The sequence below is a fragment of the Pieris brassicae genome, chromosome 10 (assembly GCF_905147105.1).
Source record: "Pieris brassicae chromosome 10, ilPieBrab1.1, whole genome shotgun sequence".
NCBI lineage: Eukaryota > Metazoa > Arthropoda > Insecta > Lepidoptera > Pieridae > Pieris > Pieris brassicae.
In genome coordinates this window covers 12871050-13015228 of record NC_059674.1, presented here as the reverse complement: position 1 = coordinate 13015228, position 144179 = coordinate 12871050, and the positions used below count along the sequence as shown (strand labels likewise).

At 32.1% G+C, this 144179-nt stretch overlaps 3 protein-coding genes and 1 long non-coding RNA gene across 12 annotated transcripts; 3 read left to right on the top strand and 1 right to left on the bottom strand.

The window, feature by feature from the left end:
• The first annotated feature begins 31428 nt into the window (after positions 1-31428).
• On the top strand, positions 31429-34245 carry LOC123715570 (trypsin-1-like). Its single transcript, XM_045670698.1, has 5 exons — positions 31429-31581; positions 32362-32725; positions 32939-33194; positions 33294-33443; positions 34070-34245. The coding sequence occupies exons 1-5, from the start codon at positions 31524-31526 to the stop codon at positions 34223-34225; spliced, it is 984 nt and encodes a 327-aa protein (XP_045526654.1). The 5' UTR covers positions 31429-31523; the 3' UTR covers positions 34226-34245.
• Positions 34246-34283: 38 nt separating this feature from the next.
• LOC123715571 (trypsin-7-like) lies at positions 34284-38156 on the top strand. Of its 5 annotated transcripts, XR_006754449.1 has the most exons (7): positions 34284-34633; positions 35139-35243; positions 35327-35333; positions 36310-36547; positions 36827-36867; positions 37384-37527; positions 37855-38156. XR_006754449.1 is itself a non-coding variant. In XM_045670699.1 (6 exons), the coding sequence occupies exons 1-6, from the start codon at positions 34441-34443 to the stop codon at positions 38014-38016; spliced, it is 849 nt and encodes a 282-aa protein (XP_045526655.1). In that variant the 5' UTR covers positions 34284-34440; the 3' UTR covers positions 38017-38156. The 5 variants fall into 5 exon arrangements, 4 of the variants coding, with proteins under 4 accessions (XP_045526655.1, XP_045526656.1, XP_045526657.1 ...); XM_045670699.1 differs by lacking the exon at positions 36827-36867; XM_045670701.1 differs by lacking the exon at positions 36827-36867 and having other exon boundaries at positions 34384-34539; positions 35131-35243.
• Positions 38157-52967: 14811 nt separating this feature from the next.
• Positions 52968-65896, bottom strand: LOC123715770. 2 transcript variants are annotated; one of them, XR_006754471.1, is made up of 8 exons: positions 65797-65896; positions 65387-65595; positions 64439-64586; positions 63534-63615; positions 62922-62956; positions 56097-56279; positions 55452-55579; positions 52968-54881 (listed from the first exon to the last, which is right to left on the bottom strand). It is a non-coding gene; the product is annotated as an uncharacterized LOC123715770 (long non-coding RNA). The 2 variants fall into 2 exon arrangements; XR_006754472.1 differs by lacking the exon at positions 65387-65595.
• A 1285-nt stretch (positions 65897-67181) lies between these two features.
• Positions 67182-128090, top strand: LOC123715337 (zinc finger protein 135-like). 4 transcript variants are annotated; one of them, XM_045670306.1, is made up of 10 exons: positions 67182-67306; positions 73378-73902; positions 75591-75653; positions 76238-76303; positions 76887-76955; positions 99563-99794; positions 120250-120434; positions 121233-121398; positions 122177-122398; positions 122892-128090. In XM_045670306.1, exons 2-10 carry the CDS (start codon positions 73402-73404, stop codon positions 123848-123850), a joined length of 2463 nt encoding a protein of 820 aa, XP_045526262.1. In that variant the 5' UTR covers positions 67182-67306; positions 73378-73401; the 3' UTR covers positions 123851-128090. The 4 variants fall into 4 exon arrangements, with proteins under 4 accessions (XP_045526262.1, XP_045526261.1, XP_045526263.1 ...); XM_045670305.1 differs by having other exon boundaries at positions 76238-76333; XM_045670307.1 differs by lacking the exon at positions 76238-76303.
• The last annotated feature ends 16089 nt before the right edge of the window (positions 128091-144179 follow it).

Below are 144179 nucleotides of genomic sequence, written 5' to 3'. Positions count from 1 at the left end.
TTTTGGAAATCAGCATGTCCTGTGACGCATAGGCCTCTTCCTTTGCATTATATAATATTCAGGTTTAAACAACAGGTCACCAATGAGACATACGAATGCGATCAGTTATATCATTCATTACTCGCATAAATTATGGATTATTACATTAAAAATTTGTACTCGGCGACTCCACGGAACGTGAACCAACGTTTTTACGTAAAAATAAATATACTGATCCTTTCTGCTTATAAGAGGGATACTTTTAGCCGCTTATACTTACCCTTTATGGAAAATTATTCCAGCTTTTTGTCAGTTAAGGTCTTGTACATGGAGTAAAAATGCATTAAGACGACTCCCGAAAAATTAATTTAATTATTCTGGAGTTAGTTATGCCTAAAGTGGAAATGACACCCGCCAAATGGTTTGATTGTAATTCGGTAATTTATTGTTCAATTCAAAATCATTTATACATTAGGTAACACAATATACACTTAAACGTCAATAATGAAATACATATTAAATGCTTCAAATTCTACATTTACTGCTATTCGTATCGTCTTTTGTTTTACTTTTCGCCCTCACAAATACTATAAGATCTCTATTTATGAGATCTTCAAACTGAATATAAAATTGGTTACATTTATTTATTTCTTAAGAATTACAAAACACAAGCTATTTCATATTTTTAGTACAGCGTACTAAAATATATGAAGTATGTTTATGTAATATGAAGATTATATAAACTGTTAAAATCTTGAATTTAAATAATATTTTCTAGATTAAAGTATTTGACTGTTCAAATAGTTTTGTCGTTTTGTTAGTTGTTGTATGTGTCTTAATTAAAAATAGAGATTTTTAAGGGGCAATTAAAACTTTGTTCAAAATATTTGCTAGTACGTATGACCAAAAATATCAGTTGTATGAGAGATCACTGCACAGTTCCGAATCCTATTCCAACAAATTCACAACGTGGTAGTTTAAAAGAGGCTTTTTATACGTTATGTTTAATTAATCAGTAATATGTAAAAACTAGGCTGCATTAAAGTAGGTAATAAAAGACCGCTTTAAATAACGTCGACAATGTCACGGGAAGCATAAAGCGAGTAAAAAGAAACCCTAACATTTTCATAAAAAGCTTTATAACTCCGCAACATGATCAAGTCCCGAAAAAACCTCGGAAGCCTCCCTAATATAAAATTATCTGCAGAATTCACTTACTGGGTCCTTGGCAAAAACTCGGGACAATACCCCTTTTATGGTGTGTCCACAACTCGCTGAACAATGCACGTTAAGCGCGAACATTACCGCTATATGTAATTATTAAGTTTTTAAATGTGTAAAATAACTGAATAAATATGTGTCTGTATATAAATTACACTACTTTGGTGTTTCTTGTTAGACGTATTAGACAGTAAAAATCTAGATAGATTGTCGCAACCATTGCCATTTTACGACGATTATATTGCGTACGCGACAAACGTACCAAATTTTTCGTATCAGCTATTGTATTTAATAAGGTTTCTAGTATATGTAAAGAATTTAAAGTGTAAGGGGTTTTGAGTATTCCAATGTCAGCCATTAACTATTTAAAAGAAAAAATAAACAGTGACACTACAACTTTTTAAGGTGTTGGTCTCAAATTTCTGTGTTTTTTTTCTAATAAGAAATTAGATGATTGCCTTTTCGTATGTAAGACATTCCGGTTTCGTAAAGATGTTTCTCTTCACAGCGAGTGTTAAATGCGCACATAGACAGTCCATTGGTGCACAGCCGGAGTTCGAACCTACGACCTCAGGGTGTCACGGGCCGTAGTCACTAGGCTGCTATTACACTATAAACAAAAAGTAAACGCTTTTTTAACCTTAACCGTTCAAAGATATATGTGTCATCACCCTTATTTGGGAGAAAAATACTCTTAGCACCCCCTAGCACCCCTCTTGCTCCCCTCTGGGCTAATTTTTGTAAGGGTCTTGTCTTCTACCTGGAAACCTTTTGAAGATCGAACACGAATTTTTCGCATGAACTGATTATGTTTTGTAGTTCTTTCTTTTAGTTTTAGAAGACATCTTACACTATCTTATTATTTTACACTGAATACACTGCATCATAGTACTGTATCAGATGTTAAAGAAAAGCCTTCCTCAAACTCGTTCGTTAGGAGTTAGTTTACACTAATATTATGAGTTTTTGTTTGGAATTTAACTCCAATACTAAACCAATTTATAAATTGTTTACGTTTATAAAGCCACATTCTCTTTAACCAAGGCTGTATATAGTATAAAATAGGAAATGAAAAAAAAACAAAAACGGGACTAATTACTTCCTTTTTAAAAGCTTCTCGCGATAGCTATCAATAAATCAATCTCTGCTATTGTACTGGTCAATCTATTGAGTTATAAATATTGAATGTCACCTTAGATCCAATTGGTCCAAGCATCTGTTAATACAATTAAAAACCGTACCATATCTTATACGAATTCTGGTAACTGAGTTACACCGTTTACATGGCCCACTATCATTCAGTTTGTAGATTTTTACTTAAATGTAGATAATAAATCCGGCGTAAAGTTCAAATATAGATTAAAAAACTAATACCTACCATGATAAGGAATCACCAAGGTGACGAACATCAGGCGTAAACCAAATAATTCCAAAGCCGCATATAAAATGACTATAAAATCTAAAACCTTTTTACCCCAATGAGTAAATCATAGCCGTAAACATGGCGCAAAAGTAGGTATGAGGGAATAAAGAAGGGTTTTTTATGATAAGGTAGATTTATAGAAGCGAGTCTTCGCTGCCTGAGGCCGAACCCCCGCCTTGTATTAAAGGCATAGTGTGGAGATGGCTTTTGAATATATATTTTTTCTAATAAACTGAAATTAACGATGACACCATCAAGAATATAAATTCGTTTAAGAATAACGCTAATTAGAAAATATACAAACATTTACAGTCTTCAAACTAAAAATATATATTACACGAGCGATTCCGACAGAGGTTTTTGGATACACACGTCTTGGATACAATAAAAATGTAAATCATTCTCGAATCCACTTAAACACACAAAATTTTCATCAAAATCTGTCCAGCCACTTAGGAATTTAGTTACGAATACATGCACAGAAAATCTATAATTATACCAGCAGTTTAGAGTATAGAAACATAACCTAGAAACCGACTGCAGTGCGAACTGCCAGGCTGATATGTAAATCTAAAACATCCAGGGCGCCACCCAAACGCAAACAAACAAATTCATTCAAATCGGTTCAGCTGTTTAAGAGGAGTTCAGTGGCATACTCACATACAGTAGAATTATATACAGAAATAATGATTAATAAAAATAGTATAAATGTAACTTGGCATAGTGTACCCAGTCGTATAAATTCTAATAAGAAAACCATACGAATACGTAAATTATTATAATTATATAGACTATATCAGTAATATGTAGTAATACACTCACTGCTGGCTCTGCGACCTAAAAAGTGTCGTGGCCTCCGGAACGAGAGAACTTGGTGGCTGTTAGCTGCTGCCCTCCATCCAGCGGTAACCAGGCGGTACTGGTCTCCAACCACTAAATGTATAATATAGTCGAATTAACATTATAATATAGAGTTTCATGAAATCATTGCTGAGTTATGGAAATACTTGTCTTTTAAAACCAGCTCGTATTGAATTGTATTACTTTAGTGTTCCAACTATATACTTTGTTAATAAAAATAACGAGACTTCTTAGACTCATGCTGCTTTATCAAATCCAGAAAATGAGATTTAACCATAAATGAATAAAGACAATTACCTCAAACGAGTATAAATTTAAGAATTTTATTTTTGCTCTTCAAGCAAAATATACCTATATGATATATTTTCACGTACTTGGTGATGTTCTATCTTGAACCAATCGCTAGCCATCTCCACGCTAACTTATCCCCATCCAACCCTTTGTCTTGCCTCGCGCACTCCATATTTTTTTCATATTACATTTTCATTTTATTTCATATTTCTCCTTTAGAGGGTGGGAAGGGATAATAAAATTTTTCCCTTTCTCCCGTCGCCTTTATTTATAGGGGCGGTTAAGGCAGAATATGTTTCTCTTGCATTTAGTAATGAGCCAAATTATAAGGGTTGTATTTCAGATTGAACTTTTTTCTTTTTTACAACTCGTGTTTGTATGAGATAAGTGTTGGGTTTTATTGACAATAACATACTGTTTCCCAGTTTTATTATCTGTTTTATGAATCGTTTCTTTATTTTGTTTGATACATTCGTTTGTTATGATGCATGTATCCAGTATGAGAACTAATAACCAGTAGTTCCACGGTGTCAAATTGTGCATATTCGGTGCACAAGACCGTGGGACACTTTAGCATAAGTTACTTAGATTTTAGATATGATCTAGACATGTAAGAAAGCAAACGTGTGCAGCATCGATCTTCCAATGTTTCTAATTTAATTATAAAATTTATTTTAATTAAAATAACTTAGAGATTTTTATTTTTTGAGACGTTTTCCGGCGTCAACCACGATTCGTACCTTCCGGGTTGTGATTACAAATCACTTCACTATTAATTTGATTGTGTTGTAAACATTTTTGATGCGAACTGTTATAGTTTTCCAGTGTCCATCAAATACATCGTGATATTATTATTTATATCGGTAAGTTCTTCTTTTCTTTACGTAAACGTTGAAGAGTTCCTAAGGCAACACGAATATCTTATTACAGTCGGCATTTTCCTTAGTGATCAAAAAATACATTACCTTGTATATGCAGAATACATTAGACATATGATGTTCTGTAGGAATTTACAACAAATTTCTAGAGTAGATAAATATTTTTGCGATCTCAGATACGTCTTATTAAGTTGTGTATTATTATTTGGAAACGGATGTTTAACAAACATAATAATTGTTTGTAACAACAATAAAAAAAAAACTTAATAGATAATTTAATACGATATGACGACTGCTTACTTTTTCAGATCAAATGCGAATAGCCTTCTAAAATAATAATTGCTAATTAATTCCAAGTATCTGTATCAATTGTTTTATGTACCTAAGAAGCAATAATATCAGCTTGATAAAATAGGTTCCTGCCTACCAATAAATAATATTATTCCAAACCAAATAAAATGGATAAAAAACTTGATCATTATTTAAAAACAAAACAAAAAAACAGAGCGCGAAAATTCAGCTTAACCATTAATAACAGCGTTCCTTGGCAGAAAAACCACCCCCGGGTGCCTCCCACCCCCCGGGCAGTGCAAAGAAGAAGAAATATGGATCAATAAAGAAATGGCTCCGTGTCCAATGAAGGCAGCGGCTAGCACACACACAGCCGCACAACCCGAATACGGATAAAGTGTTTTACGCACACACATAGCGTCGAGGAAAAATTTCCAAGTGTGCGTTTACGTGGGAAAAATGTGATATGACTGTAGATTGTAAGAATTTGAATTTCTTCATGGCGTAGCCTATCAGTATCAAGTTTAATTTCAAATGACAGTATTAACCAGATGTTGCAAGGAATATATAGAACTTTTGAGTTATTTCCTGTATTATTGAAGAATAATTTTAATTAGAACACTCAAGTTGTTTTGTAAGGAATGGAATCTATACGAATATTTCTATTTAAAACGATTGATTAATGTACTTTTAACTGTTATGGAATAATAGATAAACTTTACTAATCATTATTACAAGTGCAGTTTCAGTGAGACATTTCGTCGTAATTTTCCTATTTTTTATAGAAAACTAGATCGCTGCCCGTGGGGTACCTATTAAAGTGATTGCGTATTCTTATATTCACCAAAGTGAAAAATAATTACAATTTTATTTAATAAAATAACCAACCATGGCAAAAACCGACATCCAACATACACCTACAAATTGGAAAGCTCAATACTGGAACGCTCACAAAAACTGTATCAAACCAACATTTATAAAACACACTAAAGAACTCATTAAATTTAAAATTACTGAAATCTCTTTTGAAATCACAGCATATTGTAGTTGTTGCGGAAATTTATGTTTTTTGCCAACTAAGCATCTTATCTGTATAATGTTCAACATTATTTTTGCGTTTTGGCGTCGCGCTTGGCAACGTTCACAGGTTTTGCATATTGTGTAATATAGTTAGATAAGTTTAATCTTTTTAAAGGATTGTAGGAACTATATATAGTAATAAAAACCTTACAATTTTCTTTTTGAGTTTTGTTTAACCCGTTACAAGAACGACTGGTTAAAATTGAAATATATTATTACGTTGGATAGTCAATATAAGAAAAAGGCTATAGAAAAAAACGTATCAATCGACGGAGTGATTTCAGATTGCTGTTATTGAGAGAAAGCTTCCGTATGTAAACGTTTAAGTTAAAAAATACAGCGGCTCTTGCAAATGCAATACTAAGATGTGTCATACTTATACCTACTCGCCACAGTCGTACGCGAGTGTTATATGTATATAGTCAAACATCGTTAAGGTATATTTTGTAAAAATGCACTTTCGTCTAGCAACGCATTCACTATAGTCGGTAATATTCAGTATAATTGGGTTGAAAACTAACTTATTTCTGTTAAATACGATCGAATAAGGATACTAAGCTTATTCTTAGCATCTTTAACATTGCGCTGTCTTATTTCGAAAGAAAACTAACTAAACTCGTAATAAAACATTAGATATATATTTTACTTTGGAGCCTTCACTTCATAAATATAAATAACTCACTTGCTTCATAATAGATATGGAAAATATTTGGTAAACGTATCGTTGTTAAACATTTATTTATATTAATAACATTTTGTTACCAATCGGAAGACTATGATTAATCTTAAAGTCATCATTTTCGAAGTAAACATAAGTTGAAACTGAACCGATTTTATAAGGAAACTTTTCTATGTTTAACATACAATGAAATATATATTTAGAAGTCAAGTAGATTTTCTTTACACAGTAGTGTTGTTAGAATTTTAACTACTTTAAAACAAAAGAACAATATATAAGCTTCATTAAATTTATAGCTACTTATCATAACAATACAGTGTCTATAATTTCTTAAGGCTTTTTGCGTCATTTACGCTGAACCAAACACAACATTACGGATTTTATTCGTCCAATGTTACTTGACCCGTTGCTTCCCCTGTAGTATGCTTTCAACTAAGAGGAATTTTAAGAGGGGGTATTTGTGGAAGGTCGCGTTATGACGGTGAAGAAATTTGCTGATGTAGGCAAAGAACGGCCTCGTCATCTAAGGGAGAGTTTTTGTTAAAATTTTCAGAAATCTGTGACAAACGATCTCAAGTTAAGTTTTAGTCTGAATCTTGCGAAAAAAATAAGTTTCAAGAAGCACTAGGGTGGATGTTAGCCTCTTGCTAATACAATATATAATACAAATGATTTTAACATTTAATTAATAATATACAATTTTACATTAGTAATTGCAATAATTGATGATGAAATACAGCGATTTAATGCAATAAAGCTTCGAAAAATATACGCTTGTCTTTTAATACTTATTTCTATTAGAAGATAACTAATATAATTTGGTCTTCATAGATGAAAAAAATATTTTTATAAGATGAAACTCGCATTTATTAAACGAGTACATTACAGACTCGCACAATGGAGTTGAAGAAATATGTAAAACAGCGCGACATACAGAGACGAATTTGTATTATTTTAAATATACTTTTAAAAATCGTGTTTCTAATTATTAAAAGGCCGGCAACGCACTTGCGAACCCTCTGACATTGAGAGCGTTCATGGGCGGCGGGCCGGTATCACTTAAACTCAGGTAAACCTCCTGATATTTCTATATAAAAAAAACTATATATAGAATGTTTGAGTTTTTGTCCTTACCACCGCTGTAACGACCTCGCTTAAAAAAAACTACGAACTGTGAACGACAAACTCTTTTTTTTTTAGATAAATACAGCCTATTTTTGCGTAACAATTACTATACAAAAACAATATTTATTTCTCATCTGATATAACACCACGCTATTGGAACATGTAAATATTAGCGGGTAGACCGTAGTAATGCTACCCACAATGTGCACAATTTTTTTTGTTTTGTTTAGAAGGAGTTGTTAGGTATAAATGGCGGACAAATCCGAGTGTAAAGGCTAGTAAATAATATAAAACAGAATCCGCGCCCACGAATCGCTGTCCGGAGAGGAGGGTGGGTGAGGGAGAGTCCAACAGCTCCTTTTTACGTTCCAAGCCGAACAGAGTTCAGGGGTGAACAACGTTGCAAAAAAAATGGCGTAATATTTAGAAACGAGACGTGATCAAAACAAACGCGTTTATAACATACGGGATTCCTAGTGCTATGTCCCAATACTAAATCTTATTTTAGTTCGACATAAATCAGACAGAAACATATCTAGGCACCCTTATAGCGTCCTGCGCTTAGCATTGTGCCTTGTCAAATTTTGACAGCTTGCTTGCCATTTATTTCACATTTCCGGTGAAATAAATGGCAATATACATATTATAACTTTTTACATTTGTATATACATATTTCTAATGTGTCTGGTTTTTTTTTTTACATTCTTAGATATTTACAGTATGTTATAAAAGTTATAATATATACCGTAATAAATGCCAAGTTACCGTGTGGAATGTTCTATGTGCCAATTATTATTTTTTTTGTTTATAACTGACAACTTGGCACTGTTTTTTAACCGTGTAAAAGACTTTAAGAATAATAAGCTTGGATTAGGGATCAAATAGTTATACGTAACTGAGCTTTTTAGCAATTGTTTTACGTATATTAAACGGATTGTTTTGTTTATACCAAACGCTACCGACCCCTATTCAAGAAGGTGTGAGCCGGCGCGTTGCCTCAAGAATGCTACAATTTTCCCGAGTTTTCCATTTCTCCCCTCCCCCTCCGTGGGGTTGGAAAAAAGGTTCTTAACGACCCGGTCGATCTCCAGTTACCGCTTATAAAGTTTCTAAGTAACGAAAGCTTTGGTATTTTGTAACGAGTCTAGTAATTATCGAAAACTAGATTTCAAGTCTTAATTATGATACCTTTTGTAAGACTAAAATAATGTATGGAAAGAAAATGACAAAAGAATATTTTGTAAAAAAAAAATTCTAAGTGATTTAAACGTAACGGTGATTCGCTAAATAAAACCAAACTTTTAGTAAATAAAAATACTACGTTATGTTTAGTATTGCTATATATTTGTTTTGGTATTGATGGATAAGTTTTTTTAAAGAGGGGTTAGATTATCCCAGTGACACATAAAAGTCTTTAGTTTCTAAGTAAAGGAAAATATCCTGGCCCTTCAGGCACCAAAGTCAAGCATAGGTTAAGTTTCTTATGTTTATATTGTTTAAACAATAGAAATATTACGAATTATATAATGTAAATAATTTATAATATTCAATTATTGATTACACCTTTTAATAATAAGGTTTGCAAAGAAATATGTCATCATCGTCATAACATCTAAAATAATACTCCTCGACTTCGCCAGGATTTGGATTGATTGAATCAGATCTGTAGATCTTTGGGAACCGTTTGAACCATAATCTAAATAGATTTTCAGGAACCCACTTACAGATAAAAAAAAACAATATTAATAGAAGTCATCATTTTTTTAAAGTCTTTGAATAATATTTTTTAATAACATTAAACATTAAATTCATTATTTTGTACTTATTATTGTGACACTACTGCATTTTTATCATATTTTTGCGCAGTAAGTATCAACTGCTCATTCATTTCTAATTATTTATTTGCTTTAAGAATATTGTACAATAAATATATAGGTGGTACAATCGAAAGTTTACATATTCTGCCACACATAATGTCGTGCAAATTTGTCTTAATAGACCAATCAACATATGAACATTAGATTATCCCATGACCCAAAGTATTGATATTCATATTTTTTTGCAGATTGCTTGACAAACAGCACATAATCTCAGCCAATAACACTAAGCTAATCGATAGGATTTCATTTCGTAATAAAATACTTTATTTTTTATCATAACTACTTGAAATATACTTAAGTAAAATATACACATTAAAGTGACCATGTACGTAACCCGCAAAATTATCCATTTGTTAATTAATAATTAAGAAAACAAATTATAGCACATTATTATTACAAAATGTCCGCCCGTCTCCGTTTTCTCGTAAAACAAATCTCTTGTGCTCTGAAATATAAAAAATACATCCGAAACGGCCTATAACTTGCTATGAAAGGTTATATAAAAAAGTGTTTTATCGCATTTAAATAAGACTGAATTTCGTACAAAGATATACACCTAACGTAAGCAACGACAAATAATTTTCGATTATTCGTGGAGAGAAAATTATACCATACACTAGTGGCTTTAGAAGCTACATTTCCATGAAAAGATATAATTATTTCGTAGGCTGTACAGGGTGTTTTAAGACAGAGTCGGGTGTCCCCCCAAACTTCTTTGCGTCGTTAATTTACATTTTAAATTGCACTTACATTGCTTGGTGAGTTTGCGTCCTGTGGGGGCGGCTCTGGGGGGAATGGACCTCCTTAAGATTCGGATTTTAATTATTTACTTCGTTCCATATAAACCTGATAAAGGAAACATCTATTTTCATATGAAATTCTTGTAATAGGTACTGTCCACTAATTATGTTATAAATCTTGAATAGAATATTCATACAAAAGTTTTTATATATTATTTAAAGCACTCACGATATATATAATGTCTAATTTATAACAAAAGTTATATACAGTGTAAAGTCATTATAACGGCACTGAAGGGACTGCGCATTTTATGGAGAATTGTCGTTAAATGGAGAGAAGAAAAACATATAGATAATCCATGACTCATACTTATGAGTCATGGATTATGCAAACGAATTTCTTAGAAAGTTCGTATGCATGATGCCGACAGTCGGAGTTTATTGCGTACTCGGATAATAAAGCGACAAAAGAACGTACACAGCTGCGCAGTTTTTACTAATTTTAGCAACTTAAAAAGTAGTTTATTACTCAAATTGTTGTCGTTATTGAGAGTGGGTGTAAAGCTATGTAGAGTGTATGGAAGACAAGCTAAACCAAAGTTATTTGATTTCGACGCTTTAGAGAGTTTGTCGTTAAATCAACGGACGTTACATTGAGTATTTAAGCATATTAGGTTCTTATTTCAGGATCAAAATCTTCTTATTTTGTTTTAAATACAGTAGGTACGTCACCTCTTAAATTAAATTACAGTTTATGGTGTATTAAAAGGAGTGCACTACTTTAAAAGTTATAAGAATTATTTCGATATTAAAATTGTTATTTCTAGAAGAGATCTAATTGTTACATATAATGTACTATAACATATTGTTATTGTTACGTCTTTCAACTCGAGGCAGCGTCAATAAATAGTGAATAAAAGTAATAATAAAGCATGATAAAGTAAATTGTATAATTTTATTCACCTATGCATATCACAGTCATATCAATTTATATACTACGTGGGTAACACTGAATATTTTTAGAACTGGCCAGTTAGAAACATTGCGAATGAATTTATTTTTTGAATTTCAATTTTGGAACTCTTTTGTAACCAAATGTAGTATATTGCATTCATTTGTCATTTGTTTTTGTGAATTGGTGGAAAATCTAAAACTCTTTTTACACGTGAAAATAAATCTAACGCGAGAAAACTTTCGGTTAACGATTTATTATGACTTTCGTTGTGGGCTTACTCAACAACAAAGCTATGATAGGCTGCGATTAACATTTCTTAATGAAGCCCCATCTCTTACCTTTATTTACAATTGGTTTAACGAGTTTATGCGTGGACGTAGCAATCTCAATGATGATCCGCGTGAGGGACGTCCTTTAACAGCTACTACCGAAGATAACATCAGTGCAGTGCAACGCATGATAGAGGAAGATGAGAGAATGACCTATCAGCTGATATGGGCAAGCCTAGGCATTGGTATGAGTCAAGTTTAAAAAATATTACACAAACATTTAGGCGTCAGGAAGCTTTGTACCAGGTGGATTCCCCATAATTTAACCGACGATCAGAAACACCTTCGCTGGACTGGTGTTTCCAAATATTAGATAAGTTCAACGGCGGTAACTCAAATGCTTTACCTATTTGATAACGTCACAGGTAATGAATGCTGAATATATTGCTACGAACCCGAAACCAAAAGACAATCAGCTTAGTGTAGTTTTCTTTTCGAGGATCAGCCAACTAAGGTAATGAAAGGAAGAAGTCAAGGAAAAAAGATGACTGCTTCATTGCTCTTTGGTTGGAAAGGGACAGTTGTGATTGAAGATGGAAGGACAGTTACTGCAGACTGCTATGTTGACAGCAGCGCCCTCGAAACAGGATCCTCCTTCACCACGGCAATGCTTCAGCGCACTCCGCAAAACGGACTGTTGAATATTTGAATATGGCAGGTGTAGAGATAATGAGTCATCCACCATACGGTCCTGACTTGGCGCCCTGCGACTTTCATTTATTCCTAAGAACTAAAAATAAAATTCGAGGTATTCGCTTTACGTGCCCTGAAGATGTGGTGAAAGCGTAAGAAAATGCCATAGAAGAGACCACTGCCAAGAAGAATGGGTCCACTCCTTTTCTCAGTGGTTCTATCGAATGCGACGAGGTTTAGAGAGGAACGGAGATTACTTCAAAAAACAATAAAACTGTTGGCAACTTTCTACATTAAACCGTTTTTCATTTTCTAAACATTTTCAGTATTACCTAGGTACTAGCGGATCCGACAGACGCTGCCATGTACATGTCTTACATACAAAAAAAATCAAATCATGTAAATAATTCTCGACTCCTCTTGAACACACAAAAAATTGCGTCAAAATCTGTCCAGCCGTTTAGGAGTTTAATTACTAACACACGCACAGAAGATGTATATCTATATATATACACCATCTCTTTATTTGCTGTATAGATAAATAACCTAGGTACCGACAGCAGCGCCAGCCAGGTTGATTTGTGGATCTAAACCATCTAGGGTTCCACCCAAACGCATACAAAAAATTCAATAAAATCGGTCCAGCCGTTTAAGAGGAGTTCAATGACATACACACTTAAAGCAGCAATATATAAAGATATAACAGATATGTCTAATATAAGGCATTTAATCTAATAATATATTTATCGGTTTTTGTATTTAGCAAGATTTCAATATATTTCAGTCTTGATGAGTAATATTTAGATAAATTTTTTTATTTTAGATAGATAAAGGATTTTAATAACCACCATCATAACTCATGGGTCAGGGAAACTTCTGCATTTTATATATTTAACAATTTACTTACGAAAAACACTTATTGAACGGATTAAAGCTATGTATTATTATTAAAAACTTATACTTATATTTAAATATAATAAACTTATGTTTAAATAATTATAAGTTTTTAATAACAATACATAGCTTTAATCCGTTCAAAAAGTGTTTTTCTTAATGTGTAAAAGCTATTTTAACAAAAGACAATTTCCTTACGTCTAAGATTACGAAACGAAAAAAAATAAGGTTAAAGCTCTCCCACAGTGGGGCTGATAAGGTAGCAAGACCAATTTGTGATTTACGATACACCATAGACACCATATGGCAAAGAAAACGAATTTCGCTAAAAAATCACTTCCGATTCTCATATAAATTCCAATCGATACTTATCGAAAGCGTAAAGAATTGCTTCCTATTTCTTTGCGCTCTTTTTGAACTCTATATTAATTCGCATTAAAGTTTATTTTAGAATACAGTGTAGTTTTTGTTAAAAATGAAAGTATTGAATATAAAAACCTTATAAAAATATTCAATTTATAACGAAAAGGTGGTTAATGTAACATCTTTAGTAACATGTCCACCTTAAGGTTTATAAATCGTAGTGCACGGTCTTTGTTGTGACTTCTAAGGGGAACAATTCGTTAGCGAGTAATATCGAGAAGTTGAAGTTAAATTACAGATTACACAAGGTATTCTGTAATTTAATTTATTGTGTAAATCTGCTGCAATAGCATTATAATGTTTTTTGTTTCTTTGTTTGCGTATTCAATATACGCAAATCGCGGGTAAAATATTTTTTTTTTCGACAACATAGGTGAACATGAAAATCCGTGAACTTAGAACACCTACTAGAGGTAGGTAGAGCACAAAAAGTGTTCTGTTAGTTATTAATAATTTTGCTAAAAATTGTTAAAATAACAACAGAAAAATTAAAAATCTGCAATTATACATTTTCTTCTACCAATAAAATGACCTAAAAACCTGAGCTGATACAGCTGAGGATCATTGTAACTATTGATAATATCTAGGCTATGACAAACACCTACATTCTGCTAAACGAAAGGGATGAAATCTGGTCTAGGCTTTATATCCATTAGGTATAATTAATGTATAATCTAAGTATTATATAAATAACAACAAAAATCGTCAGTGTGATTTAATATCTTGAGTTTATAAATCCAAAAGAATATGATCCGGACTTAACGTACATAACTTTTTCTAATAAATACTAATAATGGTAAATCATTATAGAACTTTTGTGTCTGAGAATACATCTCCATTTTTATACTCTGTTCACAAACTCAAAATTTCAAATTTGAAAAAGACAATATTTGATAATGAGATACAACTTCTATTCGATTCGTACGAGTTCTAAATTCAAAATAACTGCAATAAAAAACAAAATACCTTTCCTAGAAATAAAACTTGTTATTATTACGATTAGTATTTTGAATATAGAATAGCGATCTATCGAATCGGAATTTTACCTTTTCTGGTACAGTTTCGACTGTACGATACAATCTCTTATACGGAAGTGCCTTATACGTTCGCGTTAAGAATTTGCGAAAACAACCACGAATTATTACTGCTTTCCGCAAAGTACAGTCACGGGTATAAATGAAATAGATTTTTGCATCACACTTTCATAATCATTCGTTTTGAATTTAAGGATTAATAACTTTCCCGAAGCTCCGTTTGCTTACATATGTAGTGACTACGGACCTATATCTAACTGCGATATAATTAAGGAGTTATTAGTAATTCTATTTAAATAATATTTGGTACAGCGGTAAGTTTATTTGGCCTTTGCATAAGCCTCATAATATGAATCAGCGTAATGCTGTGTTTTACGAAGACCTTTTGGATTATTGCTTTCTAAATAATAAATAAATGACCCATGTACTATTAAGTTTTGTACACATGGAGTTTTCTATCATCATTATTTTCTTATGTTATATATAGTTAAAAAAATAATTTTGGTGCACTTTTTTAAAAAAAGGTCAAAGCTACCGTCACCTTATTGATATTTGAAATGTTGGTCATTTGGTATTTGGTATTTTATATAACTAAGCAAAAAAAAAATATATTGGCAGGATTGAAAATAAATATCCTTAATGTTATATCGTAATACTATACAGCCATAGCCTTCATCAATGTAGCCTTGAAGAGGTCAAATGCTTCTATTCGCTAAAGAGATAATATTCTTACGCGTAAAGTGTAAAAGCACAAAGATTTTTTAATTCTATTCGTTTATATTCCTACCTATAGTATGTATAGTTTTGCCTTTAATTGTTTTTTTAAGGAACAAGGGGCAAACAGGCAGAAGGCACTAGGAGAAACTTTGCCGGCATTTTAAGAATTGTTACGCTTTTTTCTTCAAGGACGCTATCTCGAATTAGTTCGGAAATACTTCAGTGGCCTGCTGATTCTACATAGGCGAGGCAAACATTGTGTGATATGAAAAACTACTACATCATTACCTAAATAACTAGAAAGTTCTAAATTCAAATAAATGACTATCGATAGAGCGTGATCGCTTTCGCTTGCGAGTGTACACCGCAGTTCAAATGTAAGATATACACCGGTTATCCGGCGAATAGTTCAAGCCGGATATCCGGGTGACGTCACACTAAAAATTTCCCCACGAATTGTTCGCTAACTGGCGAGATGCTTGGGACATTTTCGCGTGAAGGTATTCGTATCGAGATTTTTACATTAGATTTCTTTAGATCGAATGTTGCTTTCACTACCTATTGTGTAACTACTTCCTTTGTAGTGACAAGCTCTACACGTAGCGTATTGGAGCCCCTGACCTGCAGATAGATTCCCGATGAAAAAAAAACTGGGCGTTCGAATGAATTCATTTGTTCAAGAAACATATTAAAAAAAACTAAGTACTTGCTATTGTAGCATTACCAATTATAATTTAAAATACTAAGCAGGGCAACGGGCTTATAGTTTTCGAGCGATCTCTTTAGGCAACCTTTTAAGTGTTATATATTTTTTTAATTTCCTACTATTGTGAATAAAAAGATAAGACGTTATGATCACGAAATATTTTTTACTTAAACTCAAAAATGAGCAGAAAAAGTCATTTCTTTTAAGAAAAAATATTGGTACAAATAACAACTTAAAAGTCGCAACTATCATTACACCTTGTTAACCCACGACAGCTGCCTCCTTACAACAATAGAACAAGAAAGGGTCAAACAGACCAACTGGCCACGGGCCACTACCGGTTCCGCATTCAACCGGTTGTAATGGGGTGAACATACATTGAGGGGATCTTCATTTTTTTCGTAGGGCAATCAATATATTGCAATAACTCAGTTGATCTAACAACAATCTCGATCATTACCAGAGGTACACCTCTTCTTATTATATAATTTCTAAATATAAATCATTTTTAAAAGAGTATTTTAAGTTCTCGTATAAAATAGTACGGTACTTGCCATGACAATATAAAATCTCACAAATGTTATTCGTCAATGTAGCTGACTGTATCTAATTTACTTTTAAAAAGATTATAATATTATTTTTAAAAAGACAGTTGGTTGCCACATTGCACATTTTTTAAGAAAAAATATAATCGCAATTTATTTCATAAATCATGGTCGCCATACAGCTGACCGTGTCCACGGCTATTCAAGTGTGTCTATGCAATCGATTATTATTAAAAACCCAATAAAAGGACAGACAGATGGACACACCGATAACTATATTTTTTATTTATTTGCGTAAACAATGCCATATGCTGTGAAGGGTTACAAAAAGTTCTTATATTGATTTTTAAATTCGAAATTCAAAACAGATTGTATAACAGGTGCGACATTTTTTTAAAATCAGAAATCAATTTTAGGGCATAACCTACTGTGTTAAGTTTCTATTATCAAAGCATCAAAGCAAAGATTATCAATATTTCTTTTTAACCGACTTAACATAACCGAAGATGTTTGATCAATGTTTTCTTTTAGGAAGAGGTTTGATCTTATATTTAGTATGTTTGCTTATGATCAGCGATTAAACTAACTGGCTGTAGCGGCTTGTCATACTCCAAACGTAGCTATATATATATAGCTCTATATATATATATAAGCTAAGGGCCATATTGCAATTTGTATTTTAAGTCACACATTCCTCTTACGCACTTAAAACTAGATTAAGTTAAAAAAAATACGGACCGTTAATAACGTTATTAATTACGACTTCAAATTTCCATAGCCAATGGATCAACAGAATACAAAATATTACAGACTATAAATTTAAAACATCAAAGTCGTAAAAATAATCAGATGGTACCAGTCATGAATTGGATTTATAAAATCGATAAAAACCTATATTCAATATCGCGTGTGCCACAGAGATGTATTACAAGAAATAAATATTACGTCACGAATAAACGCAATATAATAAAAGCCTTTTATTTATTGTAAAATCAAAGTAATCTTAATCCTATTATATACTTAAAATTACAACTACTTTACGAAATAATATCTCGAGTAGCCTAGTGGCTTCAGGGTGTGACTGTCATCTCTATGGTCATAGGTTCGATTCCCAGCTGTGCCAATGGATTTTCTTTCTATGTACGCACTTTACATTCGCTTGAATAGTGAGAAAACCGGCTTGCTTTAGACCCGAAAAGTCGACGGATTGTGTCAGGCACAAGAGGCTCATCACCTACTTGTCTAATAGATTGACAAATGATCATGAAACAGATACCGAAATCTGAAGCCCAGACGTAATGTCTAATTAGTGTGCGGAGGGGCCGTAGATAATAGCCTGTTTATAGAATAAAGGGCGCTACATGGTCCTAGATCTGACATTTATGCATTTTCTTTCTAATATTTTTTTATCCAAGGTACAAATGCATCGCCCAAATCCTTTGCCGGTTTTTTTCATTGCGCGTTAAGAAATCTAATTTACGGCTTGAGTGCCGTATAGGGTTTGGGTCAGACATATTTCTAAGTATTTATGTACTCTTTATTTCCGTGTATTTTCATGTGTTGGTTTATTTTTGTTGTTGTGTTGTGTATTGAGTTGTCTATCTACTTTACTAAATATTTAAATTTAAAAAAAATCAGCTTTCTCTAAGTTCATTTATTTTATAATTTCCGCAAATACGTTACTGTATTGTAGAAATTAAATGGTTTAAATAATGTAATAAGGCCCTAGAACATTTCTGTTTACGTTTATTCTATTTAATAACAGGCTAGACTACTTTTAATGATACCTTCATACAATCACAGATACGTTTTAATAATTCCTTTTACGTCCTTTGTTTTCCTAGTACATATTTTATTTTGCTTTGAAAATATAACTTACTATCTATTTAACCACACTATGATTATGTGATTATATTATAATAAAAACCATTATTTTGACCAATTAAAAATTAATGCGTGCGAAATGTATAAAAATAGTGACAAGATTTTTAAATAAATTTTACACAGATACAAATCATCGAACGTTCAAATAATTTAAAAAATCGAACGTCATACTTTAAATACGCGTCATTTGATGATCGGACGTTATTTTTTTAAAATCGAACGTGTTATAGACGGTTTTAAAAAACTTCTACACTAGCAATTTTATCGAATGTAATTCTTTTTAAAGAATCAAACGTCAAAAACAGGGGTTGCTATTATTAAAAATCACGTATAGAAACGTAATCTATGCTTTGTGAAAAACAGGTTTTTGGCCAGCTGCCTCAAGAAGGGGTCAGACTAGATTGACCAGTCGAAATAGACAATGTCCAAAAATGACCCTAACCGGTCACAACCGGTTTAAGGGGTTAGTGATAGCTAACGATTTAGTCAGTTTAAAATTTGCATTAGAGTGTAGTGGTCAATCTGCGAAAGTAAGTATTTCATATTTTACGAAGACGTTTTAGTTGTTTACCATAAAATTATTCTTCATAGACATTTTAATCGTTTTCCCGATATTGTGATTCCTATAGTTTATGGTATCTATTGTGCTCTGTAAAACCGATACCAACTTCCAATGTTTGGCGGGAAATGTAACTCAAAAGTGCCGACGACAAAGATTATAACTTCGTCTAACGACAGATTTAAGGTTGTTCTGAATGTTGGAATTGCGTACTAGGAATTTTAAATATTCAATTCAGAGTGTTGTAGGTAGCTTACAAGTTTAATAATAAATAATCCAGCGGCGCTACAACCCTAAATGGGTCTTGGTCACAGATCGCATCCATTTCTTCGATCGCTTTTATTTTATAGACAAGTAGGTGATCACCCTTCTGTATCGCTCGCATTTTATCGATGTTTTCGTCTGAGACATGCTCCTGTCCTCACGATGTTTGCATTTACCGTAGGAGCAAGTGCTAATTGCGCTAAATTGTAAGCAAAAGAAGGACTTTAGGTATGAGAGCCGCACGCTGAAGCCAACACTGCTCTTACCTAGACCTAACCGGTCATTAATTCCTTATCTGATTTCTTCGTAAGATGAAACTACTAAGTAATCAAAAGCACTTTCGTATTTTCGAACCAACATTAACTTTGCCTAAAAATACCATTAAGACTAACCGCCATAAAGATACTCAACGTCCAGCCCATTAACTGTTTATCCTAAGAAAAGAAACCCTTATTTTAAAAAAAACCGTTTGCAAAAAGTGTCCCACAATTATCACCTCTCCGTTTTGCTCAGCAAATAGAATTAGGCGTGAATTGAATTAGCCGAGGAATTAACAAGGATAATGCTGGCCTTTTCCCTTATTTTTTCCCTTTTTCCGTTTTTCTGACGGCCCTCTTCAATGGGAAATTTACCCGCCAACGAAGCGCGCGTTCTTTATTTGAATTTTTTTTTTGGAAAGTGCAAAGATTATTTACTGAATCATCCTTATTTTTAAGTTCTAATTAGATACTTATTCGTTTTTCAAAAATACAGTTATGTACGTTGTGGAAAAAAGTTTTAGTTATAAGTTCAATGCTTATTGGCAGCTATGTGTCAACGGAATTGGATTAAATTGGAAGTTATTAAATTTTTACTCAGTCTGAATGTTGTATAATCCTAATAATTCAAATATAAATTTAACGATCCTGCATCAAATGAGATTGTAACGATTTTCTGTCTTCCTAATTCAAAAATTCCAACTCAGCAAATTTGTTTACTTCAAGGGGGTTTAAAGCCCTTTCTTAAAATGTCAAAAGAAGGCGAATTTCCCTAAGGGGTGCGGGCCCCTTAATTATATCTTTTAATGTATGTCTGAGTGCATTTTTAGACCCTCTTTATGTAAAATTTTAGGGGAAAGAGGGTGATCGAAGAAATTAATTACGCATTTAAGAAGTATGTATTGTTTTATAAATTAGTAAATAATGTATCTATTCAGAACTTTTGTGTAGCTTTGGTTTAGCTTTCACTTATTAGTATTTCTTATTACATCGTGCAAATTTTTCGTTACTTTAGAATTTATAGTACACTATACATATATGCGCGCGGTAATATATATTTATTCTATATTTATATAATTTTTTGTTAGAGACTTTGTTTATATAAATTTAAAATTCTTTAAACCTTAAATTCCACAAAATACAAAAAAGCTTTCTTCAAATCCAACTAGAAAGTTTTAAACTATACTTATGTTATTGAATTTATAATTTGATTTGGGGCACTTCAGGGACAGATAGCAGATCATCTACTCGCCTATTAGATGAACAAATGATCATGAAACAGATACATAAATCCGAGGTCCAAACCTAAAAAGATTGTACGCCACTAATTTTTTTTTACAAAGAAAATTGCCACTATAATTTTTAAGTTACATTATAAATCAGGTGACATATATAATTTACTAATTGTAATATTGTGTCTATAAGGTCCGAGTAACAAATCTGCTGTAACAAACCCGAAATATTTTTATATCATGCATATATGCGATATAGCTACAAAACAATCTATTGTTTAAGCTCAAGGCCCGAGTCTAGAATAAAATCGACTGTGTTTATTTAAAAATATTTATAATATAATAATACTTTAACAGTAGAAAATGTTCAAAGATCCTTTATTTGTAAAATAATTACATTCGCTTAGTGAGGTAATTTTGAGTCTAAGGTTAGTTAGTGCTATATAAAATTAATTTACTAATTGACGCTAAGGTAAAATTTATTCTATGACAATTACGGTAATATAAACAAAAATATTACACTTAATTTAATTTTTGTGTTGGCATATACAAAATTTATCTTTTGCCAAAACTTAATAATAATTTATTTTCATGAACATGGTACAAAAATATCATGGTGGTACAGTCTGAACTTTGCATACTCTGCCAAACAAAGCGGCGTGCAAATTTGTCTTAAATAATGATTAATGAGCCTTCGATTCAATTGCTAGAGGTAGAACTCTAAGACAGTTTCCAGCCAATATTTTTATTCAACGCAATAACAATCGGCACACTGTAGGGCTTTGAATTGATCATAACCCGAGATGTTCCATAAAAATACATCCATTACAAAACATGTAAGGTTTCTAATAAATAAATTAACTTTCAAGAGCAGCGAAATGTAACAAATCTGTCTCGCGAAATAAAACGTAAAATGAAACAAAATTAAACAGCGAGACTGTACCACCCGCATCTTAGCAATTTAAAACAGGGGACGAGCTCATTTATTCCTTCTTTTCCCCCCCGAAACACCCTTTTACAACGACTTTTATACTTTGACCCCCCACCGTCTTGAGTTTGTTGAAGAAAGTATACAGCAAGTGCGGTTTCCGTGGTCCCGCCTTCACTGGTGGTTGAGGGGTGTACCCCTAAAAAATGGGGACCCTTAATCGAGGAAGTATCGTCACGGTGGAATTATTTCTTATTATTATTAGGGCTATTGATTTTTTCTATACCTAAATATAATCTAGATAGTATCGTATAAACACATTGCCAAGTTAGAAGAGTAAAACTAATAACGGTTTTATGTTATACCTATAACATGTTATGGTAATAATTTAATATAAGTATGCGATTCTTATCACTGAGGTCGTAGGTTCGATGTGCACCAATGGACTTTCTATGTGCTCGCTCGTATGGTAAAGGAGCATATCGTGTGAAAACCGAAATGTTCCAATTCAGAAATTGACGATATGTGTCTGACAGAAGACAGATCGCCTTATTATGACATAAAAAGGATTAAATAACGGATGCAATCGGAGACCAATACCCCTCTTGATTATTATTTACTAATGATTATAGTTCATAATTAAATTTAGAAACACTAAATTTGTACATTAACATAGTTCTTCTACAATCAGACAGTATACCGCTCACAGCATCGCCTGTGTTTATGGTATATTTTGGCAAGATATTTCGTCCTCAAAAAGATGCGTTATAACGTAAACTAAAACAAAATTATAATAAACCATTTGGAGTTCGAAAAACTTTTAAAAATCAATAATTTTACAGTTTTTTGGCTACCTACAGATAAATAATATTTTAAAAAGCTGTATTTTTAAAAGCCGACTGTATTTTTAAAAGTAAATCCATCTCGCACCCCGTCTCAAGACGGTCATTCTGTTGATAAGGCTTAATTATACTTGAGATGCTTTTTAAAATTTGCGCTTAAATTTATTTATACTTTTCTAGCACGCGAAGCCCAAAATCTAAGTTGTATGAAGAATACTTTATATTAAACTGATTCGGAATTATTAGAACTAATTGAAATGAAATGAAGTATCTGCGAGTATCTTCTATATCTAATCAAGTCCCAGTGTAACTATGTCATATGCAGCCATAATGCAAAGAAAACTTTTAAGAAAATTTACAAGTATAGCAACATGTAACATCACTAATGTATGATTTTTATAGACGCATATATTATTGTATTTGTAGTCTTACTCCCTACTGTTCCTATTTCTAATATTTTTTAAAATTACTAAAAGTCTTACATAGACTTCATTGAATTATAATTACGCGCTAATATTATCTGCAAATGTGAAATGAGTTTGCGCAGTTTTTCAAGTCTTGCGATGATGCCAGCATTTTTTCATACGGAAATTTTGAAAGCATAATTAATCGCTCCAGCGCTCCACCCGGCTTAATTGAATCACTTACCCCCCTCTAAAGACCCCCTGGAAAAACAACCCTTTCTTATTTTTCTACCCCTGTGCAAGACGATAAATCCTACTGAGAGACAGCGGGGAGAAATCTTGATATACAACCTCTTTTAAAAAACAACCTCGTTCGTAAGTCAAAGCAAAAAGGTTGAGTTTGCAAATCTCCTTCTTGCAGATGTCAGCTTGTAAAATTTTGTATTTGGAACAAGAAAAACCCTCCGCAATTCTTCATTCGAATACCGCGGGCGGATTTAATAGCGCTTTTAGACTGAATCTTACTCGTTCATAAACACTTATACTCCCTTTTAGAGAGAAAGAATCTAGAATATTTCATTTAATATTAATATTTATTTTGTTAATGGACTATTAGCAATGTAACATAAGAAAAAAGTTGTTTGTATAATATATACAAAATTAAACTGATTAGTTATCAATATGTTATAATAAATACCTTCATTCGTTTATTTAAGGTTAGTGTTTTTATGAAACCTTGTTTTGTGTAAAATCAAATCTAGCCACTCATATACGTTTAATAAAATTCAAATAATATGTTTCAAAAATAGAACGACGAATACGTCACATGTGATCACACATTGACCTAGTCACGAGTCACGAATATGTGAAGTTCAAGGACCCCAGCTATTTTCACAGACAACACCTTTGGTATTTTACTACGAAAATTCCACAGACTGTATTTAGTTAGAAATATTTCCCTATTTATATACGATTTTTGTGTTACAATTGTTACTTAAGGTTCGTTTTTCGTTTAAAATACTGTCATCTTCTTTGTATCTATTTTTGTATTAAAATTAATTATGATTTTTTTTAAAACTAATCTTGTGTCTTCATAAAAATTAAAGTATATATTTTATTTATTCACATAATGTACATATTTAGTTTAGATATTTTTTGAAAGACTATTAAAACAAGGATAGGCTATCATAAATAGGAAAAAAGTTCACATGAACAAAACAAAATGTATAAAATATTACATCCTCGAATAAGATAAAAATACTCATTTAGCGAGAGCAAAAACGTCATTAAAACAGCCCATTGAATTTCCAACAAAGAAACCCCCACTTCTGACGTTAAGGTGTGACACACTTTTATTCTTAGGGGCCTTGCCGGCCACCCTATTTTAAAAGAAGCCATCTTGGGTTGGGGGTCGGATCCACCCCTCGGGGTGAGTGGGGGACACAGCCACTGTTGTTTTAATTCTACCAAATATCTTTTGCGAATACCTTAAGAACTTTTGATATAATTTCCTTTTGTATTTATAAGGTGTGAGTGTTTTGTATTTCATTTGAAAGCTGTCTTTGTTTATATATTTTCTAACATTAATTGCTACCATAGATATAAAATCATTGTTATTCATAGTCTCAGATATTCTGAAATACCTATTAAAAACAATAATATGAGTTGTTCAATCAAGTTACATATATTTAAGTATAAAGTTCTGTATAACACTACTTTATTAAAGGGCTCAATTGTAACTCAAATCTTTACACTATCTGGATTTACGTATAGATAATAACAGTGTAAAATTAAATAAAACTATATTTTCTTGTTTTAATTGATAAATAAAATAAAAAAAATCTTCAAGAGCAATGCTGGCTTCGTAGGTAAGCTCTAAAGCCCGTCGTCGTGAGTTAATACAATACTACAACGTACACTTATCTATAAAGAAGGAAATTTTCTTCTTCATATGTATAAAATATACGACGTGAATCAGGCCTAGAAGGCCGTATCTATATATAAGGCCGTATAAAAGAGAAATGTTGTAGGCTCAGAAGCAATCTAAGATTAAAATTATAATGTTTTTATAGGAATTATGAAAAGAAGAATTCCTATCGAGAATTTAAGAAAATAAAAGTACAAATCCGAAGATAAGATAAGAATAGAAACTTTTTATCTCTGAAACGGTAGCAGTGAGTATTGGTAAAGTTAAAATCTTTATATTCAAATAAAACCGTTTCTAGTGCGTCAAAGGTATGCCCGAGTCCACTAGCGTTCAGGTAAATTTTAATTTCTATGCAAATGAAAGCTTTCGTTCAGGGTTTAATCTATGCCGTTGCGAAACTTAATGAGAGGAACTATTCTTTGTAGTTTTAGATTTAAGTGCCTTTTGAGAACTTTGTGGTTATACGACCTTATTTACATATATATCTGGATTTAGGTACAGACCGAACAGCTTTATAAAACAATCGATAGATGTATTAATTAATAAACTATCTAAAAAATCTGTCAAAACTCTCTGATTTATAGTGCAAATTATTACATATAAAATTCTCGTGTCACAATGTTCGTTCCCATACTCCTCCGAAACGGCTCGACCGATTCTTAAAATTTATATATATTTCAAACCCCTAAGTGATAAGTGTCACCCCCCAAATTTTATTCATTTGAAAATAATTTTTTTTATGATACATCATACAAAAATACGTACAACCCTTAATTGTCACCCCTCTATGACAACCTTATTTTTTATTAGTGTAGATAGGTTAAAATGTTTCCTGTAAATAATATACATGGCAGAACGACGTTTGCCGGATCAGCTGGTATAATATATTTTAGTTATAAATGTATAATAATATAGGCATTCGAGCAACATTTTCCGCAAAAAGAACCGTCCATTCTCAACCAACTATATATTACCACAAGACTACAACAGCTATCATTTACAAACGGTGTTCAACTGCTATGGCCATATTCCCAGGAGAGAACCTAATAGTATCGACAAACTGGTAATGGTTAGTGGTAGAGATGGCAAGAGAAGTCGGTGTCCATCGCTTGCAGGTCTGACCGAATTAAGCCATGTGATGTGTCTCAAAATCCCAAACGCCCTGGACGCTGAGGATAGAGTGGCGTGAAGGCACCAAACGTATCAGTTAGGGCTTTTCAATACACTTATGACCTTCAGTAATGAAGACTACGAAGAAGAATATTATTCCTACATGATTTTTAAATATTGGATTATTACTTCATCAATGTCTTGTACTGATTATATTTTGTTCTGTTAGATTTTTATTTTAAATTTTTACCCCTTGAGCATCACGGGTAAAAATTCATCATTTAGTGGTAGAAGATGGTCCTCCAACATCTCTATATGTTACTAATTTATTTTAGAAGATTTTATTTTTCAGATGACTGACGACGCGGTTGAGTGAGGAAAATAATGAAATTATTACATATTTGTATGCGATAAAATTATGAATTAAAGTCAATATGATAACATCTCCTTTATACTCGTAACCATAAAATCCATTCCTATTAAAATTCTCCTTTATTGCTATCTAATTTTAGATGATGTCTTCGAAATTACTACGTTCTGTTCAAAATCATGATCTTCAAAATTTTGGTGATTTTTGCGATGTCGCACAAATGTTTGTGTAATATTTTATTCCCATATATACAATAATTGAGTGTTTGAGTTTTCTATAAAACTGAATTGTCAAAAGTGTTTTCTATGGAAAAATAGACTCGTAGCAATAAGGTATGGTTTGAATATAGAAATTCGTATATTCTAATCTTCTTCAATATCCAAACAAGTTGGAATAGATTCTAAGAAACATCTTATTCCATTTGAATAAAATAAAACTAACACAACCCTATTATAAAAACTGCAAATAAATTATTTTAAAGCTTAGCTTAGCTCAGCAATGTTACCATGGTTACCATTCTTTTTACATCGTAACTATGGCAAAAAGTATAGTTCTATCGTGTCCACTGTTTATATTAAGTCTGATTATGTGCCGTAGGTATTTGGACAAATTAACTCTTATCCAGGATAACATCCGGTGTATTATACACAAAAATAATATATTTATTTTCAAATCGCAAACAAATAGTAGCGGTATTTAATCTCCCATCGCCAGACAATTACAGTTTTTGTTCGAAAAACGTTAGTTCGCTCCAAAACGCCAAGATCACGTATGGTGATAAAATGACAAAGTTTTCGCATTAGCGAAACTTTTATTACACTTATCTGTGGGGGCAGGTAGGGGCAAAAATACACCGAGCAAAATGGCTGACACTTTTTAATTCAAACTGATCTTTTCGGCATCAGTCAATGCATGAAATGGGTAGATATTTTAATGATTAATATTTAGAGTAAACAATATTAAAATTACAATTAGTTGCTATTTGTGACCCGTTTAAGCCACTAAATCTGTTTTATCTGTAGATCTATCCTATATAGGTTATATTATAATCATTATTATTTAAATAATAAAACGATCATAAAAATTAACTCTAGAAACAAACAACGAGCGGACATAACACCACAAAGTTATCTCGTCCAGGCAGCTAACGCACAAAAAAAGTATTGTCAAGAGTGCGATATTTGTTTTTATTCTATAGCGATCTTCTTCTTACGCTTATCAAAAAAATAATTATTTATAAATTTATATTGATAAGATAATCTTAGACTGGATACAATTTATACATCCAAAGTACCAGGGCATTATAAATGGGCGTCTCTCAGAATAAATGACCGAGGCCCCCCGAGTGGAGCCGAACGCGGCGCTAAGCAACGGGAGAGTTTACGACAATGCCTATAAGAAAGGCTGTGTTATAAAATTTGCATTCGGCTGGCGGGTGATGCAGGCAAGAGTTTTACTTGGTATGGAAGGGACTTTTTATGATTAAATATGGTCCATGGCTATAATGGGGTCATGTTATTTAATAAGTTCTTACTAGTCGTTAGTAAATTTCAAATACCAATTTAATTTGTTCATATTCGCACTTAAATACAGCAGTATTGTTATAGCGTTTTACGGTATCGAGACAAAATGCAAAAACATTTCTTTACGTAATTTATGTATCAAGAAATATGTAAATGGTTTATTAAAACCTAAATACACAGTATTTACAATTTTATTAACCTACATAGTAATAATAACAACAAATAAAGCAAGTGTAGTGAGTTGATCCCTTCAAATTCGGTTCCTTTGGAGTAGACTCTTGTGCCGTGGGGTTCATGAGCACAGCTGCTAATTGAAGATTTAAGTTGGCGCTTGGTTGATAGTACCGGTGAACCCAGATCTGGTGTAGTAACGTATCCTAGATAGCTCATTGGCTAGTGTTTTTTTAATATAAATTCCTGTACAGGTAAGTACATACTGAGGCAGGTATACTTTTTTGATGTGAAAATATTCTTATATTCTAGATTTTATACTAAAAAAAGCCATTTCCACACTGTCGTATCTCAAAGTGGGGTTGTCCAACCTCCTCTCGCCTCGGGAGGTTTTTAACAGGAAAAAGGAGGGAAGGAAAATTTCCATTTTCTTAAGTCTTTCCAGCGCTCTGCAGGTTTTGATTAACGGACGTAGGGCGAATTTCATTATGTATTCAACCCCCCCCCCCCCCCCACCCCCTATTTACTGGCCTGGGGAGGTTCATCGATTGAAATGAGATACCAAAAGGCTATTGAAGGCTTTGTCTTATCATACTTTAAGATATTGGTTCTTCTTGACTTTGAGTTCATTTGACTGTTAATTGGTGCCCACGACGTCGTAGAATGAAATAGTTTATACTCGTAGCTTAGATGTATTAAATCGTTTAAAGTATATTTTCTTTTGTTCGCCAGTTCCTACTAATTTCGTATCTTTCTGTGATTTCTTACCACAGTATTATACTGTGGTAAGAAATCACACTTACAAATTATAAATTTTAATTCGATATTTAATTTAAAAAAATAAAAAGCTACTACATCACAACCTCGCAAGCTGGTCGCGGTTGTTGAGTTAAATTCAAGATTAAAACTTTAATTATGAGAATAACGCAAATGCTGCCTTTTATACAGAAGTATTAGAAATAAATGCTTCAATATTTCATTTTATTAGTCTCTTTCTACGACTCCTGTATAGCATTCCAACGGCTTATATAAAGGTGTAATAATCAAATACGAACATAATATTGTAATGTGGTTTTATTATCTGAGTATAATTTAAAAAAATACTAAATACGATTAAATCGCAATATATCACAATTATTTGTTCTAAGTTTAAAATTATAGCACTGTTGCGAAGTTTCGTCTACTTTAAAGCAAACTTTCGAACACAGGGCTTCAATTCAAATAAAAATCACACATCCATACACATTAATTTTACTGGAACATTGTTAACAACGTTGTTTATTCGGTTTTAAATACAAAAATTTAAACTTTGTGCGTGTGAGTGAGTTGAATCCATGCTTGAGTTAAGAACCAATTTGTGTACAGGAATTTTAATTAATTCGATTTCACTTATTTGAGACGTACAGAATTTTCGTTCACACCATCCAAGATCGCCGGCTTTCTAAAACTTTCTATAGCGATATCGACAGACATTTGAGTGCTACCTGCAATCTCGTAGTATAATACGTAAAGCCGAATTATTTTAAGAATTCATCATTAGAGTTTCTTCATCGATAAAATATAATTAAAATAATATTTATTTCTTTGACTATGAATAAATCTTACCTTAGACCTGCATGGGTTTGTCACAGATATGCTTTCACCGTACGACAGAGTGTTATTTGCATGTACATGGAAAATTTCTTAGTAGACGGGGTTGGGGGTTGGTGGTCGATGGTTTCAGGGTCAAACTACTTTTTTTTGTAGTTTAAAATTTATCCAACGATTTCGTAATTTAAGTCTGAAGTCTGAGTTCTCATATTTAGCTTAGTCTTCTGTTATAACATTATTCGAACGTGTAATGTAATCTGAAACCCTCGATGATTATGTTATTTTAAATTATATACAGCTATATATAGCGATATTCTGAACCAATGACCAATTGTTATATAGCTTAATTTTGAATGAGTTTTTTAGATTTTTAAATTATTTTTTATACAAACCCGTCTGACAATGATGAACTCAAAAAAGAATTGTCTATTTTGGTACAAATTTCGACATTTTTTTTTTTTGGGTAGATTTTTTTTTATAAATCGACGCCATTTTATTTGATCTCGTCATATGGGAAGCAGTATAAATACCATATGGCAAAAAGTTATCCAACATTAAGTATTAGAATTAATTTTTTATTAGTAATTGTGTAGTATGGTCTTTACGCAAGGGTATTCTATAAAGTGGTGCTATCAGTGGCTTGATTTGAAAATATACATTATTATTTCAAAAAAATAATTTTAATATTACGTTCTCTAAGATAGTACTTTATTGAAAATTGTGATGTTCTAATAAGAATTGCCGTATAACGTTTGTCAAGTACTCCTATTCCCCGATAGATGGCGGAGCATTCTTTAGCGATTAATATTTTTGAAGGTAATAAGACATTATTCGCTTAAAACAAATAATATATGTTACTTAAAAGATATAATAAATTTGAATTGTTGATGTTATGTTTTATTATGTATTTAATGCAATAAACATATTATTATCGTCAAGTTTTAACATAATATTATATCCAATAGGTGGCGCTGAATATGAATATAATTAAAACTTCATAAAACAACAAAGAGATGTCGCTGATACGTAACATTAATTAATAAAATTTATCATGTCTCGTTATTCATAATATTACTTGGTTACCTATATGAATAAAGTTAGTTTGGGTTTAAAGTTGTTTTATTAGGTTAATTTTAGTCACAAAACAAATGTTTTAAAAGCATGATTAATTGAAAGAAAGTAGATTAAAGCTACTTGTATTATTATGTAAATTATTTTCTTTCAATGTGTTAAAGCTATGTTAACCAAAGACAATACTAAGCATCATTAATTTTACTTTTGTACAGCTTAAATTAAAATATGACGGTGCAATGATCTGAATTCTCGATGGATATCATCAGGCGAGTAATTTTTAACTAGTTATAATACATGTTGTCTAATAATAATAATTAATTGACTAGTTTATAGAATATATGTAACCTACATACTATGTATTATTATTATTATTGCAATGTAATTTAAGAAATTTATAAAAGAGAAAATATTACATCCTTTAATATTTCAATAAAGAATCATAATGTCGGCAATAGCTGAAAAGCTTACAATATTAATTAAACTTCCTACACGTGCAATCTTTTACCATTAACTGATAAAACATTTGGTACCACATATCGAAAACTCATTTCTTTGCCAATGGAAAAATCTGTGATTTTCCTTGCAATCACAAAGTCTCTGTACGATTTGTCTTAACAAATTGTTAATTTCACGGTAAATTATTAAGACGAAATTAAATTGATCAAAATTATAAAATCTCGTAGTTTTGTACCACGCGTGGAAGTATGATCAGATATTTTTTAATTGGTTTTTTATTATGTACCGAATCTGTAAGGTTAGAAGGTAAATTTAAATTATATATTTAAAATAGTTTAATTTAATTTGCAAATTGGCTTAGAAGATATGGTAATATAGATAAAGCATGTGAATTTTTTTTTTCGTTGATTAAAATGTAACCAATAGCGCAACAGCCTATTTAGGTCTGAGCCGCAGATTTTTGTATCTGTTCCGTGATCATTTCTAATAAGCAAGTTGGCGATCGACCTTCTGTGTTAGACAAACACCGTGGACTTTTTAAATCTAAGTCCAGATCTTTCACGATGTTTTCCTTCACCGTACAAGTTTTAAACGCGCACAGGCAGGAGACAGAAAGTCCATTGGCGTACATCTACGGATCAAACCGACCACCCTAGGGATGAAAGTCGAGCGCTGAAACCACTAAGAAAAGACTGCTCATATTCGTTGATTAATGTTAGATGAAACAAATGAATGAATCAAGGCTGACTTTAACTTCCTTGTACATAAAAAATAAAACAGTCTTCAACTGAGTACTCTTTCATTTTTTTCAGTAAAATACGTGTGATAAATAGCGACAACGTAGTTTAGTTAAAACGGTGCTCAGAGACTGATATTTTTTTATAAATAAGGAGAAAACATTACAATTTAATATGTTTTTACCAGCCGTTTTAGGTGTGGAAAAGATATTGTTTTAATTTACGACGTATTCAACAGATACAACAGATATACGATAACAATTTTTATGAGAATGGTCATAACAAAATGTATAACAAATGTATCTGTAGAAGCATACATCAAAGTTCAATAAATTTTATTGAATTTCAGAATATGACCTTCTAGTAATACCAATTCCCAAAATAAGAAACACGAAACGACCAGCAGAAATACTTAGAATCCCAAAGAAACACAATAAAAATGAGGATCTACTAAAACTCGACCTAGAGAATTATGACGAACCAACAGAACTTCCAGACATAGACAATTTAGATTTTGGTAAAGATAAAGATTTATATGCAAGAGAACTAGTTCAACAAATACACAATGGATTCGATGACTTAAATGGAGATATTAAAATTGTTGGTGGTTTTGAAGTAGATATAAATTTGTATCCCTATCACGCTGCGTATGGAACGAATTGTGGCGGCGCTATTATTGACAAGCGATGGGTTTTAACTGCTGGACATTGTGGGTAAGTAATAAATAAAGAGATAGATCGTTAGGATAGCAAGCGGCATAAAACATAAACCACCTGCGATGTTGAAACAGAGATTATAGTATAACTAACTCGCATAAAACCATCGATGAAAATGACTTTACCTTAAAATAAGTCTCAAGAGGCTGTCGAGATTACGTTTGGCAAATATGTTAATAACTATAAAATTTACGCTTTCTGTTTATCCAGGAAAAAACCGTTCATTCGAGTTGGATCAAAATATCTGAACAAAGGGAAGAAAGTGTCAATCAAGCGTAATTACATACATCCATTATGGGGAGCAAAATCCAAAGAACATCCTTTCGATTTCGACTTCCAACTTCTTGAACTATCTGAGCCTCTTAAATTTGATGAAAATGTCCAACCAATAAAATTAGCCCATATAGAGGACATGGTGATCGGTAAAGTGGTCACCGTCACGGGCTGGGGAAACACAGAGGAGAATGTAAGTAACATAATTAATCCACTATATTTTTATGTTCAGGTGAATTTTAATATCTTTATGGAAAAAAAAATAAGTTTGATTTCTATGGTCTTATTTTAGGGTCCTTATTCAAGTGTGCTGCGTGCTGTGCGTGTACCAATAATTTCAAAGGAAAATTGCCAACACGTTCCATTTCCGTACTTCCGAGGTTCTTTAACTTCTAGAATGTTTTGTGCCGGATTTACAGAAGGCAAGAAAGATGCTTGTCAGGTAGTTTTATTGTTATCAATCAATATTGAATTAGGAATGCATTAGTAGTGTAATATAATTAAAATCAGTGGCGCTACAACCTTTTTATGATAATTTGTTTATCTAATAGGCAAGTAGGTGATCAACCTCCTGACACACGGAGCCTATACACGCCGTCAATTTTTTTAGCCTACTACATATTTATGTAACTACAGTTTTTAGGTGGGACATCAAGGATTTTATTTAATGTGTCGTATAAATAATATTACATATAATTTTTTGAAGTGAAACTTCTTTATCGATGTTGGAAAAAAATTACCTTCACGTTTTTTGGTTACGTGCATGTTCTTGTCCCTATCACAGTTGATTCGAAGAGATTCGAAGCCATTAATAACAAAAATATATAGTAACGTTAACAATGATAGTAATAATTCTATTACAATTAATGAAATTCTGTAATAATCTTAGTTGAAGTAAAATGAAATAATTGTATTATGTGTATTGATTAAAGTTTATCTAATTTTATTTTATTTAACCAATATCTGTAAAGTTGCATTTTTTTAAAAATAAGGTCATAAAAAAGTTTCACATCTTACGTGTGTACACTAGTACACGCTCATATTTTTATTTTATTTATGTACATACAGGGTGATTCTGGTGGTCCAGCGGTTCACGAAGACAAATTACTGGGCATGGTATCTTTTGGATATGGTTGCGCGACTCCAGGTTCCTTTGGCGTCTACAGCAAAGTAGCGAAAGTACGGCATTGGATCAAAGAAATAACACGAATCGATTTCGATTAAATACTCTTATATCTGTTGCATTTTCAATTTTATAATTATTTAACTTTAAACGTGTACATTGCATTTGGTTTATGCGTAAGTAATTCTAATCAAAACTATATACATTGACAGTTTCAAAATCTTAAAAGATTTTGTGACCAAGTTTTTTTATAATAATTTGTCTCCTTTTTAAAATTTACTTTTATATTTTTATTATACACGTGTTGGTGAAGAAAATGGGTATTTATTTAGAAAATTGTAGTGCGTTTTATGTGTTTGCTATCAGAAATGCTTACAAAAGTAATTTTCGTACTTCGTATAGTAGTAGTATATTGGTTAGTTATTTTGATAAAAAAATTCATATAGAGTTAATTTTAGTGTTATATTCAAGTGATCTTATTATACAAAGTAATGTTTATTTTACACCTGGTACGTAGACAGTATATGTGTCATCCAAAAAATTAGTGGCGCTACAACTTTTATTCCTCACATATTAGACCCCAGAGATGAGACTCGCACGCCGTAGCCACTACGCCAATACAATATTTGTCATAGCTTGACTTATAAAAGTAGGTCTGGTAGAAATAAATTCAGTTGAAATCAGTTCGCACGAGTAAAATATAATAAAATAAAAATAGCCTATATTCGCGTATTATAAATGATTACATTAAGTTTCTGTTATCATTGTTTTTAATATTAGTCCATGACCTACGACGGAGTGAAGGCTTCCAAATTCTTCCATTTGTCTCTCATCTTCGGTACTGTTTTTCATTCCTTCCCGGCTATATCTTTTTAGGTTTCTGGTGGGCGTCCTCTCTTTTTTATACTGGCCCATTCCATGTAAGACTATTTTTGACCCAACTGTTATGGCACCAGTACTAGTCTTAATTTCCAATTCTAAAAAGCATTTCATAACTCTAAAACAGTATTTTAGGGGGACAAAAAATTACCATAGACAGAACTCCATATCAAGCAAATTATGGTGATGTTTGTGGCGCTGTTATAATACATGCGAAATGGTTGCTGACTAGTGCACATTGTGGGTAGTTATTTTTTTTTTTGCCAGAAATTTGCTAAGCCATTACAACATCTACAGTGATTCTGACGAAACATTGTTTTCAGTTAACAGGTACAAATGGCGGATGAACATATTTTGATCGATACTATTGCTCTTTGATTATTGTGTGACAAAAAGCTGGACAACCAGGACTGTTCTGTTGAACAGAATGTTGCAAACATTTGCCTATATCCGGAAGATATAGATATTCGAAAAATTAAATATTTAAAAACGTGTATATCTTAATAATTCAATAAATTAACTTACTAGTTGGCATTTAAATTAAAAACGTAGTGATTATTTCGTAAGAACTGAATAAAACGACGTTCTTAAGAATTGCTCAAACAATCTTGTAGGCACTTAATTGATACTAAACAGTTTAAAACAAATTAAACTGAATATTTTTTTAATGCCTGTTAGCCTTGTGGTGGCCTAGGTGTCACTCGTAACTCTGATATCGTGCGGTAATTTTTAATCTATATCGAATTTATTTTTGTATGTGCGCAAAGAATACTTAATCGTACGGTAAAGATATTTTGGATTATGGTATGTCTAGTTTAGATAAGTATCAGCTTCTATCAAAGAAAATATATTAGAGAAATATCAATCTGGAGATAGAGTGTTCAGACGAACTTCTGAACACTCCATCTCCATCCACCATATCTAATAGCTGCAGCTGAGTTTCATTATCGGAGGTCAAGGCAAAATACAAAATACCATCCGTATCACTTCGACGTCCGTCGTTCCACAACTGAGCGTTTTCTAAGGCAGTTTTTGCCGCGCGCCACCACTATGTGGAACCAGCTGCCCACTGAAGTAGCTCCGAACCAATTCGACTTAGGGTCCTTCAAGAAAAGAGCGTACCGAGAAACCGGTAACGCACTTGCGAGCCTTCTGGCAATGTGAGCGTCCATGGGCGGTGGTACAATCTTAATTTACTTAACATCAGATGAGCCTCATGCCCGTTTGCCTCCTATTACATAAAAAAAATCCGAAGCATACTGTTGCAATGTTACTGGATTTTTAATAATATCTGATATAATTACAGAGAAAGAGATTTCATAAGGACTGGAAGTAAGTTTCGACTTAAAGCTTCCAAAACCAACGTCAAATCCCACTTCGTTCACCCGTTGTACGGTCGACGTCATACATTCGACTATGACGTGCAGCTTTTAGAACTATTTCGAGAGTTACATTTTGGATGGAAAGTAGGCTCTATAAGAATTAGTCATGGAGTATGTGGGAGCGATGTTTCTGTCAGTGGTTGGGGGTATTCGAAGGAAAAGGTAAGAAATATATTTTAAATTTTTGTACAAATCGGGCTATGTTATAATTGCTTTCAATTAATATGAATTGAAAGAAATGGAAGTAATATAAAGTACACTAAGCGCTCACATTCCCAGTGTTGTGGGCACCTAATCTCTTCCATTTGACATAACATTTACTAGTAATTTTCTAAAGAAGTCTGTATATTGAAAGAAAACACTTTTACCAGATTGAAGCTATGTATTATAATAAACTTATAATTATTTTACATAATTTTAAATATTTTCGACGTTTCGCAGTGCTTTACAGCGTGCGTGGTCACGGTGACTGAGGACAAAAGGTGATGAATGTCAAAAAGTAAAATTGCTGTAGAGAAAGTTGTGTTATCTGTATTTATTTCCCCGACGTTGATATCGACTAAGTTGATATAGTCTGTATATTGCTATTTAGAATAATTGACTAAACATTAAAAGTTTTGTTTCATTGTACAATTTTGAAGTTGAGAAGCGAAAACGTTTCATATAGGATATCTTAAGAATGGTGCGTTGGGCACTTGTTACCATTGCGTGCACAAACAGTAAAATTAATTTTGTATCAGTTCTTGCCCGGTTTGTTAAGCAAGTGTTTTAAATCTATGAAATCACATTCACCATTTACATACAGTATATTGTTTATATTTTTGATTATCTTGAAGGGAATATTTATAATTAATTAAATTGATTTATTTAAATTACATTTATTTTCCAACATTAATTTTAAACAACTATTTTTAATAACTACTGCTGTTGTTTTTAACTATAAACAAATACGAGTCCATCTCTTTAATTTGATCACTGAGCAGAGCTTATTATTACAGGGGGATTATAACGATATCCTAAAACAAGTGAAGATCGAGATTATACCGTTAGAGGAGTGTCAAAAAATTCAGAATTCCTTCTATAACAATACATTGACAAACACAATGTTTTGTGCTGGCGCTGAAGACGGAGATGCTTGTCAAGTTAGTTTGAAATCAATGAATGTTTCATCGATAACATGTGAAAAGTTAATTTGTTTTTTACCAAGGTCATTAAAACCCATATCAAACTAAACAATTATTAAAAAACACTTAATCCATGTTATGTAATAAAGAAGTGTGGGAACTGTGGAAAATAACTGTTACAAATACTATTCTAAAACCTTGATATTTTGTAGTTTAATATAATTATTCCTGCCCTTTGCGATTGAATAGATCCAAGTGGACTTAGTAGGTGGCGTAGCATACTAGAAACATAAGGATTTCCAAACATGCGTATCTTGATATAACTATACTATTGTATACTTTAAGGGAGACAGTGGTGGTGCTGCGGTATCTTATGGCCAATTGATTGGAATTTCAAGTTTTGGATACGGTTGCGGAAGAAATACACCAGGCGTTTACATCAATGTATCTCATACAAATATACGCTTGTGGATTCGCAGATTTACTGGCATTTACATCATAAATTAAAATTGAATGTCAAAGAAAAAAACGGTCCCATTAAAGTTATTCAAAATATCGCTTCACCGTCCTCTTTACACTATGTCTTGCTATACCACAATTTGTATTAAATGTTGAAAACAGCGTGTTATAAATTATCATGTTAAATAATAAACTATATTGTAATAATATATAATTGTTTTTGATAATGTATACTAGTGTAGTGTGGAGATAATTTTCACACTAAGTCCTGGCTAATTAAGCCAGCCTAGCTTCTTTTTAGAAGCTCAGAAGCTGGGCACTTCGCAGGCTTCACGGATCGACTTCACTGCTCCGAGACCTTCTGTTTGTTGGGAAGCCACAGCCACTTTCCAGGACTAGGTGGGTGACTGATTCCTCTGCACCGAAAGACAAACCAGGGTCTGTCTGTCGTGCGTAGGGAAAAGATATGTTTGTTACAGAGACAGTATCATTATTTTGAGATTATTTGTGTTGATGCTTAGAATATTATATAGAGGTTTGTATAATGCTCTAAGTAGTTCGGATAAAAAATGTTTCTTACGAACGTTGCCTTGGCGATGAGAGTATGAATTTATTTCTAGAGAACGACAAAATATACGACAATATATGTCTAACTTTTATGTTATATAATCAATCTGTTAATTCATAATATACTCAAAAACTTCTGCATAGAGTTTCGTTATATGCATTCTAAAACAATAATGCAAAACTGGTTTTGTATAGAAATATACCTTGCTAAATTATGCTTTGAAATCTTTATTATATCGGTGATTTAAGACGTATCAGAACAACATCACGAGGGAACCGGCATGCGTTAAACCCAAAAAGGCGTGAGACAGTCGAAGGCCCCTATTTGTCTATTGCACAAAAACGGACCACGAAATAGATACAGAATTCTGATGCCCAGCATACCTTAAAACTCGTATATTTTGAATATAGGACAGAACGCAGTCGAAGCTACAAGTCAACCTTTACCTGTATACAGATATTTAAAACAGTAAATTTCATTATTCAGCGTAAACACTCGTCTGATTTTAAACAATCTTGTCACTTATACGCATCTATACAATAGGGAAAGTACATAGGCTTCTAGAACAGTGTTAGTCTAGTGTTTGAGCGAGCGATTTTGAATCCTGAAGTCGTGCGTTGAACCAAGGGCCTATTCCTTCAATGTGCGCAATTAACACTCGCTTGCAAAGGAAACCATCGTGAGGAACTTTACGGCACAAAGTCAACGCTTAAACACAAAACAAAAGACTCCACCTACCTGTTAAAAAATATTATTAAAACAAATGATTGTGACATTAGATAAATTTAAAATATTTGAAAACCCGTCAAAAGTTTATTTATTTAAAGCCTTAAATAAGAAATACAAAATATATACATTATAACTATTATTTTTCTTAATCTACGATAACCGATTCGGTGTGCCTACGGGCAAAGGCCTCCCCCATTATCCCTGATCTTTCCAGCCTCCTCTTTACCTATTTTTCTTTTATGGCCTCTTGGTTGCCATAGATGTTAATTTTCATTTGTTAAAACTACAGAATTAATATTTAGACGTTTATATGGTTTTTAATTCAAAAAAGACATAGGTCCACCTATAAATCTCGTGGAATAATATTTTATACGCAATATTGGCTCGACGCATCAAGCACTTTAAAAATTACCCATATTAAACGTCGAGGGGAGAATACCTAGAACCTAGATAGATTTTTGTTGCCCTCTCACTCTAACTGCGCAGTCATCATGATGACTCCCCCACCCCCAGGGGGGCGCCTCCACTATAAAATACATACACACACATGGTATTTTATACAAAATTGTCGATAATTACATTAACGCCTGCTCGAGGGTGGGACGGACATTTTTCAGTGTCCGGCATTTTTGTAATTCATTCGTCCAATCATGCGCCGTCAAATTGCTTTTGTCTGTAGGCTTTAAAGGATATTGTATTCAATGGATTGGTGGTTCGAGCGTGAATGATTGTAGGTTTGGTAGTTCAAATTCATTTTTAACTTTGCTTTAAAAGCGGAGGAGTACCTCATGTATATATATATATGTACGTTTGAATAAAAATAATAGTATAGAAACGCTTATTTGATTTTCGTAAAGGTATAGTTTTAACTTTCTTAGAATCAACATGATTTTAACTTGAGAATATTTTAGCGAACGTGAGACTGAAGCTTAATCTGATCTGAGCTGAACTATAAGTTTTGTAATGTAACGGAAGAAAAATCGTTGCAAAAATCTCTGGCAGAATGACCAGCGCTGTGGAAGAGTCTACTCCTCAGCATTATGCTAAGCCAGGGCCAATTACAACCACAGCACCGTGTGTGCTGTGGCTGTTTACATAACACGCTTACAACGTACCTTGTTCAGTAAAAGAGTATGTGTGTTTTGACAGTACAAAAAGTTCTGTGTTTAAGTCAATTTTTTAAGTCAGAGACAATTTATAAAAAAATCTAACAAATTATTACTGTACCATTAAGAATTCTAGTACGAATCACAATTTAAAATGCTGAGTTTAAGTCGAGGAATGAACTACTGTTGGTCCTTCATAGGCGAAGAAGTCTAATTCGTAATTGTTTGAATTTTGACATAGTGAACTTGGGGACATAATTCTAGACTATTCTTAAGCCAAGCGTACTCAGAAGTTAATACCAACGTTAAAAACTGTTAGCCAGTTTTTTTTAAAGGAGCCGAACTGACGAGCATCGGAGGCGTGACCGGTGAACATTTAATAATGTATCGTATGTGTGCGCGACGTTAATCGCCAGATTGCTCTGAAATCTGTGTGAGCGAAAATGTTAATGTATATATTAATGTTTTCAAAATGGCGGAGAGCAATATATGAAAGTCCATTGGGGTATAGGACAATTGAATTTTTTCGCTATCGGCTTGCGCTTCCTTTTAAGGCGCAATCCCTCGTTTTGATTCTAAATTCAAACTTGTAATATTACGAAGATGCTAAAAATACTTAACTTACTCTTATTGTTAGAGTACAATTGTTGATAAAGAGAATAACTCTAAAGATGAGACTAGATCTTCTATTAACACGATGCATTGAAAAGAATTTAAATCTAATGCATATAAAGTTAGTACTTAGTGTATGGCGTGGGCCATTGATGGTCGGCTCGGTTGCAGCTGTATTTTATAACAAATGAATAAAAATCTTAAAAACTTACTGAGTTAACTTCAACACCTAACGAACTATTCTATTAAGTTTAGATTCACGCCTCTCGTGCATAATCATATTCAATCTAATAACCCTTGACCAGGCTTCAGCGATAACGGTTTTGCGGCATAAATGAAAAACTGGCTATGGGAAAAGCGTTCTTAACGTGATCAGGCGCGCTCGGCGCAGAGGGTATATAGGGAACGTAGACAATAGGGTTGGTTATGTGTTAGGGTAGGTCAGGGGCTAAAATAACTATAGTTTTCTACTGTTAAATAGCATTTTTTATTAGTAGTAAATTTGTGAATGTTATTTCTTTATTTTCAGAATTTTGTATATATTAAAAGAGATGAAAGCACCTTACTGGGTGTTATAAATTTACTAACACATTACTGATACTATATTTTATATATAAATATCAAATAAAAAATGAAAAAAAGCTTTATATTTCTGTGATAAAATAATACGAGCTGCACGCTATTATAAATTAAATAAACAGACAAACATCGCTATTATATACTATAACCTATTGAGATACCAGCAGGACAAAATACAGTCTCACAAATATACATACATAAAGGATTTACATTATCTTCAAGGTTTTTGATATTGGTTTGTACCCGAAAGCAATATGAATGAAAGCAGTTAAAAATACGATGCTTTTTACACATTATAGAGAAAAATATGGGTGTTCATTAAGGTCACATTACAAACCATTACTTCAAGTTTACGAATATATATTTCCTTTCATGAGAAGGGTTACCTCAATATGTAATTATAGACGATGATTGTAGTTCACCTAATTTAGGTTTCAATAGGCTCCGAAACAATAATCTAAATTACAGAACACTAAGCTAATTGATTTACTATGTTGTTCTGATGAAATTTATCCATTGTGACAATAGATATTTTTGTATATTTCATAGACTTTAAAGCGATGTGTGAATCAACCTCAATTACAAGCCAATTTTAATATATATTTTAACTATTAAACGTCGTAGCAAAACCAAATCACCAGGTATTATTAAAATATCAATCTAGACATCGATACCATTCTATATAAGTATAGCAACTTTAGAAGTCATATTAAATAATTTTGAAACTGTTCACCAACATATTTTAATGAAATAATAATTCAATCGGTCACAAGCTTATAATTCCTGTCTAGAAATTAATAACAAATAGTTTAAACTAAACGAACCCACACATGCAAACGAATAATTTGTAAATTGAATTCCTTCCTCGCGAGCTTTATATACCTATGTAGTTTTATAATAAACACAAAATCATTATTTGATGATTCCGAGGTGTACGCGGATCATTGGGATGGGGTCGACAGGAAGGTACCCCCTCACCCATTCCATCATTGCACTCCACCATTGCAGCAACGATGCAATCCTCCGACAGTGTGCCCAGCGAGGCTGATGACGACGCGTGTACAACACCTACGCAACGCGAAAAAAACCCTAAACGCGCAAAAAAATCATACAAAAAAATCCTTTCAAAAATAAAAAAAATTCTAACGGCCTAAAACAAAAAAAATCGAAAATTCAAATACCAATCTTTTGGTTTCAAAATTTTTCGAAAATTCGCGCGCATGCGTTCGAGTCATCGCCGCCCGCTGACACATTCAAGAGATAGTTTTACGCAATAGACTTTATTCAGTTTTTTCACATAATCATCATAGATTTTAAGTGATTCCATAATCAATAGTAATCAGCAACACTTGAACAAATCATAGAAGAAACACCGGTTTCATTTTGTAAACTATAAACTAGCGTTAAGGCAACTGAAAGGCAGGTCAACTTGGATCCGTTGTGAAAGGGCTGAACTAACATCCACAACCATCCAGGAGGAGCCGCCAAAATTAATTTAAGAAGAAACAGAAAACCCATGGGAAGAAGGCGAAGAAGACCATGGATTTCTAAATGCAGATCAAACTAAGTTAAATGCGCAAAAAGCTGAAATACTCCAAGATTTTATAGTAAAGGAGAAATTAGAAACAACCAAATAACAGCAACAGCCATTTGACGATAAAGAAACACGTTTTTTCGCAATAGAACAAGTTTTACGTTTATATCAACCGTTATTACAAGGAAACAATAGAAAAGAGAATTTAAACATTTCAGTTCTTTAAGTACATTTAAACAACCTGGTTATTTTGGGGACTTTTCGATTGAGTTATATTGATTTTTATATACAGACTCTCCATATATATAGTGAAAAGTAATTTTAGTGAAAGACTCGGACTACTATAAGGCTAAGTAATATTTGAAACTTTCGGACACTAAGTTTTGGAAATATTCGACCAATTTCATCGTCCAATTCAGATTGTACGGAAGATGAAGACAAATTGAAACAAAAACAAATTCTCGTGCCTTAAATTGGCCTTAAATTAATAGTAAAAGGGTAAGATAAATTACGCCAAAAAGTTACAAAAAAATCTAAATTAAAACTGTTTACCTACCTGTTGAATCAATTCTAGATTTCTTTAATAGTACAAAATTAAAAGTAAATTAATATTAAGACTTAGTTAAATGTTTTTGTTATTTCTATACCTGTAATATTTTACATATTATATAAAATTGTACGGGCTTAAAATAATAACAAATTCACGGATATATACAATAAATGAGGACAATACAAAGAAGAAATATTTCGAAAATCTGGAATATAACATAAGCAAGAAGTTTTCTACGACCAAGTTAACTCTACGTGCAGACTTCTATATTATATAGAAGATATTTTTGAGGTAAGTCAAATTTTTTAACTCTTATATTAATATTATGTTTTATAGTTATTGCGATGTGGGTAATTTCGAATTTATAATCAGCGTCCATTTCAGCCGGCTCCAAATTAACTCCAGCTTCTATCTCTCTCGCACTCGCAAAGGCTACCGAAGCGTAGCTATCAACTTCATTAGCACTCAATTGATCCGCCTACATAATTTTATCATCATCATTAAGCAAGTTTTTAAATACATTATCATCTTTACTTATTTAATTATTGTTTTTATTTGAATTTTCTACGTTGTGTCGTATTTCTCGTTTTCCTACATCTTTAGTGACCCGAAAAAATCCGCCCTTGAATTTCTATGTCAAAGTTAAATTTCTTGAAGCGTAAACGACACCTCGTGTGTAGTATCCAATGCCAAGAATGGCATAGAAACATTCGCCTAACTTTCGTTTTCGTCAAGTCAAGTTCAGGTTTTGCCGATGATTCTGGGGGGTGCAATGCGCATGCCTGAGTCATCGCAGTCATTGCCCAGCCAAATTATTGATTGCGGGTAGTCGGAAAATTGCGGGAGGAAGGGGGACCGTCATTTACCAATGTGATAGTTTTCACAGCGCTCAATTATGTAGGGAGGCTGGGCGTGGGGGGAAAAAATGTATATATCAATATGGCGGATTTCGGTGGATTTTGTATTAAATTCTATCAGGAACGGTTGAAATTTATGACGTGCCTTATAACGTTGATGGGTTTTCATTATGGTGCCTATGAAATTAAGCTTTAAATTTTCGATGATGTTGAATAAAGATCTTTAATGCATTTAGGTTTTATTTTGAACATTCATTGATGTTTTATCATGAGATGTGGAAGCTTACTCACACGGTAAACGTAAACTATTGCCACTGTCCAAGTAGATGTATAGTTTCTGTAATTGAACGACCATTTTGAACGGAAATAGAGTTTTAGATTATATCCTTTCTTTAATAAGCGTTTTTAATTTTGCTGTAACATGAACACGAAATATTCTAGATTTCCTGAGAATTCTCACTTTATTTATAAAACGATTATGGAGTCATGAAGATGATAACCTATTTCAAAATCCAAATCGGCTAAGCGCTTTCGACTTTGGTATTTGAATAGGGTTTTATAAAATGACAATATCTTTTTTAAAATCTTAATAAGCTTAAATTACAAATTTTAAATTATACTTTAAAAGAAAGCAATTTTAATTTGTATTTTTTATTAAATGATTAAGCAAAACTACCTGATAATATTCTTGTTTTGTACATTGGAATGTGACGTTTGCAAGCTTGAAGAATCCACTGTAAAAACTACCAACGTGTGCGTATGTGAAGAATGTTGCTTTACTTATAATTTGGTTCTTTAAATTTATTATAGCAACGAAACTTAACGAATTCAATTAAACTACATTAAGTAACTAGGCTAAGTATTTGTTATTGGACAAATTTTAAATATAATACATGAAAGTTTACCGGATAAAACGTAAACACATTATTAATCAAAATTCTCCAATGGGAGTATAAAACTGAACTGAGGCTCGATAACTTTATATATTTTGTCAAAATCCAAACAAAAACAAGAAGCTAAATTAATGAATAATATATAATATAATGACAAACTGACTTTGAGATTTAAAAATACTATTCCTAAAGCAATAACATCAGCATGGTTTTCAAAACAGGGTTCTAGAAAAAAAATACATTTTGTATTTACTATCTATTCTAACGGTTAGTTAAACGGTTTAGTTAAATATTTGGACAACTCTGTGGCTCAGTAATTTGAATCAAAATCGGCCCAGTCCAGTTCAATAACATGTGTTAACAAACTACCGTTACTGCAGAAGTCACCGTAATCAATGGCGTGAAAGGTTAGCAGAGTATCATTCACATCACAACATGCTGAATCGCATCGCGTCAATTTTCTAACACCATTAAGCGCATACGCATGTTTTTGTCAAAGAAAAATCTCTTTTATTACATTACGTCGTGTCCACTCGTGTTTTGCATACATTTGTATGAGCCGTTATTTCTTAGACAATGAATGGTTAACAATTTTATGGTTTTGGATTCCGGGTTCTGCAATTTGAATCGTTAGTTTTTGTATGTGTAACTGTTACTGTGAACTTGGGGATTCGATAAAAGAAAATTTCTTAGTTTTCCTTTCAACTAGTTTAAGAAGAAAACCAATTGCTGTTCTGTATTTAAAAAAAAAATCTACTACTATTTGTAGCATTATAAATTTAAAGTATTAAATTATATTTTAACAGTTTGCTTTAACTACATATATAATAAAATAAAGATTAAATACATTTACGATTTTCATTACAAATACATTAACGTTACTTCCTAACAGTTGCCGCTTTAACATCTCCAAATTAAAAAATATATCTAACCTCATTTCACAAGCATTTAAAAGTAAATTATAATATTCACTGCAGTAAATACTGCAAGATTGGGTTTTAGAATCTTAGAAAGTTAAGTAAAGCTTCTTATCCACTAGATACATTAGTTTTGTTAAATATTATCACTGACAACGCTAAGCAACTACAAATTTCCTAATGCCGTTAGATAGTAGTTAACCTTAGATTCTGTTTTAGTAGTATCTACCCGCAACATCCGTGAAGAACTCTATTCCAGACTCGAATCAAATGTGAATTTAAGGGGTAATAAATGTAGCAGATATTTTTCATTTTGTGATCTAGTATCTAGAAAACTGGATTGGAAGAATAATTTTATATTTATTGATATGATTAGTGCCAACTTTAATTACATCCTACAACAATTGCATCGCTAACATAAAATAAAATATTTGTATGCCATCTCAATGGCCGTTCACACATAAACATCACGTGACCTTAATTAGTCAAATTTATTTATTTCCTACACACAAATATACAGACTTTACAATACTCTTAAACGACATAGTAATAATAATGAAAATGTATAAATAGAAAATTGGAACAAATTTAAAAAGTTTGGTTCCTGTGGCAGTTTACCGTTAAAGCTAACAGAATTTTCTCGCTGTTTTGCGATACTTATTCGTTGAGCGAGGATACCACCAGCTCTGGAGTCACCCGTACTATCTACCAGACGACAACTAAAATCTTTAATTCACGCTTGTGGTCATAAACCACAAGGCCCAAGAGTCTCTACTAAAAAAGTATTAAAGTCAAAGTTGGAGGAAATACTCTTAAATTTGGGCTGTTCATTTCTTCCGCTCTACGACCGAAACATTGACGGAGGCAAGATAGAGGCGTATGAAGTCATTGAGCGCAGCCTGGCGAGGAAAAAAACCTTTACTCTTGTGGCAATGGAGGCTATGGTGTCCTATGCTGTTTACTTTAACATTTATGGGGACTAAACGAAGGTTGATGCCAATGTGTAGAGATGTCCAGGGTCCTAAAGGGTCAGTGTATGCTGAGGTATAAGCATTAAGCCAATGATCAGATTCCCAGAAGCCCATTGCCAACAACGGTGTGCAGATTACAGAATTGAGATTTTGTCTAATTTACGTGATCTTCTTCTGCAGTATTTTCATGGCGATAAGTTTATACGCATATAAAATATTGACTTTATATAATTTTGTAAGTCGTAAGTTTTTATCCAATTTTTTTTAACTAAAAGTCAAGAAAATTATAAAATAAGAACGCTTAGTATATTAGAACTTAGGGACTAGATCAAGATTCATGATAATAATAATTACAAGTATTTGAATTTTAATATTCTGGTGTTTAATTTTATTTATAATCGTACAAATGTAGAAAGCCTTTCTTGTTATATTAAATTGTATTACAGAATCATAATAACGAAATATTTATAAAGTTCGTTGTAAGGAATTTAGTTATTCAGGAATGAATATAAAACAAAAGACGGACGACGAAACGTGGCGTTTGATTGTTATTGGGTAAACGCAATGACGCATCTCTAGAGATGATGTTGACCAATCACAATCGCACGCACCGCACAATCGTTTCGTATTTTCATTTACATTCTCTATTATATAAAATATCTTCTTATATTTAAGCGATTAATGCACCATCTGCTCGGTATAAAGTTACTTTTACACACGTATCTTACAATCTTTACTCAGCTCCATATTTAATATTGTACACGGTCCTTTAGATCACTTACATTCTTCCGATTCCCGTATTAATTAATTGGAATTCAGTTACATTTCTTATCTCACTAGAGTTTCTTGCCCAGGGCTTTATACTTGCATATAATGAAATGAGATAGCAATATGTCGAAATTATCTTAAGACCGCCTACTTAGGCAAATATAAGTTATACCTAAATTTGATATAGGTACAAAATAAATAAGAGAAACACATTTTGATTGAGAATTGTACAAAATTTGTTATAAGAAATAGGGGGCAAACAGGACGGCCATAAAAGACATCCGCAGTTCATGGACACCCATTTTACTAGGATGCGTTGCATGCTTTTATGGAAGGAGTACGCTCTTTTTTTAAGTACCTGGATAGCGTACCTCCTTTGGGAAACCCCTAGTGAGAGTCGATTCCACAGTTCGGTCGTTGCTTTATGCCTAATATAGCGAACCGTTGAACATTTATCACCAGATTTACTTTACAAGAAACATACTTATCAAAGACTCTGTTCATCAATCAGCATCTCATTCAATATTAAAAGGAAATAATATAAATGTCTAAAACAGCAAAACTCATCTGCGAAATAAATGAAGAAATTATTAAAAAAAAAATTAGGTTTAGATTGCCATAAACTTTTATAAATGTTAAATAAATAAACAAAAAAAATAATATTGGAAGAACTTAAATTTTAGCTCAATCGTCTCTTTTGGAGACTCACGTTTTGGGCTTTTAAAACAATCTGTACTCCTTTTCGCGTTCTAAGAATATAATTTACTTATTAATTTGATCTCATACGTATAACATGACGACAATTATTACGCTCTTTTCTAATTAAACTCACTTAAAATACGACCTAAATTCTAATCCCTATCTATCAGCCTTAATTCTTCCCAATACGTACCAATAACAGTAATTACAAAATGTTAAAGATTTCTACGCGTCCTAGAAACGAACGCCCACAAGCAGAGAAGAACTTCTTTCTATACCTAGTACATACCTAGCTAAAATTCATAGTGAATAACTATAAGAACTAGCTTCTTAAAAAGAATGCAAAGTAAAATGCATTAAGAATGAAATATTTGTCAAATGAATTTGAACTCTATTTTTCTAATATTAAAGTGACTTTTAAATTAAAGTTTGCAATTGATTCAAACGTTTTAATATGTGAGGCTGCGTTGCAGGCCAATGCACGATGCATACAACTAATAGTGTTGTGCCTGGGTTCAAATAACATTAGGGTTGTTTGTAGATGCAGTTTACAACTATTATTTCCGGGTTCTGAAATAGATTTAGTTCACTTGGGTTATGTTCACTTGTCAAAACTACTAGGTTCCAGAGGCTTCTTCTCGCAATTTTTTAGTTTTTTTTTTAAATTTTGAACCGCGATTTGTGTTAATACTTCAAATCACAGGGAAATCACTGTAATATAATATCCAAGATTCCTTCATACGTTTTATGATTAATTCAAATTTTAACGCTTTCAAAAATCTTTAATGTCAGATCAATCACAGTGATTTTCACACGTGAACTAGCTGCTAGACTAGCAGTTATAAATAGCTTCACTGCTCCTAAGCGCTTGATATAGACTAAGGCATATTATTATATGCAAGACGTTTCTTGTACTGCGAAAACTAGGGTTGCTCAAGTGATTACGTTTTAGCCCGTTATGGATAGCTAATTTCATTTATTATCTTGACTTTAATCATATTTCACAAATCAAAACATTCTTCATAAAACTCGGTGTTCTTCTTTATGCTAAAACGTAGGTGATTGTGTTGTTTTAGAATAAAATAAATATATTTTTCTTGTTAGCCTTTGCTTGCTTAATGTTACAAAAGCTATTTTTGTTTCTACATTTGACATGCAACTAAGGAAAATGTAAAAGGATGATTTATTTTCTAAGTCCTAGCACAGCCCTAGGTCCCGCAGGCAAATATGAACGAATGTAAGTTGACTTAGAATAAGTATGTTCCTGCAATCGAGAGTCGGCCAGTGTTAGATCATAATGTGTTGAAAGTGCATGCGCGCAACACTACGCCGCAAAACAATGAAAACGCATTGGCAATTTTCGAAATTTTCAAATTAAGAACGCTGCTCTGAGAACGCGCAAACGCACGCGCGGTAGTTAAATTAAATTTTTGAAATGTGACATTGACAATGCGCAGCCGAAAAGTGACAGATTAGGAAAAAGGGGTGTGGGTTGAACTCTACGTCTTCCGTAAAATTAAAAATATTAATGGCCTAAGCGAAATTTAAAAAGTGTGTGCAATTTTTATGATAAGGATTTTGGCGCGCGTTCCTGGACGCGGTGATAAATACGGACTTTTTTAAATATAGATTGTGAAAGTTAAAAGAGAAGGTTAGTGGTGTATTCTTTAATTTAAAATTCGAAAAAGGAATTTAACCGGAAGTTTAAGAGAATGGAATAATCTATTTCAAAATTTAAGAGTGATGTTCAAGCTGTTAATAGCAAAATTAATTTACTACCAACAATTATAGTTATTTTATAAAGTTTATAAAGTAATTTTAATTATGTAAGAAATACTATGTTGTAAATGCTTATTTATCCTTACTATCTAATAGTTTCCGCAGAAATAGGAAAAACACATAAATTAATAAAATGGATCAATAAAGCTTATTATTAATTAAAGGCATATTGGTTTATCCTGTGCGAGACTTAAACCGCAAACGATTTCTAGGTTTTTAAATTTAGAATATATCGTTTGAAACGACATATTTCCGGTTAGTTAGTTAATTGTAACTTGAAATAATTAGAGATCTATCAAATTGTCCTTATATTTTTAAATTGTATAAAGTATATCCGATATAATGTAGGAATTGATATTTCCTTTTGTTGTAATTTGCTGGTATGTAATATTAAGAAATCGGAAATTTAAGATTATTTAAATTGAGTTATTCGTGTTTTTAATGATGGCGGATGCTCACATTAATGATAGGTATCAAAATTTTAACTAATTAAATATCTTAACATCTGATTAGAAAGGCAATTCTATTCAAAAAGGTTTAATATAAAATTTGACACAAATTCAATTCAGAATTAATTTATAATCTAGACAATAAATTTTAACTAGAAAAACGAGATCAACAATTACAGACCACATATTTACTACTAGCTAATGAGACGTCAAAAATATAAGTGTTAATGGTAAGAAAATTCAACTGTCTATATATTATAGTCACAAGAAATATTGAATTAGTATATCAAAGTCAAATCATTTAATTCAATTAGGCCTATTAAAAATGTACTTTTGAAATGCAAAATTACAAGTACAAAATATTTAAAAAATGACTAGTTCCCCCAAAATTCTCACGTGGAGAAGAATAGTGAAGAAACTCCATACTTACTTCAAAATAGTTTTTTTACAATATTTTGTCTACGGTAGTAGTTGCAAATTTTATATTAGTTTTTCATACAATGAGATAAAAGAGAGGGGTGCCTCGGTGTCACACGAATAGGCCATAGCTTTGACAGTATTATACAAAGTTTAAAAAAAACACATATTAGGTACAATCAGATTTCAAAACACTGGGAACGTTAGCCAAGCATGGTTATTAATTTTTCACCATTTCTGCTTGCATTTTAACACACTACATAGCAACTTCAGCAACTCTAGTTCGTATCGAGCTGAGCAGTAGATGCTTTGAAGAAATTCATATAATTTTAATTTCTTCATAGCGTAAGACATCTAATCAGACAATAGTTTGCAATTAGGTACTAGATTCTGTGAAAGGGGCCCTAATAATCTTATGTTTAATTGAATTGAATTTCCAAAAACTCTTCATTATAAAGTAGGTGTTTACACATTTTTCTATTCGAATTTTATTTTTTTCTTTAAGTTTCCTTGGAAACCTTTTAAGCATATAAATAATATTTAATGTTCGTTTTTCAAAGATTTTGAAGACTTTGAATTAAGTGCAGATAAATGAGACCTAGAAATCGCACTGACTTGTAAGTAACGGCAAGTTATTTTTAAACTAACATCGCATAGATAACCCGTTATTACCAAAAAGATGATCTGGCTCACTTTTGTAACTGACACTTTCATTTCTCTATGTCTAATTGTTTTTACACTATGATAAAAAGAAACAAAAAAATACTCTACTTTAGTAAAACGGTGTAATTAGATTAATAATTAATTGATGAATAATAGGGATTTTCATAAAAAATAAGACATTCGAAACTATTTAGCGTGCTAATCCAGTGTTTACATATAAATCATCCGAAGATCCACGTAATATAATAATGTTGCGTAATAGATGTTAAAGGCAATATGTTACTCGCTGTACGGATGGAGCATGTGTGATGAGGACAAACGAACGTTTCCATTGTTGCACGAGAATTTTTTACAAATAGATTAAACATTATGAGAAAATGAAATTATGTTATATTATTACAATCATTCAATCTTGAGAATATTAAAAAACCAAAACGATTGTCCAATAGGCAAACATTATTACGAGTTATTAAAGAAACAAAAAACAATCGCTTTAAATTTATTTGCAAGGATGACAGAAGTCTTCAGCCCCAAACATTTTTTAAGTTTCTAAATGTGTGAACATTTTTGTTATATTAAGTATTCCATATTTGGTGTAATTGGTTTTTGTTATATATATATATATATAAGCTGTCGGAGTACTAAATAAATAAATGTGTCTATTAAACAACCACTAATCTCAAGAGACAATAGAGAAATTCGGATCTAAAGTTTTAAATAATACATTCGTATTTATTTATATACAGTTAAAAAGCCTTACTAAACAGTCAAAACAGTTTTTTTTTAACAATTACTGTAACTATATTTTACTTCTTTAAACAAATTAAAAAAATACGAGCAGATAACAATTTAACATATGTAAAATAACAATAAAAATTAAACAAAACGTACATGTAACAATGGAAACATATACGCTTTACAGCCCGGCGTATTTGAATGCAAATTTGCATCATATACTTCATCGTCGTCAGAAAAAATGGTTAATACACCGGGAATCGAACCAAGATTTCACGATAAAACTTTATAGTACTGGTTCACAGTAATTAGAACAGTAATAAACTCCTACGTGTGTAAGAATTAATTTTATAATTAGATTTTGCGATGATTACAACATAAAATTATTTTAGTGCTGTAATATAAGGTTTTATAAAACGAGCCTAGATCTAAAGTCTGCGATTTTCAATATTTTTATCGTGCGTTCTTTTGGAGTTTCTTATATCTCCAATAAATACTTGTTCGTTCAGTGATTGAAAGTATCGCAATCTATCGTGAGCCGCCCCTGTCCGATACAAAAGATTTTACTTCTCTATAAGACAAATTTGACGTAAATTTAGGGCCATTGATAGTAGTCATGGGATGGTGATGCTATTGGACTAATTTTACTATATTTATGTATAAAAACTATGAGTTTCCTTCATGAATTTAAAATTGTATTGCATTGTTACTAACTGGATTTGACCTGGGATCCCGTAACCTACCAATGGGGCAAAGAATTTATTTTGCGATTGCTTATTCATTCTTTTTTTCTCAGTAGTGTGAGCTTTGATACATTCCAATCTCTTCATTTCTTCAATGGAAAACCTCTCAGCAATGTGTGTTACCAATTAAAAAAAATCAATCTATTCATAAATAAAATCAGTCTTATTGTACCTTTTTAATAGCTCTTTTCATTACAGCGTATATAAAATTTGAAAGAAGGAGACAATAATTTAATTAAACGGATGTAATAAAGTAGGCTTAGTAGCAAAGAAAAGCTCCACCGTCAAAATTGTGACAACAGGTACAAACTTAGTCCTTGTTGAAAAATTAAGTCACAACTTAATCTTTACTTACATTTTTAAATTCCAATTAGCATTAAAACTTTGCAGTATCAGAATTTATAGAAAAAAATGAAATCAGAACTTTGTTTCAACACAGAAATGTTGGAATAAAAAATACTCAACGCAACTCAAGCATCTACAGATAAGTTACAATTTTGTTATTGAAATATAGATAATTAGCATAGTGGAAAATAAGAATATTGAAATGAATAAAACTAGTATTTAATTACAAAATCTAAAAACACGAATGCAATTAAATGAGATCGACACGTTTACCTACACTTTGCATACGGCCCTACACAGCCTTATTAGCCCAGATTAGAAATATAGATTTATACTTTAATCTTTGAACGCATAGATTAATTCTTTTATCGACATATGTTATCATTCCAGCATTTTCCTTTTTCTTGAGGTGCCTACCCAAGTACTGTCGGCAGTCACTCTCTTTGTTCATTACCAATCTGAACACTTGTTCCACTGATTGACCCCCATCCACTCTCGAATGTTGTGTAGTAAAGACATTTGTATTCAGGAGTGTATCTGCCCGCCATTTCGCAGTATTTTCCTACTAAATTTTTTCACGGGTTGAATTTTGTATATAAATTTTATGCTAAGCAACTAGCAAGTCCAGTCATAGTTTACAAACTAGACAATGGTTACGCTTTTTCCAGTAATCAACGTTTAGTTTAATATCAAAACATCATTGTTCATACATGTTTTTACAAACGAAATGTACCTTCTTTGTTAGTCATACACTTGAGTCAAAGTATAGCTTTTCATAAGTTTTCTTATAAAGCCAAGCTTGTGTGATGCACGCCAGCACCCGCCAATCGCAGTCAAGTTTGGCGTTGGTTATTGTAGTTTTTTTATATTTGTTTTTGATACTCACTGATAAGACTGTTTTTCACAATTAAGAGGAGTGAGTCGGGACTAGTGGCATTTCACCATATCCTATTCTTCGGTAGCTTACCGTCGTAACAACGTCTGTTGGCTCCAAAATATCTGAAATGTTTAAGGAGGCAATTAAGGCTGATATTGCTAGGCGCGCCGTGGCCTTAAAAACAACCAGCATTTTGTTTTAAAGCAGTGAAATCCATGGTGTCATTACAGTACATGTATAGTGTATGCTCTCCTAAGATGTAGAAAGGCTCTTAAAGAACTAGGTAACATGGTACATAATAACATAATTGGGATATAAAAATATTGGAATTTACAATAATGTATGTGTTCAGATTATTTAATAGAATTGAGATATAAATATTATTAAAGTACAAAAGACTGAAAGTTTGTTTTCTTTGTCTGCACGGCCATTTTTCGTTGCACATTATGTTGGATGCATCACATAAACCAATGTTTGGCTGCACTGCCAAAAAACACAAAGGAGTGATGTGAAATTGAATGATTTTGATGCTTGCAAGTTGTTTAACGTCCATTTTATTTATTTGGCAAATCCTAGGCAATATATACTGAATTACAATTGTTATACATAGCTAAAATGATTGAGTATTTGATTTGGTATTAAGTCTTTTACTATTTATGTATTAGACTAGTCAAAACAGACATAAATATTACCAGTCTATTTAAAACACATCAAAATTATATGATGCAAATGGTATAAATCACAAAATCGTTCTTTTTCTAAAGCTTGCGAAGCACCTTGCCTTGCCAGAACCGTAGCCGTCAGTGTAATAAACAAAGTCCTGAAAATTAATGTAAAGTATCAACATTATATCGTTGCAGTAAAACAGGGGATAAAAACCAAGCAAAAATAGACCGAAGAAAAATGAAAATGTTACATATATTTGTAGAACTGTGCCAATCCAACCGACAATGTTTATGTGTGATGAGTTTTTTGTCAGCGAATTGGCGAATGTTCAAAAATATTAATAAATATCTAATAATCTTATATATTGATGCAGTTATTTTGGAGCATATTAGTATAATTTTTTTTTATGAAAAACCCTTGTTATAATTATTATACGTTTAAAAACCGGCATAGCAACTTTATAAGTTTTTGTTAAAACAAAGAAGATTAGTAAAAATTACGGAATATGTCACAAAATTAGTTCAAGATATGCTGAAGGTTAATTTTAAACCATAGCCCATCTAGTTTCTGTTATAATAAAAAAAACTAGGGGCATCAATCTTTTTGATCTGTAGCAGACCTCAGATTTCTGTATCTATTTCGTGATCAGTTGTTTCTAAGGCAAGGTTTACCTGTTGTCATAGCAGTATGTGCCCGACACACGCCGTCATCTTTTTAAAGAAGACATGCCTCATTGCTGGCGATGTACCTTCCCTGTATCAGCGAGTGTGATAGTCCTTTGGTACACTGAGCGAAACTCAGCCTCAGGAATTAGAGCACGCTGAAGCCACTAGGCTAACAGTATTAAGTATCACCTATAAGAATTACATTTATTAGTAAATAAGGCTTAGGTACGGAACGTGCTACAAAGCTTCAATAACATATGATTGTTAAATCTTCACTAAGCGTGATAGTTAGTCTTCTTATTTTTACAACAAATAGTTTAAACACACACAACTTAGCCCGTACGCATGCGGCTATACAAACAATCACATCCCATAGACACGCGTTAAGAATTATAAAATATTGGTTTAATAAAGTCGGACGAAATCCAGACATTGGATCGGAGTGCAGTGCGAAATCGTTGCGTTATTTTTAACGAAGCAACCTTGAATTTTAGTGGATATTTTTGTATTCGCCCACTGCACTTGGCTGCAATATGAGATCGCACATTTCGATATAAAAAGAATTGCATTGGAAAACCGCAAAAAATCTTTGTTCTATATATTTTCTTCAGCGCTTCAAAATTGTATTAAAGACGCCGCAGACAGATCAAAGTACATCCCTTTCACTTTGGATATTTGACGTATCGTTAAATTGTATTCGCAATAATAAATTCTATATTTAAAACATTGATTGTTATATTTTTCGAGTCAGTACAAAAAATCATTGACAATTATAGTCTTATTTAAATAACTAAAATGTACACCTCTGCAATGGAATTATAGAAACCATTTTTGCACTGGTAACTTCGTATATGATCATTTAAACGAGTTTTCTAAGATTATTTTTAAAAAAAACATGATATTCACGTTTTTCTACATAAAACAAGACAGAATAAAATAAGTGTAATGTATAGAAAGGCAAAATGGGGCTTACCTACTATCCTAGATTAAAAACCGTATTCATATTTAAGTATAGGTAAATTTGCTTTGGACCTGAGCCAAAAGTATTAAGGTAAAAGTAGGTACTCTACCGATTTATTTTAATGGAAAATATATTTATGTTTTAGTTTCTAAATTATACACTTTAATGCCATTACTGTGATTATTATTATAGAAAATTCTAATATGTATCTTCAAATGGTACATAGTTAAATAGGTAAAAACGTTATTTAAAAAAAGATTTTTTTGCGAGTTTTTAAGGTATTTATTTGTTTCTTAAACGATCAGCTTGTGCCTGTCTCTCGCGGCTGTATTTTGGGACTAGAGATCGTAATTTAAATAATCTCTTTTAATTTTTCGACGTTTATTTACTGACTAATATGTTCCGATAGAATGAAACCACGAGCATTAAAATTAATTTATGATTCTCTATCTTTTATTTACGCGAATATAAGAACTCTTAAAGCCTAGATAACCGGATAAAAACCTGTTTTATTATCACTTGTATTCATGAATATTAAATAATAAAAATAAATAAATGAATTTTAATATGTTAAGTGTATAAAACATCACTTTACGAATTCCAAACAATTTGTTTCAGAATTGATAGATTTATTAAATTTAATGGTCGAAATAGGCGAACTTTAAAGAACTATACATATTTTGAATAATAATATTTAAGGTTTGTGTTAACGTTATAGCAGTTAAAATAACTATTGCTGCTAATTCAACAATAATGTCTACTCTACATGATTAAAAATATACTAAACAAGAAAGAAATATACCTATATATATGATATAAGTTTATATGGAATGAATATGTAGTTCATTTAATTCCACATTCTGCATGTATGTCTGTATGTACATACTTAAATCTAGGTTTTTCTTGAACAATTACTAACAAAAAATGACCCGTTTTTACTGTTCTACATGTACACAGAGTCATCAAAAACAAAATATACCAGAAATAAAGCGCGTATTAGTAAATGTTCATGATACTATTTATTTATTAAATAACATAAACGATTTTAAAATTAATAACATTACAATGTTCGTAACATAAATCTTCAAAATTTACATTGGCTGTCATTCGTGCGTTACAGATTCAAAGCAGATGTTAGAACGGTTTTTTCCCGAGGTGGGGATAAACCACGCCTAGACGAATAAAATTCAAAAATAGAACGGTTTCCTGCGATTCGGCTTCTAAATTTAAAATATAAAAATGGCGCACCATCCGGCGTCGGTCAGTGAATTTGTGCATAAAATTGCAACGGGCATTACAAGATCTAAACATCAGAAATAGAACGATTGAGCTTAGTTCATACAATTTAATTGGAAAATTTATTTAAGTGTTCAGCACAAGGAAGGGTATTCATGGTAGTTATTTATCGATTTTAGATATAAAATCAAGGGAATTTAAAATCATAAATTAATTTTAATATATTTTAATTTACCTGAAATAGTATTTTTTTAGAGAAACTCTTTTCGTTTCTTATTTGAGTACCTACCATTGAGTAAAGTTACCACACATATTATTTAATTAATAAAATATCAAGCAATTGCAATTATAAGAAGCACATAAGCGTTTTGAAAATTCCATATTTCGTAATAGAATTGAATACAATATGCCTTGATGAATCGACTCAAAAATGATTGATAGTTCAAATCGGAATACATTGTACGTGTAACTGGTATTTGCAATACGAATAATACTAACAATATAAATGGGAAATGGAACTGTCTATGAGGCTTCACATTATACAATAACTTCTAATAAAAATCTATTTTTTATATTACGTAGAATAAATAAATTAAATAACATTTAGCAACAATTGAAGCATAGTATAATTTGAGTTTTACAGAACTCAAATGAACTCAGAAGAAATAGAAATAATTTTAAAAATATTATTGTGTCTGGCGAGCGTGTATAATAAATATTACCAACTCACTCCCTTTTGTGTCTTGGCTTCCGAAATGAGAACCTTCCAGTGCCCTCTGTCATGTGTATAGATAATATAATTTTTTTTTTAAATAAAATACAAGCTTTGTCTTTTATTTAAAGTATGCCAATTTAGAAAGTTCTAATTCTTAAATGTATTTTCACCTAAGAACCAAGTAACCTTTTAAGTAGGTACAACGTTGTACAACGAATCTCAATAAATAAAGCGTCTATTTCCTTAAAGCTGGTATACCTAAGCTTTCAAATGATATAAAATAAATTACATAACGCACTAATAGTATGCTCTACGCTTAACGAAGACCAGATTGCCTTCTTTCAGTCAATTCAAATAAACAATCGCGATAAAGCCCAGCTCTTATGTATTTCGTGTTGATTAAATGCAATTAATAAATGTTATATAACGAACGATGTAAGAGTACATTAGTTAGAACACTTAGATTTGTTCTGAACAGCATGGTAAATAGTTTTTCTATGACTGTTATTCGGGTGAAGTGTTTTTCGTTACGTAAGTTTTTATGTAAATTTGATATGACACTAAAAAAGTGATAAAACTGAGGTGCAATGCCTACCTAACAAGTCAGTGTAGTATTTTAATTAATTTATATGTAGGTACGTATATGTTAAATAGTTAGTTCATATAAACTGTTACTACTTAGTTAAACATTAAAATAATTTCAAGCGCAAACATTTTTATTACTAACTATTTAAATTAAATCGTGAGCTATATATTTGATTGTGAATTGTGTAATATTCTACCTTTGTTAATAATCTAAGATCCTTTTTCCTATGAAAAGTATCAGCATCCATCTTTGATCAACCGCTAATAGAACATGATAAAACTGTTTTAAATTGATAACTGTATATAAAACTTAAATTCTGCATTTTTTTTTCATAGGAAACTCAGTGATATTAGTCATATGGACACGTATAAAATGTATTTATAATCTAGACTTAATTTATAGTCTAAAGATCACCTTTATCACACGGCTTAAAGAATAGCCTAAATACGTTAAAATCCTTTACAATCGAACAACGCTTTTAAAACGAATTCTCATGTTAGTGATTTCGTAAAACTAACTCGTAATAGAACCTTCAAACCGTTGGCATTCAACTTTGAGTCTTATTTAATATAAAATAGAGTGAGGTTTTAAATGTTTGCGTTTATTAGATGTCCCCCCTACATTTCTGCGTGAGTCAACTCGCGCGGGCGCAGTTTTGCAACCGAAATTCTACCAGTTTTGAGACAATGGCATTATTACGATAGACGCCATCTTGTTTTTTAGTTAGACAATTTCTATTTTTATTTATTTAATTAAAATATTAGAGGTTAGAGCTTATCACATATAAAAATAAAAGGGAAAGCGCCTCTTATTGACAAATATTGATCTAGGATCTAGGTTCATTTCCGGTGAAAACATCGAATAGACACTTTGAACTACCTGTTTTACTATGTTATTACTAATACTTATTAGGTCTGGGACTAAGATTTCTGTATCTCTTTCATGATCATTTGGAATATGCAGCAAGTAGGTGACTTCCTGTGCCTGACACACGACGACTTTTTGGGTCTAAGTCAAGCCCGTTTCCTCACGATGTTTTCCTTCACTGAACCTACGAACAGGGATAAGAGTCGCATGCTATACTAGACCAACACTGCTCTTTTCTAACTTTTACAACTACCCTTTTTAATTTTTTATATTTCAACTATAAAAACTCGTAAAATGTCCATACACGTTCCACGACTGCACTATTGATTGGAAGACCAATTTGATAACTAAATTCCTAAAAGGCTAAAATTATCAAGATTTATATAAATCTAAGTCAACATCGCAATAACTAAAAAGGATTTAATAACAGAACAAGCTATGCCCCGTTCAACCTGTTTTTTCTCTTCGTATCGTATTACTGTAATATTCTAATGTAACAAAAAACCCGTTACTATACGTTATTATGTTTTTATCATTTTTCTATTACATGTGAGGAAAAATTTTAATGTCTTTTTTATAAGTGGAAAACCCGTAATTGCGTCTTAGGTCTGATAATGTTTTCCGAAAGGGGATTGTGTATTGAACAATGTCAAAAAATTTATATCTATCCGTACTTCATACCTATAAACACATCAGGTTTCAAATTTGATTCAATACGATGCCTTAATGAAGTGTCTCTACTTATTGTATAGTTTTCAGTTTAGGAGATAATATTCGTTTGATGAATTTTTTTAATATTCAACAAGAGCGTACTAATTCTTAAAAGGCCGACAGCACACTCGCGAGCCCTCTGACATTGAGGGTGTCCATGGGCTACCACTTAACATCAGATGAGCCTATCGTATATGTGTCGAGTTGTTGTTGAATGTTGATGAACGAGAATGTTGTTTACGCGTTGGTGTGCATTTTGTATAAGGTAGAGATTCTAAAAATAAAATAAATATGATTCAATAACAGCTGTGATGTGCAGTGGCCACTAGCTTCAGCGTTTAGGTCATAAGTTCGAATGGCTATACACAAATGAACTCCTGTATATAAGTGCATTTAACACACGCTTGTGTACAAAGAAAAACATAATGAGGAATCCGCTGTCTTAGAACCAAAGATTCCACGGTGCACAAGTTCTCTCAAGCACAGAAGGTGTCTTACATATTAGAAAAAAACAAGTGATCACGAAACAGATACAATACAGAGCAAAGCTTGTCACCTCGTTGTTTTTTAAATAATAGCTGTGTAATTTTAAGACGTATCGCGAGGACTCGATACAATTGACCTGGTTCTGTTGGAAAAAATATACTTTCAATAGGAAAAAAGGAAAAACTACTCAAAAAATATATTAAAACCTATATTGTCGTTAAAGTCACAAATTATAAAAAATGTGTGCGTGTACACACGTAAGAAGTGAAACTTGTTTATGACCTTATTTAAAAAAAATTATCTACTATTTGCAACTTTACAGACATTGGTTAAATAACATTAAATTAGATGAAGTTAAATAAAAGGCTTTTATTATCATAGACATGAATACAAATAATACAATTATTTCATTTTACCTTATTACTAAGATTATTACAGAATTTCATTAATTGTAATAGATTTATTACTATCATTGTTATCGTTATTAGATATTTTTTTGTTATTAATGGCTTCGCATCTCTTCGAATCAACCGTGGTAGGGACAAAAAAAAGATGGCATGTAACGGAAAAAACACAAAAATGGGACGGTACATTTTTTTCCAACGCCGATAAAGCCGAGTTTTAGTTAAAAAAGAAGTTATCAAAAAGCCGTAGAGAACGCTCAACAGATTGGTACATACTTTATCCTAAGATCTTAATAGAAATACCTTTGAATTAAACTAATTCCTAACTTAATTAAGATCTATGTGATAGGTTCAGCCGTTTAGTCATAGCGTATTAAAAATGCTTCAACAAGCCAATTACCGAGCTAGTAAGGAAGCAGAGTGATGTAATAAAAATTTGCACCAATTTTACGACTCCGCCATCAATTTAAACCGAGCCGAGACGTGTTAGTTAAGAAAGTTGATAAGGGGAAGCTGCTTTATGAGGAACTGTTTCACGAGTAGGTATAGTGCGTTATCCACTATACCTACGTAGCCCAGAATAAATGTATTATTTAAGAACCAACAAACACGGTGTCAAATTTTTTACACAAAAACAAAAATTGACTTAGGTAATGCAAAAAAAATGATTAATAAATAATTTCGAAATGTGTTTTCTCAGAAAAACATTACACAAAGATCCTGTATAGTTTTTTTGCCATTTTTAAAACGTTGTCATGAAAGCCTTTATTGTGAACAGACCATATATACACACTTACTGTTATAAAATTATAATGTTGAATGTTATACTTACAATAATTAGTGTTATACACTTATCCAAACTTACATTTTACTCCTTAATACAAGAAGAAGCCGAGGTATCTGTAATATACAATATTAGAATTAAAAATCTGACTAGAAATTTTTAAACTGCCGTTAGTAGAGCATGGAGCAGACTCATTCTACCAAACCAAGGAATCAATAAGACTATTGATTACTAATGATACCTATTGTACCTAACAATAATATGGTAGTTTTAAAAACTACGTATAGGTCAATAAATGAAGACATATTCTTCGGTAAATCATTTTAAGAAGCCTAACAAAACCTTAAAAGCAAGTAAAAATAAAATTAATTCCTGTCCAGTAACCTAATACTATCAACATTCTTCCCCTTAACAGCACCGCTAGACGTTGCTCGAGAAAAAGGCATCAATTAAAAAGGTACTGAGACCTAAATCTATGACCATCATTAGAATTCTGATGCTATACTATATTTTACCTTAGTACACAGTAATTTATGTAAAGCATTAACACCCAAGTTCTATATTCACAATACTGGTCGTTATTTCAACGCGTTGTTATTATAATGACTGTGACGTGGTTATATGATATTCTACGATTAGTAATAAATACGTCTGATATTTTTGATAAAGCTGTTGAATTTGAGAGTCAATTACCTGACTTGAAATAGTGCGAAGTACGTTCCTCTCTACTCAAAACAATTTTTGGTCCAACAGGCATAGCACTTCCAAGTAAGACCTATAAAAAAACATATATATTACAAAGTCTTGTAACCCAGGCACACGTTTCTACAACTGTTACGTTTCTATCAGCGATTTTACTACGCAAATTCGATATTTGTATCTCTAAAGACATTTTGCTCACTTGGTAATAAAACTGAAAATCTGCGGAATAGCATTGAATAATATGTGATTAACAGAACCACGGTTTCCAATATAAATTATAAAATCGATTAGATGACAAACTAAAATGATTAAAGCGCACTCAAGTAATTTTTGCAGAGTAATGGTCTAACAAAAATGGAAACACAAAGTCAAAACAGGAAGAAAATTTTCACAGCACACTAGCAAAGGTAACTGAACTAGACTTTCTTTTCGTCTGTCTCTTTCGCACATAGGCATCGAGCCCTTTTTCGGTACGCGAAAGAGATGGGAAGAAAAAAAATTTAGCTCACATGTGCGCGAGCGCATGTTTTCGTTTTATTTTTCGCAGGTCGTTCGCCTTACTTAAGGCTGGCGAAGTTATTGTTTAATTAACCCAGTATTCTGTAATGTGTTATTTCACTTGCTGAAATGAAATACAAAAATACAAAGAAAAGGATTTTGTTTATATTCTAAGCTACTGTTTATATTATTAGCTCCTATGATACTTCAACTTTCTTTTACTAGAAGCTAATAGATTTACCCATAATGGTAGAATCTTTGGTCTTACTTTATAAGATTATATGAAAGATTTTTCACACTTTTATTTACTATATAATCTGAGTAAAGACTATAACTAGGAGCTTCCTCCTATTCTAAAAACAGTATGGTCATTAAATTATAAAAATCGAAGTCCATACCACAGACAGCCCTATACTCGCGAGCGTTTTTCTTGCTAGCTTTTTTTGTCCCTTTCTTGTGCTAGGTCGCGTGCGTGGGCCCTGATTTATTTTTCTGCGCTATCAGCTCCATTTTCTAATGCCCAGAGTTTAAAATACAGACAGTGTTCTGAAAAAAGTTTAGGTTTTGTTTTTAATTAATTGCCGGGTTAACTACGTTTTAGCTAAAGAGAAATATTTTAGAAAATATGAACAGATAAAAACTTACTTATAACATGCTAAAAGGATATTTTATAAATTTAACAATGGTATACTAGCATTCGAAATCAATGTAAACTTTTTATAGTTAAAAATACACCTAGAAATCACAAATAGTTTAATAAGGCCATATAAGATCTTGCCTAGACGACTACCTTCGCAGCGCCCGCGCATAATAAATCTTATGGCATTCAATTGAAAAATACCTTTATTAATTGCTATATAATACCAACATTTTATTGCAAGTATATTTGCAGTAATGACTTGCCGTGGGCCAATATGTCTCACTCATTATAATACTTTTCTTCTTTAGTAGAGTTTGGCCGTCAGTCTCTTGAAAAGCGTATAAGACACTGCATCCCGCCTAAATCCATTGCTCGTAGCGCCTTGGGGTTTTCGTGAGTATGCACAATCGCGAGTCCCACATAACCCTCCCCAGCAAGCAGTCGCGCCGCGGAAGGGCGCATGCGCAATGCATTTCAAGTAAAAAAGGGGGGTCTTGTTCTGTGCCAGATGTAGCAACTCGTCCGAAGTCTCAATATCCTTCCACTCCCTAACGTTGTGAAACCCTGATTTTTTCATTCTACCAACGTGCAGTTTACCCATTATAATTAATTGAAGGAGGTGGTTGCGGTCATGGCGCAACACGTGGCCCAGGTACGCAACTTTCCGTTGTTTAATGTTCTGCATAAGGTTTTTCGATATTCCTACCTGATTAAGAACCTTCTGAACCCAGCCTAATCAAAGCATGCGTCGATAGCACCACAACTCAAATGCATCTAAGCGTCGGCGGCTATCTTCTTTGATTGTCCAAGATTTGCAGCCGTACAGAGCAATTGTCCATATGTAACAAAGGAGGACTCGGAGTCTAAGAAGTCAAGTGACGACAGCACAAAACTTCCTTCATTTTGTTGAAAGACCTACGGGCAATTGCAATTCGACACCTAATATCCTTAGTCCTCATTATAATATCACTCATTATTGACTAATCGTGATTGATGTCAACATTGGTAAACATTTCCAAAGAACAATTATTTCAAATGTGCTTGAATATGTCATACTGACAGCAACATTTATTTAAATAAGCAATTTTAAAAGTAGAATTAACATATAGTACATACCTAAGCGAGTAGTTGCACAATACATATAAGTGCAATATAAAACCTAGCGCATATAATAGACAGCTTTATCTAGACTCTCACAAAGAACTCTATTGCACGTAGAGCGTTGATAAGAACTGCAAATAATAAATACTTCTCGGTCATACTGTTTATTTATAAGATAGCTCCATCTATAGTCCCGGTAAAGTTGATGTCGGAAATTCTAACGTCACAAGGAACTTGTCAGTACCATCATTTTCTACATGGCGTTTTAAACTTGCAGAAATATTTATCTGTTAGATAGAGAATATTTGGTACAAATGAACCCATTTTTTTAAGTTTTAAGGTACATTTTTTTTATTAATTTTGATATCATAAAAATTGCCTTATTATGTGGGTTGTAATGCTTCAACTTACGATAAATAAATTTATTTCATTTACAAAAACTTAACTACCCACGAAACCATTTTTCCATCATTGTAGGTAACCACAAAAAACAAATCCATCTTCCTTATAATTCGTAATAAAGAAGTGCCCTAAATATAGTAATTATTATAAGAAGACAACAGTTACCAAGTCTAACTAGAAGGCAATCTCCAAAACTCCAATTAGATAAAAATGTGATGAAAATTTAATGTGACTATAGATAGATCACAAAGCTTTTTTTCCCCAGCTCCGGGCGGGGTTATCGCGGAAAAGTTGAGGATTTTTCAAAATTTTATCTACTTACGTAGAGGCACTGATAACGCACACATGCATAAGTAGTGATGTCCTCTTCTTCGTAGTCTGTGGACTAAAACCGATTATTGAGTCTACTTGAGCATTCAAGTTGGAAACGGTATTTTATTTAACGATTAAATAATTTTGGTTGAATGACACAGTTTAATTTTGTATGCTTATGTACAAAAGGATTTTTTTTTGGTGACAAAATTCCCTTTATTCTCCTAAAGTATTGGCATCTTTTTACTGCCTTGGGGCTGTAAATGACACAAAAACATGATATAAGATAAATCAGTCTTGTTGGATTTTCTTAACGAGTACTCGGACACATAGATGTCAAATTGTGTTTACTCCGAGAGAGGTTAAAATATTGATTTTTGTTAAATAATCAGGGAATGCAATAAGGAGATAAACTTGTGCCTTATACTCTTAGAAAAAAATTGCTTTTGCAAATTAATTTAATGTATTGTTATATTTTTGTCAGATGTTCACGTGCTTCATAACAAGTGAAACTGATACCAAAAATACTCGATGGTGCCCGACGTCGACCAAACGTTAGTAAGCTTCCCATCCCTAACCAATAAAGTAGACCAAGAACTTCACGGCAGAGTATTAAAGTCTTAAAACGAAAATAAGTGCTAATAAAATTAGGTTTTATTATAATTAAATTAAAGTGTAATTTTCTAATACACGAATAAAATCATAAGGCGATGATTGGTTAAAATGTGTTTTTTCGTTAGAAAAAAGATAGTGATTACTGCTTTAAGTGGAAATTTTATTAAGCGTCCGCGCGGGCTGGTTGCTCTAAGAGGTAAAAATTTTCCATTGTTACATAATTGTTGTATTTGATATTTCTTATATAGTAGTGAATTTAATGAGGTGTTCAAAGGTACAAGGTATGTTTTTTTTAATGTATTGTGTTATCTGTAGAAAGTGATAAGTCAATTGCGCAGTTTTATGAAGTTTTATGCTTCGTTGCTACCAAATTCTTATTCGAATTTTAATAGCTAACTAACACGAGAAATGAATAGCTAAAAAATATATACCTATCCATATAGTGCATATCAAATAGTTAATTTTATTTATGACCAAACATCTACAGCCCGAATTTTATGAAATTTTTTAAAAGGTCATAACAACCATTCAATATTAAACAGACATAAATTACCGACCCACGTAAATTATAGTGCTAACAGAAATCTACAAATTGTTGGATGAACGTGTTGCCGCCTTTCTAATTGTCACAAAAAACTCACCCCACGGCATCCATCCACGCGCCAATTAGCTGTTTTTATGAACCATCGAACGGGCCAACTTTTTTTTAATTTTTTTTTTATTGGTGGATAAGCAAAGGGGCGGTTTTTTTGTGATGCTTTTTAGAATGTGTCAAGATTAACATGTTTTTTAACTCTGACGTTTGGCACGCGGTGTTTAGAACTTTTTGGTACTTTTTTTGGCGGTTTTGTTTAATGTGCTACTGTTTAACGGTTGGTTTAGAGGGGACGTTTTTTGTTCTTTCTATTAAGTGTGGACTTTTAAATAACGAATGTTTAAGTTAATAACCGTAGTTAAATAAACGGTGCATTTATAATTGTTTTTTTAGAACATTCCTTGGGTCTATAATTTATTTTTTATCCAAGACCACAAATTGGCCGTTTGTTAATATTATTGATATGTGGTCAAATCGAACCACAAAATACGTGAGTAATATACTGTTCAATCATGAAACGAATGCTATTTTTTTAGACTTTTTATTTATATGATATACAGAATTATAGAATGTGAAAGTATAAACCGCGTTCCAAATTTAAAAAAAGATGTCAATTGTCATTATATACAGTATTGATCGGTAGTTCCGTTTGTCAGTCACGGAATAGCATCATCAATAATTTTCAATACAGGCTCCTATAACATGGAGATAGACTTACAAGAAATTTTTATTTTGTCTAAATTGTTTTAATTGATTTATAATAAATACAAAGTGTTTAAAATGAATATGAAAATAGAATAACAGTTTTATTTACAATTTCTATAAAACATTATTTTATAAGGACTGTTAATCGTGAGTTATAACTATAATGCAGAAATTATTACTATAACTTTGTTAATAACTACCCTAGTGCACTTACTGAACTCGCATTTTTTTTAAATATTTGGACATAGCTTTATGTAGCTTTGTTTCTATAAATTAATGAAATAAAATTTATTTGAGTTTTCACAATTTTGCATTTTACAAGTTTATATAAGTCTCTGAGTAAAACTGGTGCCTATGTGGTTTAATATATTTATTTATTATTAAAACATTCACTTACATGGCAAAATATACTAATACAATAAAATATAACGCATAACAATAGCAGGCAAGAAAAAGAAGACTTATTAGATTAAAATACAGCAATTAACAGTTACACAACATAAAAAAGTAAAAAAACCAAATAACACACTGATCTTGCCATAAAACATAACCCACTGTATATATTTATTACAGCAACAGTTATCGAGGTTAAAGTAATCAATGAATACTGAAATGATACTTTAAAATACCGTCTCCATAGTTTCAATGAACTGGTAATCGAAAAATTGTTAAAAATAGGTCGCAGTGCGTGCGCGCGGTCATTACGTCCCTTGCTACAAATGCTTATAACTTTTGGATTGCCTTCTTTATCTAACCCCTTTCACGCAAAGTTAAAGGAAATTTGTCTACGTATTAAATATTTGTTGGGATTTTTTTGAATTTTTCAAAATAGTTTTCGGAATTGATTCAAGTTTGGGATAATTTAACGTAACATACATAATGTTTAATATCTAAAATTGAATTGAATAAGAATTATAGATGATAGATTTAAGATAGAACTTACTTGGAAGTTGTTAAGGAAACACAGTAAGTAGACTTTAAAACATAATAAAAAACTGTAATTACAAATAATAGTTGGGAAACACTCACCCAGTATATTTTCATCTGACATATTCTTATCTTCTAACCAACCTAATAGCAATGAATTTATTATTAAATTCGCATGTATATAGGAAAATTATTTATGAATAGTTTAAAAAACTTAGCGAGAATTATGGGAACTGCTGAACTTACAAAATCAAAACAAAATAAATCAAAACTTTATAACTATTTTAGTTACATATGTAGGTACTCTTTCTATCAATGTGTGTTTGCAACGTGGGAAAGTTTGTACTTTATTAAAAACGGTGCAATTGAACTGATTACCTAATTAAATTTTAATTAGATGACTCAGAACTCGGGGTAAGGTAAGGCACTGTGATATTTTACAATATAATAATAATAATAACTCAGCAGCGAAAGTATTGCGACAACATTCTCACGATAGATCTAGCAAAAAATTCTTGACATCAACCCTCTATCTTAAAATCAAAGTTACCATAGACAATAGTCATAGAACACAAACCGGTTAAAGACAAAAAATAACATAGACAATTTGCATAAAAAGGGTCAATTTGATATTTTCAAGTGGCGGAACGGATTATGATAGCATTTATAACTTTGTTTTATTTTTGGTTTTGTACCAGGTAACATGATATTTAAGTTAGAGATCTGATGACAAGGAAAACTAAAACGATTTTATTGCATTGATGAATTGGTGTTGTATTGACGACACAGAAGTTGATTTTTATGTATTGTCACAAATTCTATTCTCAAAAATATAACACTGAAACTGCTTAAAGCATACAATTTAGTAGTTTTATGAAGAGTATGGAAGGAATTTCCGGAAATTTACACTTAAAGAAGGGAAATAAATAAAATTATATATTATTTATAATTCATTACCTTAATTAAAGAACATTTACATGATAAATAATACAAACAATATACATTTTATTAAAAAATATAATTAGATATTGTCTATATGAGGTGGATTTTGAATATCTAAAGTCCAGTTAAAAGTATGCAGGATATTACGTAAGTTATAACAATGGACAGATAGCCAGCTGTCTGTTCCACGGTATGCGCATACGCAAGTTAACAAAAAAACCCAAAATAGTTGATCTAGTAATCACGTTTATTATAAATCCGTTTCATGTAAATTATATGTTTAAATATAGTACATTTTCCAAATGATTTTGTGAAAATAACTTTGCAGTGAACACTCAAAATGCTTCCAACATATTATATTGCAAAACATTATTAATATAGTAACATATAGTAATACTCCTTTTTGGACATTGCTATGTTTACCATAGATACCACAGTGTCCAAAAATGCTTTGTGGTTTCAATCTAAGTCTCATCTATAAGGTTTGCTGGTTTGATCCTTGGCTGTGCATCAATGAACTTTCTGTCTACGTACGCATTTAACACTCGTTCGTACGGTAAAGGAAAATATAGTGAGGAAACCAGCTTTCCTAAATGGTTGTAATTCCTTCATGAAGTCAACAAATATTTTGTCCATTGCACATTTTAGTAACTGTTCGCGCTAAATCGGTGTCAATCAAAGAATGGTGGAAGAATCAAAGAAAGGTGCTAGTTTTATTCTAATCGATTATTGGATTCCTTTTTTTATTATACTGACATGCGACAGCCGAACCACCGCATATTATTTCACTGAGGGAAGGGAGCATCCTGGATATAGCTTCCGGATACCCAGGCTCACATAGTAACATATGAATATTTTTTTTATAATAAATTCAAAATAATCATATATAATTTAAGATTTGCATTATAAAATAACATAATCTTGTTTTCTCAAATTGCATAAAATAAATGCGTTCTATGTTTTTAAAGGGTTGTAATCAGAGAAGCAACTTTCGACATTATCTTTTTTTGACTTCAACAACAACCCAGGGTTGCTGTAAATGTATAAGGATTAAGATCTTGCGACCCATACATCTGCAACAACCTAGGTTCTTATGTTAGTGAAAACTTAGATAACAACCCTCAAAAATTTGTATACAATTTAGCCTAAATGTTCACTATTCGTATTATTTAGACTAGCTGTACAAACACTATAGCCATGGCTTAAGATTTTCACTTAAAAGAGATTTCAATAATTTAAACAAAGTTTATGTTTATTAAAGCAAATGCAATTAGGACAAGACCTAAATATTATGGTGGTAGCACCACTCCATAATTATAATCAATACTACTAAATTATTATTACTTTTAAAATAAATATTTTATTTGCCAAATTTGAAATAATATACTAAATATTTCATAAAATTCTATACAGCGCCACCTACAATGTATACTTACGTAAACATCTAATTAGCGCTATTACGATAAAGTACTTTGCATTGTAAGAACCGCCTTAATCGAATCCACGTACCGTGACATAAAAACTGTGTACACCCACCGCCCCACCTAACTATCATTGTTTATGTAATGACTTGAAATCATTAAAGTTAATCTCTTCATCAATATCAGTCTATAAATTGCAAACAAAACAAAAGCTGATATAGAAAAAAATTGTTTATCCGGTCAAAACATTTCTCATTTAAAATAGTCTGTGAATTTATTAAACCATATCGTATAATAATTGGTCCGTGCATTAAGGACCTAATAAACATTATAATTAACACAAAAACTTATAATTTAGGTTGCAATTAGCGCTATTATTTTTACAAGTTATGAATTCATATGGGAGGAAATTTAAACACTTTTGTGAACAATATGAATATGATTCATTTAAAAATGTATGATACAATATCGTGAATAATCCTTTAATAGCAGGTTATAAATGTTATAATGCATTTTTATGCAAAGTGGGCTTGGTTTCTAAGATAAACGCTTTGTTATAGTCGATATCTTAGAAATACTTTTAAATGTGTCCTTGTAATAAGTTTAATAATAATTTTGTATTTCATAGTATTGAATAGAATATTGTTTGTTTTACAATTTCACTTTATATTATATTCCAAATTCAATTTTGATTTGAATAAAATTAGTTTTAAGTATTCTCGTAGAAATGTCGTAGCGCCCTACGCCATCTAGTGGGGGGTAGCTACGCAGAAAATTAGATTTAAATGAGAAAATGGTTTGAAGATACAAAACAGTTCTGCGATAGGAACCTTTAACTTGTGTCAAGATCACTGTCTCTCTTTGCTGTGTTAGTGTATTGATGATGCTCTATTTATTTCTTTTTTAATCTGTTTATCAAATTACTAAGAATAAGATGTAATATTATAATTCCAAGACAGGAACTAAATAAATATTTTAAGATGTAGGTACTTTATCGGTCAGTGGGTGTAACACATTTTTCCGTAGCTAGGTAAAAAATGAACAAAACGATTAAAAAGTTCGTTGGCTAAAACCCCATAATCTAAGCCCCGCCTGTACGTGAAAAAATTTAAGAGCCCAAGAGGCGGAACGAAAAGAAATCCTTAAAAATACGCGCTAACACCCCATTCAATTGCCACGAGTGCGAGCGAGAGAGAGCAAGAAAAAAATCACAAAGAAAGGCATTCTTTTCTATTTCCTCCCTACTAATAGCGGCTTAGAAAAAATACGTCGTCCGTCCCGCTCTAACACAAGGGTGCGAAGCAGGGGTCGTGTGAGCGAGAGGGTTACACTCGCGCCCTTTAGATAGTTCTTATTTCGGCCGAGGTCCGACCGGGGGTGTCCGTTGCTCCGCGCGGCGTCTTTTCCTTGACCGGACGCATTTTTCCGCGGAAAAAACTCTGGGCGCAGGCGCCCGACGACGGAGGGGATGTTCTTCAGTTCGTCTAAGGCGGGGGCGGCGCATCTTGTTAGTTGGAGCGGCGTCTTCCCGAGGCGCGCGCGTCCCCCGCCCCGCAAGAAGCCGCCGCGATCCCAAGTTTTCCACCAAGAAGTTAGTCGGTGCCCGCCCGCGCCTCGAAGTGGTCTTCCGCTTTTCGCGAAAAAATTCCGCGACTCACACGCTCTTATCTTCCGCAGATTCTGTGACGGAAACCGGAATTAATGTTGAAGTACTTCAATGAGAACATATCCCTAGCGCTCCAGGAGAGGTACAGGGACCTCCATGAGTACCGGAAGGAGGTAGAGGACTCACCGAGGGAGGCCAAAATTCCAAAAATTGCTGAGGAAGGGGAGAGTGTCGGCGGCGAAGGCGCCTTCGAGACGAGCGCCGAGCCGCCGTTCCCTCGCCTCCTGGAGACGCCCAAGGAGGAAGACAACTTTGTAACAAGTTGGCTCCAAAACTCGTTTAAGATGACTGCCGCTGAAGGTAACGAGGCCTCCCCGGGGGGTAGTGCCTTAGATCTACGAGCGGCCCCACTGTCTCTACACATACCCGCAATTCAAAGTGAAGCCCAAAGGTTCAAAATGCAGGACTTTTGGAACAGGAGTAGACCGAGCTCTCCGGCTCAGGAGGAACAGCCAGGACCAGCACCTCCAACACCGCAACCACCACCTACTCCTGACCACAAGATTATGACGGAAAAACTTGTTAGTGAAATACAGGTGAGTCTTTTATTATATGATAGAATATGTGTAGGTCGTTTTTCCTGTAAATACTTGATCTAAATCCACAAAGTCAATTTAATTCAAAGCGCAAAATAAAATAAAAAATCATATGATAATATTATCTACTTAATTAATTAAAACATTTTAATTATTTCTTTTGCACATAAAACGATAGCGTATATATAGGTTAATGTCTAAAGCATTTAATAAAAATAATATACAAACAAAAGTAACTTTAAATTGAATCGAGAAATAAATTATAAAGATATCAAACATTACCTTAAAAAACAAAAGTGAAAACCCGATTACAAATATTTTCCAAAATCAAATCTCAAAGTATGCAAACAACCTTGTAAGATTTTAAATTTCGAACGTCTACCATCCCCAAGTTATATCGATAGACTGACCTTACGTGGTCTTAAAAAGATCCTTGCTTCCTTAAAAAAAGACAAGAAGCACAACATATTGTAAAACTTTTGTTAAAGGGTTAAGGGCCGGGCGTCAAACTTATTATTAAATCGTTTTTGTCCTTATGTCGTATCCGGTACTTACAAAGGATATGTAAATTACGATAATCAGTGATAATTCTATTATTTCTGTATTAGTATGTGATCAACATGTCAACGTTTTTCGGTTTTAAACAAATGTTTGTTTTGAACATATGGCCATGGTTTTACACGTATTATTACGTTATCAATAATTTATGAAAAGCTTGAAATTTTGTTACAATTTTATGAAAATCATGCGTAAATTAATTTAATGGTGTTCTTTATCGGTAGAATTTCGTTTCGGTTTTTATTTAATGTTTTTGTTTGTAAGCCGGCTAAAACGTTAAATTTATTTTTAAAAATGTCTCTTCTGTATAAAAGTCATTGACAGTTGATAGTGTTCTTTGAAGTTAATTCGCAATATAAAAAATCTAAAATATTAAAATTTCGTGAACTTTTAAAATGAAAAGTAATGCAAGTTTAAATTTAAAATTCGAATTGAAGACAAAAGAATATTACTTTTTAAATTAGTTTCGGATTCGCTCACCTTGCATTTGTCTGTTTCCCACGGCACCGCGGATTAGGGACTTATTGTGATTTTATTTTTTTTAATTTCTACAACGCGCATTGTTTCACGGAAGGGGTGTTGACAGTTATTTGTTACAGCAAATCTGCTCGTTCCATTTTTTTGTCTTTAAAAATTTTGTTTGAATAAGAACCGGTTATATCCAGTTCGAATTTCGTATTCATCGATTTTTTCTAACAAATTTAACGGTTCGACGCGGAGTTGCGCTTTTGTGGTTGGTTTTTTTTCACCGAACGGTTAATTAAAATTTGATTTATTAAAACTTCAGATGTCGCTTCAAGAGTTTCCTCTCAAAACATTGAGTCTGTTTTTTTCTTTAAATTATTTCATTGTTATTTCATTTCATTTAGCTCTATAGTTAATTGAATTTTTTTCTTAATAAAACAAACAATAAAAGTAAAATATGCAAATAGCTAATTTCTATATAATACGTTAAAAACACGTTTTCAAAGAACATGCGTTGTAAGTTTAAAACCACAGAGATAGATTTATACATTTATTTTAGATCTATCTTATGTATTATCATTTGCTACCTATAAATAAAACCTAATAAAATATAATCTTGCATTTGTTTCTTTCATGCCTCTTCACCATACGTTGAAACGGAACAGCAACAACAGTCACCATCAGCAGATTCAACGATGAGCGAACGATCTCTTGTGCCGTTTGCACTGGTAAATTTACTGTCCTCACTCAATAATGTCGATGTAAATACTATTTCTCTATGGTCTGCTGGGTTTGTCTATGGCTTGTGATCTGTTCATTTAATTAAAATTTAAAACACTCACTTTTAATATATTTTAACTGGCTTGTTTCAGGGATTTTTTATTACCTTTGGTTTATTTTTAGTTCTTTTTTAAAATGAATGCTTGAGTGATAGTTTAGCATGTTATTTTGAATATGATTTGAATGCATGTTTGGTTTGTTTAGAGTTCTCTTAAGTGAATAGTACTTAGACAATTCTCTAACGCTTTCTAGGTAGATTATTACCTTTGCTGCTTAGATACCAGTAACACTGTTACACTTTTATCTATAGAGCATATTATGAATTGATACATCAAAATATTAAAAAAAATACATCACTATGTGTCATGCACGCACTAAAACGACTTTACTTGGGTCTGACAGAATCAGATATGTACAAATAAAAAAAATTACCATTGTTCTATAACTTTAGAAGTATTTAGCTAATAATTCATAGACGTAGTTACCGATTTTTTACTATAATTTCTAATAACACCGGTTTTGTTACACGCAGCCTCAGCAGTCGCCAACAGGGGAAGCCCCGATCGGCGACCGAAACTCAATGTTGCCCTTCGCATTGGTAAATTTCCTGAATAGCCTGAATATTGATGTAATTATTTTTCTGTCTTTTTTCATGTGGTAACTCATTTGAAAGTACTTGGCTTCAAATGAATTATAGGGAAAAGTAATAATTAGCATTTCAAATACAGAAAGAATTGTTGTATGGTTAATCGGATCATGACAATGTTTGATAAAATATTATAGTATAAAAATTAAAAGTGTTGCCAGCCTATAAAATTGTTTGCAAGTGTTACCGTGGCATGGTTTTTTATAGTGTTAACATAGCTAGCAACTCCGTTAATCGTCTGAACAAATGCAATAAAATCAAATGAGTTCCCATAATGTTATTGGCAGTGTATTCGTTTTCTAAAACTTAACTTTGTTTCGCTTAAATTAATTTTGTTTTTCACCATAAAACAGTACTAATACTGCTTGGGTTTGCTTCTTTACTAATTTCAAATATAAGAAGTTCTTATATTAAATTTAATTTTTTAAATAATAATATTGACGTTGTGTGGTTGTAATATTCCGTCGCTTAAAAAATACCGCTTTAATTTATTTATTGAGTATTCAATAAAATTAATATGTGTCTCGTTCAACAGCAACAAGCAAGGTCGGGTCAGACAATCAGCGAGCGAACCCTGGAAGAATGCTGGTCTACCCTGCAACGAGTGAGTTGGCACCTGTTTCAATGCGTATCGTTATCTTCCAATGATATTTGGTTTGTAACCAGAATTAATATAACCTCTTTTATGAAAACAAAAGAGAAAGAGGTTTTACTGGCGAAATTTATTGTCAGAGTTTAAAGTTCTAAATTCAAATATAGATCAAGACTTTTTCAAAATGGAATTTCAATTTTAACTTAATTTCTAAAGTTTCGTTGTCATTAAAATTCTAAATTCAATCGAGAAATACAGATTTATGTATGTTTTTAAATTGGAATGACTCCATATTTTATTAATTAGTTTAAAGAACACACTTTTAAATTATTTTATTGATATTTAAATAAACTATTAATTCTGGGAACACACCAAGTTTGTAGCGGTAGCTATGTTGATTTAAACAATTTGTGAATTTCACCAAAGCTACCAAAACACATATGGGGTATTGGTTTGACCAATATTCTTTTTTTTAAATTCTACCAAACAATAACCCTTTAAACGCAATGTAGGAAGTCCGATAAGACCTAGCAGCGGATACAAAAATCTATGGTCTATTGTATTAATTTAACCTGTACATAGCACGAACGCGCCCGCGGCGATAACAATTTATTCCGATCGAGATTCGCGCTATTTTTCGCAGATGCGTACAAGGTGGTAAGGAAGTGGTACATCTGCATTGTATTTTTTGAGTTATTGTATTGTCAAAGTGTACATTGAAATTTTACGGATTTTCGCAATCATATCCGGCACGAGTACATGAATTATTTAGTAATTATTTGGTACGTAATTCACTCTGTGACGTCATCATAATACAATAGTTCCTTATTTCAAAGGCATTTAAAAAATGACTTAGAAACTAAAGTATGGACATAATTATTATGTTTGCTGTCTAATAGCTTTTCTATAGACACAAAATTTTCTATAAAAAAACAAATTGTAATCTGTTCTAAAATCCACTAAGACACACAATTTTTTTATCAAAATCGGGCCAGATTAGGTATTAATTTTAGAATTACAAACTCATGCATAATGATTTATATATGTATAACCAAATACGAATGTTATGATAAACATAAATACCGGTCGTTTTAGGGAATTAAAAGTAAGAACATTATTAAGGAATATATGTACATTTTTCGTCTCGTAACAATTGTCAATGGTCACAAAATATACAATTGAAATACTAAAAGTAAAATACCGAGTTCTTATTGATTTGAATATAGAATGTTTTCAAAGAAGATTTTCTACCCCTAACGATGTTATCTAAATAAGTAAATATACATGTTTTATTACACCATTTATAAGCAACAAAGCGCCATTTACATTTATTACATTGTACAAGAAACGGCACAGGTGCATGAAAAAACGTTAAAGTCGGACGTTGAGCGGAACTTGGCAAAATAAAAACTGAACCATACCGAGTACTTGATACTTTTGTATTTACGCCGCGGAAATAGTGGTGCGGAGTCGTCTTTAAGCATTTTTAATTTATTGTATACATAATCAGACAAAAACAAATACATAGTGTGGTGGTAACATATGTACAAGACAGTTTTCCTCTCCACCGGGACGTCGAACTCTACAGCTTATATACTAAGACCAATATATAAAAATAATATTTGGGAACGTCAATTGCATTCCTTTCGATTTGTAATTAACAATTAAAATAACAGAAAATCGAAACACTAAAATTTAATTATAAATAACTTCAAACTAAAGAAATAATGATTTTATTGTGAGTTACCAGCACAAAGGTATATTAAATAAAACAAAAAAGTATCGTCAAGACATAAAAGTCAATTAAAAAACTTTAAAATGTTACATAAATTAGAAATTCAGTCGTTCGCTCAAACAAATTCAATAAAAACACCCGTGTCAATGATCAATCTAACCCCAAGTCAATTGATTTAGTATATTGAGTGTGTGAACATATCAAACATATACTAAACTCAGTGTATAACAAAAAACTATTTTACCGCGACCGTAGTTTATTTGATTTAAATCGTTGAAATTCTGATTTTAAATTTAGTGTCTACTTATTAAAAAAAAACTGGACTTTTTGCGGGTCTAAGGCATGCCGATTTCCTCACGATATCTTTCCTTCACCGTACAAGCGAGTGTTAAATGTGTACATAGACAGAAAGTACATTGATGCACAGCCGGGGATCGAACCTACGAACTCTGCGATGAGAGTTTCTCGCTGTAGCCACAAGGCCAACACTGCTGCTATTGCAGTGTTCATTTATAACCAAGCAAAAATAAATAGTAAAGTCCACGTACGAATAATACTCTAGGTACAAGGTATGCGTATGCGAGAAATTTTAATCAAGATTTATAATACTTTATAAATTTTCTACAGTGTTTACACTTATGATTTTCTATCCATCTCTCTCCTTATTTACTCTTATTGTTTTACTTGCGTTAAAAACAATATTGAATTTTGTTAAATAAATAATAATCATTAACTTCTCAATAGTTTTTGTTCTAAAGCACTTGATACGTGTTGTCGAAAAAACTCGCATTTGCATGTCGATCCCCAATGAATTTATAGTTATTGCGACAAGATTTATTATCTTTCTCAAAAGAAAAAAATCTCAAAATGCCCGCGTATTTAAAATTCAAATTTCGATTGTTTTGTTCCGATATTGAGACACTTTTGACATTCAGGGACAGTTGTTTTCATTTTGTTTATGTTTTTCCTTTGAGTGATTCATCGCATGCGTCGTTTAAGTATATTTACTAAGAACACAGAGATTGCTGAAAAAAAATATATATATATATATAATTATGTAATCTTTAAAAATTTGGTAAAAATTGATTGTAATTAAAATTGTATTTTTTTCTAAAAACTAATTCATATATTCTATCAATATTAATCAATTAGCAAAATGTAATAGCTAAGTTCCAAATATTTAACTTGTTTAATTAGGAATAAATAAAATGTGCATTTTAAATAAACTAAATAGCTACTTCGAGCAGTCGTGGCCTAGTGGCTTTAGCGTGCGATTATCATGCCTGAGGTCGTAGTTTCGTTCCCCGACTGTGCACTCACGGACATTCTCTCTATGCACGCATTCGCTCGAACGATGTAGGAATACATCGTGACGTTACTTTACACGCAAAAAGTCGAGGGCGTGCGTCAGGCACAGAAGGCTGATCACCTACTTGCCTATTAGATTAACGAAATATTATAAAACAGATACAGAAATCTGAGGCCTAGACCTAAAAGGTTGTAGCGCCATTTTTTTAAAATAGGTACTAAATATTACAGCTACCCCATAAATTTAACTTTTCTTTAAGTATTCGCGATATCGTTATTAAAAATTCTACTCTTCTTTAAAAATCAACGATACTAAAAAACCCTATCAACTCTGCATAAAAGCTATTAAGTTTAAAAGCGTCATTAAGCTTTTTTAACCATTCTCCTGGACAGTTTTACCCCGGTCACTCTTCATAATTACCATCTCGACAAGATGTAACAGTCAAAACTCATTTTAGAATCTAATTTTTAACGCTTTGCACATTTTTCTCTTTCCTCTTTTAATTCGTTCTTTTTTCAAATGTATTTTTTCTTTTTTGTATTCGGATTAATTCTTATTTGTATAATAATAATAATGTCATTACTTATTGCTACTTGTGAAAACACATAGATTAAGGTATTTCAATTTCAAGTTCAATAAATTTTTTTTGTAATTTGCATCATAGTATAATTACACAATTAACAAATATCATTTATCTGTTACAAGATATAATGAAATTGCTTAGTGTATATTATGTCCCAATTATTTTGTTTTAGTATAGGAATTATTAAATGAGGTACTGTCTGTAACTTAAAATATTCAGTAGCGAGCAGGTGTCCAAAAAAAGCAGTTTTTATGTGCAATAAGAAAGTTTTCTAATGTCCTCCGTGAGAAGCTCACCGCTAATTGCTTAATAAATTTTCAAGTTTCGCCAAAAAACATTTCCGAGGAATGAGTTATGACAAAAAACCCTTCCTCGTGAAAAAAAATTGTGTTTTTAATGAGATGGTTTTGTCGAACACTGTTGTTACTTTATAATTATATAAAATATAACTTCAGTTTGTGTTTTGATAAATAATAAAGATGTTATATATCAGGCTTTAAGATTATTGGTTATATAACAAAAAAAATGTTAATATTTTAGAATTAATATTTTTAGAAATTTGAAATCTAATTTATTTTGATTTCATGCTATTCAACCCTTCAAACGTAATTCACTTCCCTATGAAGATTTTAATGTGTTAAAAGGAACAGTAGAAATAAACCATTTATATAGAAAAGGCGGTCTAACAATATGACTGGCTAATGAATACTAAGTGGGAGTAAAAAAGGGAGCAATTTAAAAAGCGGGAACATGACAGAAAACGTTTAAGGTTAAAATGATCACAAACACTACAAAATGTCGGGGCGCCCCTCGGAATAAGAGAAAAACAGGAAAAATTAGATTCATTCAACATACCTCGACCCGCCGAAGTGATACTTTTACCGTTTGTGTTTTTGAATTTTTAATTGTAATATACTGTTAAATGTAATTCAATAGCACATAAAAACTTAGCATCACCTTAGATCTAGAATTATTAACCAGGTTTATGTCTAAAAGACACACCCATACTAATTTTGCGTCTAGTATTTGTGTCAATTAATATTTTAAGATAAAAACTACATATTAAAGAAATACATTTACATAACGTTAACTATCATTTATATAGCAAGTACTGATATTTAACCACATATTTACTATCAGTAACTGAATGCTAGTTGTTGTTTAAATCAAAATTTGTATCTGATGTTGATAAAATAACCGTTCAAATCAGTCCAGCCGTTTAAGAGGAGTTCCGTGACATACACACATACAATACAATTAAGTATATCAAATATTAATTCATGAATAGTGAGATTCCGTGTTTAAGACAATATTTCTCCAACGTACTATTTTGTATAAATTTTGCTAAAAATATATCTACGTTAATTAGTATCAAGTGGCACGGAGCGCGGTACAAGCAAGCTAATGGCGCGTTTCAGAAAAAAGACGGAACTTGAAGATAAAAATTAGCTGAAATTAAAAGATGCTAACGAACCCTATTCTGTTCCTTGGCTTATTCCTGGACTTTACCGAGATGAATTTTCAGCTCAAGTAAATATACAATTTTAAGAGCAAAGAAAACAATTTGATGAATTTCACCCCGCTTTTTCAAATTCTAAAGTTTTTATATAGGTGGCCAATTTGTGTTCGTTCGAAATTCAACAGTATTCTTATAGTAATGTCTTTGATTAACATAGCTTTTACACATTAAAAGAAAACAAATTTTTAACCGGATTAAAGCTATTTGTCTTATTATAAACTTATAATTATTTTCATAATTTTAAATTTAAAGTGTTCTTATGTTTATAATAAACGTAATATTAATATTGACGTAACCCTAATATAGTTTAGCTGTTTATGACTAAAAAATATCCAAAGTTTACCTACACTCTAAACTCCAAGTCTAAGCTGGTGTTGCCTATGTTGTTGTGCCATGCTCTTAGCCTTTCTAATATTCTTTTGTATGCAACATACATAATTGTTAATGTTAAAAATTGAACTTTTCACGAAAATGACAGGTATTAGAAAAAATACTAGGAAGTTGTTAACGAAACACAGTAAATTTCCCAAATATATAATGAAAAACTGAAATTAAATTAAATAATTGGTAAATATGTCAAATCACAGCTTAAAAATCTTCAATTTTTTTCTACATATTTTCATCACTCGGCAATGGTGTACCATGCAAAAATGTGGTGGCGAAGTCTCTTTAACCCCATATAAATTATTAATAACATCATGATTTGTGAAATGAATGAAAGAAGGTACAAATTTTTGGCTTTAACCTAACCTAATAATCACTGGGAACTGAGACAATATCATTTACACCATGCATGTAATATTATCAGGTTTTTCATTTTTGGGGTCCAAAGCAATGTGCCTCCTTAATATTTCTTGGGATATTTAAATACAAGTCGTAAAGAACGATAGAAAAAAATCGTAGCTGTTTTAAGGAGGCGTCGATAAATTTACTAAATAATTTTAATAAAATTTCGAATGTGTGTGGTCTAGGCCAGACTTGATTTGACTATTTTAATTTTGTGACAAATCTTTGCTCTACTAGAGACGCTCTTTAAAACACTTATGGTTTTATTAACACACAACAAAACATACGGTATCAAAGGGCGTTTCTTTAACAACAGTTTAAAATGACAAGTCATTTGACGGACCCCCATATTTATACGTTTGCCGCACGAGTGAGCTAAAGACCTAGGACTTAGTACTTTTCTTTTCAATATGTCATCAAATTATTATACGCTTGTTGGGAATGCTAAGTGTACTAAAAGTTTTTAGTTAGCAATAATGTGTATGACGATGTAATGAAACAGCGTTTTGCCCCAATTATTAGTAGCATAGTCTAATTTATAATAGTTACCGACAAATAGAGATTTGATAATTTAAATACGTATAAATTAATTAAATAGACAATGAAAAATATTTATTACGATAGGAAACAATATTTGTTCTGTTAAAATCAGTGACGCTACAAACTTTTCTAGTCTGGGCCTCAGATTTATCTATCTGTTTTATGATGATTTGTCAATCTAGTAGGCCAGTAGTTGACTACTCTCCTGTGCCTGTCACATGTTTGGGTCTAAGGCAAGCCGGTTGCCTCGTTTTGTTTTCCTTCACCGTTCGAGCGAATGTTGAATGCGCGAAAATGGCCGGGAATCGAACTTACGATCTCAGGGATGTGATTCGGACACTGAATCCACTAGGAAAACACTGCTCTCAAACAGTGTGTTTTTTTTCCAATTTGCAACTTTAACGAGTTATGAAAAATCATAAAATTCCAAACACGTAACATGGGCCTTCGCGCTGTATTAACTTGATTTATACTTACAAAGCCTACATAAAAACATTCTGTAAATTATTTTATTATATTCTCATTGAATATTGGAGACCACCTAGCAGACATATAAAAATGTCAAGTGAGCCCAAATACGGCTGGTTATAAAAAAGTATTAGCGAAAAAACCACGTCACCGGTGCATGTGATGAAAAACAGTGGATATGTCTGTCTCTTTTTCACGTACTATCGCCTAGGAGGACTGACATAACTTGATACATTATTTTAAAAAATAATTTCGAGCTACATACGAAACTGTAGGGATAGCTTATTCGACTTATATCAATATTTAGTTTAGGTTTCCGTGACAAGGTTGAGAAAATATAGACGTTTTGGTAAACCTATTTTATACAAATACGACCGATTCTACTAAAAGTTGAATATAAAGACAAATCAAAGGTATCTCTGAATTACATAGACACAATAGAATTTACTTAAACCGCAACTTAAGTCAAACAAAAACGAAACGAGTAAACATATTGCAATTTAACATGAAAACAAAACGAACATCATTTCGTTACGTAACAAAATTATCAAGAGCGTTCATTCTGGTCGTCGCATGCGAGCCTCGAACTAAAGGCACCGCGGTATAAACGACTATAATAAAAAACTTAGCGAGTACCTACACATAAGTGCATTACGATGCCATGCTTCTAAAGTCACTATAGTACTTATAAACAGAACGCCTACGGCACGGACTGAGTGCACAACGATTTTTTGCAGTATTCCATTTTTAAATTTGACGTAAACAGACGTTTTTAGTTGCAACTAACAAAAAAGTATCTTATGCCGCGTTCTAAATTCAAGTGATCCGGGATGTGATTTGATTGTTTTAATCTGTGCTATGTTTTTGAGTGAAATGCGCGAATTTTGTACGAATGTGCAAGTTTCTATCGCTCTAGGATATCGATGCAGGTAAATTTTATACTTATTGTTTAACCTTATAGCGTCATGTGAAAGAAAATTTATTGAATAGAAATCACCTTTATGTTCCTTGAGCATTAGTCATCACATTTTAACTCAGAATTTAGACTTTGATTTTATCAAATACGCCTAACCCACTGACCCATATAGTTAATCCTATTTGATGTCGCAGTTTTTGTATTAATACAACAATCACATTTGTTAACAAAAACAGATGTTATGACACAGTTTTATGCGTCATTAGTACAGTTGTCTAATTAAATACTTTATCATTAATCTGTGGAGCTTGGAGAAAGCTAAAAAGGTCGTAAATGCGCACTCTAAATGTCAAATCGTGACATTAGATTTTTTAAACCGCGCTTTCTATTTAAATTTAAATATGGAATGCATTTGAAAATAGAACTCAGCGAACTTTTTATCGATTTAAGTTAGGAATCAGATGGCGTCGGTGAAAGCTGGCTTTTGCATTGCTCTCTTATAAACTATATTTATTAAATGCATGTGATGAATTATATCACTTGTAAATCTCATTTGAAAATATAATTTTTTTACACAGTCTATGCTCACGAACATTTCGAAATTTAGTCTATGATAATATTCATAGTACATATTTGGAAGTGTTTTGACAGATGACTTCTAAACATTGTATTTATACAATTTCTATAATTACGATAAACATTTAGTACCCTTTTCTAATAACATACAAACATCATTTTTGGACTGTATATTGTATGTTTTAACTAATTTTTAATTATATGACTACTATTTCACGATTCTCATAATACATCCACATGTATATAAGGGTTCTTTGCTACATTTTAGGAATTTCACTAAATAAGTTCTGTATGGCCCGACATTATAAAAATAAACTTCTTTTGTCTGCACGTCCCCAAGGCTACGCAAAACGGGTGTTAAAAATATAATGAGTCGCCCGAACCGAAATAAAGATGCTTTTCAAAAGAGCCCTTGTACATATTTTATGACAAGTTCCCCATATCCAACGGAACGTACAGTAGAATTTTCTTTTAATAACAATCAGTTAGGTTTTTGGTCTTCAATCAGTAATTATGTTGTATAAAAGGCATTTACTATAAAAAGAAGGAGGCAAGTTCAATATATTACCTACCACAAGGCACGTGTTACTGACCTTTGATACACAATTTCTTTTAGCAACAAATATTAAGTGTACCTTACAAGTTAAAATAAATTTGTTGTGTATGTAGGTACCTACCAACCTGTATCCTTGATTTAACTGAAATAAACGAAAACTTTCAACGGTATTGTTGTATGTGGACATATATACTTTGCCTCGCACAAACACAGCACGCACACAACACACACACATATAATATTAGGGGGTAAAATATTCATAAAATTGGCAACTTTTGTTACCAGAACGTCTAAGAGCAAATATAATGAGAAAACTAATGTTCGATCTGCGTTGTCAATAAATTGATTTCCTCAACAAAATTTGAAAAAAAAAAAGTATTTATTACAAACCACCGAGGTTACAAGAAAATAAATACAAATTTTAATATTCTTTTAATTGGAGCAAGTTTGTGCATCTCAACCATGCTCTCAGCATTTTTATAATAGGTACCAAATCCAATATGATTGATTTAAGCAATTTATACAAAATGATAATCAATCATATTTGCTTACTTGTAAATTTTTATTAGGTATTAAATTGATCATGGCCTACTTGATTATGTCACAACCAATATGTGAAGTACATTTTTTTTTAATTTATCCGAGTTATTTTGTGTATTCCAGCAAATTCAAATTCAAATATTAGCCTACAATTGATAATTCCCAAATTAATACATCATTTCAATCATGTAACAATGAAATGTAAAGATAAAAAAGTAAGTTACGCAACACTCACACATACACATCGTTGTCGTAGGTCAAGATACGCACACACGTACACGGAGAGCAATGGACTCCACGATATCATTTTTCGCAAATACACATTTTTGTTATAGATAATATACCTTTCTCTTTCATGGCTCGATTGTGAAATCTAAAGCTGGAACCTATAAGGTATAATTTTCTTCAATTAAATATTTTTTTATAAATCGCGTTGCCTAGAACAATGATTCTTAATTTGTATACGGAGTCATACATAATTTTAGAGCTAATATTATCATTCTTCATTACTTTTACAGTACAAACAACTGAATGAATTATTTTAAGCGTTAACAAAATTAATTTAATCCACAAAGTAAAATACATACTTATCTACTTTGGGAGATAGACATACTTAGTAACTCTAAATTGTTTTTCTTACATTTCAAGTACTCTCTAGATACAACTTATAATTACAAATTCCGTCCCTCGAAATAAGTCTTAATATCTTACTCAAAAGTCACAATTAAATAATAATACAAATGCACCATAACTAAGCGCATCATTACGCTGATAAAATGTAAATTTCGCAAAATCCCAAACCTAAAAAGAGAATAATATTTCTTCCGTTTGACTAAACTCGTTCGGCGCGCGCGCCGCTTCCATGTAGGAGTGTTCTTCTATGTGTGCGCGTATACGCAACTGTGCTTGTGTGCGTGCTTGTCTTAGGTTAGGGAGGTGATTGACCCCTCTCGTTTTGCAGACTCCCACTTTATTTTTATTATGGAGCACGTGGATAGAACTGCGCTTTTATTATTTCCCTTACTTATGGCATATTTTTAGAAACCACAGATAGCTTGGAGGAAATACGTCGTGTTTGTTTTTAAGTTCACCACACACTTTAACTTGACAATTACCCGTTTATGATAACACAGTTTAGGTTTCATTAAAGTGTTTAATTGTAATAATAAGATTTAATTAACGCATTTTGAATAAACAACTGAAATACTTGGAATTAAGTCATACGCAAATTGTTGTAAACGACAAAACTAAACTTATTTTGTTCCAAGAACTTGCTGTTGTTTAGTATTATTAATTTTTATACTCGTAAAAGCAATATGGAGTCTTGCAATTTTGTATGAGATCACTTGACAGTAGCTTTGACAATAATCAATGTAAAAATGCAAGTTCATAGCTTTGATCGTGACCCGGGTACGCATGCATACTGCATGAAACTATTTAAAATTACAATCGAGTACGATGCAGCGTATTTATAGATTAGATTATAATAACGGGCTCTTGCTTAACTTTTTTATATGAGGAAACTATAGCTTAAAATTACAAAAAAAAACATAAATTTTAAACGTTACAAATACCTACAGACCACAAAGAATATGAAATAAAATGTTTTTTGCACAAGACTTTAAAATAAAAACCACTGCATTGGGCCGCCCGCTACTTCTTCCACAACCTTCCTGCAACTCAATTTATATCCGAAAAAAGGCCTAAGCTGTACATATTTGCATTGCTATGGCATTTTCTTCCTATACATTTAGATTTATATTTTTTAAATGAGCTGTTATCGACCAAACCTACCAGGCTTGTAGCAGGTTTGGCCTAGAGGTTTCAGTTTAAACATGGCTGTGCCAATGCACATTTAGTATTCGCTCGTGCTGTGAAGGAAAACGTGAGGAAACCGGCATGCCTTAGAGCCAAAAAACCGACAGCAAGTCTCAGGCGAAGACTGATCACCTACTTGCCAATTAAAAACAAATGATCACTAAACAATTACAAAAATCTGACATCCACTCCTTAAAAGATTGTAGCACTAGGCTACCTTAATAACTGTAAAACTAAACCACTTCAATGAAAATTGGTCCTCGATTAACTCTTTAAGCTGCAGCATTTCTTCGCTGTATTGCGAAAGAAATTGACTTTGGCCCAGTATTAGAAATGTATTACTACACCCAGGGTGAATAGTGAATAATTGTAGCTTACGTTAAATGTTGTGGACTTTTACTATGCTAACCAATTTACGTATTAATTATAATGTATTTTATAAAAAGCTGGACATTATCTAGGTCTAAAGTAAAATAGTCCTTTGTTTTCTTATCAGTTAGCCCTGAAGGTACGTTCGCCTTTTAAGAATCAATAATTATTTATAACGCTGATAAAAATATTGACGTTTTGATTCATATTTCTTCCACAAAGGGTATATATTTTTGTCTTTATAAACACTTTTTGTTCATTGAGAGTATACGTTACATTTGTTACGAAATGTTGATGATACGCAAATATCATGGATGATGGAACATATAATATAATAAAAAAAATTGAGTTTTCTAAGGTTTAAGAGCATTATTTTATCTTCATTATTGAAGATAGACGGTTTTTATGTAAACTTTTTATACTTTATCAACTTTAATTGACTTCAATGACTGTCTTCTAGATACATTGACACTAGTTACTCAGCAACAAAATTATAGTCAAAAACCACCCAGGCGAACCAGTAATAATTATAACATGGTCAAAGGAACTAGTAATAATTATAACTTGGTCAATTGAACTATTAATAATTAAAATTTGGTCAATATTTTTTCTCGTACTCGTTGGGTTCTTGTTCGTAGTCACCCTACACCTTTAATATTCTAGTCTAGAACACTATTACGCCACCATTGTTTAAAAAATTAACACGTACATTTTTCTATAGTACTGTTATGTTGGTACAGAGTTATGGCGCCCTTCACAGCTTATATGAATATTCATTAAAAACTACTTTAATAAAAAGTCTTCAAAGTTTTAGTTATTTAGTATTGGACATTGCTGTTGCTTAATTTACTGAGATAAGAACTCGCCTTTCTTATATTTAAAAACTAATGAAGTTTACTGTTTATATCACAAATTAAACATTAAATAAAAATAGCCTATATTACCACTTAAGTATTATATAAATTTGCAAAAAGTTTTTATATATCAATTTGAAAGCTCAGGTTTCAATCTCAAAGATAAAATTGCATTACTCTACGTTCGCTCGGTGTATAATTTTTATATTACGATACGTGACAGTCCCATTAGATGCCTATAACGGTGACCACACATTATGTCTTTTACTTTTCAAGGAAAGCAATGTTATAACATTAATTTATTTATAATTATTACTACACTTTATATATTTTGAAGATACAATCTGAGAAGTTTCTTAGATTTATATAGAAACTGACTTTGCCCACAATACCTCAATTACTCTGCATGAAATTACTATACCTAAGTTAAATATTGTTTTTAAATTTTCAAATACTTTTAAATATTTAAGGTACGTTTACAAAAACTTTTGCACTTTTAATTAACATAAATATATGTTTACAAGTTATCTTAGTATAACATATTAAATAAGTTAGCAGAAAATATATTTATTTACTATATAATCCAATTCATCATTTTCTATTATACATTGTGCAATGAAATATGATAATATTATTTACGCGTACTATTGTGTCAATTTTCACGTAACTCGACACTTCCTGTAAAACTAAAATGTATGGATACACTACATCTGTGTGTGTGTGCGTAGAAAGAAATGAGGTTATCTCAATGCGCTGTCATTGTTTGCGAATTGTGATATCTACGTAGTTTAAAAAGGAATAATAAGCATTCTGATATAATTTTTATTATGGGTGACTCATTGTAAAACTGACAAAACAGGCACAGTTAACGGCAACCTAAGCTGTTGAGAAAATTTTATCTAGTTTCAAGATATGGCAAAATATCTTAAAGAAATGAATGGGGTCTTAAATGAGTATCATGAAATTGAGAGCTAAAATGTTGTATAATTTAAAGTTAGTCAAATATCTCTCATATAGAAACAACGGTATCTCTCTTGGAACTAGATGTAGTGATTGATGTTGTGTATGTATGATCTATGGCAAGAGTAGCCTAATTTAATTAATTTGTTTGACTGACACTGGTTGGTTATAAAAAAATATCGGTAGACGATAACGGCCTAGACGGTTTTGGCATCCGGATTCTAAATTTAAAAAAGCTGATCGTTATTACAACACATCTTGTACCTACTGGTTACTTGACATGTATTTTGAATATGGAACCTGGGTGAGTGTACTTTCGAATATATTTTTTATGAAAGTCTCTATACATCTTTGCTCTTCGCACACGAGCGCGCTCCGTTTGTTGACATAGGTCAGTGTCGGTACTTTATTACGCTTTTTATTCTATCCCACGCACACATCCACCTGTTTCAATGTGTGAGTTATATTTGTGTGTGTGAAGGAATGCGATTACTCAGTGGTAGTATTTTCGTAGTATTTTTAGGTCTTAGGTTTAACTAAACATATTCCTCACTGGGAAATAACATGTATTTCATATTACTGCTATAATATTGCTTTATTAAAACGCCCCAAGAACGCATGATGCTTTCGACTTCCAGTGCAAGAAAAATTTTTTTGATACGGTATTATCAGTGTATAGAGGATGCGCTGGTCTAAGATACATTCCTAATATACTTTTTAATTTACTCAGTAAGTAATGTACTGCGAGTTAAAATATAATTTAAAAATATACAGCTTCTAATAATTGCCTTGGCTCAATTAGTAATTAGCTGGTTCGATACCTGACAAAGCAATAATTGCATTGGATACAGAATGCTAAGCATTCCTATAATTAAGAGCCTTTAAAGCAAGTTTATTGTTCAATTATTTACACTTCGTTACATTTATACAAATTATAAGTGATGCAACGGGCGGTCTTTTTCACGCAACCCTAGTAAGGAAATGAAAAAAAGAATCTGGTGGGTAAATACATGACCAAATCTTATAAAAATAATTATAGAATCGCCAACCTTCATCTAAAATCATACAAAAAAAGCCAATCTCACGGATTCAACGTACGACTCTCATCCCTGAGGTTCGATCCCGGGCTGTGCATCAATGGACTTTCTTTCTATGTGCGCATTTAATATTCGCCCGAACGGTGATGGAAAATATAGTGAGGAAACCGGCTTGCCTTAGACCCAAAAAGTCGACGGTGCGTCAGGCACGAAGGCTGATCACTTACTTGCTAATTAGATTAACAAATGATCATGAAACAGATACAGAAATCTGAATCTCAGATCTAAAAAGGTTGTAGCGCCATTGATTTATTTTAGGGTCTCCATAAATAATGAAAATCTTATAAAAAACACGTCCTCTTAATTTAGATACTTGGAAAAAAATTATTAGCCTGTATATGTTTTTCAATATTTTTAATATTTATATATTTATTTAGGCATTTGAATTAATCGCTGATTAATCGTCAAGTATAGATCCCATGTGAAAGTTCTAATGAAGTGCAAATTGATGTTTACATAAATAACTCCAACCTAACTTGCTATAATTGCAATTAAAGGCACACAAAAATTAATTCTTTTATACCACAATTTATCTATGAAAAACGTATAACCTTTTCCCATATACGAAATGCAGTAAGTAACTATTTTTGTTTGGAAAAAGCAACTCTAATTCTATTTCTTTAAAGTGGCTAATTGCATACTAAAGTTTTGCTATAGGAAGTTACCTCGTGGGCGGTAGATGTAGATTGTTATCTTTTGAGAGGGCATGATATATCTCTCTCGCTCGATAGCCTACATTCCATGAGTATCCTATAATCATTGATTTTGTTTTTATCTAAAATTACACTGATATATGTCATAGTTATGTTATAGATACAAAATATAACTATATTGGTTGTAGATAAATAATTTTCTACTTGTAAACTAATAAACTTAAATATTTATAGATTTTACTTCGTGAAATGAATGACAATATACCAGCTTGGTCATAGACAATATTATTAAAATGACAAAGAAAAAAAAAATGATTTTCCAACGTTGGGCATTTTGATTATTAAGCCTCCCTTAAATTCGAAATTTGATTAAAATTATTTGTATTTTCTCACTGTGTTTCGTTACCAACTTCCTAGTAATAAAAAAATGTATGCGTCTCGGGAAGTGAGCCTCTTTGACGGAAGTAAAAACTTAAACTAATCTATGTTGAACTATTTAATTATGTAATGTTCCGCGGATCATTTTCATTCATCATATTTTTGTAATCACTTTCAAAAACGGTGATAGTTTGAGGTTATATTCTCACTGTCAACAGTCAATAACACTAAACACTGAGTAGAGAGAGGGGAAAGAGTCTGTCCGAAATTTGGCGGGCTAAAGTGAGAGAGGAGGTGCCTGCCTACAGCTGTCGCAGCTGAGAAAGGGAAGCTAGACAGACTGGCGCCGTAACGCGTTACGTAACGAAGCGGTTTACCCTCCAATAAGAAGTTATCACTTAAAAAGTACATTTCTTCCTAAATCCTTCTTATGCAAACTAAAGGCTAAGGTGGGGCATAACACCAAAAAGATTGGGAAAAATTGCTTTGAAGCTTTTATTTAACAGAAATACTACGACTAACAATCCTTCATTATAAGATTGCCGTATTAAGCGCGACTAGAATAAAAAAAATACTTGACTCATTCATGTGTGTGTCCTATATATATATATAGCAATCAATATATATTATAAAAGTATAAATTAATTAATTTTAAATCCAATTTTAATAACCATTAAAAATCCTATATCGCACTTAAAGAAAATTAACCAAAGAATAAAACACTTTAAAGTAAGTAAATACGAATAAAGATAAGAATACCAATATTATATTAAAGCATTATCTAACGTGTTATATAAATAAAAGTTATACAGCCAAGGCCCAAGTGCAGGAAATAAACATGTTTTTATGTTTTTATAATATTATCGACACTTATATATGTTTTATACATTTCCTTGAATTGTTTGCGTATTATTAACAATTGCGAAAATTCTAATTTTAAATCTATGTACTAAACCACAGAGCAGTGTCGGCCTAGATCCCTGAGATCGTAGGTTCGAACATCAGTTGTAGATCAATGGACTTTTCTTTCTTATTTAACTCTCGTTCGTGAAGGAAAGCCTCGTACAGAAACCGAGATGCCTTAGACCAGAAAAGTAGACGTAGGTTTGTCAGGCATAGGCTGATCACCTACTTACCCCTTAGATAAAAGAAATACCACGCAATAGATACAGAAATTTTTGTGTTGCCAGCCAGTAAATCAACGGCGTGGCATGTTACTGCCAAAAATATAATACAAATAAAATATATTTTTCATGTTCGCTTTGAGATATCAGCTAGAAGCTAGTAAGGACCCACAAAAGATCAAACATCATTAAAGATCTGTTAAAGCAATTTTCTCTATAGATATTGGTAATTAATAGCGCTCAAGACAACAATAGACCACTCTATGGGTTGTCAATTTTAAACCATAGTGGTGTTGGGATATAAAAAGTAAAAGTTAATTATTATTTTTAAGTCTTTTGTATTCATATTACGTATTGTTTACGAAAGTCCAAGGTTTGAGATATGGATGAGTAATGTACTGCCTTGAACTGGCATAAAAAATCATTTTTGTATTAAAGATATTGCAATTCTTGTTGTTTATTTATTTTTATTACTTATCAGTAATATTTTTGCTTAGTACCCGTGAATCTGAAAATGTATAATTAGTAAAAACCAAATACATTTTAGTATTCTCTCGAATGGCCACTTGACAGCCATTTATTTTCAACGACTACGACTCGTAGCTATAACGACTGGTATTTATTGAACCAGGGCGCAGAAGACAATTACATTTAATCATATTTATTAACCGACTCCAAAAAGTATGATCTATACTGTTGGAACTTAATGATAATGAAGTAATGTAAATTTATTTGGGCTTTCAATTTCGTATGTCTATCTGTTTGTTCATAAATTACTCGAAATTACTTAATAGTTATGCAGACATCCATGCATTTCTAGAAAGATATAATGTCTATGTATCGTTAAAGTAATGTTCACAGGTATGTGATTTCAGATCAATATTTCTAAATTACTGTTAGTTACTGAATTACTATGATTATGGTTAACACTTAGAGGCTTATCAGGTAGTCAGAAGATACAGGGAGGAGCAAATATTTTCACTATTCGAGGATCCTCCAACTTTGTAGTGTGTTTATTTGTATAAAACGCTAGTAAACTGGTATCTCAAACAAAATCCTTGTAAAAATACAGAAAAAACATAATTATAACAATCACATCAGTTTATCACACCATATCGTAAGTCAACCTAATTGTTTTACACCGTAGTAATTAGCTATTTTTCACCCCTTTTATTAAAAAAAATGCCGGTGTGACGGGAAGTGATAAGTAGCTAATTGACACTTTCACACCTGTGCGTTTGGCAAATCAGTCTTTTGAAACATATTGTTCAAATTACTTTATGAGTTAGAAGTTATAAGTTCTGTTACCTGAGCGATATGACCATAATTGTATGATTCATTGAAATTGTTAACCGTGGGCGAAGATTTGAACCCCAGTTTTTTTTAACCAATGTGTAAGTCCTTAAGAGCAGTGTTGGCTTCAGCCTGTGCCTCTCATCCCTGAGGTCGTAGGTTCGATCCCCGGCTGTGCACCAATGGATTTTATTTCTATGTGCGCATTTAACATTAGCTCGAACGGTGAAGGAAAACATCGAGAGGAAACCGGCTTGCCTTAGACCCAAAAGTTGGCCACTCAGGCACAGGAGGCTGTTCACCTACTTGCCTATTCGATTAACAAATGATCATGATACAAAAATCTGAGGCCCAGACCTAAAAAGGTTGTAGCGCCATTGATTGTTTTAATGTGTAAGTCCTTCCCCTTACTTGGGTTGAACCAACACAAACGGGTCAAAGGCCCTTGGGGTCGCTTTCGCATTCTTCTAGAACCCTGAAAAACCATATGGTATCGACAAAGTGTGGACAATGTGGTAGGACACGGGCGAACATTCTCGATCTATCCCCTCCCCTACCATCACTTTAATGGGTTAGAACCCATGAAAGAAAACGCGAGGAGATCGACATATATTAGAAATACACAAAGAAACAAAAAATATTAATCAGGCGCAATTATTATTATTATTTATGATTCGAGAGCACGAGACCAGTGCATAATTATAATAGAAAAAAGGAGAGACATGAAGATTCTTTTTAACTTAAGATAATTTTACATAAATTATTTATTTTTAAGACGATATAAAATTTTACATTACACACTGACGTCCTCATTGTGAACTTGACTCAATTTCCGTTGAGGTCGCGACATTTTACGACGTTGTTTCTTTTTTTATCTTCACATTTTTAACTTTTCCCGACCCCGATACTGGGTCAAGTATTTAGTCATTTTACTGCCGTCACATATATTTTTATATATGATAAATATTCATTAGGTTTTATATCTTTCGCATTACGTAAACACTTATAAACTATGACTCAAAGAAGTATTTTTGACAATTTATTGAAGGATTACAATTGCAATATATTAATGTGTAACCGAGGATTGTTTACGAGATTTTTATACTTTGAACCTTCACTGGGACTAGGATAAGTCAGCACACTTTATACTGTATGCTTATTACTTGCGGCACACTTGCAGCACGCTTGCAGTGTACACAATTCCCTTCCATCCCAATTTATTTCGTCTATGATAAATAAAATCTAAAACTATATCCTCTTAATTTCACTTTTTGTTTCAAATACAAGTATGTTTAATATTTTAACAAAATCTTTTTAGTTACATCAAGAATTTCCGTTTGATCACGATATAAAAATCTTGTTAAAATGAAGAAGGGTTCGGACCGTTTTTCTTAATAGAGCGTTAATGCTCGCTCGCCGGACAATTTGTGAGAAAAATTATGGCCTCCGCATATTTCACAGCTCAGGGGTGTAAAGGCGTGTTATTCCAAACACTGTGCACACAACTTTTCTTGCAAGGAATCAAAAAATATATTTAAAGTGTATTACAGGAAAAAAATCGGTAGTTAATAAATGAAGTTATGATGATGACATGACTCACTTGCAAGTAACCTCCGCGGCCCAGTTACTGGAGCACCTTATTCAATGCGTTCCGTTGTGTAAGTCCTTCTGAAACAAACTCGAGTTCGCCCATAAGCGAACACCTACTGAAGGGATGCTAGAAATTTTCTAATATAGCTTTCTTGTAAATTTCTAGCGAGTACCTAAAGCTGTTAATTTTTTACGTCGCTAATTACTGAGGGAGGCGCTGAGCGATCATAGCGGGGATTTTTATAAATGATTCCATTTTTAAATAACAAATGAGGTTTAGTTTTTATTACATTTGCGCAGTTTTTGATGATTGATAAAAAAATAAACATTCAAAATTTTGAATTAGAAGCTATATATATTATAGAATATATATCATTATATTTTAGAGTACTTAGTCATTCTAAGAACGACATTTAAAAGTAGAAGCTTACCTAGTACATAGGTATACAAACAATATTGAATTAGCTAGCAACACCATTAACAAGTATTAGTTCTCTTCCGGGCTCTGAACCTTAGACCCCGCATCATACCGTATCAAAAGCATAAATTCTTTACAATTTCTTCGTTGCGTGATCAAAGCGTCTAGTTCCACTTTCTAGCACGCGTGAAAGGGCTACACTACAAGCCAAATTAATATAAATCAGTAAGAAAGGAAATTAAATCTAAAAAAAGTTTTGCCTATTAATGTTTAAGCATTTTTATTTCAATATTCATAATACTAATGAAAAAAGGCGTAGTTTTATAATTTAATATTATATATACTAAAGTTGTTACCGACACATTTTAAAATAATGATAATGATATCAGGAAAACTTGGATTGGGATCCCAAAATCAATAAAAGGAGTTTACCTCATAAAAATATTTTCCTCCATTTGTAATTTTGGGAAGACACAAACACAATTATGTTAATTAAGATCCATTCTTATATTACAGAAAACAACAATTACAAAATAGCTACAAATCTGGTTTTCCCTATTATTTACTGAAAAATAAAGTGATTAGGGCAGGAAGCGGATAATTAAATTTATAAAGTACATTTAAGTTGATTTAATAAATGTTTACACTAAGTTTTTCCTTTAACTGTGGCAAAAATAATTAACCATAGTACTTATGGGGCCTTCGTATCGGACACACGTCTCTAGAAATGTATAGTGATATGTGGGATTTTAACCTATTTCATAATGCTTTATTACCGCAGGTAGGTATTTCAAATTTTTGGACTCAACACATTAATAATAAGGAAATACTTTTTTTGTTATTAATTTCCATTTTACATAGAATATTAGAGACAATTTCTCCTGTTACTCACCGTAAAATATCAGTGATATGTTACTGTTTTTATGACTTGCAGTGTACAGATTGCGTGCCGAAAGTCGTTTCTTTGCAATCGCAAGAAACTGGGGGTTTTCAATAAATATAGCTAAGCGTATAGTTAGAGAAGATTAGAACTGACTCGTATATTTTGTAATAAATATTTCCCTGTTTTAAACTTTTAATATTGCATAAGCTTCCAAAAATGTTGTTTATAATTTAAGCCTCGGTACATTGTACAATTAAGTAATGTTTAGCAAAGTTTTTAATTAAAAACCTATGAATAAAATAGACAATGTTTCGCAAAACTTGTTTACAGCTGATCCTACTATTTTAAATAATTTAAGATGAATTATAGATGTAAAACAAATGAAACACTACTTCTAATATATATTGGTTAGGCTTTCTTTTATCTAGCGCTACCTTTTAGTGTACCTTGAAGAACAAATTAGATACAAGATTTTTTTCAGCGTATCTTTGCTCTGTCATCTTACAATAAAATGACTTGCAATTGTATGCGGCTTGTAGTGTGAATAACAAAAATAATTATGAAAACTGGCAGTGAATCAAAAGTCTGTATAATTTAACCATATCGCGATGCATTATTTCTTTGGGGTTAAATTATAGGACTATTTGTGAAATCTAACACTCACACGTCATGGCGCTTACTCATGGTAATTTGATGCGATTTTGTAAAGAAAAAACATTCTCAACAAATATATACGCTATTAATAACTTAATTTACTTCATTAAAAGATGATATAGATAAACATAAGAATAATGCCACGGACTATGTTATTTACAATAACCATAGAGTGCTGTATCTAGACCATGTTTGGAGTCATAACCACAGGTCATATCATAGACAATTTATTCCAATTAACATGTCTTCTGCTATATAAACAAATAGTAGTTTATTCGTAATTTAAAAATACTGCCGTTACTAAATGTTTTATTTTATCTGTCTAAGGTAGATAATTAAATTACGTAATTCAAAAAGCGAACAAAAATGTTTCTTTGTCTCAACTTAAAAGTTTCAAGTAGAATAATTAAGTTTGGAAAATTTTAAAGTTGACGATAAAATGTTTTGTGAAAGAAATTTTTGTTTGTAAGTTTTGACTTTAGTTAATTAATTTAGAGTGCTTAGTGTGAGATTCGTGTCCAAAATAATATATTTATTAACTATTGTAAACCAATTTAATTTCACCGAATTAATGCGTATAACAGAAAGATAACAAGGAAACATTACATTTGGCACCGGCTAAAAATAATATTTTTTTACTCTTTTCCTTCCTCGGTTAATACAATTTTATTAACTCGTTAATTTATTGAACATTTATAGTTTCCAAATGTTCATATTATTAGTATATTTTAGGTTATGTACCTTAACTTAGAGATGAAAGTTCTGGCGCCTGCTGTATAGTTCTTATCGGACTTTAGATAATTCATAAATAATCCTGGCTTTAACTCAAGTTTTAGAGGCACCTACATTCTATTTTCCAATGTTAGAAGCTCTCCTCACTACTGAATTAAAATTCATGTTTATCTAAACAATTAGATTTGAATAACAAAACAATAGATTTCTAGACTTTACCAAGTTATTACATAAAGGAAGGATGTAACTAAAAGCCATATATTTTCAGATCTTCATGCACAAGAACGCAATGCAGATGCATGCGAGAGAACTCCAGCGAGGGTTAGGAGGGGAAGTTAAGCCTCACCAGTGTCAGCAGTGTCTCAAGTCCTTCAGCTCCAACCACCAACTGGTCCAGCATATCAGGGTCCACACTGGAGAGAAGCCATACAAGTGTTCCTACTGTGATAGAAGGTTCAAGCAGCTGAGTCATGTGCAACAACACACAAGATTACATACAGGTTAGTAGATCCTTTTTATTATTGTTGGCAACATTTTGTTATAGCCAAACGTATAGCTAATATATTTTTACTATAAGAACTTTAATAACGACAAATACTGTGTATTAATAAATTACGAATTATACCTATTTAGACCAACATCAAATCCCCAAAAAAAAAGTAAAATCCGAAACCGTTCTATATTCAAAATATATTTCCTTCCGCTATTCTTTACTCTTGCAAGTTCTATATAGGAAGAACTACTTAGGTTTCCTACAGATAATAAAATTTGTTGAATACCCATAAATTAACTTTTGGACAGGAAATGGAAATCTTTTTCATAAGTGAGGGTTTTGTAGGTGAGATATATTTTTAATAAAAACTCTTTAAACGTTTCAAAAGGGATAAAACTTTGTAAATTAGTGAAATATTTTCTTCACTCGGACAGTCTTTGTCTTGGCTTTTTAGGGTACCGTGATAAAAATTTAAGTTTTGTAACTTTTACCGTAACTCCATTTTGCTAACCGGTTCGTATTATTTAGTTTGGTATAGCTATAAATGCTTCACAGGATATTGCATTTAATATGAAGGCTAACTATTATTTCACTATGTGGTTTTTTTAAAGAAATTTATAAAAAATATCCTCAATTAAATTAAATAATTCTGCATAATTGCGATACTGTCATATTTAATTCTAAGTATAACTTGTTACGCTATTAAGGTTACATTTTTAACATTAATGCGTTGTTAGCATACAACGATTTGATTTCAATACGGAACCCTTAGCTTATGTAACAAATGTCAAGCCAAGCCAATCTTTTCGAGAGGAGTTTAATATCGAGTTTTGGCTCTGCGAAGCGGAAGATCTCAAAGAAACTTGCCACCTGACGTTTTTTATCTTGACCGTTTGTAAAATCCAGCTTTAATTGTTTTTTATATAATCTTTAACTACTTTTGGAGACTTTTATAACCTACGATTTACCAATATATAAAATTAATTTAATAATAGAACGAATATTACAGTAATAAGCTGTCCTAAATTGCACTTTCGAGGTATCAAATGCTAGTTCATCCGCCATATTTAATATTGAGGTATTCTTTTTTTTTAATTCAATATTTGTTGCTTATATGAACCACGATCATTATTACAGTTATGTAAATACTAGATTGTCTATGAAATTAATTTTTCATAAATTCAAACAAAGAATCTTCGAAACTACAAATTACTGAGGGAGTTTTTCAACCCCACAATTTTCTTTTCATCAAAGGGTGGCTTCGGTAATTGTCGTCAATTTGATATGTCGTGTTATTAATGTTACACATTTACTGTAGTAAATATTGCTTTCTTTTATTTACTCGGTTCGCGCCTGGGTTTCCTTAAATTAGGTACAGATTCATAATATCTTGTATTGAATAATCCAAACAAAATAACCGTGCTTTAATGATGTTGATATGCCAAATATATAACTTTTTTACAAAATATTTATCTTATAAAAAATATGTACAATATTCTAATAATAGTATCCTGATAAGTTTAGTTTTACTTATGTTATCTATGGAATGTTTAAGTATTAACTTATGAGTTGGGATACTATATTTCTACACCTAGTAAAATAATTTGTTCATACCAACAAGTCACTTCCTTTGAATATATTGCCATTTAATTAAATACCTTGCAAATAGTCACAAAGTCACCACCTTCCGTCAGGTTGTCATGTGTGGACATTAAAGTGACAATTATGACAATTAAAAAACTCATTACGCACTACCTACCAATCATTCAACCATAGATAAATATTTAATTACTGGCAACTTTAGTATTGTTCGATTAAAAAACGTGGGAATAGACAACATGTTTCATTTTCGTAGTCTGTACATTTTTTTATTCATTTGTAAAACGATGAACAAACGATTTTTATTTTATCGTATTTTAAATTTTAAAACCACAAATTTTGACGTAATTATATAACGTTACGAAAACAAATTATTATAAGCAATTAAATTCCTCTGACTACAAAATTGCTCAACAAAAGCTAATAAGATTTTATACAAGGCGTTCGCGATGTAATTTGTCCATAAGTATAATTTAATTTAATAGATGTTGTACAAAAACATTCGTTTATATTTGCGCAATAGACTAACAAATAGCTAACCTTTAGAGCGCGTAAAAACAAGCAAATTTAAACTAACGGAGTGTGAAAAAAGTTAGAAATAGAATTATGCACATAGTAATGCCGGTAACGCCCATCGGAAAAACGTAAACGAATTTTTTCTGTAACACGTATTCTACGTTCGAATGCCACGCGGGGATTGGCCGCCGCGCGCTCTAAAGCTGGCCATTGGCTAATTTTTTTTCCCGCTTTTCACGTACACGGTCGAGCCAGTTTTTTTTCGTGGAAACTTCGGCCAATGGAACGCGCGTAGTTTTAATTATAAAAGTTGTCTGACATATGGAACTATAAATTGTCTATAAATGTGGTTATAAAAACGTGACGCAACGATTGCTTATTTCATTAACATTAAGTTGTTTATTGCTAATGTAGTTTTATGTTTATTTAATAATATCATTTAGTAGAGGTTTTACGATGTTATATTATATAGAGGACGTTTATAACTTATTGTAGATTTGCAGAGTAAAATTTGAATATGTTAAAAAAATTACAAACCACGTCTTTCCTTTTTGTTTGAATTCTTAGTTAATGTTTTAGTTTAACCCAATGTCAGTCTTACAATCGAATAGTTGATTCACTTAATATAATCTATATCTCTTCATTCTATAATATTTTTTATCTGTTCCACCTAGCAGCTATAATCTTCATTTATTTTCGCGCGGGAAATAACTCGATGCGATCTGTTTTATAATGGGCGGTCAGTTTAAATTTGGAATTCCAAAGACGTATTCCGTATGCCGCGATGCGTTCATGTTTTATTAATTCTAGTTTATTTTAGATGCACTGTAATTTTGGCTTGTGAATTTGTTCTGATTTTAAATTCATTTTTAGTAAATATAATAATGATATTTAAATTGGATCTTGTTATTACATCAGGTTTATTTTTAAGTTAATTATTGGAGTTATTCCTTCAATTACGTATTGGGTGATAGTTATGAGTGACATTTTGTCTATGTAATAAATTCTATGGAACTGAAATTATTAAATTTTACTAAGGTTATAGCATTTTCTTTGATAAATTTACTGTTGTAATTCGTATTAACATTACTATAACAGAAGATTGTGTTTTGTTTTAGCTTTATTTTGTTTTTATCCGTTAACCATTGTATATAATTTTATCCAACACCAACGTAAGCTCTTGATAATACCGCATCTCATTATACATAATGTGAACTATAAAATGTATATAGTCAAAATGGTTGGTCCGGCAGTCATCGCGTCGCTGATTCTATCGATTTTCACCCCACCCTTTATGTATCCCAAAGTGGGGTGGGTATGTCACGCTGCGTTATAGTTTCGCGATTTTTGGTCAAAGCTTTACTATATTAATTAATGTAATCCCTTGGTACTATCGTTGTCTGATCATAAATGCGTCGATCATTTAGCTTTATAGATACTGTATTTATTTATTTTTAAAGAAATTCTCTTACGACTTCTCTAAAGTAAAATAACCTATTGTACTGTTTATAGAGATGTTGGGTCTCTCTGCATCTTCTACCGCATTTACCATGGGAGGTATTCAAAAGAGTTGTTTGGTCTAATACCTGCAGCTGAGTTTCAATATCGGACGTCAAGGCAAAATACAAAATACCATCCGTATCACCTCGACGTCCGTCGTTCTACAACTGGGCGTTTTCTAAGGCAGTTTTTATCACGCAACACCACTATGTGGAACCAGCTGCCCACTGAAGTATTTCAGAACTAATTCGACTTAGGGCCCTTCAAGAAAAGAGCGTACCAATTCTTGAAAAGCCGGCAACGCACTTGCGAGCCTTCTGGCAATGTGACTGCCCATTGGCGGCGGTATCACATAACATCAGGTGAGCCTCCTGCCCGTTTGCCTCCTATTAACTACGAAACTGGAAATTAATTTTACTGGGTTCTCCAGCTTACCAACAGGTTTATGTACTCTCATAATGACGTAATACACTTGGTCTATATTGATTTTAAAATAAGAATTCGGAGTTTGATATATACTGTGGCGTCTGCTACAACGTAGTTTGAATCCTTCACACTAGAATTATTATTATTTTTTCGGTATTTCTTGCTATCTTGTGTCTGAAACATAAAAATAATATAGACGATCGTTTTATTTACAATATTTTAAACGTATTATGTACAATAGGCTTTATTTAAAGAAGAGCAAAAACTTTAAAGATTTGTCTTAAAACTGGCCAATGCGAAAAGTTATCTCATTTAAGGGTGAAATTAAGTAATTGTATACGCTTCAATGAATACGAAAGTAATATGTAAAATTTTAGTAGAATTTATCGGGTAATTTGATATCAGAAGCGTACGTTTCTTGCCAGTAAATTATATTTAATTGTGTCCATACCGAGTTAACTATGACATATAATAATAAAAAAAAATTCAGATACTGTGCCACTCTTAGTCATGTACCTGGTGTTTTCTTAATCTGGTCTATGCACCTTCTGAATTGTCTTCCTCTTTTGCGTTTATTGTACGTTGGGCACCAGTCAAATTCCTCCACTTTTCTGATCATCTTAACTTATTATAAGTTATTATATATTGTATATAAGTTATGTATATAAATGTACCACTTATATTACATAAGTGTATATGTATATACACAAAAACATATTTCTCACATTGTTGACTTAAAACGCTAATATCATTAAAAAATTCATTATTTCTGTGACCAAAACACTCAAAAAATATTTCGTCTACAGTGTGTCCTGGGACACGTAGACCTTGTTTCTTTCCATATAATATAGCTACACAATATTGGTTTCCAGATCATCTATTTATTTCCGAATTTCTCGTGACTCCCATTCGATAGTGATTATTGTACATTTTTGACTTGCTCTGGTTATATGCCTGGACATTTTAGCCTAAGTTTGTAATATGTATTGATTATTTTGATGTGCCAGACATAGTCGGGCACAATTAGATATTATTTCTAATCAATGTATAACAAAATGGTCGTCCTATTAATATTTCAATATAATATTTAGTGTTGGATATTGCGAATAACCACGTTGTTGCGGTGAGCACAAACGCATTTCCTTTAAATTATTTAACTAAGCGATATGCACGGGACTCATACATTATTTTGCTTAGCAATTAGCCTAATTGACCGTATCATTTAAATTCGGTTTGTTACTTTTGGTTTCATAATAAACACTATATAGTTTAATAAATAAATAAATGTCTTCAATGATCGTTCATACGATTTAAAACTACTTTGGAATATAGTTAAAAAAATTTATGTACAACAAATATTCATTAATTAGGGATAAACTTATCAGTGTAGTATATAAAGAAAGACATATATCTGACAATATAGTGTATATCTGCGCCTGTAGTCTGTTTTCCAGTATAACGTTCAAACCTCTTCGAATATTGAGAGAACTACATCCAAATTCATAAAAACGTCAGTTTTGCTGTCGCTATTGAAAGGTTTCGTACCTTTTTGTAGTTTGTAGTTTTTATCTAAGCTAGGCCGAAGCATCTAGAAGTTACCATAATTCAATAGCTTTTGTGTTAATGTGTGATAAGTTAGACTTATCGTGTGTTAGACTTTTTGTAAATATTCTATTATAATCTTTCCTCTTTATAATATAAGTGTAGATAAAGTGAAGTAATATAATAGATTTCAACATAAATTTTCATGACATTTTAAACTTTATAATTACAGCATAATTTTAGCATTACAAGTCAGCCATTTTTCATCCTTTACCTACACTTATGGTAAGCCCCAAACCCCAAGAATGGGGGGATAATGAAGTTTAGTCCCTCGGGGAATTTACGTAACTCAAGCACGTAATCCATCTTATCATTGAAAAATTTTTAATGGAAAAATTTGTCCGGGTGAAAGAAATCCATCCCAGTGGGAATCTAGAAGGGTTATATTTTTTTCTTATATACTAAACTAGCATCCATTTTGATTTATATGAAACTAAGTGTTTAACGATTTTTAAGAAATCGTGCATACTTATGTATGTAATAAGTTTTATCATGTTACATTTTAAATTGTCGGTATGTACTAAGTAAGTGGTTAATAGATATGAAGTGATTCATTCCTGTTTCAATTTGATACTAGACAGATCTGTACCTAAGTCTCGAAAACCTCTTTTAAACATAAACCCAGTCTATACAAAATAACAAGTGGAAAAATTTTATTCAAATCAATTAATAATACACGAGCGTTTGGTTTCCAATTCCACTATTTCAAATATTTAAATTTTGAATGTGGAATTCCATTTCAACTTTTTTTTAATGGAGTCTAATTTGACAGTACGATTTAACTACGTCAAATTTTCACTATTACAAACTTTTTGCTGTCCAAATCCATTGTTAACTCCGAAGCTTGTTGTAAAACTGAATTTGAACTCATACATTTTTGTCTGAAATTAAATTGAGTTGCATACTTCTGTTTTGCATATGTTGCTTGTTCCAAGTTATTTATTTTTGGTTGAATTATCTGGCTTTATGTTGAAATGCATTCCGAACTTATTATTAAAATAATTAATTTTAATCATTGAAGATATATAACATATATTTAAAATATCCACGAATGGCCTAATAGTTACCGTAATTATGAAACTTCGTGTTTTCATTGTTTCATTTGACACAAAAATATTTTGGTATTTTAAATTATTCATTGTAAAAACAATCCACCTATAAAGATCGCTAGACAGAATTCGCGCACTTAAAATTAATTAAAAAACAACTGACGGCCGCCATTCTTTTGTTTTTCAATAATAACCCTTGCTTTTCTTTCTGAGTGTTCTGTTATCAATAAGTTAAAAGTTTTTTTTTTCAAATTTTATTTTTCACCAAAGGAATACAGTTGAAACTTTTAAAATAAACAAATTGAAATTCGAAGCGATAACTTTCTATGAAGGTGACCTTCTGTATCCCCAATTTGTAGTCAGCGACTTCAATATTTTATTAGGTATCATCAATTGTACACATTAATTGTCATAAATGTATAACTATTAATATTTAGAATTCGCTTTTTTTTAATCTTTACAAACGAGTAAACTGTCAAATGGAAACTGGTGAGATAATGAAAACGGAACACAATCTCAGAGGCACCGAGGCTCGCTAATTTGTGAGCAAACACTGTTCAAATCAAATAAAAACCGATCACGCGAAACAACCTTTTTTCCATCTCACCTCGAAATAGGCTTCGGTTCATAGACTAAATGATTTTAATACTTTTTTTCTGACCCTTCATTTGAAAATCAACCTAGAATAAGCTCTTAGTGAATGAAACAGTAATTTACGAAAAACAATTGAATTTTTCACAACAATTTTGATGTATGGAAATTAAAGCATTATTGAAAACTATTTTATAATAAAACTACAGTATTTTCTCAAAAACATATAAAATAAATTAAAAATCAAACATGTTTTAACAAAAACAAATCAGGCCTTTATATTTCATCATGTCTTTCATAAATCTTTAAGTAAATAACAGTTCTGCAGCCAAAATTAAGTACCAAGTGTACTTCGTCGCACAATACCATGCCCTCTTTCTGAGGGTTGAATAAAGAAGCGTCTGCATGAAAAAAATCACAATAAGATAAGGGAGGGAACTCGGACCAATCATGGAAATTACGTCTTCCAATGGACGAATTTGTTTTCAAAAGCTTCGTTTTCTTCATTGTTGATTTATTTAAATGTAAATTATTTTTTCACGAGTTCTTTCATTTGTAGTGGTAATTTTGTAACTTAATTTTGCTTATTATGGTTATTTAAACCAACAAATCTTTTTTATAATAAAATTAAATACAATACAAGATACGTTATCAAAAACTGAACGTTTTTCTAAAATTATTGTCGATCGAATTTCTGAGGAATCTGATCATAAATGGTAATTTAATGGTCTATAATGTATACCCATAGGCATAGACAAAAGATGATTAAACACTCTGCCCCCCTTGTGAAGCACCCGGGGCCACAGATGTCGTAAGATTTTTGAGCTAAAATGAGCTCCCGCCTAATTTATTTTTTGCCGCCTTTTCCCCAAGTAAATATTGACATGACACTCAAGAAATATATGGACATGGCTTCGTAATAAAAAAACTTCGTAACGAAAAAATATTATTACTGTTGTTCTATTTTCAAAAAGGTTTTTTTATTCGAATTTACAATTTTGATTACATCATTTTATGTTTTACACATGATGCGTTTTACAGTTTAACTCGCTAAAATTAAAAAAAAACATATTTAAATTGAATTTAAACGTTTTAATGGTAAAAGACTCTCAGTTAGTTAATGGTCGTTACAGTTTTGGTCGATAGGTTTATAAAATCGGATACACCTTCCAAACATAAAGGCATATCCGCTTTTTCTCTCAAAGGCAAGACGACAGCCTCAAAAGATGCCTCAGTTTTTTAACACCGGACGTTCGGGCCAGTGATTAGGAAATTATATTGAGGGCGAAGTCCCATCTTTTTTCACGAGGTGTCTCGATTGGTTATTAAATCGGACTTACTGTGGGCTCACTTTTAATTGTCTGTTTTATAATGAAATTTTACTTGCTAAAGATTTTTGAATTTTATTACTTCCGCTTCAAAAACAACTTTTATGACGTAATTACTTAGGAATATTTTTATACTTTGTAAATGTTATTCAATGGTTAAATATTTTTTGATAATACTGATACTACTTTATAAATTACTAATTGAATAATACTACCATAAGGTACACTATTAAATTAATTGTAAATATTACAGTGCATATCTTTTGTTTTTAAATTGTAAAATAACAAGTGTCTTTTGTTTCATTAATAAAAAAATTTACAATTCGAAATTACTATAAAAAATAAGACAATACATCAACAATAAGAGATTAAGGTAAGATTTAAAATGAAAGTACCCCAGCCATATGGCAGAAGGGTTCGCATAAAAACAAAGTAGCTTATAATTAATATCTACAATTAATTGTTTTCTTTGTTAATATGACGGTATTGTATTTTTTTTTCTTCTTTTGTTTTACTTATTGTAATTTTGGTTTTGATTGCGTCATTTGGTGCGTGTTTCCTGTCTATTGATCGTTAAGACGTTAATGATGGTTTCTTTTGTGATATTTCGAGTAACTTAGTAGTTTAAAAGTAACTAGTAATTCGACAGTAGAATCGCTGTACTTATAACATTTACGGCTCGAAGCAATCACCACCAGTATTTTAAATATAGAATCCGAATTCTACATTCAAACTTCCGATGCCATGCGACTAGAGCCTCTTATAGTTTTTTGTATGTAGGTACTTGCATTCCATTCGACAAAAATCTATAAAAATCTTACACAGTGATAACATTAGATATTTCTTTTGAATCGAACCCAAAAACTGGTCTCTAGAGTCATGGGTTTAGTGAAAAAAAAGGCATACAATACAATAGTTCACTTAACATAAGAATTCCCCAAGTTGTTGTTGTTAACCTAACACCTACGAAGTTCGCACTTTCTACAATTCAAATATATAGATAAAACCCAAGGCTAAGGTGCCCTAACTAGGAGATGTTATACTCATTCGTATTTGCGTACATACTGTCTAAGAACAATACAGTATTTAAACAAAAAACATTCCATTTTTAACTGTAACAAATCGCTCACGACAAAACAAAGATGGCGGGTTTTACATCACAATCGCAAGGTATAATGAGCGCTAAACAATATGGCAGAAAAACAGGTTTCCTGCTTTTCATTTAAATGCACTGTTTTAGACTTTAGTGCTTCCCGCTTAATAGAAATATTTCGCAAAGATAATATTTACAAAAAGAACATTTTTTTATGTTTAAAGAGTATCACTGTTTTTTCGTATCTGTATTTTCACATCAATATACTGGAATTCTTATATTTGCTACAGCGTTTCTGACTGTAGGATTTCCTACACATAAATATACACTTAAAAGAAGTTTATATTGGAGAAAAAAATACCTAAAATTGGTATACTGAAGAAAATGGTAACACTTGTGAAAATTAGGTACGTAGTCAATTTAAAGAGGTTCTCGTCAACCATATTATAAAATTATACTTATAAATGTTCACTTAACAATGTATGCAAGTGAATTTAGGAAATAACCGAAAGTAACATCTGGTTACATCTCCTCAATAAAGTTAATCACCAAAAAACCGGAAATCCCCGATCAATGATGCACTGATTTTTTACAACTTAACATCTGATTGTAACAGGTGTGGTGCGTGTACTTTTTTAAACATAAACAATAAATTGTACAAAATAAAGTATTTAAACCGTTACTTTCCAAGTGAGATAGATTTTTATTATTTAAAATCTACGGGTGTTAAATAAAACGTAGATTATCTACGTCTAAGGAATATCTTTCTTTAAAAATAAGTATTTTTTTTTAATGCTGGATAAAAATACTAAAAATAAGTATCTCTGAAATATCTATCTCTCAAAATTTTGAGATGTGATTCAGTTTGCAAGTAATTTTATTCCCTAATGACCAGTTCATTTTACTAACAAACTATAGTCGTTTATATCAATTTAATTCAACTACCAAAAGATAAAAATATAATATAACTGTAACATTTAAAACGTAAGTTTATGCTTCACCTATTCCCAATTAAGTTAATAAAAACAAAAGAAAATCTTAAAGTATTCCAAATTAAATGTAGACAAAGCGAAAGACAAAACAATTCTATTTTTGAATTCCTTTTGTTTTTTCTCTAACTTGCCACTTACCTCGGAACGGTTTCTTTAATTACCTCACAAAGATGGCGTGTCTTTACTTTTTTAATTTAATTATTTAACAATGGGAATGTGTTTGGACATTTTATGCAAATACGGTTTTTGTGTCACAATTTTTTTTTAATTTTACCATAAATTAATAACTAATTCTATTAATTATATAAGTTGATTCGCGCTTGGGACAGATTTTACGAAGAGATAGAAGTTTGGAAAAGAACACTGAATTAAAAATAGAATTTAGCCTGTGGCTAAAAAGAATAGAATTCAAATATCGAACATTTAAAAATTTGATTGATTTCAGCGTATTCAAGCCAATTCACTAGTTTCATAGAGCTTAAATCAGATGTACCATTATATTATAGACATCAAAAGTTGCATCAGAAGTAACGGGACCGTGCAATACCGCACAACTGGTTTTTAGCAAAAATAGATGTATAACGCCTGGTTTTCGTTGCGTGCGGGCATTTCTGACCTTTGTTAGTGGGAAGGGTTAACTGTAAATACCTTCCGATCTAGCCGGCCACGCCTTAAATAAATTGATACTATCTTTATTATATCGCTAGAGAATTTTTAAGTTTTTAATTGATTATTTAGCGAAGTCTACGAAACATAAAGAATAGAAAAAAGCATTGAAGTCCATAGATTTTAATAAATATAAAAGTTTAAAGCAATCCCGAACTTAACTGTGCAAAGTGAATTAATTAAAATAAATCTAACAATCGTTTTCAACTTCTGAATTCAAAGATCGAGATATCGAAAGAAAAACGTTCAAGTTTTTTCACTTAATTTAAACTCAAAAGACACTTGAGATAATTGCTCGCCACCCTGATCGAAGAAAAGCCATTTTCTATTTTTTGGCATTCTTAGCGAGGCATTGTGAGTGAAGAATCGGTGATTAAAATTCAATTTGTGATTCGAATGTGGGGTGATAATTGGTGCTAACTTGTAAACTAAGACATATCTATGACTTTGTCTAAAAATCGCTTTATTATTTACTATGAATACATAAGCCGGATTCTTTTATCACAGTTTTTTGACGTTTAAGGATTTTCACAATTCACAAGTGTTAAAAGCTATACGATCACGAGTCCCTTAATTATTCTTAATAAAAAAAAAATCAATGGCGCTACAACCTTTTCAAGTCTCGGTCTCAGATTTTTGTATCTGTTTCATGATCATTTTTTTTAAAACGAATAGGCTGGTAGGTGATCAGCCTTCTGTGCTTGACGCACGCCGTCGACTTTTTGGGTCTAAGGCAAGTCGGTTTCCTCACGATGTTTTCCTTCACCGTTCGAGCTAATATTAAATGCGCACATAGAAAGAAACTCCATTTGTGCTTAGCCGGGTATCGAACCTACGACCTCAGGGATGAGCGTCCCACGCTGAAGCCACTAGGCCAACACTGCTCTAAATACCAGTCATAATATCTACGAGTGATATATTCCTCTATTTCTGTTGTCTATGAAAAGGTTTCATTAAATAAAACCTAATTTATTAAAATAATACTTCACACACCATAGACACCCCATGTCAAACTGCACCCAAATATAAAACATTGATAACAATACTGTCCGTTATAATAGTGACCGAAATAAAAAAATAAATTGTCTTAGGGTTAAAGGGTTATGCGCAGCTGTCCTTAAAATAGCCCAATACTATTATTATGCAAATTTTTGGCAGGTATCATCTTCCTGCTTCCTTTGTCCGAGTTTTTTTCAAAGTGACCGATTGTGACGAATTCAATTTGGCGCTTGCGCATATGCCGCTATTACTATTATTATCCCGACTATAATTTTTGTGGCGAGAAGTGATGTTTTATAACGGTGTTTTGGGTAGATTACATCTTTTAAGGTATTTTTGTGTTCGAAGGGAAATTAGATTACAAATTTAATATTGTAGGACGCGTTCTTTGCCGAACTTTGTTTCATGAGCTAACATATGTAGGGAATTAATTATATTTCTTATGGATTCTTATTTATCTGTCATCTGTCAAAATTGACGATTTATTTGAGTAATATTAAGAGCGTCAGTCTGTGTAAAAAGAGTTTTGGCTTCTCATTTGAATAAACAAGAAGAATTTTTGTCAAAACATTTTTGGATTAAAATAAGTAATTAGATCAGACTTCGTTTTTTAATTTTTTTTATAAAATAACAAACCCTAATTGTTTCTAAATATATCAGCAAAAATTGAGTTTTGAGAATTTAAAAATAATAATAAATGAAGAAAATTCACTTCATTTATTATTATTAAACAATAAATAAACCTATTATGTGTATTGAAGTCTCAGTCTCTGTCTCAGTAGAAAATTATTGGGAACTTCGTTGACTGTGGTATGCTAATTCCACCGAATCCTAGAGCCATTGGTTTACCTGGAGTAAGTTCCACAATCCTACGAAGCGAGTTCCAATTCTTTTCATTCACTTTGGACTCAACTCTTTCTTATAGGTAGTACCTATGCAAATATTGCTTTTAATGCATCCTTGCAATACAGGTCATTTGTTTGTGCGTACAAATTATAGAGTCCCACTGAAGGAATAATAATTATTCATGTATTCTAATGTATGCCAACCTACAGGTAACGTCTAGACAAACAGTTTACTTTATTCAATCAATTTATAACTTCTGGTCCCTTTTAACTTTGTAATCGTTCCAATCAGCCAGTGGCTCGCCTTTAAAGATTTTTTTCTCTCTCTCTCGTAAATAGATAGGTGTGTACTGTAAACATGGAAGTCGTAACTATATGATAATAGAGCTATTAATCGATCGATCCATATATCAGGATATTACTGCAAATATAACATATAATAATAAATTGCTACTATTAATAATATTGTAGTTCATTAAAAAAATCTATGACAGTATTATTAAAACAAACGCGTTCCAAATTCAAACGAAACAAAAATAATAATTAAAAACGCATTGTGAACTAAAACTAATACAGATTGACAACCGGACCCTCAGGTAAGGGTTAACGTTAGGGTTAATTTATAATAACCCTTTGTTATAGTAACTCTAACGGTCATCAACATATTTTGTCATAATAGCTTGAGTTTGAGACAGTTCTTTTTTTAAAAGTGCGTTGCGACGGTCCATACAAGATTTTAAGATTAATTTTTCATGTAAGTTTTGATGTTTCCTTTATTTAGTTGACGCGCTGACATGATTACACTTGAAAGAAAACCCAAAGTTAATCTACCTAACGGGTGGACTTATCGCTAACAAGCGATTTCTTCCAGGACACCCTAGTATGAAAAAATAAATAGATAACAAACAAATACAAGAAGCATGAAAAAATCTTTACGTGTAACACTAGTTATACGAACTAAAACAAAACTAATCTAAAATCTTGGAAAAGCAATAGTAATAATATTATTAAAAATTGTAAAAGCCTTAGGGTTTATGAGTCAATAATCGATAATAGTCAAATAAGTAAGTAACATTAATTTCTTCTATACGAGATATGTGTCTGGACACTAATATTCTAAAATTGTTGAAAATATAAGCGAGAATTGCAAATAAAATCTAAATATAAATTTTAATCCCTAAGTGGATGTAAAGCGCTTTTAAATTTAAACCGTCTCGAAATGAATAAAAATAGCCGCTGAACTACGCCAACCTTCCTCTGTTCACACGATCTTTCACTAAGGTTGGCAAAACAGAAAATTATTTATTATTTATGTTGTATATTAATTTATTTAGGAAACAAAACTGATACAAAGCAAAACATGACAGCAGACCGTTAGCAAAGTCGACAATACAATACAAAATATATTATCAGGTCAAACATACAACTAGATATAATAAAGAAGAAAGATACAAGGCTTAGGACAATAATAGTGGTTTTAACTTCTCCGTATTATTCATTCTTTGTTTCCTTAAATGATATAGTATGGATGTTGTGTATTTATATGCATGTAGAAAATATAATTAAGCTTATGTCGAATACATGTTACGAACCGAAAAGGTATTTTAATTATCTTTATAAAACCGTTATTCGGAATTTAATTTATTTTTATTATAGCTCTTTTTAATTCAACACACTAACCTAACCTAAAAAATTAAGGCCTATTAATAAAAATGTTTTGTTAGATTGTATGCCATAGTTTCAAACGCGAACTAAACGTAAGAACGTTGAAGTGCTTTATAGTATTACATTCCATTTCAAACTTTAAGATTAAAAAAGGTAAAAAAGCAAACATCATTAGCGGTAACCCTAGCACACAGACGGACCAACTTCGAAGAAAACTAACACTTTTCTTTTTACATTTTTCTTGTCGAAACTCCCTCGCGCCCGTTGCAATCTTTTTACTAAGGAACGTGTACCCTTTTCAGGAGTTCGCTGGCTATCTTTCTTAACTTGACTGTTGAAAACAGGAAAGATATAGAGAGGACTTTATTTAATTACGACGTTCGCAAAGCATAGTGTCTAAGGATAAGATTCAAAAACCAGACTTTAAGTTTCGTTTCAGAATCTTATTAGGAATTTAGAACTCTCCTAACTCTTATGTAGTGTGTACCACACTGGAGGTTTCGAGCATAATAGTTATACCGTTGAGGCCCCGGTAGATACGAGGGAGCGACCTCGGAGCCTCTGTAATGCGGCAGTGGAGTACTACTGGAGGTGGTTTTAGTGGGTATTGCCCACCTAGTCTCTGAGTAGCGATTCTGGAGCAAGTCGAATCCCACATAACCCCTGCAACCTGTTGTTGTTTGGAAATGCTGTACCTACTTCCTTGGTATAGATGGTAATAGAGCTTTCCTAAGCAAAGTCTAATGAATTATTATTTTCTATTCAATGATACATGAAACAAATGGCACGCCATATAATAAGTATATAATATAATTAAAATGAAAAGTTATATTTTTCAGTGATAGTGTATTTCCTATTAAGAAGATCTTTTATATTTTTTTATTATCAGACACAGAAACCAACGCCTACTCAATCAAAAGTAACGAAGTCTCCACTTCATTCCCTAGTCTCAGAACACTTCTTAAGTTTTTATTTGACCACTGAAGCATTCGCGAGATAGCACTGCGGTGAAAATTAAAAAAAAAGTTTAACAGGAAAAAACCAGTGGAATCCATTCGAGATAAAACTTCTCCTTACTTTTATCGTTGCGATTTCTTGCAAAAAGTTCTCTTTTCGTACTTTTATCGAGTTATAATGGCGTAATTTTCGGTTGTTTGAAGATGGATGTAACGGAATAAGTATTTATCGAGATTAGGAAAGTAGCTTATGGAAACATATGGAAAAGGACTACAATTAGTCCTGCTATACTAGTGTTGCAAAGTCAAATCATAGACAAATTCCATAGCTTACGTTAGCTTGGTATATCACAGACAAAATATGTAAAACTTTCTCTTGCTCTTCCTTCAACAATCGTAATTTTTGTGTCTCCAATGACAGGAAGTGTTTTATATGCAGCGTTATTTATTTTTTAATTTACATAGTATTTAATAAGATTTTCAGCTTCAATTTAAATCTGTATGCATGAAACTGACCACTATACGCACACTAACAATTTACATCAGCCAATATCGAAACGCATAAAATTAATTCCATATTAATGCGCTTCGAAATTTAAATTATTGGACGCCGCCCGCACCCCACGTGGGAGGGGACACGCATCCCTAACTATCCCCCACCCCGGGGGGAAAAAAATATAATAGTATTCCACCTGCGTCGGGCGGGCATAGAGTATTGACGCACGCCGCCATTTTGTTGTATTCGAATTTCGAACGACATTAACGAATTTTTATTGAATTCAGCTTGCGAATTTTATTGCATGGAAAATGTTTCTCTATAAGAGATTTATGGATTGAGAGACAGTATATAAATCTGGGATTTTATAAACGCAATTTCAAACGTGTACTGTCTGCTATTCAGTTCGTTTATATGACACATTACTTTTGCACTGCACACCTTTGCAGACAAAGCAGTACTAGAGTTATAGTCCTGAACTGTTTTTCTACATGCTTCATAAGCTATCAATCAACTGAAGACCCAATCATACGCCTTATTAAATGAGAAAACATACAAGAAATATTCGTTATACACGTCGAAATGGCGCGTAAGACGCGTTCCAAATTCAAAAATAAATTCGTAACGAGCGCACTGTCGGCGCGTCGTGTTTTAAAATCGATTTAATCTGACCAACTTTTTTAATAATTTTTTTATTTATACTCGTTGACAAGCATAGTTACAACAATCGCTTACATGCTTTCTATTCTTTATAGCCTAGATACTTTATATAAACTCTAAATTAACTAGATAAACATGGAACTACAAAGATGTCGTTGTTTTTTAAAAAATTTCATAGACAACTAACCCTTAGCACAAGAGTAATGTTGGATGAAGAATTTGAATCCTACGCAGGCCGGGTTGCATTAGGAAAGTACTTTTGTATGTAAATCGAATGCGTAGGCTTTAGCCGTCGCGACTTAGATACTATTGTTTCCTGTATTTTTAATGATAGAATTTTTTCATAAAGAACTTTTACAAAGAGACATGTTTTTTTAATAATATAAATAAGTAGTAGGTACAACATTATTAGTAACCGCCTACAGCTGCAGTTTAACATTATGACAAGTAGTTTCTAAATATGTTGTTTCAGTATTAAGTTGTACTAAATTACCATAAAAGATATTGCTCCAATAAAATATATTAGTAAATTAAAATCGATAAAATGTACAATCTAACCGAATAGCATCCTTTGGCAACATCTGACAAACTGTGCTAAGGCAAACGCCTTTCCCTTTACATTTATTCATAGAGAAATAACAAAAATAACCATAGACAACCGACCATTCTACGGTGAGCCACGGCGCTCTCAAACCAGCGCGCGCTTAAAGGGCTAAAAGGATTATTAGAAATTGCGAGGGTTCTTATTAGAGTGGTGACTTTTACGCGTAGGTTGTATGGCTTGAAAAATGGTTGGTCGGCTACAATAGTATAGAGAACGGTGAACCCGGAAGAAATATTTGCCCATAGACAAGATTTAATCTGTGCGCGGGAAGTTTTAGATGAGGTTCGATTTTTGAAATTCTACCTTAATGAGGAACTTTCTCATTGAATGTGAGAAAATGCGTTCTTATATGAATTTTTCAAAACATATACGCACTATATGATACTATAACATGTATTAATGCTGTAATGTATTTAAACACATTTTTTTATTTATCCTCTGTAATAATTATGATTAGACTGCCACAAGCTTCTATCTATGAAGCTTAAAATTCCGTTTTTGTAATTCAATAATATTACTCATATAATTAATATATAATATTTATAGTAAATACATTACTACAATAAAGGTATCATAATAAATATATACTTTACATAAAATTAATTTAAAAAGACAAAATTTACTAAGCATTCAATAGATTATATATTTATGTTGAAATATACGAGTTTTTTGAAAGTGGGTTACCTATTATTCATACTTTCTAGTTTCTGCTTGGTCTCTTAGAACCTCTTTAGCTTCGCCGTTAGATTTATGAAGTGTTTTGACTTTACTCAAGGAGTTTCTATGTAAATACTGTATTTAATTTTCTTTTTTATAAGTGATCTTTACCTGACATTTAGAACGCAAACACGGCCACTCAAGGATAACTCATTGTCATATTACAGTTGCATTAGAATGTGTACAAACTATAATGAATGTGCGACGTTTAAAAAAATACAAGTTATTGAAATATAATTGGTCCATAAATTTAATGTTCCAAATCTAAACTAATTCAAATACTGAAATATGAGAAAAATTTAAACATTTAAATTTCGAATGCATTCGAAGCGAGAGATACGACGTTCCATTTATCGCCAATAAATATAGCAATCGACCGTTAGCGCGATAAACTATATAATTCTACCACCAATATATCTTATTGCATCTATAGTAGGAAATAATTCTACAATATCTTTCTTTATGGGTCCATGTGTGCACGCATTCTTCACAAACATGCAAAAACACTAACACATTCAAACGACAGGCATGTAGGGATACGCTACGTATGGCTGTGTTGCGCGTGTCAACGAGTATGTGTGCGTGCGTTCGTTGACCTATGCATTTGCTTGCAGTACAGGCTAAAAGTATGCGTTGGTTTTATTATGGTTTTATTTTAAAAATGGAACTGCGGTCATCTTGGGTTAGGTCGTGGTTAATTTTTCGGGTTATTCGGTGAACGAACGTTACCATACAATGACACAGATTACAAAAAACGATTCTACTGTAATACTTTAAACCGAGTAAACTGTTATAGCAATGATGAATCGTCAGAAAAGTTTCATTGTCTTTTTGGACCAAAAGAAATTTTAAATTGGAACAGGGTCAGTCTGAACGTCACGTGTTCATGACCGTTGACCCATACGGAAGCGTTCTAAATTTAAATTTTAAACTTCATATAGGAAGTATTTGTCGTTAATTTAAAAATAAAGTTGGGTTAGGTCGCAAAACTGACCGTGAACGAGCGTAAATTTATTTGAGCTGAGCTGGGTCAATGGTTGATGACGTGCCCGCGTACTTCGTAGGTGCGATACATCACCAATCTTGAATTAGTGTCACTAAATAAGACTTTCCATAGAACTGGTAAGTTTTAATATATGTTAATATATGTTGTAACTATAGTTTTCTGTTACGAGTTATATAACACATAAAAAAATTATATGATTTAGTGATTAATGATTGCAAATTATTTTTATCAAAATATTTCTTGTAATATAAAAATATAAATTATCAACCTTGTTAAAAATTTATATTTTATATTTTTTTTAATTTATATTATATTTTGCCTAATTCTGTATTCGTGGCGACATCTGTTGGCAAGTTATATTTCAATTTTTTTAGAAAGTATGTAATCAATGTCATATAACAAATATTTTTATATGCCTTAACATTTTCAACTATTTTGGCTAATACAGTACAATTTTTTTCTAAAACAATCTTAGAAAAGAGAGTACTCCTGCGTCATTCACACCATTTGCTATAACCTACTTGTTTGACATTAACATCATTAAAAAAAAAAATTCTAATATTTGGTTGATTGGGTTGATGTGGTATATACATACCACTTCCCAAATCAACCAAGTCACTCTACTCGGTGAGAATAGACAAGAAACTCCGCCGCTGTCAAATTGTCATTATTAAACGCAGTTAAAAGTGTTTTATCTTATTAAGCAGTTTATATATAATTAATCCATCAAAGTATAATCTAGACCAAAGTAGTCTCGTCTAGTTTTTACTGCACAATCAATCAATCTTTACTTTTAATTAATATTATAAGTATCGATATTATCTATGACCCACAATCACCACCTTGCTTGACAGCTTTCTTACCATTTACCTTTTAAATTATATAAGTGGTTTCTATTTTTTTTTATATTTAATAAAAAAACATGTTTTAGGAAAGGAATTAATAACTCCAAGCTTTTTATATTAGACTATATAGTTACATTTGCAACGTAATTGAAGAAATATTTTCTATATATTTTTGTGCTGCATTTATTATTATATACTGCATATATCGGTCCATTCATGAACAATCCGTTTAATATATGATTGATTGAAAACTATATATTTAATAATTTTTTAACATAATATACTTATGTTATGATTTTGTCTTCAGGTGAAAGGCCATACAAATGCCACTTACCAGACTGTGGCCGCGCCTTCATCCAGCTATCAAATCTTCAACAGCACCTTCGGAATCATGATGCCCAAGTGGAAAGAGCCAAAAATAGGCCGTTCCATTGTAATATCTGCGGAAAAGGGTTCGCTACGGAAAGTAGCCTCCGAACGCATACAGCCAAGGTAAGTTTCGTTAAAGTTAAAGTTGATAAATCTACAAAATAATATCTTTATTCATAATAATAATTTTCCCCCAAATAAAAAATACTCAAAATACCTGTTCAACATGTTCAACATGACATGTTCAAAAAAAATATGTCAAACCAACAATCTTACTACTTACAATTGATATAATCCTTGGTTTAAACCAATAATTCGTTAACGATAGATGACAGTTTGGACAATTTTTGACTACTTTTTAGTATAATAAGTAAAGTCGCGAGCATTTGCTAGTAATATTTACAGTTAATTTCTCTCAATACCTTTATTCAGGTATATGCAAAGTACGCATAATTTTTGAGGCCCCATAGCCAATTCATTTTCACTCCAGTGTTAAAAAGTTTATACAGTAAGCAAACAGATGGTTGTCGGCGGTTTATGATATTTTTACAGCTATAGACAACACAGTGCAGCGATTGGAACACGTTTATATTATTTTAAGAATTTAATATTATTTATAAGAATGTATATAATTCCAGCGTTTATCATAGAATATAAATTACAATGTATTTGTAATATTGTTAGGCATATGCTTAACTAGTTTTGGCTAATATCGTTTTTATTTAAATTATTTTCTTTCAACGTTATCATGATTGGCTACTTTATTTCCACAAAATTCTCGTTCTAAATACAAAATTCCCTTTGGCAGTTATGTTTAATTTATGCATTATTCTAATTTCAAAATTCAATTTCGACAGTATTTATTTGTTATTACGATGTTGCTAATCTTTCCACTATGCCCACGCCATCCCGGTGGAACAGGAGCTTCAGCTGCACCTTGGTGTTTTGCAGCAACATGCGGCGCTCATGATAGGAGGCGCTACAGCCACCCCATGCCCTATATGCCAAAAAGTGGTATTCGGGGGCGAAGCCCTAGTAGAACACATGAAGAACACACACAAGGACCCCAACGCAAGCGGCGTTGCCAGTAAGTTTCTGGACGCCATTTTTATTCCGCGCCAGAAGGAATGTCATCTATGACCATAGATTACATTTCTCGTTAATTAAGTTAGAATAAGCGATCTCTTTCGTCGTGTGAATGACATTAAAACTTGAATTTAGAAGCGAATGTCAATTTTTAGAATTTGAATTTAGAATGTTTAACTTCGCTCCCACGGAAGAGATTTATTAGCTTGTAAGTTGAGCCGCTGGAAGTTTGTTAAATCGCTATCTATTCTTTTACTGTCTTGAATAAAATATATGGTTACCGTTTTACAATGATACGAAAAAGCTTCCAACTGGCACAAAGCCATGAGGGGTGTTGGTTAAAAATCACACCAGAAACGTATCGTTCCCATAGATTATTAGTTTTAGTTTTAAGAGGCACGCCATTTGTAGCATCTCTGTTATTGTTTCGTCTTTATTAGAGGGGTTGGATGTTTTGCAAACATTTCTTGTTTTAGACGATTCTTCGGATGGCGTACCGTTCGTTGTCATAACATGTTTTGTTTATCTTATAGCTGAAGATTTCAACATTCTTCGTCGATTGTTTTATTGTTTATTTATTAGAGTAAGTTTGACGTTTGCGTTTCCGTAAAGCTTTGAATCAACAATTAAGATATATATATATATATATATATATAATGTCACTAAAGTTTCACGAACCGCAGTCGTCCAGTCAAATGTTTTAACATGGAGACTAACTGGTTTGTTTTCTTTTTCTCCCTCCTAACCCACTAACCTCTCCTGTCCTGGTGTTATGGTAGGCCCACCTGCCACATCACCGTACCCAGCGCAAGCTAAACCTATTGATCCTTATGTAGCGAAGCGGCGGACTGCAAACCATCCGTGTCCCGTGTGTGGAAAACATTACGTCAATGAAGGGTCGTTACGGAAGCACCTCGCCTGTCACCCGGAAACACAATTGACTAGTGGTCTTCGAATGTGGCCATGTTCTGTTTGTCAGGCCGTGTTCACCCATGAAAGTGGTAAGTTTAGATTTTTGATATCGCCATTACAGAGGTTTGGCTATAACCTGCTGGATTTTAACGAGAAACAAACAAAATGTAAGAAGCTCACCGTCGTATCCACCCGGAGTAAATCACTTGTAAATAAAATAAAAATCCCGAGTAACAATACATATATGTATTTTTTTAAATTTTTAATCATGCTGAATTGATATCATCTTATGTACAACTAAATAACCAATCAATTAATAAAATACTTAATTCAAAATTTTCCGTAGTATCAATAAATATACTTGTGCTTTGGTTTATCAAATAAAATAGCATACAACTGATAAGATGTTTACATTACATGGAAAAATAATTAAATAACTTACATCGTACAAAATACGCGATAAATAAAATAGATAATAAACCTAGATTGACAAAGTCCATCAATTAGATTGTTATGACATCATCCATTAGGAAAGATTAGTTTCTAATTACATGTATTCATGGCAAACACAAACATTTTCAGGTCTCCTCTCCCACATGGAGCATATGCGAATGGAACCGAAACACCAGTTTGCCGCTCAGTACGTGCTTTCAAGGGCCGCAGCCGAACGGCGAGAAAGAGACATCCTAGCAGCCGTATCAGCATCGGCAGGTGCTTCTGGCTTACTTAATTTAGCACCACCATCACCAGCCCATTCAGACTCATCATCAAATGGCCGACTATCTTCTTCCGCTGGCTCGGAAGCCGGTGCGGCTGTGAACAAACTATCAGATCTCCTACGGTCAAACAACGGCCATCAGGCGTATGGTGATGAAAGAGTAGCTGCAATAGCAGCAGCTGCAGCGAATATGATGGCACAGCCCGGTGAAGGGTCAAATGCTGTTCAAGTTGCTGCAGCAAATTTGGTTACAGCAATGCGACAGCAATTGGCAAGAGAACCACCAGCTCAAACGCCAGAACCTCCACCCGCACCGACTGAGGCCGCGTTACGTATACAACAGGCTGAAGCATTGCTTCGATCGCAAGCTGAGGCACTCAGACTGGCTGTGACCCAGGCCGCTGCAGGACATAACAGTGAGAACCCTAGTCCTTTACGACATAATGGAGGGTTTCCTCAACCAAATGAAGTTAGTGGACAGCTTTCCCCTGAATTGGTAGAAGCGTTCCGAATCGCGCGAGAACAAAGATTTGAACAAGCGTTACGATTGCATGATCCAAGGATGTTAGGCTTCAATTTACCGTCTCCAGTCCAAGCTGCTCAACAGGCTGCGCAGGCTGCACAAGCCGCTCAAGTCGCCCAGGCGGCCCAAGCGGCACAAGTCGCTCAAGCGGCCCAAGCAGCTCAGGCGGCTCAGGCAGCACAACAAGCAGTCCAACAACATCACATGCAAGCCCAAGCCGTTCAAGCGGCACACGCCGCACAAGCAGCTCAACAAGCCGCGCAGCAAGCTGTCCACCTACAACAAAACCCTCAACCGTGAAATTTCAGCTATTACTAATCCGATGCGATTTCTCGTCGCTAAAATAAGTAATTTAATGGAAAATTTTAAGATTTTTCGTATATTTTTGAACGGTTTTTTTGGACGGAGCGTGAAATCGCCTCTGGTTGGTGATTCGTTTTTTGCAATTGATTCTAAATTGTTTTTGGGTGCAAAATTATCTAACTATAAATTAGTTGAGTAAAATTGAAACAGTGATTAATGTTAAATAAATTTAGATAGACTACTGGTGTATATAGAGAATGTTTAAAGGATTATTGTGTACATATAAAAAATAAATGTACCTAAATTAAAAGTATGAACAAAATGGAACAAAAACTCGCCCAAACAAGTAATTAGATGTAGAAGATAAATGACGAAATCAGTGCAATTCAAAATTTATTTATTGGTTAATGTTGTTTATTTTAATAGTATATTTTATTTTAGCTTTATTGCTTAGCTGATTAGGTACAAAGGTTATGTGCCAAAACAGAGCACGTTCTTTCGCATTTAGCGAGTCGCAATATCCGTTGCAATATTTCCATCTATTTCTAGTTTCAATTAATAATCTAATTTTTTATTTCATATTTTCGCAATAACACATCTTATGCTAGTCAAGAATTATCGCACAATATTGTTTTCAAAATTGTTTTTCTTAAATCTTTTATCAATTGCTAAGAGTTAATTTTATTTTTTAATGCCATATTAGACTAATTGTAAATATATATGCATAATGTTGATGCTTCTGTTTATAATCTAAAAGAATACTTTATTTTATATTAATTATTATTTTAATGTAACCTTTATTTACATTTTAATTTGTATAGATGTACATATGAATTACGTTTTACAAGACTGCCGTATTTTTCTTTATTTCGGAGTTGAAAGATAGTAATTTTTCACTGAAATGAGTCTACAGGACGTACACAATATATGGAATATGTTAATACATGTACTTTGACAAGTCTTGACATGAGACATCCTTTCACGGATACAGATTAAGCCCGAACATACACTTTTATTTTATATATTCATATTTTTAAATAAACAATAGCCCACATGATCTTTACAGATCACCGAAGCATTTTGCTTTCAGCAGCTTTCCAGTTGCAACAATAGAATTATAGTTTACAACGAAATTTCAAAATCATTCCGTTTTGGAACACCATTTCCGAAATGGCAATGAGTTTGGAATTTACAACAAGAATGTCAAGTGTTGCCGAATATTCTTTTAATATTATCATCATGTATTATAATTAAGGGCGTTTGTATAATTATACATACGACTATACGTATTTACAATTATACATCGTATTATTCTACTTATAATCGTACTAGGTAAGGTAAGTAAACTGATTTAATGTACGTAATTATTTCATTCTTGAATTAATATTGGTATGAGGCAGTGATTACATAATTAATGTGAGTTAATATGTAATTCAAACTGTTACTGTATCAATGTAAAAATGAAAAACAATGCAATAGCCCAAATCGTTTCTTGTTTATGTGGTGGATTTTGGTTATTTACTATTTGATTGAATAACTGATTTTCAATTATGTATTTGATTTAGATACACAAATCTTTTCGGCAAATTATACTTATCATTTGGAGTGCTAAGGACATGTATAAGAGCAGGATATCCGACGATGAATCAAATAGGAAACGTTATACAAATAATACATTGAAAACTTTCGACTGACTTATCCGTAAACGAACGGATCGCTATTTATGTAAAAGAAATCCTCAATAAATTTTAATATATAAATAAATTTAATATAACAACAAAAGAAGTTCCTATGAATATTGTATAAATTGTATTGTTTTAAATTTAGATCTTAGTAGAAGGAAAAATTTATGGACGTTTGGTATTTTTAAAGTTATAATTAAACATGCATTAGTACTCACGAGTGTGAGTTGTACAAAACTAATGAAGCACGGATCAGGAATCCTAAATTAGATATTTAGAGCAAGTTACGTTTCCAGAAAAGTGTTCAAATCTAAAACTTTGAGCTTGCGTCTTTGCCGAACGATATTTGTAAAAAATAATATATTTTCGAAATACACAAATTTTTAAAGATTTTTTTAGACGGCAAAAATACAATAACTATAGGTAAAGACAAGGACGCAGACTCAAATATAATTTCTGTGATCATCGAAACGGAATAGTTATAACAGATCGCGTCTGACCGAGTTATGTTTAAGTTTTTGACGATTAAATTTTTTAATGTTGAAAAAAAAATTGTGAAAAATGTGAAATTTTTTCTACATTTATTTTACGATAAAAATTCCATAGTTAAGCTGTACAATAAATAAGCCTAATTACAGTATATCGCGATCAATATCGCTTGCTGTCGAGAGAATGGAAAAATGCGATTCCATTTCCGAATTTGCATTTTTCCCTTCCTTTGAATTAGTTACAATAGTACTGGATTATGTTGATACAAAATATGGAAAATAGTATTTCCGTATTGTTTTTACAAATGCGCTGTTGGTTCGTTTTTATTGAGAAATGGTCGTGACATTTTTAGTTTAATTGGCTTAATACGATTAATATTTTTACATTTTGTTACTAGACTTTAAGACGTTACCTTTTCATAACACTGCTTTAAAATCGACATTTCGACAATTAATACAAATTAAAATCTCACGGAAAATGAAGCAGTTCTGTTGTCTCATATATGAAGAATAAATTTACCGTCTGTTATGATGACAACTCAAAACTATGTTTAAAAATAATAATTGTATATAATCTCGCCTCGATTACAGCTACAAAAACGCCGTATTTTATGATATACAATTATTTAAGCAATGAGGTATTTCAAAGAATTAATTGTTAAGTTATATTTCAATCATAACAGACAAAACTCGCGTCCAACTTGCGATTACATTACATTTTTTATTTTAATGTTGTTTAATGTTGTTAAACGTGTTGCATTGTTTCCGTTAAGAATAAAATGCAACGCGAAAACAATGTTTTTGTTAAGTTTTTAAATGATAAATTGCTGTTGATTTTATTAATCATCCTTATTGACTGTTATCGTTTTTATTTACGCTTTGTAGTTTCTGTTTGTCTCTTATTTTTAAATATTTAGCCAAATATACAAGTATTTGTAAGTTAAGTGTAGACAGGATAACCAAGTTTTCAATTCATAACACATAGTAGTTAATACATATATTCTTATGCTTAAGATAGTAATAAATGTAATGTGATTGTGGGCTCTTTTATAAAATACTGTCGTGTTTTATAAACGGGCCCATTAGTACGTGGAGTCTAAATAACTCCGCGTTGAGTAGTAACAACGAAATAAAAAAAAAACAAAAAAAAGTAATTAAATGTAATAGGTATCGGTGTTTTATGGGCTATGACCCTTTAGTGTCACGATCATTTTGAGATAGAAATATTTTCGAACCAAGCTGTGATTCCGTCAATATAACGTTGGTATAATGAATGTTTATTTTGATCTTTTGGCGAAATTTTTGAAATGTCAAAACACATCCAACAGCGCATTATTTCTCTACAACGTTGCGCCTAGCCGCTATACTCAATAATGTCACACGGGCATTTGCGTTGAATTTTGAAAAGAAAAATTATCATGTGTTTTTGCTATCCCAATCGGTGTGTTCTAGTCCTTGTTTTATATTTCTAACTGTCGTGAATATACAAAATTTAAACACTTTTTGGCGTGTAAGAATGGAAACGTTTGTAAAAATTCAAAATTACTGTACCTATTAAAATAATTCGGCTATGTATTTAGGCGTTAGTTTAGATGTCAAAATTCACGTTTGACTATTAAATAAATTGTGTATAAATTAGGAAGTGACGTGTTACCTTGATGTTTAGGTATAATGATACCAGTTTCGAAAAATCTACCATTTTGTAGGGAAAATTGCACGACTCTTCTTTTGTTTAGTTTTTATTCTTGTATAGAGTTATTTATAATATTTGTGTTAAATACGATGCCATGTTTAACTAATAATTACTTTAAGCTCCGATGTGTTTTTTAAATATTATATTTTTTATAGAAGTTATTATTTTCTTCGACTCATAGTCATACTGTAAAGTTAAGTTTTAGTGTTATACGTTAATAATTTTAAATTAAACTTTCGAACAATATTAACCCATTAATTTAATATTATTTTAACAACGTGGAATGCTTAATGTGTCATTAAACCGAGAATAGTAACTATTATTGCCGAAACGGTTAGCTATAATTATTTTAAAAAATAAAAACATGATTCATACTATTGTGTTTATTTTTTACCAATCACACCACGCCATAATACAATATAAACTCTGTTAAATACAATTTGGAAAAATAAAATGTTTTAGTGACTGTTGTATGAAACTGTATAAAATAGCCTTTTTATCGTTACACCAATATATACATAAAAGTATTTATTTCATTCATATTAGTAACACATGCTATATAAAACACATCTGCATTTAAGCAACCATATAGTGTATTCTTTTGATAGGATTACCTACTTAATACAAAACTTACCACTGTAAAAATGTGTTTACATGTATAAATCAGGTTATTTCCCTTTTTCATTATGTTAAATTATTAGCACAAATCACCAGTCTGTATGCACAATATAAACTGTTTTTTAGAAAAATCTCATTGCATTGAATAATCACGAGTTTTCTGAATGTTATAAGATTACTTGGTATAAACTAAAAAATAATTAAATAAGCGTTGAAAACACTAATATTACCGACATCTATACAGTAATTATTGCACTTTTTGAACACATATATTCTACTCTCAAAGCTACTCTAAATTACCACCCAAATTCAGTAAATATTATAATTATAAATTAAAAATATTTATTCTTTTCTTTTTATTATAAAATCATTACTCTCAAATCTCCCTTCAATATATAACAATAATATTAACCATTTTGTTTTGCGCCATCTACTGCTTATTGAACAAATTAATGAACATCATACAAAATAAACAAAACCGTAACCTTTTTATTCATTACTAGATGGCGCTTTAACAGACTACAATTATAATAGCTTTAGTAATGTTAACAGATGGCACTTTTTCACTTATGTTAATGCATTAATTAAAGCACAGAGTTCGCAGATTATGAAATATTAACTAAATAATTTATTACGTTTGTGACACAGAATGCAATACAATAGTAATAATAAATATACTGAAAGACTAAAATCATAATTAAAAGCAGTGATTTCAAAGAGTGCCGTTCAGTGGTTAAATGTACCAAAATTTAATAAACCACCAACAAACAACTGCTACAAACAAAACTCAGTTATTTAATATTAAAATGTAAGTGAATCTCTTAAGAAGGAAGCTTTTGCAATCTAATAATTATACAATTTACGATAAAAGTCCACGATAAAAAGGCATGACGAGTCTCATTTTCAACTAAGTTTATCTGAAATCACAAAATTGCCGGCGCGTTGAAGGCGTGACGCGATTGAAGATAATTTTGCTTTAATCACTTTATTATAAGTATACTATTATTTTATACGACCTTAAGTCGTAATATATATTTAATAATATATTATGTAATTGAAGTATAATTGTTTGGTGTTTGCTCTTAGATATAAAATTATTTGCCTCCAATAACATTACAATAAATAATTGTAGACTAAGATTTAATCTTGAATAATTAACAAATATAAATATTTTAATAGAAATATTAATAGCTTTAACCTAAGTGACAATTAACTTAAATACCTACTAGTAATTTAAATGTTATTGAAATTCATATTTTTCTTAACTTTTTTATGGAAGCCCAGCGTAATCTGAGGCAAAGCCACTTTTTGAAGGCATGACCTCACGCTTTAGAGTCGCAATAGGCCTGCTCGGAGCCTATAGCTAATTATAATTAAAATACTGTGTACACAAATTGCAACGGTTCTTACTTTTACCGTAAAAGGATTTTATCGCTAAATGTCATATTAATATGTAAAATTGTTGTATGTTCGCGTGTTGCATCTGATATGACGGCTCTTTATCACTCCACAATAGGGGGCTGCCTTATATTTAGTTATGTTACTGTTTCACGGTAAAAATAGACACTATTAAAATTACCTTTTTCTAGAATAGTCGAAAAAATGCAACCTTTTGCTATATCATTGCAATAACATATTTATTTTAATTTATTAATTTTAATGGCTTTGATTAATAGTACATTTTGTACAAAAAATATAGGTCTAATAAATTATAAATAAAATTTCCCAATGATGACATAAAATATAATTATTTTCTTTCTACTTATGTTCACACACTATATCTTTTAAAAGTCTGAACTTGATGATCACCTGCAACATTAATAATAATAATTGATAACGCATACGAGTTGCTTCCCCGTTCCGCTTGCGTTCCTGGCGGAAAGGTCAACTGATTATTCTTTTGCTAGGAATTACTATATGTACTTATTATACCAACGATAATGATACTTATTAACATTTCGTTACACTATCTACGTTCTTGCCTCCATAAAGTTAGGTATTTCTATTATATATATATATCAGTTATTACCTTAAAGTTTCCCGCACTTTAGTCAACTTTTTACTCTAATTATAATAGCTGAAGTATTATACTGTCTATTTTCTAATAGTTTTATAAAAATTCAATGGAAAGAGACAAATGAGGATTTTAAAGAGAAAGGTTATAACAGTGAAATAACATTTTATATTCCTTAGCAAAATCGTTCGTCTACAAATTATATTGTAGAGGACGGAGTAAGTACTTTTCCTCCAAACTAAACAGATGATCCTTGAGCTGTATAAATACTGACTGATTCGAAGGCCCTAATGTCCCTAATCTGTTTAACGGAATATCGCTGTTGGCAGTGGCGCAACCACACTCTTTTGATGGGGCCCTATCAGTAAAAATCGTCACGTTGTACTGAGTTTAATTTAAATAAACCACGAGATTTTCAGCGTACTCAATTACATGTTGTATATGTCCCACTAATGTCACAATAATAACTCCTCTCTTAGGAGAGAGGGAATGGTTGGTTGGAGGGAATGGGAATGGTCTAGTCCCCACGTTAGCCCAATGCGTATTACATTCATCCATAGAACGTAATATCTCAATGCATTCATCATCTATCTAGCTTTTCGGTTTAGGAAACGTGAGGAAACCTGCATACTTTTACAGTGCAAATAACAATTTTTGAGCTCGCGGCCTCTTGGCAGGGGCACTCTTGGGTCGGTGGCTTTGGGCTATTTTGCGTAGCCTAGCTCGGTCGAAATTCTTTCGCGACTAACAGGCTCGGTTTGGCTGCCGCGGAGTGGCAATCGCTTGAAGGGCAGGACGGAAGCTCACTGGAGTAAGCGGAAAGTAAACGTGAAGGCGGTTTTAGTTTTCGTTTCAGGGTATGACAATATAGCAAGGATTTGTAAGCTCAGATAATAGGTGTTGCTAGATGTTGCTTAATTACGCATCGAATCCTATATATTAGGCAATCAATAAATAAGTTAAATGGCCTTTACCTTCTCTCCATACCATACCAAAGGTGCTGGGTTCGATCGTCGTTGAAATTTTGAGTAAACAGGAACTGAGGGCATATTCCGTATTAGTAAATTGAAATTACAAATAGTATTTTATTATTATAAGTTCATATTCGATTTGTTCGAGATGCATGCGTTACCGCAGGTCATATAACGCATAAATGTAATTTGATTAAAATCTTTGAACATTTACAAAGTTGTAGCAATAAACGTTTAGTAACTAACCAGTCATATTACACATATTAAAAGTTATTTATTTGCATTTTTCTTTCAAATTGTGTTTATGACTTCTTGAAGGAGATAGATATAATCTTTGACAGCTCGAAATTTGTATATAATATCACGTTTTGTAATCAATTGATGCACGTTCGTTTCGTTTAATTCCAAAAACACGCACGAAGCGTTCCCTAAGTTTTGTATACAATTTTTTTTTATAAAACAGCAGGCAGTAGGCATAAAAAAGCTTGTGGACCAAAAAATTGCGGATAAGACTAAATCAGTTTACATGAACTTACCAACAAAACATCAAATTACAAGCCAAGTATATTGATAGCGTCATAATATTGTGCAGTTTCAAAATTATGACGCTGGAATGACTCTATTGGAAGTTCAATGTTAAAAACAAGCGCGAAGAGTTGGATCTTCGTAACAGTAAATTGTACTGGTTTGTCGGAAGGCATTCTACGTTATCTGTACAAATTAAATTAATCATCTACAAACAAGTCCTGATGCCTGTATGGACATAAGTCCAGCAACCATAATGGTTGCTGTGAGGCTCACCAGAAAAACCAAGTGCTCAAGGGAGTAGTAAATGCTCCCTGGTACATTTACAATAACGACCTCCATCGTACGTCGCCACAATAATAAAAAATATTGCTGAAGCCCATGCTGGGTCCACCATCACGTAAATGTTGAGGCTATGTAATTTCTTGACACCATGGGCCTCGTGAGAAGATTGAAAATGATAAAACCATTTCAATTATTAAATTACTGTAAGGATACGTTAGTCTTAGTAGCGGTAAATGAAAAAAATATAACACAAGAAATAAGTGTCTTCCCTTTAATAGAGACTGTAAGTGGTGTTATTGGACACTTTCTTATATACTTAATAGAAAATTAGCTTAGACTTAAACTAGATCGTAATGTTCCATGATGTTTCAGTGAAGATACAATCTGTAAAAAAAATATAATTTTAATAACAGCTTTTCCACTTTCCGTACTTATTTTCTAATTTTAAATAGTTATAATTCGTTAACGATTATTAGTTTGTTCAAGACAAGATTGTGTTCGTGTTCGAATGAGGTTTATTTTTTGAGTAAACATCGTTATTTGTGTCCCTTATACATGAACGAAACACAGTTAAATATAAAATAATTACATTGCACATCGAACGAACAGGCTGAAATATATATATATTTTTTAATTTTTAAGAATAAGAACGTATTACGGTATAAAACGTTTAATATCTTTATAGTATAATTTATTAAATATTTGTTAGTATTGGTATTATTGTAACAGACTCAATAGTCCAACAAGACGTGTTCAATTACACAAACCTAAAGAAAAGTAAACTAGAAATTAATTTAAAAAAAACGAATAAGTATCGCAATACTATCTACTCGGCGAAATACTAGCAGGGTTAAAGGTACACTGCCACAAAGACCAAACTTTTTAAATTTGTATTAGTTTTCTATTTATCCATTTTTAATTATTATTACTATGTAGGTTTAGAATATTGTAAATACAGTATATTTGTGTGTTGGAAATAAATCGATGATAATATATAGATTTAGAGAAATTAAGTCTTAATTGTACCTACTCTTGGACGAGGCCAAAGAACCCCTACCTCAAAACTAATGTTACAATTTCAATTTATCCAGCCTTACAGAAATATAGATATTTATATTATTTTTTAGCCATTAGGATTGCGCCTAAATATTGAACCGTGACAATATTTGTTTACGAATAGTTATCGTTCAGAGCAACATATAACTTATATTTTAAATTTCAAAACGTACCATTTTCATTAGAAATCCTTTTATTTAATTCATCAATATGATTAAATGTACGTATGCAAAGATATCGCCATCAAAACTACTTTTTGAAATTACCTCGTCATGGTCCGTTTTGTATTGTAGGTAATATTTTTTTAAGATCAACTTAAAAGGCGGGCAACGCACTTGCGAGCCCTCCAGTATTGAGAATGTCCATGGGCGACAGCACTACTTAACACATGAGAAGCCTCTTGCTCGTTTATCTAAAATAAACTTACCTACTATCGATTAAACGAACCGTTATTTATAGATACGCACATAAATACCTAAACGTCTAACCGTTGCAAGCAAAAAGTTATTGAACTTTTATAATTACTGCGCGCCTTGTGAAAAACTAAATGGACCATAGACAATGCTGTTTTTTTCTATTAATTATCTGTGGTTGCCACGCTCGGGTGAGAAAATAGTTTTTGCTATAAGGGATTTTTAAATTATTTAATTATTGTTTTATTTACATAGATGTGAACGAGTTTTATAGAAGAAAAATATACTAAATACTCTTTGATGTTTGATTTAATTCAAACACATTCATATGTCTGCCTTCGCATTTTCTTCTTTACTATACAGTAGTTAGCGGTGGTAACTACTGTGGGCCTAACTAAAACCGGAACGATAGCTTTGCGTACTTGTAACTAGACTAGAGACTCTTTTTACGAAATAGAATCAACCAAAATGCGGCGTTTTCTTCATTTACAACAGACAAACTATAAGAGCGACAACTGAGCGTTGATAAAACTCGATGAAAAGGCCACAACTGTAGGATTGGTTTTACTTACTTGACTTTAAGTCCCCCATGTGGGGCAGAGGGTATCTAGCGTAGAAAACCAGCACGATCGGTCCTCGATCTGTAATGATGCTTCTTAGGCAGTACTGGTTTAGGCCGCCACATTATTTTGTGGAAGATTGGATTATCCCAAGATAACAGTATAATTAGTTCAATATACTTTAATTTTGTTACCACATTCACTTAATACTATAACATCCTTGACGACGCTAACATCGTTCCATTCATAAAGTGCCACAGGCTTAAGTGGTCGGGACATGTGCACCACCTGGCGAACGACAGAAACCCAAGGTCTTTACTGAATTCACAACCCGGTGGCAAGAGAAAACCCGGTAGATCGAGGCTGCGTTGGTCAGATGGAGTTGTCAAGGACCTCGAAATAATAGGGGTTCGGACGCGGGAACCACTTCATAGTACAGAGTGTACAGCGGAGTGTAGTAGAGGAGACTAAGGCCCACAAGGGGCTGTATAGCCATTGATGATGATGATGACTCACTTTTAAAAAATAGAAACATATATACCATCTATACATATACAATAAGCAAAGCCTGATATCAAAGTGTAGTAATTAGACTAGAAAGCAATATTTTCTCATAACTTTTCTCGCTATTGTTTAAAGTATCAGAATGGATTTGTTATTTATTTATGACTTATATTCTCTAAGGCGTCCCGAGTCTTAATTACTCACGAATATGAATCACGACGGTTGTATTCTTGCTTGGCTTTTCGCTCCTTTATTGTTATTATACTTTACCTACTTCAGTTTTGATTATATTAATTATTAGCTGTCCTGGAGAATTTTCTTTCGCCTTACTACATTGTTTTACTTATCCTACCTTTTTAGTATAGACTACAAACCAACACATGAATCATTTTGCTATGCTACACCATAGACACTATTAGCTTCTCATTGATAAAAAGTACGAAATAAATAAAAAATAAAAAAATGAAAGAAATAACTACTCAGCTCCTTCATTTTATTTAGATAGATAAGAGCTATTCATTTCACCTTTCTATTAAATTTTCACTTCAAGAAAAAGTACCCGCCACATAACTATTATTCTTTTAGTTTTTTAATCGTTCGTAATACACCGAGGATTACGTCTATGTCATGTCATGTATGAAAATGTCTTAAAAATATGTTAAGAATAGCGTGAGCAGTCACAATAACGTTAGTCTGTGAACCGTGATAGGAACAGAAATGGAATAGAGTGTCTTTATTTTTAATTTTATTATTCAGACAATCGAATTTTATTATTTTATTAACATTACGAGTCTTAATTTAACGGATTTACATTAATGAAAAAAAGGTAAATAAATATTTTGTAAGAAGTATAAAGTTTATTATGTGTTACTATATTATTATTAGCTTTATTAATTAATCCATACAGTAATGGTTTAGTTTACATTTCTTAGTTTAATACGTATTAGTTCCTTAGTTCTAAAAATTGAGGTTAGTTCTACTAATGTTCTGGTATTTGTATTTGTAGCCGTTTTAGGGTAAAAGCTTCCTCCATATTTTTCCTTATCTGTTCGTCTTGAACAAGTTTCATCCATTCATTTTTCTCCGGTAGTTATATTACATTCATCTGTCTAATCCATTTTGTTGTTCCAAAATATTAAAAACGAATTCCAGTATAGATATCATCTCACTGTTTGTACATTTACAAATGTACACTGTATTTCTTGTGTTAAATCTAAAGACTTTAATTAAAATAAGGTAAAAATAGGACATAAAATATCGCGTTACTTTCAGTTTACAAATATGATTTATTTCAACGCTGTATTTCGCAGATTTTCTTACTAACTACTAACACAATCGTGTAGCTTTCATAAATTAATTATTTGAATAGAAAAACCTATTGTAGACCCAAACAATGCACAACTAAAATAAACCTCAAAATTGTTCCGATGTTATAAACGACTCCACGCCCTTCCCAGTCCTGATTTTGTAAAATATACCCAAGTAATCTAGTATTAAAGCGGAAACGTTGACATTTTGTTCAGAGTTATGCAGTTCGATTCCGTTTATCGCAAAAACAGGTGCTAATAAAGGTCAAATGTGTTCGACCTGCGCAATCTAACTTCTAATACTTAATAGGAATTACCAACGGTTTTGTATTTTTAAAACTACTGTACATTTTAATTTTATTACGTTATTTACTTGCCATGATTTCTGAAAAACCTTTGTTATATCTGAGAGTAGTATTTGCGTAGTTGCTTCAGAGTGCTACTCATCCCTGAGGTCGTAGATTCGATCCGACGCTGTGCACCTCGTGCTTTCTAACTCGTGCGCTTACTCGCTCGTACAGTGCCGAAAAACATCGTGAGGGTCTCCTCACGGGCTTGCCGTAGACCCAAAATGTCGACGGCATATGGCACCGGAGACTTATTAGCCTATTAGATTAACAAATTATCATGAAAGAGGCGCAAAAATGTGACTAGACCTAAAAAGTCTGTAGCGTCAGTGATTTAGTTGTTTATTTTATAAGAGAACATCTCCAAAACCACCTACCTAAACAACAAAAGTATTATAGGATTTCAATATGACTTAGGATAAGTAACACTTTTGAGCCGTATTGAATATAGTAGCTTACGCTACCCGTTGCATCAATAATATACTTTAAGGTCATACTCAGAAACGCTTTATGTTTAGCAAGCTTTCGTTCTTCAGGTGCCACTTTCTCACTAAATGTTGGCAGTTAACAACTGGGACCCGGCAAGGGTTGCCGCTAGTCTAAAAAGATCCTCGGCGGATGTGATGCCGATCCACTCCCATACGCAACCACGACTTCTTACTGCCCGTCTTTTGCTTTGAATGTTTCCTATTAATTTAGGTAGCAACAAGTCGTATCGACGATGATTCGAAACGGGTCCGACATATATGATTTTCCGTATTTTAACAGTCTACATATACATACGCGTCGTCCCGATTCGTTGAAAGACTCTTTAATTCAACAATCTTTGGCTCCAGCTGATGCGACGCATGTGACATTAGCAAGTTAAGATATTTAATTAAGATTTTTGTTAATTTTATGTATGTATTGGCTAATGAGCTTCTAACTCCTGTGCATACGACGAATAGTCAGCGCTTGTTAGGTAATCGGCGGATGTAAACATAATCATGACCAAAAGCGGTCTAATTTAAATACTCAATTAAAAAGGTATTTCTACATTGCACGGATCATGGCAGTATCTGTTATAACTATTATACCATCCATACTAGCCATAAGTTCTGCTATAAAATTCATTTTTTTCAATAAAGTAATGTAATGTATTAAAATTTATACCTACATTATTTAGCAAAAATATTCTATTCGAAAATAGCCACCTTTGGCCTTTAATATGTTTGCCCACGAATCTATGGATTTACGCACTGTTTCTAAGGGAAATTTTGCCACTGCTTGCTCCAAAGATTTTTTAAGAAAACTAAATGTTGTTTAGAGCAGACCATGTCCTCTAAAACTGACCATAATTTGAAGTCTAAAGTGTTCTGGTCTGGTGTTCGGATGAGAACCAGTCTTCAGCTCTTATAAAGTCCGGAAAGTTGATTTCGGCGTGGGTAGTTCGTGCCTTGTGACCAGGTACAGAAACCTGGATCTGGATGGACCTGGTACTGGATTCTGTACTATATTTACATCGAAATTACAAACCATTCTTGTTTGTATAACATTATCAGCTGAGATGTTAATCTCTTTTGTAAAAGTATTCAAAATCCTAATGTGTAAAGACCTTTGAAAACGTAACTAAGTAACTTAAGCAACAGATATAGGTATCCAGCTGTGTGCATATATTTATGGTTTATGAAGGAAGTTATATTAGCATGTGATCTTATTTCGTATTTACGTTATTCGATTGTTTGTTAACGTTTACATATACGTACATGGTATGTGGCCATGATGATCGCCAACCTTCTAAAAGAGATGGCACTGCATAAAGAAAACATATGTTTTTAGATGTACATGAATAAGAACTATGAAATTAAGTATTGTATAGACAATATATAATATTAGGGTTGAATTGTGTATAAACAGTAGCCAATTTAGTATTTATTTTTTTATAAAATGTCATGTACAATCAAAAAAAAAAATTACATAATTCGCCAGTCAAACCACTGCACTGTTTAAATTCGATAACAATATTTCGATTATATACAATAATTTTTATAATATTTTTTTCAATAAATAACTGCAATTCAAGTTCTGATTTGCTAAGGCCGACTTTAGCCTTAGCAATATTATGCACACACAATATTACTAAATTAACTTATATTCAAACAATATCTACAAATTATTATGAAGCCTATTGCTGACACCCAGTATAATATATACATTTGTCTTATTCAAATAAGCTAACTTAATCTAATACATCAGATGTGCCGGTTTTGTGATCAACTTGTCCTGTGACACATTTGTTTCATTATTTTCTAACGTTAGCTCATCTTGCCCAAGTTGTGTCTTCTATTATCTTTCTATCGTCTACCCATCTCTTGCTATGCTCCTTTCCCTTTACCAGTATTCTCAATGACAGATAATTCAGAACTTTGAATAAGTATTTCAAGTAGTTTAAGAATTTTTTGTCATCTCGTTCTGAGCTGAAAAGGAGTGGTCTGCGACCTGCCAGCTTGGGTGAGTTACAATACAAATAAAATTATGTAAAATACTTCAATATGATTCAGTGACCTTTCATAGCATCAACCTTTCAGCATTTAAAATTCCATTTTTATAAGATTAATGTTTAGTAAAGGATTCAAATGAACCATCTAGATCGCTACCTTAATTCCTAACGGCAGTATGCCGAAGACGTTAGAGTAAAATCGTATCGTATAGGATCCCTTTTCAAACATGTCTTTCTACTCCTGTAATCTATCCGGGACTATCACTTGAAGAAAACCGTATTTTTCAAATTGTATAGTCGACAAAATCAACTAGGCATCAGAGGAATGATTTAAATATGATTAATGTGGTAACTGAATGTTAATTATTTAACTTTAAGCTTAACTATTCCTAAATAACAATTGCATAGACAATAGTCTTAAGAACTCAATAGAGTCTTATTCATGCCTTCATCTTAATAACAAGTGTTAATTTTTTCATATAGAAGACCTCATGGTTGGTATTGCTGGCAATGTACGCGAGTCTTCTGCCGATTTCAGTGTCCATGGGCGGAGATATCACCTAACATCAGGTGAGCCTCCTGTCCGTTTGCCTCCTATGTCATAAAAAAAATATTTTCATGATTTTATTTGATTCTGTTCTAAAAGGTTAATTAAGGAATAAAACACTAATATGCAATTTATTTCACAATAAATTAAATTATGCCTCTGGTATAGTTCTTTATAAGAAGCTTTCATTGCTTCCTATAAGACACAAGTCCACTTTAGTCATTAGTCCCTAATATAGTTTAAATATCGTTATTCCATATCAATAGTATGTTAAACTATTTAAAAACTACATTTGTATGGCCCATTCGCGTCTTTTGTCTTTTTAGGTCTGGAGCTCAGATGTCTGTATCTGTTCCGTAATTAATTCCAATATGGAAGTAGGTAATCAATACTCACGATGTTACCTTTAACTGTACCAGCGACTGCGCACATAGACAGAAAGCACATTGATGCAGAGTTGTACGCTCAATCCACTACACGAATACTACTTTTGTTATTTTACTTATTAAAATATTTTAAATGTTATCAGGATTGTATATTTGTAGCCGTTTTGACGAAGAATCGTTTACGACTTTACTTTTGCGTATTTCAATTTGAATGAACAGCCAAAGAGTTTATAATCGATGGATAAAGGCTGTTAAAGAAATACTTTTAGATGTTTATTTATGGTTGGTTTGAGAGTAAACATTATGTGTAACCTATTATGCATAGACTGTGTTATTGCTGACTGTACACTGAAATTACAATGATAGTTATATAAACGACCCGATTGATAATCAGGCGAAAGTTGCATATCGTGGGATACCTTTTTGCCCCATTGTGGGGCTGTGAGAACATAGCTGTTAAAAAATAATTGTTCACTCTATTTATGCACGTAAGTGAATGCAGACATGGAACCTTTTCAAATTAATATTAACATACCTACGACAGGTTTAGGTCAAAGATTTTCAAACGCGTTTTAAACGACTGTCAAGTGTTTTTTCGAACAATCTATGACACGTTAGGATAAAGGATGTAAAACAAAAAAATTATTACTACTATACGTAGAGCAAATTCCATAATATCTATGCATACAATAAAATAAAAATAGCCAAGATGGAATCTATTTACCAAAAGCGCTACAACCTTTTAGGCTTGGGCCTCAATTTTTATGTCTGTTCCGTGATTATTTCTAATAGGCAAGAAGGTGATCAGCTTTCTGCTTGACACACGCCGTCGACTTATTGGTTTGATTTTTGGTCGCCCTAGTGGTTTGGTTCCTGCTAAAAGGAAATACATATAAAACACAGGTAAAATTATATGGAGAATGGCTATGGAATACAGTTCCTATCTCTATCTTCTTTTCTTTTCTTTTCTTTTTTTCCATATGTTGTCCGAAAATGATCGATCGAATACGATAAAGATCGATCGATACGCCAATTGCTCCTTCTAATATGGTAGATTCCTTAAATTATTATACTGCATACAAAACATTAAACGAAACTGATACCAAGTGACAGTTATTTCCCAACTAGTAACAGTTGTTATTGGAAAATCTAACTATCGTTTTTAGTATTTTTCTTTTATATTTTACTTATGTTTCCCATCGTTTAAACTTTCATTTATCGTCCACAAATATTTCAAGATCATAATTAGTCAAATCGATCCAGCCATTCTCGAGCTTTAGCGAGACAATCTTACAGCGATTCATTTTCATTTCAAAATATATAGTTAACAAATAAATAATTAATAATTTTTGATTGCGCAAATAAAAACTGTGTTTACACACTTAGGAATAGCCCTGTCAAGATGATATACAGAAACAAGACTTTGGTAAAAACCCCGTATGTTAAAAACATAAAAGATTTCCATACAAAAAATGCCAAATGGTCGTAAGACACTTCTAAGCAAGATTCCGCCAAATGTAAACGTCGTTTATACGAGATTAGATAGATTTTTAATGTATCAAAATGATGATTATATATTTTAGATTAGATGCGTTTTGTGTCATTGTAATGGACACAAACAGGTATCAAAAATTCTTACACCATAGAACACAGCATTATCATGATCACACTGTGAAAATGTTTGCACTGTGATATCAGAATGCATCGCTATGATGTTATAATTTTTATGGTTATGGCTTTCATGGCGCTTCACTAAAGAACACGAAGATACACGTCATTTCAGAACACCGGATAAGGGATAACGGTTTAGTAACAACATTAATCATAAATTAAATTTGAACGTTTTTCTTTTCCAAATACTAAAACAAACGCTTCTTTAACCGCAATTGTATTAAAGTTTTCATAAAATTATGACTTTTTAAAGTATAATACTTTTTTGGCGATTGAGTTTTTTGTTATACTTTATTATTTAAAGTTTATTTGAGTTTCTGTAAAGTATTTTAATTTATATTAAATGTAATTTTTAATAACACCGTCCGCTTAATCTCGCACAAGTCGATTTCCAACATTTGGCGTAGACCAAGTTGATTTGGAAAATTCTGAAAACAAAATTGAACGAAAGTGATGAACTTTGTATACAGCCAGAGGCCATAGACAAAATTATTTGGGGCCAGTGATGAACATCTAACGTCAGACTCTTGTATGAAATAAAATCACGTCACGAGTGTCACTGTTGCTGCAACTAGCTTAATTAGACTTTTAATTAACAGGCTAGCCTCTTAGCTAAACAACGCCGATAACTAACGGCCTGAAATATATTCATCCATAAGTAGCGTTTGTAACATTTAATAAACTGGCTGGCGACGGAAATAAAAAGATGATACATCTGGCATGAAATAAAAATTATTTAAATATTATTATTGCTTAAATCCGTCACAGCTAAATACAAATTATTATTGTCACAACACTCTTCCTTATCGTCCTTTTTGTTTTTCATTACTTTGGACAACACCATCAAAGTTGTGGTATGCCGACGCTAGAAACAACTGTCAAACGCAATCTACAGTTAGAAGAGTTAGACAGTAGCCGCTAGGTGGGAGAAAGTGGAACTAAATTTAAATTTACAGGCAAGTATTATTTATTAATTACAAAAGTACATACATTATCCTTACAGACCATGCCAGTAATGAAACATCATCGGTCCAAGTCATTTGCCTAGCTATTTGATTAACTGGCTCATTATATTTCAGGCCGCTAGATAAACGACGCTGTTTAGTTAAGAGGCTAGGCTTTTGATTGAACAGCTAATTAAGCTAGTTGGCTGCGACATAACTACAATGTCAGTCCAATTCAATTTCATACGACGGAGTCACGCCTCTTCCTATAAAGGTACAGCGAAAGGTAGTTCTATAAAGGCTCATTTACTAAATCATAAATATCAATAGTGCAACTTAACGTCAATCATATCAACATAATATCGATGCATCCTTCCGTCCCTTTCACGCATGAACAATAAACAAGGATGGATCGCTTTCTATAATCCTTTCTTAAACCTGAACCATAATAACTGGATCCCTACACCTTTAGGAAAATTATTAATCGACTTAGATTTCCTTAATGAATGAATGAACCGGGGGTCTTACTAAAGTGGCGGTCGCTGTTGTTGTCTTCGTCGCGTATGTGATAAAATGTTTTGTGAGGACGCCCTTTTTGCGCATAGTCTGGCTAGGCGGCATATTTCTGACGAACATAGAGAGGAGTAGAGACATAACTATTATTTTGAGAAACTTGTAACAAAATATATTTATATGGCCCTTAGAATGTACGTGAATGTTGTTAAAAAAATAATATTTGGTGAATAGGTTCGATAGAAAAAAAATTGAAATAATGAAAGAACTTCACGTGACATAATTAGGAAGTAAAAATCTGTTACGTCACAGGTTAGGCAAATATTTCTTTTAAATGTTGTGTGTACTGTACTGTATGTACTAATATTATTTATAAGATGCCTTTAACCTTCCATAAAGGGGTAACTTTATTTTTTATTGGTTTCTTACCATATATATATATATATATATATACATGATTATCTAGCAACATATTTATTTGTATCTTCGTAAAATATTATACGTGTTTAATGGGCTAGAAATATCAAAATTAATAGGAAATAGGTATAATCAGTATAAAAAAGTATCTTACCATTTATCATTTAGACTACAGAAAAGCAATCCGCCATTAGGTAGGTGAAAATATATTGTTTTAATAACGACTCCATACACATCTCTGCTCGGCGCAGATGACGGGCGGCATTGCGTGGTCAGTTTTTGCGCGTCATCCGAACTGGACGTTCCAAGTTCAAATTTGAAAATTGGAACTCGAAGAGTTCGATACCTATTTGAAATTTTAAATTTAGCATAAAATTCCTTCGTTCAGGAATTTCAAGGCGAATGCTCTGATTGCTAATGATTAATTATAACCCTTTAAACAATTTAAGATATGTAAGGTTTTAGAACAGTAATATTTTGGGTAAGGAATTGCATTTTATTATAAAGAGCTTATATTTACCCATTGTAATTTCCATCAATATTTGAGCATACATAAGTTAGCCCCGTCTCACCTCCCTCGGACAATCAAAAAAGATGGGGCGGCCGCACAGCAGACGGAAATTAATAACCGGCTCAAATACTCTTAGTATTTCCTTCAACTGCGATTTTGTTCCCTTTGGAGTAGAGACTTTTGGACAGTGGGGTTTAAGTGCAGATGCGCTAATTAAAGGTTTCCCGGAGCTGGTGGTACCCTCGCTCAACGAATAAGTATCGTAATACAATGAGGAAATGCTACCAGTGTTAAAAGTACACTACCACAGGGAATTTTAAATTTCCTTTCTAATTATTATTATTATTACTATGTTTGTTAAGAAAATTGTAAATACTAATTGTTATGTTTAGGCT

Coding starts and splice junctions, on each gene's coding strand:
- LOC123715570 (XM_045670698.1), top strand. CDS start 31,524: ATGATCAGATATTTTTTAATTGGTTTTTTATTATGTACCGAATCTGTA. Junction 32,726..32,938: donor TTAACTGCTGGACATTGTGG/GTAAGTAATAAA, acceptor CTGTTTATCCAG/GAAAAAACCGTTCATTCGAG. Junction 33,444..34,069: donor GCAAGAAAGATGCTTGTCAG/GTAGTTTTATTG, acceptor ATGTACATACAG/GGTGATTCTGGTGGTCCAGC.
- LOC123715571 (XM_045670699.1), top strand. CDS start 34,441: ATGGGTATTTATTTAGAAAATTGTAGTGCGTTTTATGTGTTTGCTATC. Junction 34,634..35,138: donor TAATGTTTATTTTACACCTG/GTACGTAGACAG, acceptor ACAGTATTTTAG/GGGGACAAAAAATTACCATA. Junction 37,528..37,854: donor AAGACGGAGATGCTTGTCAA/GTTAGTTTGAAA, acceptor GTATACTTTAAG/GGAGACAGTGGTGGTGCTGC.
- LOC123715337 (XM_045670304.1), top strand. CDS start 73,402: ATGTTGAAGTACTTCAATGAGAACATATCCCTAGCGCTCCAGGAGAGG. Junction 75,654..76,237: donor CTCTTGTGCCGTTTGCACTG/GTAAATTTACTG, acceptor TGTTACACGCAG/CCTCAGCAGTCGCCAACAGG. Junction 121,399..122,176: donor CAACGCAAGCGGCGTTGCCA/GTAAGTTTCTGG, acceptor GTGTTATGGTAG/GCCCACCTGCCACATCACCG.